This window comes from Phocoena phocoena, chromosome 5, assembly GCF_963924675.1.
Source record: "Phocoena phocoena chromosome 5, mPhoPho1.1, whole genome shotgun sequence".
In the NCBI taxonomy this organism is placed as follows: Eukaryota; Metazoa; Chordata; class Mammalia; order Artiodactyla; family Phocoenidae; genus Phocoena; species Phocoena phocoena.
Genome location: NC_089223.1, coordinates 30,681,304 through 30,802,679, shown reverse-complemented (window position 1 = coordinate 30,802,679; position 121,376 = coordinate 30,681,304). Strand labels below are relative to the sequence as shown.

At 43.2% G+C, this 121,376-nt stretch overlaps 1 protein-coding gene across 1 annotated transcript; it reads right to left on the bottom strand.

The window, feature by feature from the left end:
• Nucleotides 1–7,438: 7,438 nt before the first annotated feature.
• FHIP1A (FHF complex subunit HOOK interacting protein 1A) lies at nt 7,439–109,227 on the bottom strand. The gene is made up of 11 exons (XM_065878271.1): nt 109,123–109,227; nt 97,650–98,276; nt 86,294–86,452; nt 84,080–84,166; nt 41,745–41,912; nt 36,223–36,302; nt 25,511–25,701; nt 20,750–21,892; nt 13,902–14,080; nt 13,507–13,645; nt 7,439–7,692 (listed from the first exon to the last, which is right to left on the bottom strand). Exons 1-11 carry the CDS (start codon nt 109,225–109,227, stop codon nt 7,439–7,441), a joined length of 3,132 nt encoding a protein of 1,043 aa, XP_065734343.1.
• Between the last annotated feature and the right edge of the window lie 12,149 nt (nt 109,228–121,376).

Genomic DNA, 121,376 nt, shown 5'->3' with positions numbered 1-121,376 from the left:
TCCCTCAACAAATATTTTTAAGCACGTGTTAAGGGCCGGGCGTTGTTCCAGGTGCTGGGGATCAGCAATGATGAAGAGAGGCCGTGATCTGGATGCAGTATTTTGTTTGTGGCGCTCTCATTAGTCTTAGTACCAGGAATGTATTCTCCCATCCACTGAGTAAAAGTGATGTTGCCCATTCAATGCCCAGGGATCCCAGAAGGCAGAGGTCTGAGAATAAATGATTTATTTATTTTTTTGGTAAAAAAAGACAACAGAAGTTTTCAAATAAATTTAATGAATAAAATTTATACTGAAACATCACATAAAAAATTAACTTACACGTCGAAGATTGTGCAGTGGACAAACCCCCCCTCCCCACCCTCAGACCGAAAAGTTTTAAAAGGCGAAAAAAAAGCTGTAACATTAAACTGATTTGTTTTGCCTGGAAAGAATAAGATGGTAAGCTAGTAAATCAAAATCTTGACCTTTAATGGTAACTGTGGTACAGTTGACAGTAGTCCATGGAGGCTGCGTTGCCCTCACCCCTGTTCTCGTGGCAATAATACTATTTCTCTGTCGCACTGGGGCACCCCTTTGTTCACTGCACGCCTTTGTTACCTCTGACTCACAACACTGAAGACCAGTTTTGCAAGTGCTGTTTTTTAAAAGCACATGTCAAATAAACTGTGACATAAAAGAAAATCATTGGAGGCCCTGATTTTACACTGAACTCTCTCTTGTACTAAGAAGAGTACAAACATTTCCGTCATGAACGGTGCTCCAGTGGTAGCTGGGGACCCGGAGAAGAGTCACCAATTTAGCAGCTCATGGTTCCTGGTTGCAGATGATCGCCCAGGACTTCCCTAACTAGGAGTAAAGAGAGGACTGCCCCTCTTCCCAGCCAGAAAAGCAGGGACCAGTCATCTGGCTTATTTCAGACAAGCATGAAGAGGTAAGGTTTTTTAAAAAACTAACTTTTTAAAAAATGAGCGACTTAGAAGTGTTAAGAGAATACGGTACGTTACATCACCCAGGAAGCCGCGTCCCCTCACGCATGCTGTTGCAGTACTGAAAACTCCTGGGCCTGACAGTAAAACATTTTCATCAAACCTCTTTTCGAGAGAGAAAGGCAGAGCCAGTTCCCACCCCCCCACCCCGTGGCTCCTGAGTCTGGAATCTGGCGGGATCATGATTTTGTAAGAAATGATAAGATTCAGTTTTGTTTTACAAACTCCATTTTCACCAGAGGTCTGGCTTCTTGGTCATCAACCCTTACAGAAAGCACTGGACGATCTTTCCAGACCATTTTAAATCAAGGGCTTACTTAAGTGGGGTCTGGAAGGGGCGGGGACAGCCAGATGAAGGCCATTTACCAACAATATCACATCATATGTAAACCATCTTATGGACTGATCATTTCAGGAGAAAAATGCCATTGCTGGGGTCAGGGGTAGAGGGAGGGCTAAATGGGTAAAGGGGGTCAACTATGTGGGGTGGCAGACAGAAACTCAGCCTTTGATGGTGAATACACTGTAGTGTATGGAGAAGTCAAAATATAATGTTATAAACCAGTTACCTCAACACACAAAAAAGCACTTGATCTTTACAATGCTAACTGTCATCCAGCTCTGACAATTGCTTGTTGTCTTGAAGGCCCACTTCTGAAATCCTAAAAATGAGATTGTGTTGTTGTAACTGCTCATAGAAAGAAAAAAACATATCAAAGCACAGCTCAGATATCTTACCTGGAACCTGACTAGATATTCAAAATATATGTTTATCTAACGCCCTAAGAAATTCACGAAGTATGGCTCTACTTGTAACTGGGCTTCAGTGAAATACAATTTTAAATACATTTTTGCATGATTGTGAATTTAGTCTGGTTCTCTGTTTGCTATTCAGGGGGAAATTTCATTGAAATGTATGAGTTGGCACCACAGGTGAAGCCAGTGCCATCTGTCACTGGAGCCCGCACACCTGGAGGCTGGGAGGGCAACGTGCTGGAAGACTGGCTCCTCCGGGTGCCCTGTGGCTTGAGGAGGAGGTTGGTTGATCAGCTGGTTCTGGGGGGAGGGGAGGGGTGGCAGCCGCAGCACTCGGCATGCTACCTGGCACAGGATCCGTTTTTAGCAAAAGTTCATTAAGTTTATAAAGCATAATTAATGGACCACCTTTTGTGGGAGTCCCTCTGTATGAGGGGTGGGTGCTACCATCCACTAGGCTTTTAAACTCTGGGTCTAGGAAGGAGCTTCTTGACTCTGTCCAGGCTTATGCATCAAGGTGAACTTCTGTTCCCATCTTCTAAGATGTAGACAACCCAGGGAAAAAAACTTGTCATTATTTATACCAGGTTAAGGGTGTTTTTAGCTGAGCTCCCTCCCTCCCTTCTTTTTGGTAATTATGGCTAATCTGGAAGAAGGCTATGAATTGTTTTCAAGTAAACACTCTCCTAGAGCTTTGCGTTGGTTGGTTAGTTCGATATATAGCTTACGGCCAGGACCCACAATCCATATTGTATTTTTCATGTCTGTTGAATTTAGCCACATCATTTCAAGGATTCCACATAGGACTATTTGAAAAAAACCACTAGATCTATATGAAAGGCCATGTTATTTTACCCACCACCAAAAGCAGCATGGAAATGGCTGCCAGGCCTCTTCAGATTTTAGACAAACTGCATTTGTGGATTATTTGTGAACAGAGCGGACCCTCGATGGTGAGATGGAAAGCGCTGATTGAAATCCTCTCTTTTGTCTCCCTTCGTCAGACGTCTTAGTAAAAATCATTTAAGTAATATTGTCAACACCAAATAATCTCTTTTAAAATATCTGCAGGGCAAAATGGTACCTCGTTATAGGTGGGCCTTTTCTAGACCTGTCCCAGTAAAAAGTCAGCTGCTGCCCTAAGAAGCACAGACTTCTGCAGCCTCAGCTCCATGAAATGCATACCTTGTCAGGTTCGGAAAGCACACAGTAAATCTAAGGCTCCCCAAAGATGCCTGAAATATGTATGGAACGCATGCGGGCAGACCCTCCTGGCGACCTTGTTCCTTGTGTGGGTGACAGGAACAAAATTCACAATGATGACAGGGAGGGGCACTCCCAGCTAAAATCGGCCCCTGTCTTAGGATTCCAAGTGCAGAGGCCAAAGAACTTTGCCCCTGTCCCTCTGGTCCCTACAAAGCCTCAACGAAAATCTTTCACTGAAGCCCCCGTTTATCCAGTTAATGAGCTGCCAGGATGATCTGTCCTCCAAAACAAGTAATGGCCTAATAAACGCCTGAACATAGAGAGGATTTACTGAGGCAAAATTATCCCGAAAACAATTCTTAGTCTTTTGAGAGCTCTTTCTAAAGCGTTAGGTTTATGACGATCATTCAAAAAGGAAAAAAAAAGTCAACTCCATTTTCTTAAAATGTTTCCTCCGTGATGTGATTTAAGAAATGGAGTATAAACTGGTTTTGACAGTGTTCTGTCTTAAGCTGTTATCTGATGGAGAACGAGTGTTATGTGATTTACAGTCTGATGGCTGAAGCGAGAAGGGGCCGAGAATATCTTCTTAACGACTTAAAGCATTGTGGCCTCAGCTACAGAGGGTTGCTGTTCAGGAGGAGCTAATACCGCAAGGCTTGTTCGGACGCAAGGTGAGCCACAAATTACCCCTGCCTGGCCAGTGACTTAAAGTAGCACATGCAGTAAGCTGTCCCGCAATAAAGTGTTTCATAAAAATGGCCAAGGGTGCCAGCCATTTCAGTAAATACACGGCTGGTAGTTAGCAATTACATTGACCCATCCCTGCCTGAGAGCTGGGTGTGCACTGCAGACATTCACCGTCACACCGGTGACACGTCCCACCCCCGCCGGGGCCGCACTTCCCAAGGAGAGCAGCCCAGGCACACTGACCCACGTTCAGAACGGGCAGCCTACCCACAACCCCAAACCTCTGAACACAGCTGGAAACCCACCCACACTGACCCTGGCAACCAGGCTGATTCTGAGACATCAAAAATGACTTTCAACCCCGAGTACCATGGGCTGCCCAAAATGAACAGGTAACCTGAACAGTCACGTATCCTGTCTCTAGATTCTGCTCGTAAGAGGGTGCTCTCCTGACAACACCCTGGAGCCAGGATGTCTTAATGGACTGAAAATCAACAACCGCATCAGACCTAAGTAAAAGCCACTTGATGAGGAAAAGGTACCCCTGAGGACCCGCGGAAGAAGTGAATGCGCCCTCCCTACACGTGACAGAGGCATCGATTCCAACCCCAGCCCGTCAAAGTATTTTACTAAGTCAAATGGGGACCATTTCACAATTCCTCTAAATACCGGGGAAGGAAAGGAAGTACCTACTAATAAAACCACATCTCTGATTGGTTACTCCAGCATTCCCATTTCATGTCTGGGAATCTGTAATTCACTCCATAAAACTGTATTTTAGGCTAAACTCGACCTGGAATCGCTTTAAAATTTTAAAAACAAACGTTTTTAAACATTTGGCCACTTCCAAAAATCAGTTTTAAGTATCCCAGTGCTCTCCTATATTTTGAAGCACAAAATCCACTCCACCTAGAACTTTACGTCAGACTCTGAGTTATGAATCAAGGTGAAGGATGTGATGCTCCAGGAACCCGTGACTCACCTCCGCTGCCCGGGGCCACCAGGCTCGACACAGCGACGCCAACCTCAGGGGCTGCACCAAAGCCCGTGTCCACTGAGTCCTGGGGGGCCTGTCGCGTGCAAAGGCATCCACGCACTGGCACATTTTAAAGCATGCCAAGTATCGTTCAAAATCCTTCCCCAAACTCATCGCAAAAGAGATTTCTAAGGGTGTCACCTATTGCTTTATGACTAGAACATTCTACTTCATTACCGAGATATTTCCCATCAAGGAATTCCCATCGCCACCCCTGCTGTTCAGTATCTTCCTATCTGCCTAGATCAATGTTCATTCCTCCAAACCCCCCAGGATTTGTTCTTCTCCTATTTTAGCTTCCGGTTTCTGCTGTGTTCCCTCTCGCATGTCCACACCACCCCCAAACCATCCTTAACCTAACCCACCTGGCTGTTCCCCTCAACTGCATGGGCTCACCAGTTCCCTAGAATATATTTCCAGGCCCATTTCCTGACTTCATTTTGAGAAACGCTGGACTCAGTACTCTGGTGGAGGGCTGCAGTGGTTTCAGAAACCTGAACCAGCGTCCACCTCCAAATAGGTTGGGTTGTCATGTGGGTTTGCTACCAGCACCCCACCATGGGAGTTAGTTAATTTTCCTGCCTCTCACCCCACACCGGTCATCTCTGTCCTCCTTTAAAGCAAATCTACTTTTTTTTATAAGTACCCACTTAAAAAAATACTCTTTCCCAGATGATGCCTTCCACAAAGGGGACTGTGGTTTTCTATAATAGAGAAACATGGACTCAAGGAGAAGAATCGACACCATCACCAGATAATGGAGAGATGTGGAAATCAGACCAGAAAGCTGAAGAATACGGCTCTCAGACGTGACTTTAGCTTCCTATATACCTGGTGAGTCCAAACTGGAAGATACATACTTGTGCAAAGCAAAGTTGGAGGATAATACATTACAGCTGAAACTCATCTTCTGTTCCTCTCTCTCCATCTCTGAGCCACTGACTTTTCCAGTAGAGACACTTATGCAAGTGCAAGTGGATGTCGGGAAGCCAAGAGCAGGCCAGTCCGCTGGGCCTCGCACATTCTGGCTGCTGCACCGCAGCCGGGCAAACCATCTTTCAAGACAGACAAGTTTGAAGTCAGAAATGTACAGCGAATCACAATCTTTGGTTCCTTGCCTAGACTTGCAAGCACCGCGAAGCAGGACTCCTGAGAGCCACCCAGCCCCGGCCAGAGCTCCTGAGGCTTCATTCCAGGATTGGCTCACTCGCTTCAAAATCCCTGAAACACAAAAGGCATCCTCGGCTCTGCAGCGTCTCAGATGTGCGTCTCTCCTCCACGCCCTTCCTATACTAGGGCCTGATTGATTAAAACCAAACCAGTGCTCCTGAGGCACCACCACCAGCCCTGTGACCACCCCCGGGGCTCAGCAAGATGCCCACAGAAAGAACAGAGACCCGGGGCTTCCAATTTCTTTCCAAACCGTGTGTGTGGTGGGGGGGGGGGGGTCACCCTGCTTACGTGCTTCTCACCTGCCCACAGTACAGGAGAGTGGAATCTAATATCCATGCATATCAGTCGTTTACTGTCTCGTTCTTTTTTAGCCCACAATTATTTTGTGTTTGCCCCTCTGTCTGCGGGAGGAAGACCATGGCTCTAAGTATAATTACACCTGGCAGAGCAGGCTGCAGAGCAGAGAAGCAGTAATACAGCATGGTGGGGCCTCCTGATGAACCCCATTACTCAGAAGGCAGCGTTTCTGTGTGGAGTGAGGCCCCAGCAGGCACTTGGCTTGGCGGGGCTCCCTGCGACCTGTTTGCCTTTACATCCTGGTTCCCTAAGTGGCTGTACAGTTCCTGTTTCTCCACAAAGTGCAACATACTAGAAAAAGCAAACAGATTTTAAAATAATAATTACCAAGGTTTGTACAGATTGTATTTAGTTTACTTTTATCCGTTCCCCCACACCATACCCCTCCAAAAAAACCCACTATGAGACAGTGTCACAGATGAACCAGTTTGTTTTTCATAAAACACTTAAAAAAATAATGATGGCTGTCTTCTTACATAAGCATATACCACGCTTTGTTCACACCAATCAAAGTCCTAAAAGCCAAAGTAACATTTTGCATAGGCATAGTTCATCTTGTGCAAATCTTACTAAAATAAGGCTATTTTCAGTGTTTAGGTAGTGATATACTGAGCAAAGAAAGCTCTTGAGCAACAAGAACGTTTCCCTGCATTCCAAATTCTCTCCAACTACATCTGACTTCCCAGGCAGAGAGCTGAGACCAGTGGATTTGCCTGCGCTGTAAGGCAACACGTGTTGGGCGGAATACAAGTCTTGGAAGTAAAATACAAAGGGACGGATGCTGTGTGCTTGTGTGATGGAGGCAAGAAGGGCTCCATCTTTATTCTTCTCTTAATAAGAAGACGGAAGCCACGACGCAGAAGGCCACAGGGGCAGGTGTGCGTTCTTACGTGCTGTTGAAGGGCCTTCTGAGGTGGACACCTCCAGAAATCACTGCCTCCCGGTGTTCGCTGGGTGTGATCTAAGCTGCAAGCTGAGTGACTCCGAGGGATGGGAGAATAAGGACCAAGAACTCTGAGGAGGAAAAACTGAGCCAAGACTTAGATTCTAGGGGGTACAAGGTGGGAAGATCCGGCTGGGGAGAGGAGGCACACAGAAAACCCCCCTCCCCACGTATCAAGTATCGTCAGGAAGTCTCAAAGTAGAGGTGTCTGTAAGCAGCTTTGCATTTAACGTTCAGTCACGCACTAAAACCTTAAAAAAACAAGAACCTCTATTTGAAAAGAAAAAGCTAACAGTAGCTGTCATCCGAGTCGCCCAGGATCTTGCAGCAGAGAATGGAGTGTTCCTGGGCCAAGGCAGCCAGCTCCTTCAGGAACTCGGGGAAGAGGGCGGCCGCCAGCATGGTGTCCCGCACGGGCGGGGGCAGGCTGGGGGGCACCCCGGCCACCTTGGCTCTGTTTGTCAGGAAGGGCTGAAGCACTCGTGGGGGGCCATCCAGAAAACTCCGGCCGCTCCCTGTCCTGGAGGCGTCCTGAACGGGATCTGAAACTAGAAGGAAGACAGCCATGGTGATCCTCCAGAGCCCTTTCCGCCCACCCCTTAAATGAAGTGTGTGTGTTGGGGGGTGTGGAGTGGAGTGTCTCGTGCGGGTTCAGCTCCCGCTCTGACTGGAGTCTCAAGACACGGCCCCCAGTCCCCACCTCACACCACTCTGAGACACACGGATCTGCCCAGATCAGCTCCAGCACTGGGCATGTGACATGAGAGTTTGATCCCAAATCCTGTAGGAGGGCCTTCATGTAGAAACTGTGGCAAGAATATAGGTTTATCAAGAACCCTCCCCGCCCAGGGCCTGGCGAGGGGGGAGAAGGAAAAAGGCACGTCCTGCGGCCGCGTCAACCAAGTGAGGACACAGGTCACTGCGACGGTTATTTAGGGGTGTCCAGGGGCTCCACCTGTTCTCCCGGCCTCCCAGGGTCGGGGTGACCGTCCGCCCTTTGCCAGCTGAGCCCTGACCACCCGGCAGAGCTGCAGGAGGCCACCTGGGTTACACACACCACACCCTGCCATCCGCAGCCCAGGCTCCAGCCTCCTGGGCTCCCTGCTGACCCCCAGCCCCTTCTGGCCAGGACTTCCAGCCTTTGTGGAGAATAGAATGGAAGAAGGCTTTTAAAGGCTGGAAATAACGGAGAGGAAGCTGGGTGCTGACAGACCAGACTGGGAACTTCCCGCCACCGTGGGCAGCTCATGGCAGCAAGTGGCTTGGACCTTCCATTCAAGGAAGGTTTCCAGGAGTTTCGATTTCAGTTTCAAAAATGTAGGTCTAAGATGCTATGAACCAAACTTCAACATACCCAAGTGATTTGCATTTTCATATCAGATCAGTTTTACCAATTAAAATGGTTCAACTTTCTCTACTATTTAATTCCTGAAGCTCTCCGGCCTTCACAGTGACAGGAATTATTTATGCCTTCTTCTGCCCCCAACTCAAACAGACTCATTACTCCTTATAAATCATCATATTCAAGCTCTTCATTATTTTGGCTGCTTTTTAGAATTCAGTCCCATTTTTCAACACTCTTCTCAGAGTGTCGCTTAACTGTGGTACTAAAAATTCTTGACATTTATAGTACTTTCCACATCTCACTACTATCGTCGTTAGTGTTAAAAAAAAAAAAAACTTCCGCTTTACTGCTTCAAATATCCTTTTAGGTTAAAGCTTATCACAGTTCATGCCATAAAGAACTGGAGAAGTTGTTGAGAATCTGCTGCTACCTTTCAGCAGAAACTCACAATGTGTCTTGACAACAGAGTGAGGACGAAAGTGTTGACCTCCCTGAGCACACTGCCACCCTTGGGGGACCACGCCTGAGTATCTCCACCCCAGCCCTCCAGCACTGCGGCACCCGGCTCTCCAAAGGGCCCAGCGAGGCTCACTGAGGAAGCTGGGCTGATGCCGCGGGGGATGGGACACTCCGGGCACCAGCCCCAGAGCCACACTGCTCGTGCTGGTTCCCCCACCTGGCATTCCCTTGCCCGTGTCTGCACACCTAAACCTCACCAGGCTTAGACTCTGCCACTTACTGGCTGAGTGACACCAGGCAAGTTGCTTTACCTCTCTGTACTTAATGTCCTCATCTGTCAAAATCTCACGGCTGTAAGGATTAAGTGAGTCAATAGGTATGATGTACACAAGGACCTCTTGGTAAGTGTCAGCCATCACACCACCGTCAATTCAGCCGTCACTGACTTTACAGACCACTCCCATTTCCTGCCCTGGAAGTGATCCCCTGCTCTAGCCTCCCACTCATTTTATTTACCAACTGGGGCTTGCAGTGCCCTTCAGACTTGCGTCGCTGTTTATGCTCTTTCTCCTCTACCAGACTTCCAGGTTTCTGAGAGCTGAGCCCCTAAACGACGTGTCCCTCATGGCCCCTAACACGCTTCCTCATCCACAGAAGAAGCTAATAAACATCATTTGCTGAATGAACGAGGGAAGGGACCGACCAACGTCAGGTCCTCCCTATACCTGATCTTACTGGAGCTGGTTCATTTCCTCATCTCCCGTCTTCCTCTTTCAAATTCACTCCTCTTTTCCCCCAGAAGGGCTTTTGTGGATCATTTATCCAGCTCGATCCATGAATTTAAAAAGCGTCATCGCTTAGGCTCATTTACCTAGTTTGAATCTAAGAATCAACACTGTCTTCGCTAATGAAGGCAGGCGGGCGCCCAGGGAGGGAGACGGAGGGCCAGCAGGGAAGTCCTGGTGGTGGTTCTGTCCCGTCAGCGTGGGACTGGCCCTTCCGTGAGTCAGACTCAACTCAAAAACAAGGAGACCCGAGTTATGGTCCCTGCCTGGCAACTAGCTAATCATATAACGTCTCAGTTTCCTTTTCCACAAGATGGAGATAATACCTACCTGGTCCCCTTCGAGAATTAGAGATCAGTGAAAGGACTCTGAATACAGCTAAATACTAGAAAATACCACCTCTGTAGTTTGAGGGGAAAATGAAAAGACTGGCAAGTAGCTGAGCCTCAGAGACCAATAGTCTCAAGAGTGACAATGTGACAGGAGCACAGGAAGTCCACCCGGACTTCTCCTTCTTTTGGAAGCGTTAGGCTGGTCTCACCAGGGCCTGCGTGACGGAGCAGCTCGGGCTGCGGGCGTCCATCGTAAAAGGGCCCAGGGCACGGCTGCAGCGCCCGGTGCAGAGGCAGGGAGGAGGGAAGTATAAGTAAACGTCAGAACCGGGAGTGGTTTCCTGAAATGTTGCCCTGGGTCTGAAAAGCCACAACAAAGGGTTTTCACGATACTACTGGGAAGACTTGAGAAGTTAGGAGAGAAATCCGTTACCCCTCACCTCCCTGTCAGCGGCATCAGAGAAGGCGCACAGCGCACGGACATGGACACCCCAGTACGTGGGGCCTCTTACAGGACTCTAATCACTCATTGCTCTGTGTCCCGGTGAGAATAGGGCTCCCAGATTCATCTCATTTATAGGCAATCACATCACACGCAAGGCTTCAGCTTTGTACAACGGGACGGAGACCTTTGTCATTCTGAGTTGAGAGATTTTTGAAGTTGAGGGCAGGGTGTCACTTTGCTAACCTGAACGAAGTTAGGAGGTTAATCTGAAAAATTCCATCAAACAGAAGTCCTCGATCCTGAGAGTAGCTTTCTACAAGTCAATGTCCCCTGAGAGTCACAGACCTTGGAAATCATCCCCCACAGCTGCCTAACTGACCACCTTACGCAGTGGGAACAAGACCCCCCTGGGCACATATCTGGCAGCCGCCACCATCAGTGTGAGGCCAGGACAGAGCACAAGGCATGCTCACCTGCATCGTGCAGGTCAAGGAGGCCGGTCAGGGTGTGTAGGCACCCGAGCTTAGTGATCCTGGCTGACCACCCGGGCCTCTAACTTCAGCTTCCTTCTATGAAAATGAAGCTAACAGCACCTTTCTTGCCCATTGCACAGTGCTATTTGAAAAGTAAAACTGTCGGGGAAAGCACTTTACAAAGTGCAAGATACAAGTGAAGACCAAGCCCAGAGTGCAGTGTGGGGAGACGCAAGTCACCTTCTGTCTGGAAGACTGCAAGAACTGCCATAATCCCTTGCAGCTCTTCCCATCAAGAGGCGGGGGGTCTGCTCCACTCCTGCACCTGGGCTGACCAGTGGTTTGGCCAACAGAATACAGCAGAATCGACCCAGTGGAGTCCCGAGCTGGCGCCTCAAGAGACTGCGTGTGCTCAGGCTCTCACTCTTGCAACCCTACAGCCATGAAGCTGCCAAGCCAGGGCTAACCTGCTGGATGACGAGAAACGCGGACCCCATCACCACGGCCAGCAGCCACCCCTGTGAGCCGGGCCATCCTAGATGCTCAGCCGCCCACTGACGTCAGCCCCCGAGCGAGTCCTGCCAGCATCAGCCATGCCCGCCTGGGCCAGCAGATCCCCCAGGCAACCACACAGACTCAAGAGCACACATGATGGCTTTGTCTTGAGCCCCTGAGCTTTTGTGGTAGTCTGTTAACACACAAAAGCTAGCTGAGGCACTGTCTCTCGCAGGGTGAGTCACACGGCGTGCCCCCTGCTCAGAAGGGACAAGCCAACAGGCCGACTGTCCACGGGGCTAGGAGAGGCCACGTGGGGCCCGCAGGCCACCTTCCCACAGACGTGGGCGCTCCTCCCCTCCAGAGATGGCCTGCCTGCTCTCATCCAGGGCCAAGGCTAGAAGCTGCCCCTCATTTCACCAGTGACACAGGGCCCCCCTTTCTTTCAAAGTGTGCCTTGCGGTGTCCTAATGCCCTTCACACCCCGAGTCCTACAGCCAGAAAGGACTCGAGAGATGGAAGACAAACCCTTCACTTAAGAGTCGAGGAGAGACTTCCCTGGTGGTACAGTGGTTAAGAATCCGCCTGCCAATGCAGGGGACACGGGTTCGAGCCCTGGTCCAGGAAGATCCCACATGCCACGGAGCAACTAAGCCTGTGCACCACAACTACTGAGCTCGCGTGCCACAGTTACTGAAGCCCACGCACCTAGAGCCCGTGCTCTGCGACAAGAGAAGCCACCGAATGAGAAGCCCGCACACCGCAATGAAGGGTAGCCCCCGCTCGATGCAACTAGGGAAAGTCCGGACACAGCAGTGAAGACCCAATGCAGCCAAAAATAAATAAATAAAATTAAAAAAAAAAAAGGGCTTCCCGGGTGGCGCAGTGGTTGAGAGTCTGCCTGCCGATGCAGGGGACGCGGGTTCGTGCCCTGGTGCGGGAAGATCCCACATGCCGCGGAGCGGCTGGGCCCGTGAGCCATGGCCGCTGAACTTGCGCGTCCAGAGCCTGTGCTCCGCAACGGGAGAGGCCACAACAGTGAGAGGCCCGTGTACCGCAAAAAAAAAAAAAAAAGTCGAGGAGCACGAAGCCCAGTGAGGCCAAGTGACCGAGATCAAACAGCTACACAGAGGCAAGGTCATGCCTTCACAGGGCTGGGGTTTTTTCAGCTTCCCTCAAAGGCTTAACACTGCCCCAAGTTACACTTGTGCCTCTCACTCCAAATCGTGTTTCCCATCACATGCTTTAGCCCCGGACCAAGAGCCCTGCTGTCTCCACTGTTCGCCTGCCACAAAGCAGCCTGGCTTGTCCAGGGGAGGTGAGCAAAAGCCAGCGCAACGTGGGCCGTTCCCTGGCCTGCCCTCTCACCGAGGCTGAGGCCACAGCTCAGGAGACAGCTGGCGTCAAACTTGCGCTAGCAGAGCCCACCCGAGGCCAGGCAGCCCCGTCCCCAGGCCTGGCCGCCGGCAGGGTCCTCAGGCTCCGGTCGGCGGCCGCCCCCCGCCCCCCGCCCACTTGGCCAGGCCTCCTGAGCCGATGGAAGGCGCTCTCAGGAGGGCTAAGGGGTGCATAAACTTTACTGCTCTTTACTGCTCCAAGGGAGTGGTTTTTACCTTCCAGAGCCTAAAGCACATTCATTTGGGGCCCGAGAGTATCTGGAAACATAATAAAGAGAACGGATGCCCTCCTTAGGGTAGGACCGGCCAAAAAACGGCTCCGGGTGTGCACATAACGCTCCCTTCTGGCCCACACGAGCTAAGTTATTTATTCTAGCGGCAGTCCCCACATCACTCCTGCCCTGCACTACCCGGTTAGGAAAGCAAATGCCCCGCGAGACCCTCCAAACTGGGACCGGGCCGGGTGCGGCAGGGTAGACTTTCCTTTGGGTTTAAGGACGCTCAGGGGAGGCTCTTCCCTGCTGCTTAAAAATGGAAATCTATTTAGATGCTTTTAGGGTCCAGGAGCTGAGGCAGCACCTGTGATTCCAAGTCGGGAAGCTGCGGAAAGGGAAGAGCGGCTGACCTTTGGTGGGTGCCTCAGGGCTCGGGTCGGACAGGTCCACGCGGAAGAGCAGGTACTGCTGGGCTTGGATGAGGAGGCCCGGGAAGTCTCTCTCCCCAGAGGCGAACTGCTCAATCTTGTTCTTCACAGATGCGAGGACCTGTCAAAAGCAGCACTAATGACGCTACCGCCTCAGCACAGACTTCCACCCTGCATCAGGACATCTGTCAGGCAGAGGCCCCGCCGCAGGGTTTTAACCGCCTGGGTGTTCTGGGGAGGGCCCTCTCGAAACGTCAAGCCAAACGAAGCTTCTAAAGCTTCGCAGTTTGTCTAGACAAATCAACACAACCAGCATAACAGGTAACAGAAGGGGCAGGAGAGCAAATGAATGAGAACGGGGCGGGGCGGGGCGGTACCTGGTAGAGGGAGCGCACGCTGGGCTGGAAGACCATGTTGGTGTTGAGCAGGAAGGAGCGCAAGAGGGGCTGCGGGTAGCTGGCCAGCTGCGTGATGATGCCGATGAGCAGCAAATTCACGTGCAGCGAGTTCTCCAGCATGTTCTCCAGCTTGGACAGGACCACGCTGATGAACGGGCCTGTGGAAGGACACGAGGCTTCAGGGCCGGCTGGGGACACGGGCCATCTGTCCCGAAAACCGAGGAGCCGCCGGGGCCACCGGGTGCAAACCGAATTCAGACAAGTGCAGCCGACGCGGCCAGGTCGCCTCCTGCCTCAAAACCCAACCACAAGACACACCACCGCCACGAAAAGAAAACAGAAACACGGGCGTGGTAGCTAGTATTTTGACTCCCAGAGCAGTTTTAATACTTTGAAAATTATCACAGACCTTTAAAAAAACCAGATGACCAATAATTTAATTTTTAAAATCAAAATATACTTTTCATACTATTTCTGTATCTCCTGGGGCTGTCAGTGCTCAAAAACATGGCATTTATCATCCCGTGATGCTGCGTGCTGGAGGGCGTCCTGCAAACATTAGAGGCCATTAAAAGTTTTAGGGCTTCCCTGGTGGCGCAGTGGTTGAGAGTCCGCCTGCCAATGCAGGGGACACGGGTTCGTGCCCCGGTCCGGGAAGATCCCACATGCCGCGGAGCGGCTGGGCCCGTGAGCCATGGCCACTGAGCCTGCGCGTCCGGAGCCTGTGCTCCGCAACGGGAGAGGCCACAACAGTGAGAGGCCCGTGTACCGCAAAAAAAAAAAAAAAAAGTTTTAGTAACAAAAAAATCTTCGTGTCGTTAAAGAATAGCAAACACATATAACTATGTTTACCAAACAGCAGCACTGTGAACGGGGGACTGTCTGTCCCCCAAAAGCACCTGAGAAAGACTCTGTCTTGTCAGTGTCACAATGTGGAAGAACCAGAAGAGAAGATCAGAGGTAAAGGTGGGCATGGCTGTAATTTTAGAGCCATGCTTTAATTTTCAGGGGGAGGTGGGGATGAGAGGGAGAGAAGGGACTCAGTTTGGAGAGCTGGAGTTTGGTGTGTCCTAGGTTCCTTAAACAAGAAAATCCCTATCACTATAAAAGCAGTTTGTAAAACAACAATAGGCAAAAAGAAGCTGTGACTAATCTGGGTCACTAGAAAAATAATATGCTTTCTGTTTGTGTTCACTGAAGACAGGGAAAATCCAGGCAATAAATCTGGCATTACTAAAACTACTTGAAGATGTTTTCCATTTTCACCGTAACAGTGGTCCATTAAACAAAATCAATGAGAACTTTCTATTTCCCCCAGTGGAGCTATTGATGATGTCACTAAACCATGGCATATTTATGACAAAAGCACATAACCCTTGATAAATAAGCATGTCTTATGAAGATTTCACCAACATTAATATGAGTTTAACGAAAACATACTTCATCACAAGATGCTTCATTCAGAAGCCTTGGTTAGCGGAAGAGTTAAACCCTTTTTGTAAGAAAGCAGAAGCTGTCTGTGAGAAATGGGAACAGCAAACCACACCTGCAAGTAACAGGATAATGGCAATATTCCCGGTGCCACAAGCACAGAGGATGTCTTCTTAGGGGCCTGGGAACTCAGAAGAGACACTTTCCCTTTGTGTGCTGAGATTAGCCCCAACTTCCCCATCGTTAGGGGTCAGGGGCAGAGCTCCTGAGTCACTTTCCATGACACAGGAGGTCAATGAATTCTTTGAATAGAGAGCCCTTGCTTACAAAACTGGGAGAGTTTGCCAAACACATTCAGAAACTCTGGACTGGAACCCCATTTTGAAAGCAACTTGATGGGGTTCCATCAAGAACCTCGAAAATGTCACCGGTAGCCCTTCTTAATTCTAGTCTTCCAGGCAGACAGGGGAAGGCTGCTGCTATCCTCACTCCTCCACCCCAGACCCGGGCTTTCCCCGCAGTCCCTGGGGCTCAGCATCTATTCCCTTCCAGAGGAGTAGAGACAGGTGAATCAGGTGATACTTGGGTGGAAAGAGTCTCCTATAAAACCTGTCTCCTTAGTGGAGCCCTCAGCTTCTCTGCCATAGGCCCAGACTAGAGCTGGCCTCACCTGGCCATCCTACAAAAACGAAAGCTGCATGGTGCAGCGGCAGGGGACAAAGTCTACGGTCCATCACTACTGAGAGGGAGAAAAACACCCAGCCTGCCCCTGCGCCCTGTGAGAGTCAGGGTCATCGCTGTCTCGCTTGAACGACAGAATATTAGGTCAAGGTCAGCAGATTGTCATTATAATCCACTAAAAACATTAATTACAGCTTCTTAGGCGTGTGCAGTAAGAAACATATATTAAACACTTTCAAGTTCCTGTTTTATTCTTAGTTGCTTTCTAGCACTTAAAAAAACCTCCTTAGCAAAATGCAGTTGCTAGGGGAAACTGGCAAGCCGCTGAAAACGAGAAAAGTCAGCTACAATTCAGAAGGCTACAGGTGTGGGGGGGTGATGCTGGGTGTATTTTTTCCCCTTTTCATCCAGGAAGACAGATAAATTCCGCACCCATAAAATACTGAATTTTCAAAACAACTAATACTATGGCGTTTCCTTCTCTCCCCTCAAGCCCTCTTTTCCCTGCCTCAGTGGCCCCCCCACCCCAGCTCCCAGACTCCAAGGGGAGCTGCCATCACCCTGCACCTCAGCTCTGCGGAGTCCACACTGGAACATCTCCCAAACGTGGACCGCCACCTCCTCTCTGCCTGACGCCAGAGACACCTCATTTCTTGTCTGGACTTCAGCAACGGTTTTTCTATTTTAATAAAGACTAAAATGATTTAAAATTTCTCTGCTTCAAGCAGCATAGGAATATAAAGAACAGGCCTCCTCCCTGGAGGCAACCCATGTTAACAGATCCAAGTGTATTCTTCCAGAAATGTTTCACATACGTAATAAGTACTAATAACTGAATTATCATTCAGAACATTTATTAATCACTTATTATGTGCCAGGCAGTGTTCTAAGCACTCTTAAAGTATCAACTTAAATATTCACAACAACCCTACAAAGTGTGCTTATTATTTATCCACATTTAAAGATGACCAGAATGCCAAGTACACAGTTAGTAAATGGAGTCACAATTTTAATTCAGACCATCTGTTTCCAGTGCCAGGACTCTTAACTGACACACTATCCTGCCTCCCAGGGTGTGTGTGTGTGTGTGTGTGTGTGTGTGTGTGTGTGTGTGTGTGTGTGTGTGTGTGTGTATCTCCTGGTATTTTTTTTAAAACAAATGATAAAATGACAACACTGTCTACACACCGTTCAGCCCCTTGCTTTTCCACTGCACAACAGCTCCCAGAGACCGTCCCACATCAGCACACAGAACTGTCTCATTCAATTCACAAGGTATTTGGTTGCCATGGGTGTTGCATTAGCAACACAGTCCCCTACTGGTGGACATATAGGTTATTTCTAGTCTCTTTCTATTATAAACAACGCTGCAGTGAACATCTTTGTGTACACATCTCAGCACATCCATGTGAGCACAGCTGTGAAAATGTTCCTAGAAACATTACTGGTGCATTTCAAATCCTGATATGATGACAAGTCTCTTACTTTGATCTTCCTGGCACCAACCTCTCCTCACTCCAGTGCTCTCTCCCCACTCTCCAAGGCTGGCCTTTCCAAACACGGATCTGGTCACATCATTTGCCAACTCTGATAATTCCAGGGCATCTTCAGTGCCAGGAGCACAAGGCCCCCATTCCTCAGCGTGGTCCAAAGGCCCTCCTGGGCCGGCATCAACCAATTTTGTGGATTCCTCTCTACCCCCCAAGACCCATGCCTTGTCACCCCCATGTGCTGTCAGGCTCCTTTTCCTTGCCTGTTGTTTCCTCTGCCTGGACTGTCATTCTCAGCTCCTTTTACCCAGAAGCTTCTGTTCACTGTGCCCCTCCTCTGTGAAGCCTTTCCCACTCCCCACACAGGGCTCCCATAGGATTTGGATACAATGACTAACACATTTCTCACTAAGAGAGTATAGTTCTTTATTGACGTCTCTTCTGAAAGTCTACAAATCCCTTCATTTTTGTGTCCTTAGTACCTAGCACAGAACCTGCCAACTATTAGGGGATCAATAAAAGATTGCTGACTTCATGAATAAATAAAATTAATTAGATAAATGAAATGCAATGCTTTGATTTTGCTGAGAAGCAAATTCATTTCAGTGGAAATCAGGATTCCATGGAGAGAGGGAAGTTAAGCAAATGCTGCAGAACTCAGAAGTTTAGACACTACAAAGTTCACAAACGTGGAAAGAGAAACGACATTTCCTGAAGCTGTGTACAAGCTTCAATGGAGGAAACAGGCAACGTTTTAGTTAAAATTACCTATACGTACCCAAATCTCAGGTTATGTTTTGGCGGTGTTCAGGTGTATCATATTCAAAATATTGTTATTTTATAGGTGGTGTATTAGTTGTTTTTTTTTTTGCCCTAAGCTATACTTTATGTCCTCAATTTGCATATTGCCCAGGGATGAAGCCCCTTGTATAGGCTGGCATTCTAAAGAACAATCTTCATTAGCAGTGGGTAGTCCTGATGTCTTGGAGAACACTGCAGACAAAGCAGGATTCCTGCTGGGGGAGAGTAAATGCGGCAGCCCTAGGGCAGAGTTGGGACTGAGCTAGGCTACTCTGCCCTCTTCCTCCCACCAAGCTCTCCCCCCCCTCCCCTTATCAACTGGGAAGAGCCAGATTATCTAATCCTTTTTACTTATGATTGACTGATTGAATTTTAATTAAAACCCATTCACACTGAAATGTTATCTCGGCTAGAACCTCAAGCCTTTTAATTGTGGAATTAAAAGCTTTCTCCCTGTTTAAATAAATTTTCAGGCATCCGTAAACAGATGAATAAAAGTTGGAGGAGGGCGGAAGAGCTCCTTGAGATCACGTTAAGCCTGCCTGGCTGGACCCAAAGATGCTGTGACTTCGTGTATTTTGGGTGATCCAAGGAGGCGGGAGCATGATCTCCGCCCACCGAGCTGCCCCCTGCTGGCCAGGGAAGGACAAGCCTCAGCTGAGGCTGCTGGAGGCTGCCTGTGGTAACAGTCATGACACGGCCCACCACCCCAGCTCAGGATCACATTTGGTCCTCCCCGAGTTAGGGCACCAAGGCCACATGGCTGGAAGCGCCAGAGCCAGGAGTCCCCACAGGCGTGACTGCAAGGCCAGTCTGTCCCGCTAAGATGTTGGCTCCTTAGGACCCTCTCCTCTAACTGAACACCATTCAGGGGTCCCACCCCAGCTGTCCCTGAGCCTGAGGACCCCTCCTCTGAGCCAGGTCCCTCTGTACCACGATTTGCAGATTTCAGATTTTGTAACAGAGCAGGACCCTGTGGGGCCTTCCCAGGACAGACCCCATCCCCCCACCCCCGCCATGTCCTCCACCTGCCTCTTGCCTGCAGAAAAATTTTAGCCAAAGAATAAATTTAATCAGAGAAATGAGAAACTAAAAAAGCAAAGGAAAATAGTCAAGCAAGACAAAATACTAACAGTCTAGCCATGAAACCAAGTCAAGGCCCTTTAGTTCCTCCTCAAGGGCTGTAGAGAATATTCTGAGCCATATCCTTGGAGCTGTTTTGTAGATACTGAAACCCTCACCAGGTGGAAGAAGTGAACTACACAATGACCTGACTGTATCCCTGACATAAGCTGCTGCAGTTCTAAGAACGGGCCACAGAGAAATGGGAACAAACCGACCCTGGAACTGAAGAGTAACTGTACTTAAAACAATCGAGATGACGATGCTGGTCAGACCACTGCGTGACTCATTTCAAGATGGCTGTCCGAGCTGACTGTGCTGTTTCTGCAGGGAGCCCCCTCCCTCCGCCTATACACCCCTGAAGCTCCCCTTTAAAAGCTCCTGCCCCCGATCGGCATTGGGGAATTGGCTTTTGGTCACGAGTCCACCTTCTTCCCAGGTTGCCGGCCTCCTGAATACAGCAATCTTTCTTTTCCTACCGACAAGTACTGGCTTTGAAGCAGCGAGCAGCCAAACCTGAGTTCAGTGACGATTTTACTTGGGTAATAATTTAACGATAATAATTCTATCATAATTCCTAACCTCAATCCACTTACCTGATACCCCATCCTACCCCTTTGCCTCGTCCGTGATTTCTACCTGCTGTTAGGGGTTTATCACTGGAACACAGCCACTCTCTAGCACAGTGATGAGTTTATGTGGGTCTACTCATTTTTGGATGAAGATTTTGTGATTAACTGAAATGAGCTCCCAGGCCCAGGCAAAGGCACGACGAACCCCAATGGCTTCTGCTGTGTGTACACAGCCACATTGATTCAAGGGGTATTCTGAGTACCTACTATGTGCTCTCTCCACTGTTCAGCACCAGGGATAGAGCAGAGAACAAGCCAACACCTGTGCCCTCAGGAAGCACACATGCCAGTGGGGGAAACTGTAATTTTTTTTTTAAATACACATAAAAGCAAATGCTAAGGAGAAAAATAAATTAGGCTAGAGGAAATGAGGCTATTAAATGATGAGACTGGATTTCTTGTGTGGTTTAGTCAGTCCTACTACTTTATCAAAGGCATATCAAGGGAAGTTACTCAATGGCAAAATGTAACCTCTAATTTGCTGGGGGGAAAAAAAAACAAACGACAGAATAAGATAAAAATAAAACCACCCCTCCCTGCTGCTTACAAAAATATTCCACCCCTCTGGTAGGTAAACTGATAAGGCTCCTTACCTGCACCTTCCTCACTCTCCGGGTGCAATACGTACAAGCGCTTTCAAAAGCAGAAACCACAAAGCAATTAGCGTCACCTGTGAATGGGGTGCTCTGAGTCCTCGCGGGACGGTGACCGGCAAAGGCAGCCTCATCTCTCGCTCCAAACGGGGACGGCGGGGTCTCTGCGGCAGGAGCCTCAGCTATGAAAGAGTCAAAGTCATCCCCTTCCCCTTCTGGTTCCTTCTTCCCCTCTTCTTCTTCTCCTCTGCTCTCATTTTCCTCCTCTTTGGGCTCCTTTGTAAGAAGCAACGGATCAGGAGAGGAGAAACTCTGCTCCATCAAGCCCTCGGTGCTGGAACCCAGTTCTTTAATGATTTGGTCATACTGGGCAATGAAATCTTCACCCTCGGGGTTAGTCACTGTCAGGCGTGCACCGTGCTCTGCCTCGGGGTTGGGGGCCGCTAACTCGGGGCTTGATTCCAGGGCGACTTCGGGCTCGTTCTCTCCTTCTGGTTCCTTGGACACACCGTGAAACACGTTTGAATCGTCCCTACCATGTTCCTCCTCTGACTCTGTCTCTGGCTGAGGGCCGGGCAGGGGGCCGTTGCTCACGGGGGGATCCTGGACCTGGGTCTGGGCTTGGGTTGGGGGCCTCGCGGCATCCTGCCGTGAACCGCTGGTGTCCTCAGCATCCTTCTCAGCACACAACCTGTACACCATCACGTCATCCTGGAAGTCGGACTCTTCGATGTAGGCCCCTTTGAAGAGCAGGATGGCGTTCTTCTTCATCTCCTGGATGTGTCTGGGAGGATCCACGGGGACCGGGGGGCCCGAGTTCTCTGCATCCTCATACGGCCCAGGGCAGCCCCCACCCACCCCCGAGGAGATCCCGGTGTCGTAGCTGTCGTCCCACTCCAGCTCCGTGTGGCTCTTCTCCTTTCTGGGAGCCAGCTGGGGCCCCGTCGTCCTGGGGACCTGCTGTGGGAGGCTGAGCACAGGGTAGGTGGCGCTGGGAGCCCTCTCCTCGGGCGGGCCCAGCAGAGCCGGGCAAAGCGCCTCGGGGTCGGGGGAGTCTCCATCGTACAGGGCGGACCACACGTGGCAATCCCGTATGCAGCGGAGGATGTTGGTGTGGGCCTCCCAGAGGTACTGCAGGTAGCTGATGTCCAAGGCTTTGCCGTACTCCACGATGCAGGCCGACGGCGAGAACGTCTCGGCGGGCAGCTGCTCCGAGGGCCCTGCCCCGGGAGACACACAAGTCAGAACCGGGCAGGGGGACACAGGCAATGGATGGGAATGCAACTCATCCGGCTGCCGAGGCTTTGTCCCACCAGCTACTTTGGTTCTAATAATTTCTGATTAAATGATTTCCAGACAATAAAAAAAAGTTAGATTTTAATAGGGAAAAATAAGAATAGAAACTCTATCCTCATAGAACATACAAAACCAATCTGGCTGGTCAGATACCTGCCATCACCAACAGAAGTCTGTTACTTGGTATCAGTCTTCAGAGAAACGTGAGCTAATGAAGGCAACCTCTCAAGTTGTTGGGAGTGAGACAGGCTGGGACCTGGGACCCTTTGCTGCAGTGCTGCAGTGCTTGCACCTGGACACACCTCTCCTCAAGCAACAAAATACAAAGAAACTGTATGGGACTAAAACTAACCACGTGCACGCGCAGTTGGGGCAAATTCTGGACCCAAAAGATACAAAGAGAGCAAAAAACCCAACTGCCACTTTTGAAGAGCGTGGAGCAAAAACAGGGTGTCAGGAGCAACAGCAGGGTACTGCACATGCCCCCTGCACACACCACCACCTAAGGGGTGGGCGAAACACCTAAGCCAGCCCTCCTGCCTGACCCCTGGCCCCGCACTTACCCTCACCCCGTATAAGGAGCAAGCTGGGCCTCCACTCAGGGAGCCAGCAAGCAAGGGAATCTGTTGTTTGCTCTCCCTCCCGCCCGTGCTCCAGCAGGGGATCCAATAAAGCCTCACCTGGATTTCTTGTCTGGCCTCTAGTCAACTTCTATTGATTGGGGAAGGCCAAGATCCCTGGTCGGTAACGGGAGGATTAAGTTAGGTAATATATCCAATATAGTACCTGCCACTGAGTAGGCAATTAAGAAGATTTTGACTTTGATTCTAAAGTGGAAAGCCTATATAATCCATGAATTTGGGAAACAGATTTTCTCTAGAAAACCCTGGGTTTTTCGAAAAGGCTGTTCATTCATTCTGCCTTCCTGGGAATTACTGGGAATTATATGTACCAAACAGTGACTTAAGATAAAGTCATATTCACTCCCAAAATAGCCCTTTTAACCTAAGAATGATACCCTGACTACCTTTGATGTTAAAAGCTCTCAACCGTGTAACTGAAATAGGTATGAAGACATCTGCATTTAAGTTTACATTTTCCTTTAGGGAAAAAAAAAAAGAACTCAGACAAGGGAAAACACAAACTCTACCATTTCTTAAATGTCTACTACATGGCAGGTGCTTTCTCAGTCAGTGCTATCTAATTTAATCCTCACAACAACCCTACATGGAGATACTATTTTCTCCATTTACAGATGAAGAAATTTAGGCTCAGAGACAATGATCACCCAACAAGTCAGTGGCAGAGCCAGAAATCAAGCAAAAGTTGTCTTACGTCAACCTCTCTCCTTTTTTCGTTCCATGCCACACCTTTCAACCCTATTCATTGTCTAAATCTCTACCTGACTGGGCCACAAGTGAACCTTTAAGAATACACATTTTCACATCGTTACGGTGGACATAATCCATTTTTTACAGCTCTACTTTTAAAAGTTTACCTCTTATCCACTTTGACTACTGATAATATTTATTTAGCACTTACTACACACTAGGTACTTTTCTAACAGCTTTGTATGTCCTACATCACTTATTCTTGGAACAACCCTTTGAGGAAAGCAGATGAGGAAAAAATCTTAGAAAGATCAAGTAGTTTGCTCAAGGAAGGAGCAGAGCTGAGATTCAGAATCCTAGCTCTTAACTACCACACAAAAATCACATTATCTATCTACCCACCTACCTACCTGTGTAACCACCTATCCATCAGGGCACTTAGCCACCGTAAGGCAACCTCAGAGAGAGGAGAGCGGAAAGAAATGGAATTTGGAATCAGAGGACCTGTGTCCTCTGTGTAACCTTAAATAAATCAATCCCTCACTCTGAGTCTATTTCTTCATCTACAAAATGGGAATACTGTCTTCAAAGGATTAAATGTGATGACACAGGGAAAGAACGTGGCGAGTTGCAGGCACTCAACCATCATATGTTTAACCTGAAATTTGAATTCTGCAGAAAGGTCAGCCACAGACTCATTCTTAAAACAACTTTTTTAGTAAACAAAAAAGACATCAATTTTTAACTACGCTTTTAAAAATGACAGTTGGGTAGGAAAATATAAGATATGCATACTAGTTTACCTAACAGGAAAATATACTGAAAGTACAGCTTGTTACACTGCCACATAAAGTATTAATTTCCACGATACACTGTATCTTTATTTAAAAACTAAGAATCAGTAAGACAACCTTAATTTCTAAGAATTGCATTTATACCAAATACGCTGATATTTTCTTAGTCAAGTAGCCCAGCTCTTAGACAAAATACTTTTTATCGAAGAGGACTAGAGCTGGGTGGACAGAATGACACTGTTTGGGGGGATATCAGAATATAGATTGGAAACACGGAAGTCAGCACGAGGTCGGGACCACTTCCTAGTGGTCACAGGACAGGCAGACCCCTCCTGAGCTGAAGGAGCCTTCTGGTCACCAAAGACACACAAACGCCCCTTTGCTGCCTGCCAGAGGGAGGGCCGTGGTTGACACGGGGGCCATTTAAATTTTACTTGAACAAGATCAGCTGTGGCTGGCAAACACCACAGGGTACTGTGGCTTCTGGGACAATAAATATTTATGAAAAAACCCCTCGTGATGTCAATCAAATGAATCATATACTTTTGCCCTATCAGACATTTCACATTTTAGAATGATATGTCATTGGCAGGCAAAAGCATCCACAAACGGGTCCCTTTGGAAATTAAAATAAGGGCTAATTCTGTCTTAGCTATAGCCACCTTCCACACCCTCAGCCCCATTTTGTTTAAATAGACACACGGGTACACTATTCATACTGGACTCTGAGGATGGCGCTAGGAAGCCTAGTTAAAATAAAGGTCTGGGAACACTGAGTAGGTAAGAGCTGGGTACATCAAGGAACACTGATTACCAAACGTCCAGAACTCTTTACAAAGCAGAAAAGGACCCCCAGGTGGTCAGTCAGAAAAGAAATGGGACTCACTGCATCATTCCCTGTCTACCTAGAGACAGACACATCCAAGGAGAGATGGAATTGGGCATCCTTTTGTTTAAAGATTATCCCTCGAGAGGTCCCTCCCCTGACAGGCTGGGACCTGGGACCCTTCGCTGCAGTGCCTGGACCTGGACAAACATCCCTTCCGCTCCTCCAGCAACAGAATACAAAGAAACTATAAGGGACTAAAAATAACTGTGTGCATTCACAGTTGGGGCAAACTATGAACAACAAGATACAAAAAGGCCAAAACTCAACTGCCACTTCTGAGGTGTCAGGGGCAAAAGCAGGGCCCTGCGAAGGATCCCCGGCCTGACCCACCAATTCGCACCCCCCTCACCCCACTTAAGGGACCAGCTCGCTCCACCTTGGGGAGCAAGCAGGGGAAGCTGTTTCTTGTTCTCCCGCCCTCGGGCTGTAACACGAGTCCCAATAAGGCCTTGCCTGAATTTCTCACCTGGCCTCTCTTCAATTTCTATTGATTAAAGGATCAAGGACCCAGGTCGGTAACACTCCTACCTGGACTCTCATGCGTGCACTTTGACCAGAGAATATAATCCCTCTCTTGGTTCCCAAGCGTCAGGGTGATCCCGCTGGAGCAGCAGACGGGGGTCAGGGCGAGCAGCCTGGCCGCAGAAACAGAGTAACAGTCTCTCTCCTTCACAGCCCACCTCTGACTCAACATCATGTGATTGCAAGGGATCAGATACCTGGAAAGTCAAAAAGGGCCAGCGTTCAGTGTCTGCAGGTCCGTTCCCAGTCCGCCACCGCCTAAGCCACGATCGTCACAGCCGGGGTGGCTCATCCTCTCCCCAGTCTCACTCCAGCCATCCCACCAGCCCCCAGGGCTCACTCCCGTGCTTAAAACTTGTCAAGGGCTTCTTTCTTCTGGCGCAGATTTAAGGGCCTTCACAATTTAACCTCCACAAACTTCCCCATCTTTTAATGGATCCGCTATCCCACTGTGCCTCCGGGCCTTTGCACCCACCCTAACTGTCCCCTGCAATGTGCTTTCCCCTCCCCCTGCCTGACAAATGCCTTGTCATCCTGCAAAGTCTGGCTTCAGTGTCCTCTTCTCCGGGAAGGCTTCTGGGCTTCCTACTCCAAGATGGAACTACCCTCTCCCTCCACTCTGTTCACAGCCTTCTACTAAGGCACTATTACTAGAATCACAATCATTTCGGTGTCTGCCTTCTCAACATAATGTGCTATCAGAGCAAGCACCTCCTTCAAGAGTTTTGTCTCATGATCCCGGAAACTCTGGCTCAGAGTCGGTACTGAGTGACAGCAGTTGCACACAAAGGCAAAGGGACCCGTCATGGTGCGAACCTCCTCTCATATTCTCGCGGGTGATCACGAGAACATGTTGTGCTACAGGTGTTCCATCACCAGTTCCAAAGGGTGGGTGTAAGGCAGGGGCAGGATGTCCCCACCCCACCAAGCAATCAATGGTCCAGACATGAAGGTGTCCTTCAGTTCTGCTCAGGCCTGACACTGGCTAGCCGGAGATGGCAGCGCACCCCACGGGTTAAGGGTTCGGTCCTACAAGGCTTCCCCTGACACCCCCAACACACACACACACTTCAGACGCCACTCACAAGTCCAGCTGTCACCTGTGCTTCCGACTAACCGGCTATACATCAGAGGTGCCAACGACCCCCCTCCTCCGGTTCGATTAATTTACTAGAGTGGCTCACGGAACTCAGAGACATTTTACTTACCAGGTCGCTGGTTTATTACGAAAGGCTATAACTCAGGAACAGCCAGATGCAGAGATGCACGGGGCAAGGGTGGGGAAAGGGCGTGGAGCTTCCATGCTCTCTCCAGGCTGTCTCTCTCCCAGCGTTCACCAACCCAGAGGCTCTCCAAACCCGACCGTGGCGGGGCTTTATGGAGGTTTCATTGTATAGTCATGGTTGACTGAATCACTGGCCATTAGCGATTAATTCAACCCTCTCCCCTCTCTGGATATCAGGGGGGTGGGACTCAAAAGAAAAAGGGCAAAGACCAAATATATACTTCTCCTTATAAAACACAACATTACAGTGGCCAAGGACTCACCGGGGAACACTGGGCCCGGTTTCACACAAAACACTTTTGGGTGGTGAGCAAAGCATCTCAGGATCATTTTATGAAGCTGGAGAGAAGAAAGCCTGGGCAATCATTTCTGACACACTTGGAGCACACTAGTGGGCTGTGTGGGTACAATAAAGTGTGTTTAAATGGCTTCCTTTCCTAACAGGGAGATAGACCATACTGTTTATTTAAACAAAGATGGCACAACTGGGATGGAGGCCTCACGGCCAGAGCCGAGTGCCCCATGTCTGTGCAGGAGCCAACGCCAGAGACCCCAAGCCTGTAGGCGAACAGCCACAATCTTCAATAAACCAGAGTGTTTTTGTTTCTGTATTTAGCTTCTGAGAGAGAGGCAGTACAGAGGAAAACAAGCTGTGATGACGGATTCAGTGAAAAAGATAAAAGTACAACTTCCAGGGCATGTCTTGAGGCCAGTAAACATTAAGCCATCTCCCGCAGCTCCTGTTGGTCCAAAAGAGGAAAACCTGTGTTTGCATTAATGACTGAGCCACTGCAAGTGCCTGAGTCAAGGAGGAAAAGAGATTTAATTCTCTTCAGAGCAGTTTACACTTAAGGTCTTAATAATGTCCATGGTATAAAATGACAAACTTGCCACTTAACCTTCTGTTCTCAAAAAATAAATCAAACCATGCCTCATTCAACCCAAACCTTAGCTAGGTGGCCAGGTAAGGGGGTCCCAGTCTCCCCTCCCCGCACTCATGGGCATACAACACTCACTTACACACACACACACACACACACACACACACACACACACACACACACACACGAGCCTAAATCCCTCTCCCTAAGATCCAGACACACCCCGCATGTCTGATGTGGCGGCATCTATTTGCATAAGTTCAGTTGCATGGGAGTCAAAGGTTCTAAAAACAAAAAGGAAAGATTGGAGCGGGGTGGGGGAAAAGAGGCCAGATCTGTTCTAATCCTTAGCCCAGCTCTGGGGACTTGTACCTGAGCCCTACTGCAGAAGAAACAGATCCTGTAGGTAGAAAATGAAGGACCTCTTTTCACGAGGATCTCTGTGAGCAGAGATGCTTTGTTGACCAAGAGTGAGGCAGAGGAGAGAGCCCTTCTCCCACCTGTCTGAAGCCAGCGCAGCTCTGGCCCCTAGAACACTCAAGGGGGCAGCGCCGCTCCAGCACCTGAGCGCCATCCCCGTCCCCAGCACTCTCAGGAGGGGCGGGGACACGGCAGGGACAGAGGGAAGGCAGCACCAACCGAAGGGGCTCAGCAGAGATGATGCTGCGGCAACTGTCATGATCATGAACACACGTAAGGCCCCTCCCTTGGGACCCCCCAGAAGTGACGGCTGACGCTTTGCAGGGGGCCAAGGTCTCACATGAGGAGTGGGGGTGAGAGCCAGGAAAACCCATCCTGTGGTTGTTGATGTGAACGCTTCTGCTCTCACAGGCGAGTGAGGCTCAGGGAAACTCAGATTACACAGGATTTTTTTTTTTTTCATGGTTGAGAAAAAAATTTTATTTATACAGCATACATATAAGTTAAAAAGTGGCAGAATGTTAACAGTTACTGAATCTAGATACAGAATACATGGGTGTTCGTTATACTATTCACTCAAATTTTCTACATATTAAAATATTTCATAATAAAAAACTGGAACATAATAAAATTAAAAGGGGCCTAAATGCAATGAGGTACCCAAGAACAGGTCCCTGAGACAAAAAAAAAAAAAATACATTAGTAGAAAAACTGGCGAAATCTGAATAAAGTCTGTACTATAGTTAATATTATTGTATTAATGGTAATTTCCTAGTAAATGTGCCATGGTTATATAAGATGTTAAGGGGAAGCTGGATAAAGGGAACTCCCTATACCACCTTTGCAAATTTTCTGTAAATCTAAAATTATTCCAAAATAAAAAGTTATTTTTAAAAGGGGGCAACTAGTATATAAAAGCTAGAAGTTTTCATTGATTGTTTTTTGACAGAATACATGAAATAGGACTACTTGTTAATAACGCTAGTCAGTCAATAAGGAAAATAAGTGATCAGTAACACAAAGCGTCTGACTGTAGGTCTTCCAAGAAAGGAAAAAGGACTAACAAACAAGAATACAGTGCTTTACCATGTACAGGCCTTTCACATACGTTCCATTTGCCCCTCACAACATCGCTGTGAGGTAGGCAGCACAGATATTATTCCCATTTAACAGATGAGGAAAGTGAATCTCAGAGCAATTAACTGATGTGCCCAAGGTTCTACAGTTAGTAACTAATTTGTATTCATATCAGTCTTTGGCCTAAAAATTCAGCACCCCACCTCCCCTCATACTTGCCTACCTACTTCATAGGGATAACGAAGATAAAATGAATTCAATGCTAGAAAAATACTTTGAGGGAAATAATTTTCCATGATGTATGGCTCATTCCCCTTCTTGTCCCAGCTTGTGCGTAAACACAGAATTTTATATTGCCTCTGTTCTGTGTTCAGCTAGGCAACTAAGTAAGACAGGGGAACAGTATGATCCTCTTTCAAGTTATATAAATTACAATCAGGGTAACTGCTATTATAGCAAGTTGAAAAACAACACAGAAAGGCCAATGTGCAACTACACAGGATTTATTGTACCCTTATTTTCATCATTAATTATTCAAGAAATAGACTGCTTCAATGCTTTTATATACTGCAGGAACTCAATGACTGCTTACAGCTCAAACAAAGCATATTTCATGATTTAAGTTGATATATGTAGATTTCTACTCTTCGTTTGAAGTACTAAAACAAAATGGAACAGTGGATCAAACCTGATAAAGCTATTTATCAAATATCACCAGTGGGTAGCTTGAAATTATATTAGAATAAAGAGTTACTGGGAATTTGCAACTCTGCAAACACATGCTTTCAGTAGAAACTAAGAACTTTCTTCTGAGTAAATCAAATAAAGGGAGATTCCCCCATAGGTTGAAGGAGGGGGTTCTATAAAATTGGAAATTGGAGAGTCAGTTCAAATGAATAACACCCCTGTATTCAAAGCAGTACTTCTACTACTGTGCCTTTAAAACGAAGGATTATCCCAGAGGGAAGAGTGGGAAAACCATACACTGACCCTCTGTCTCTCCATCATTTACACAGAAAGATTAGAAACAGAATAAAGTCAGAAGCTCCCCAAACGTCAAACATCAAATACACCACCATGTATAAAACAGACAGCTAGGGCTTCCATGGTGGCGCAGTGGTTAAGAGTCCACCTGCTGATGCAGGGGACACGGGTTCGTGCCCCAGTCCGGGAAGATCCCACATGCCGCGGAGCGGCTGGGCCCGTAAGCTATGGCCGCTGAGCCTACGCGTCCGGAGCCTGTGCTCCGCAACGGGAGAAGCCACAGCAGTGAGAGGCCTGTGTACTGCAAAAAAAAAAAAAACAACCAGATAGCTAGTGGGAACCTGTGGTATAGCACAGGGAGCTCAGCTCGGTGCTCTGTGATGAGCTAGATGGGTGGGATGGGAGGCAGGGGGAGGTCGGTCCAAGAGAGAGGGGATATATGTATACATATAGCTGATTCACTTCATTGTACAGCAGAAACTAACACAACATTGTAAAGTAATTATATTCCAATAAAAAAATAATAAAGTGGCTGTCGATAGCAGAAAAATCACTTAGGAATTTAGTACAGATGTCTGTCATCCAACTATCTTTTCATTTCAACTATATTTGCCTGGGGTGGGATTTTATTTAAATTCAGGAAGCAGTAAATATAACCAGAGACTAATAAATGGCTTTAGAGGCTCAGATTACTCAAAGCCATCCCAATACAGCAGGAAAAATATATTCCCCACATTGTCCTCCCTTTTTTCATTATTTCCCCAACCCTCTGCAACCCTGGGTCCATTTTCTATTTTATTGGATATTACTCATTGAAATAAATCACCATCACTTCTGAAACAATTCAGTGATAACCAATCAATAACAAAGGACACACGTTGCCTACTGCTACACTGACAATAAAGACAAACAAAACAAAGCAGTGAAGTATGATGAAGTAAGCAAGGTGCTTCTTAAGAGATGATGACAACCTCAGTAATGTACCAACAGGCAAAAATCTTAAAAGCAACCTTGGTGCATTTCAAAAAGCTCGTTTGTTTTTCAGAGATATTCTGGCTGTGTTTCTCCTATTCATCTTACTCTAGACTGGCATTTTCTCTCCCCTCTCCTCCAGACACCCGATGCCCACAGAAGATGGGAATGTTCCTGAAGAGAACAGGCAGCTTCTCTTCGAGCAAAACAGGCTCTATCTGAACACAACAGGCGAAGCAGTGCATAAACCTGACAAATGACCAGCACTTCTGAAAGAAACACCCCAACCAGAATATTCAGAAATGGCATTCAGGGTATTAAGCAATTACATGTTGCCTAAACTGGGAAACGCCAAGAACGTGCAGTTGATCTGTCACTTCACTGCTTGTCAGCATTTCCGGCCTGCCTTAGGCCTATCATAGGTCACATCCCTGGAGGTGGGCAATTTCTCCTTGGTTTTCTGCTCCCTTAAATAGCCGCTCTTTGGGGGGACCTCATTTCAACTTACTTTTCTAATATTTTGCTAAAGGAAATAAACAGATCAGTTACAAATGGATTATCACTTTGAAATGTCAATAATGAAGAGTATTTGCGTTGCAACAAAAATTGATGCAGTTTATTTACCATGGAGCAAATAACTTCATTAAAAGGATTCACATAATCTTCACTGCTCTCAGATCTACAAGTTTATCATATATATTTGAATAACTACAGTGGCAACAACAAAAAGGACAGGTTATAAATCTATTTTTTAGGTCCCTTAAAGTTTAAATGACTAGATAAATAAGGATTTTTCATTGACCTTGCTTTTGGTACAGATTCTAAATCAGAAAAGACATTGTTTTCATTACAGTAACCCCCCGCCCTTATCTGTGGAGGATACATTCCAAGACCCCCAGTGATGCCTGAAACCACGGGTAGTACTGAACCCTATATATATACTATGTTTTTTTCCTATACATACATACCTATGATAAAGTTTAATTTATAGATTAGGCTCAGTAAGAGATTAACAACAATAGCTACTAATAAAATAGAACAACTATAATAATACACTGTAATAAAAGTTATGTGAATGTGGTCTCTCTGTCTCTCAAAATACCTTAGTGTGCTGTACTCACCCTTCTTGTGATGATGTGAGATGATAAAATGCCTATGGGATGAGATGAAGTGAGGTGAACAATGTAGGCCTTGTGACGCAGGCTGCTATCGACCTTCTAACATGTAAAGGAGGACCATCTACTTAAGGTGATCCTGGATCACTGAGCCATGAGGATGTTGACGGCTGGATATCAGGGGCAGACGATGTCAATGGCTAGGGATCCTGGGTGGGACGGCGTGAGATTCCAACACAATACTCAGAACAGCGCACAATTTAGAACCTATGAACTGTTTATTTCTGGAATTTTCCATTTAATATTTTTGGACCACAGTTGACCTTGGGTAACTGAAACCTCAGAAAGTGAAACCGCGGGTAAGGGGGTTCTACTGTAGTTTAAAATGTATTTTCTAGAAAATTCCCCTCCCTTAAATTTGTGTAGTGCTTTACAGTGTTTCAAAACATTTTCACAGCTATCACCACAGTTGATCCTCCCCAAAATCTTACGGGATAGCAAATTCCAAAACCAGAATAGGTCAAGGGATCCTAACTGGATTCGTTACACCCCATCACTCCAGCCACCATTGTTCATAGCCTTGTTCTCATATTTTTAAATCTCATTATGTCTTTCTGCTGCAAATTTAGTAGTAACTTCTTCAATCTTTCTTCTAGTTCATTAATTCTCTCTTAATCTGTATCTCAAATACTATTTATACCAAACACTCCGTTTTTCATTTTGATAATTACAGTTTTTACTTCTAAAAACCCCAGTTGGTCTTCAGATCTGCCTGTCATTTTTGCTTGATTATCAAAATATCATTTTTATTTTAACAGAAAGTAACAAGTACTGGAGAGGAAGTGGAGAAACTGGAACCCTGTGCACTGTTGGTGGGCATGTAAAATGTGCAGCTGTTATGGAAAACAAAAAAAAATTTAAACAGAATAACCATATGATCCAGCAATTCCACTTCTGGACATATACACAAAAGAAGTGAAAGCAGCATCTTGAAGAGAGATATTTGTACCCCCATGTTCATAGCAGTGTTATTCACAACAGCCAAAATGGTAAGCAATCCAAGTGTCCAGTGGCTAAGATTCCATGCTCCCAATGCAGGGTGCCTAGGTTCGATCCCTGGTCAGGGAACTAGATCACATATGCTGCAACTAAAGATCCCACATGCCACAACGAAGATTCCACATGCCACAACTAAAATCCGGCACAGCCAAATAAATAAATAAATATTTCAGAGTGTCCATCGGCAGATAAATGGGTAAACAAAATGGAGTATAAATAACGTAACATTCTTCAGCCTTAAAAAGGAAGGGGATTCTGACACCTGCTGCAATATGAATGAACCTTGCAGACACTGTGCTAAGTGAAATAAGTCAGGCACAAAAAGACAAATACTGTATGAGGCAACTTACATGAGATACCTAGAACAGTCAAATTCACAGAGACAGAAAGTAGGACGGTGGCTGCCAGGGGCTGGGGGAGGGGAGAAACAGGGAGTTAGGGTTGAAGGCGTGCAGAGGGTTTGTTTTACAAGGTGAGAGCAGTTCTGGAGATGGATGGTGGCAACGGTTGTACAATATTGTGAACGCATTTAATACCACTGAACTGTACGGTTAAGATGGTAAATTATAGGTTCTGCGTATTTTACTACAATTGAAAACACTTGTTAAATGTGCGGGGCAATCAGCAGTTCAGAGGACAGAGACCAGGAAGCAGAGGCTCCCTGCGTGTCTACCACGTGCTGACCTCTGACCTCTGCACCCCCCCACCCCCACTCACTCTTCTCAGATTCCCCCAGGCAGCGCGACAGAATTAGAAATACAGGAAGTATTAAATAAAGGACAACTACTATTATTATAGTCTCACCATCATCCTCATTAAGGAAACAGAGAAGAAACTCAGGCTCAGAGCGCTGGACCCATGGTTACGCCCAGCACTCTTTCCAAGACTCCATTCAGAACCTGCGACCACGTGCCCTTCAGGTGCTTTCTGGGAAATGATGGGTCCTTACTCGCCCTGGAAGTCACAGCCCTGACTTTGGATGCCTAAGTATTTCAATCACAAGCTGATTTCTTCACCTTCATAAGGCACAGGTCTGGGTCTTAAAAGATGCTTTGACCAGTACCACCTCTGAGGACAGTTTTTACAACAAGTACCACCCTATGAGTAGACAAAGGCCACTGAACAGAAGTGTCCACCCCCTGGGCTCAGTCTCCCCTGGTGACCCAGAGCGGGGACTCCGGGCCAGGCTTCCAGGTCCACTGAAAAAGACAGCTGCTTTCCATGCCATCACAGAGGCAGCATTCAAGAATCTAACGTTTAAATATAATCAGGATTTACCCTTGCTGGAGGCAAAGTCTGGTTCTGGGCAGTAAAAAAGGCTATAATGAGTTGCTCTGATGGATTTCTTTCAGGCCTGCTAATGCACTGTCACATCAGTAGAGACTTGATGGGAAGCAAATGTAATCCTTTTAGGACAGATAACTAATGCTCTACCGGACTCCCCAGGGTGTTTCTTTATGAGCGGATTTATTCTTTACTAATGCCCTAAGATTAGTTACTGATGACCTGATCTAAACCCCTAAAAAGTCCAAAAGCTCTCTTTAAACTAAAAAAATTAATAGGTGATACTCTCCCATAAAAGAGTGAGTCCGTAAGGCCACCATCGTTCCACCCACCAGCCCACTGTGGTATCTGCATCGCTCCCTTTTGCAGGACACCACGTCTACACTGCAGCCTTCCTCAAACCAGTGGTTCTCAAACTTAGCCTCGTGTCAGAATCCGCTGACACGGATTCTGAGAGTTTGTTTAAAGCATAGCCTGCCAGGCCCCACCCACCACCACAGTTTCTGATTCAGCCCATCTGGAAGATGGCCAAGAACGTGTGTTTCTCACGAGATCCTGGGGGATGTCTCTGCCGCTATTCCCAAGATCGCACGTCACCACCTCCTTACTTTTCCACAGCTACTTCTGTGGGAATGCTGGACATCCTCTTGGGATGTCAGCTCCTCAGTAATTCTGCTCACATCATGTCTAAACCCCAGTGGGGACCAGGGGCAGCCCAGGTCTCCTCCCTCTTGCGCTGCTCTCAGCTCCTTCTGCCCTTCTTCTGCCTGAGGAGGGGTCAAAAACAGGGTCTAAGGAATGAGGAGGTGGAGGGTGTGCCCAAGGACCTGGTTGGCTCTTTCCTTTTTGCTTCCACACCACCAGGGGGGAGTGAGGGAGCACAAGCCCTCACCAACTCTTTTCCTTCACAAAAGGAGATGCTTCTCTCAGGGACCCTGAGAAGCAGAGGCAGGGGCAAGGCAGGATTCGGTGTTCCTGAGTTTCCTGCCAAACAACCAAACTAATGTCGTCTTAACAGCAGTCCACTTTGACTCCTGACGCCTGTCTTCAGATACCAGTCCCTTCATGAAACCTTTCCCACCTGGACATCTGAAGGACATACCTTTTCCTCCTTGTATACATGTATGTCCTTTTCGGTTCATCCCCTCCGTGCCTTATTCCCTTCTGAATTGTACACAGAAAGTACTCATTAAATATTTACTGAATTTAATTGAAACATACTCACAGGTCAGACAGTGAGCCCTGTACCATTTCTAAAGCAAGAGTCATAGAAATTATACATCAACAGCATTTAATATTTAGAAAAGTTGTTTTCAAAAACGAGTCCCCTAAAAATGTACTTCAGGAGAAAGACATGCAGCTACGGACCAGAAGAGCGTTCATAACACCTCTGCAAGTTTCCAAACATTCTACGTATTCTTTCCAGGAGCACATGTATAATATAATGCATTTGGCCCCCTAAAAACTGTTAACAGTAAAACGAAAATTAACCTTGGGAAATAATGCAGAAATTAAATTGATTTGCTCGATGATTTTCTTCCTTAGAAGCATGGCCCTTACTTCACTTACACTACCAAAGAAAAAATGTAATAGCGATAGTGTAGAGCTTTCCTTTAAAGGGAACAAAAGATGGCAACTCACCTTAGAATTAGTTGTAACATCACATCTTCACAATGTAAACCGATGAGAGTTCTAAATAATGCCAGGGACACCACACAAAGCTGGGAAGCAAGACAAATATCTATTTCAGATATTGGAAGGACAGCTCTACTTCACACAGATGGTAAATAAATCAGAATTACAAAATAAAATGACCTTTTTTTTTAGCAGTTTTGATTAAGAAAAATGTAGAATTACCCTCCTAATAAAATGCCTGTGCTCATATTCCCAACTTGTAAAGATCCAGATAAATATGTCCCCTACAACTCCCCAATACACACACACACACACACACACACACCCCATCTCCTATTTATGTCATTTGTTTTCCTAGTTATTTTCAAATACGACACTGGTTATTTGAAAGACAGGGCTAACAGAAAATTGCATATACCCCAGCCATCTCTCTCTCCAGAGTCCTCAGCCCTAAGCCTCAGCTCTTCTTGCCTTATCCCTTGGCTTTGGGGCAAACATTCTCCCGGGTTCCATTTCCCATAGTGCTGAGGGATGATGATATACTTTCCTAGGATGTTCATTAAAAAACAAGATTTCCTGCAGTCTCTGATTTCCAAAAAGGAAAGATAAACTGTCCAACAGAGAAGGTTCCCAAAGGTGCATTATAAAATCACCGTGCCTTTTGGGAGTAAGCTTTTGCTGTTCCATCAGGCCACTTAAGTAATTTAGGCTCTCATTCTTTGTACAGGAGAATAAGGGCTAGCCTGTGTTCTAGGCAGGACAGGTTAACAAGCCAGTCAATGAAATCCGTAACGGTGTTGTAGAGAAAGAGCTGTACTTGGCGTGCCCCAAAACATCTCTTGTGCTCAGGACAGGTCACACCTTACAGTTAGGAAGAAGCAAATACTTCATTCCGTTCCTTCCATGCCTTTGCACATGCTGTTTCTCTGCCTGGAATGTCTTCCTCTGTCTCCTCTGCAGGATAACCCTACTTATTCTCAAAGACTGACTGTAGGCATCACCTCTCCTAGGAAATCTTTCTTCTCTTTCTCCCAGGATTACCACTCAACACCCGCTTTCCCCAGTCCGAGTCCTCTCTATATGTTGCCATAGTAACCTGGGCAAATCACTGTCAAGGGTGCTCAGCACCCTGTATCTGTCTTTTTATTACTGAGTCCAGGGAGTTCATTATTCAACATACAAGTATCTTTTCAGACACATGATTTGCAAAGATTTCTTCTTATTTTGTCAGCTGTTTTTTCAATTTCTTAATGGTGTCCTTTGAAACACAAAAGTTTTTACAGATTTTAGATTTCTTCTTGAATCAGTTTCAGAAGTTTGTGTCTTTCGCAGGAATAAAGACACAGACCTACTAGAGAATGGACTTGAGGATATGGGGAGGGGGAAGGGTAAGCTGTGACAAAGCGAGAGAGAGGCATGGACATATATACACTACCAAACGTAAGGTAGGTAGCTAGTGGGAAGCAGCCGCATAGCACAGGGAGATCAGCTCAGTGCTTTGTGACCGCCTGGAGGGGTGGGATAGGGAGGGTGGGAGGGAGGGAGACACAAGAGGGAAGAGATATGGGAACATATGTATATGTATAACTGATTCACTTTGTTATAAAGCAGAAACTAACACACCATTGTAAAGCAATTATACTCCAATAAAGATGTAAAAAAAAAAAAAGTAAAATTTTAGTAACTATGAAAAAAGAAGTTTGTGTCTTTCTAGAATCTGCCTGTTTCATCTAATTTATCCAATATTTTGGCATGCAGTTGTTCACAGTATTCCCTTATAATCCTATTTATTTATTTATTAACTACGTTTTTTATCAATGCATACAGATGTCATTAACTATGAAGAAAAGGGAAGGCATACTTATTACAAAAATCAGAATCATGGTTATTTCTGCAGGAGACGGAGAGGGTTGTAATCAGAGAGGGCTACCGAGGGGCTTATGAGGTGTTGGCAATGTTTCATTCTCCCCTGAATGATGATGACATGGTGTTTTCTTTACAATTAAACTGTATGTTTAGCCTTTATACAGTTTTGCTCTGTATGAATATTGTATCTCATTATAAACTCTGACAAGGCATCATTCCACTGGGCAGAGGCTGCAATAGTAGTTCTCAATGTCTGGTCCAAGTCTTCCCATGGGTACAATGGATATAATCCTTTTTAGTTCTATAAGGTCAACAAACAGTAATACCCCCTCTTTCGTTCTAGATTTTACTAATTTGACTCTTCTCACTTTTTTTCTTAGTAGTCTAAAAGTTTGTCAATTTTGTCAACTTTTTCAAAGAACCAACTTTTTTATGAGGTTTTTTGGTTTGTCTTTATTGAATGAAAGATTCTTTAAATTCTATAGTACTTTATAATTTTCAAAAGTTTCACACACATTGATTCCATATAATCCCATAATATCCCTTTTCCCCCCTACCCCTATATTGCCCTTCCTTCCTTCCCTCTCCCCACTGGTAACCATGTTTGTTCTCTATATCTGTGAGTCTGCTTCTTTTTTGTTTTATTCACTAGTTTGTTGTATTTTCTAGATTCCCCATGTAACTAATATTAAGACAGTATTTGTCTTTCTCTGTCTGACTTATTTCACTTAGCATAATGCCCTCTAAGTCCATCCAAATTTTGCAAATGGCAAAATTTCATCCCTTTTTATGGCTGACTAGTATTCCATTGAATATATATATACCACACCTTCTTTAAACATTCATCTGTTGGTGGATACTTTGGTTGCTTCCATACCTTGGCAAATGTAAATAATGCTGCTATGAACATTGGAGTGCATGTATCTTTCTGAATTAGTGTTTCTGTTTTTTTTGAATATACACTCAGGAGTGGAATTGCTGGGTCATATGGTAGTTCTATCTTTAGTTTTCTTGAGAAACCTCCATAGTGTTTTCCACAGTGGCTGCACCAATTTACATTCCCATCAACAATGGAAGAGGGTCAAAGAACCAACTTTTTGTTTTGGTGATTTTCTATTGATTTTGTTGTTTTTCTAGTCTTCATTTCCTTAATTTCTGCTCTAATCCTTATTATTTCCTTCCTTCTGCTTGGTTTGAGTTTGCTCTTCTTTTTCCAGTGTCTTAAAGTAGGTTAGGTTACTGATTTGAGATTTTTCTTCTTTTTTAACGTAGGTGTTTACAGCTATATATTTCCCTCTTGGCAGTGTTATACTGCATCCCATAAGTTTTGGTATGTTGTATCTTCATTCTCATTTATCTCAAAGTACATTCTCATTTCCCTTGTGATTTCTTCTTTGACCCACTGGTTACTTAGGAGTACTGTTTAATTTCCACATATTTGTGAATTTTCTTTCTGTCAATAAACTTTAATTTCAATCCATTGTGGCCAGGGAACATACTTGGTATAATTTCAATCGCTTTAAATTCATTGAAAGTGATTATCACATGGTCCATCTTGGACAGTGTTCATTCCATGTGCACTTGAAGAGAATGTACATTCTGCTGCTGTTGGGTGGAGTGTTCTACAGATGCCTGTGCTAGGTCTAGTTGGTTTATAGCATTGTTCAAGTCTCCTATTTCCTTATTCATCTCCTGCCTACTTGTTCTATTATAAAAAAGTAACGTGCTGAAATATCCCACAACTATTGTTGTATCTTCTATTTCTCCCTTAAATTTCACCAGTTTTTACTTCATAAATTTTGGGACTCTGTTTTTAGATGCACATATATTTATAATTGCTATATTTTTCCAAGGGGTTGACCCTTTATCATTATAAAATGTCCCTCTTTCTCTCTAGTAAATTTCTTGTTGTTTTTTTTTTAATTTCTTGTTTTAAAGTCTAATCTGTGGCTTATTAGTATAGCCACTCAAGCCTTGTTTTGGTTGCTGTTTGTGTAACCTATTTTTTCTATCCGTTAACTTTCAATCTACTGTTATCTTTGAATCTAAAGTGTATCTCCAGTTGGCAGCAAATAACTTGGATCTAGTTTTTTATCTAGTCTGACAATCTCTGTCTTTTGATTGAATTTTTAATCTATTTACATTTAATATTATCATTATAGTTGGATTTATATCTGCCCTTTTACTTTTTGTTTTCTATATGTCTGATGTCTTTTTGTTCCTCTATTCCTATTTTACTGTCTTCTTTTACATTAAGTGAATATTTCCCCCATAGTAACACTTTAATTCCTTTAATGATATTTTTTACTATTTTTTTGAGTTACTAGTGGTTGTTCTAGACCTTACCATATACATCTTAATTTATCAGAGTCTACTTCAGATTTACACTAAATTAATTTTAGTGAAGTACAGAAATGTTACTCTTATATAGCTCTATTCCTTCTTACCCCCCTTTGTGCTATTACTGTTATACACATTACATCTACATATGTTACAAACAATAACACTGTTAATTATTCCTTTACCTTTTTTTGCATTTTTAATGGAGCTTTTTTCTGAAGTATAGTTGATTTACAATATTATATTAGTTTCAAGTGTACAACATAGTGATTCAATATTTTTATAGATTATACTCCATTTAAAGTTATTATAAAATATTGGCTATATTCCCTGTGCTGTACAATGTATCCTTGTAGCTTATTTATTTCATAAATAGTAGTTTGTACCTCTTAATCTCCTACCCCTATCTTGCCCCTCCGCTCTTCCTCTCCCCACTGGTAACCACCAGTTTGTCCTCTATATCTGTTTCTGTTTTGTTAAATTCATTCATTTGTTTTATTTCTTAGATTCCACATGTAAGTGATAACACACAATATTTGTCCTTCTCTGTCTGACTTATTTCACTCAGCATAATGCCCTCTAGTTCCACCCATGCTGTTGCAAATAGCAGAATTTCATTTTTTCTATGGCTGAGTAATATTCCATTGTATATTTATACCACATCTTTATCCATTCATCTGTTGATGGACACTTAGGTTGCTTCCATATCCTCGCTATTGTAAATAATGCTGCTATGAACATTAGAATGCATGTATCTTTACAAATTAGTGTTTTCATTTTCTTCAAATATACCTTTGCTTTTAAAACAATAATTGCACTTAAATAGACAGCCTTTGGAGAGAGGGTTGCAAAGGATTACACTAATGGTATAAGAGGATTTTCAAAGTTAATCAGAGCACCAAACTAAAGAATGACTACCTAAACTCACAACTGCCCAGACGTGCATTTCAAAACACTTATGGACAGAAATATGATCTCTAAATACCCAGACTTGATACACTTTGGTTCCCTGGCTTTACCTGAACTTAATTAAGCCCATATGTTCCCCTGTACCTTGTCTCCTCAGAAGCACATTCTGCTGGTTCTACAGAAGAAAGTGCCAACCCAGACAAATTGAGAAAAATTGTCCTATGAAAGGCAGTAACTCCCACCTCCCTGACAGAAGGGCTCCTGATAGCAAAACAAATTATCTAGTTCATCTCTTCCCAAATAGAAAAGCAATGGCTGAAAGAAAACAGAATATTCATAATTTTATTCCAAAAACAAACTCTCCTGAAATCTGTCTTGAGCTATAAATTCCCTTCCTCTGGGGCCTTCCTTACCCGAAATGGGGTGTTGATTCGGCTCGTGAGAGTATCTAGGATGTGGACGTTCTCATGCTGGTGCAACAGGATAAAACGGAGGAAGATCTCAAGTAGTGCTGGCTCAGAGATGCTACGCAGAAAAAGGTCCAGATATGCAGTTGTGGTCATGACCTCCTCCACAGTCACCTGGGACCAATGACAGAGTGAGCACAGGTAAGCATCCCCTCAATGCTCTGATACATGCCTCCTCAATGGCCCCCAGCCTCACCGCAGTGAACCCATCAAGGCAAGAACACGCCTGCCACAAGAACACACTTCAGAGCTTCATCTGAAGCCCATAACCTATTCACATTCCACAAAACCTCATGCTGTTTCCGCCCTTTAATTCAGTAAGGGAAAAGCAAAGGCAGAAAGAAGCAATTCAAGTGTTCCAACGACTCTAATCACCAGATGCAGTTCGAACACCATCAAGATTTTAGCGTGTAATCACAAAGGAGAAAAAAAGATAACAGAAAGTATTTCCATGGTCAGTAAGGGATTAATTATAAAGCTCAGTACAACTTGTTTCATTATTAGTCATTCAATAAACCTTTATTGGGACCTGCTATGTACAGGAGCTAGGAACATAAGAACATATTTTCTGTCTAGGAAGTTGGGTTATATATATGCTCTAGCAAACAAAATAATAATATAATAAATAGCAAGTGAGAGGTCCAGACACAAAATGCTGCTGCACACAAGATGTTCAGATATGTTTCTGGAAAGTTGTACGCCAAATTTTTATAACTGAATAATATATATATAAGTATTATTTATAAAGTGCTATAAGAGTTTACTGCTTATGAAGTAACTGTGACTTTTTTTAATAATACAGATTACTATTTTCTATGTGGTGTGATTTTCCCACGTAATAAAACGTTGATCTTTCAGGAAACAGAACCCTCTGAACAGTCAAGTTTTTCAAAGAGCTGAGGATTTGATCCTTAAAGCATCAAAATTTTAATTTTACAATTTTTATTGGGAATATTTTAAGAGCTAATATACGTTTCTTCGTCCTCCTAAAAGCAGCATAGGGGTCATCAATTGCCTTGCCATCTGTAATATAGGAAGACTCAAACAGGGGTACGTGAAAATCACCAGGGAAACAGTTCAAAATTTCAGATTCCAACCTTATACCCTAGAAAGCTTAGAAATCTCCCCTGCCATGAGTCTAATGCACCTGATGCTAAATGAAACAGATGGTGATAATTTTTGAGTGATTACATCTTTTCTTTTCCAGTATTCCATCTTCTTTCCTCCTCCCTTTAAAAGTGTTAACTGTCACTTTATCATACTGTTACTGGGCCATTCCTTTAAAAACACATTCCTCTCCTTTTCTGCCTTCAAAATCCACAAATCGGTTTAGAAACCACATGTCCAGACCTGCTATATAAGTGTAGATAGGCCTTGTGCATCTGTGCAAAAAGGCTTAAATTACTTTTACGAATTTCTTGGTTCTTAGGGATGTTCTAGATAGATGAGTTCAAATAGATAAGATATTACCAAATTAGTTCTGTCTGTTTTCTTTATTCTAAGCACGGCCCCTATAGGACCTCTGAATCCACTCAGAATCTATGGACAGCTCACCCAGCAGTACCGTGAGTGGCCCGACACTGCGTCGAGCCCTTCGCTCCCCAGCTCAGAGCCAATCCTGTGAGCCCTCAAACACTCAACACACCCCTGTGTCATCTGGCCAACTGTAAAGGGCTCTCCGTGGCCCAAATATAGCAAAGGAAATAGGTAAGCATCAACTGCATGGCAGATAAATTACCTCGAGAAGAGTGCTTCACGTGGGCTGCCCTGCTTCTGAAACAAACTGCTCCTATCCTGTGTTTTCCCATGTTCGCTAGTCCCAGGCTCACGGCACTTGTAATACTGGCCTGGGACACAAGCTGTGACTTTTTCTTTATTACTCCAGTGCAATGCAAAGAGCCTAGCGCATAGAAATTACTTAATAAGCGTTTCCTGAACAAATGATAATCCCCAAGGACCTAGCAATTTACATTTGCCAGAGTTGAGCTTAAGTTTTTAATTCCTCCTTTTTCTCTGCATGAGATCTGAAGGCCCCAGTGAGTGGGGATATTTCTTTATAAAGACCTAGAGAATAACTGATGTCACCAGTATAGCTAAGGGGGAAAGCCTTTAGGCAAAAAATCTAATTCCCTAACAATCTTGATCACTAGAAAACAACTTGCACTAATCATTCCAAAGGGGCCTTGCATGTAGTTCCTGCAATACTGTTTTCTCAACTTACCTATGGAGTGCTGCTAAGCTGACACGTCACACAGAATTCCAGGAGCTGCCTCTGCATCAGTGATGCAGCATGAGTTTTTCCCCCCTTAAGTTACGCATGACCGTGATAAGCTCAAAAGCACAGCAATAAACTCTTTAGAATCTAAATCTCAGTCTTCAGGGCCTGGCGTGAAAGAAGGGAATTAAGCATCTATTGTTTACTACTCTTAAGCTGGATAAATGAAAAGATTTTTTTTTTTTTAAGAAATCCAAGCTGTCATTTATAAGCTAAGAGGATTTAAGAAAGCACTTGGAGGGGCGGCATTTACATAACATGCTATAAATATTAAAAGCCCAATTCTATTAAGCATCAAGTTGCAAAGTCTTTATAAATTGAGGTCACACTCATCTTAAACTAATACCCCAACCAAGAAAATCTGGTTCCATTCTCTATCCATCTCTTCCCTCCTCCATATTCTCAGAGCCCTTAGAAGCCTTTTATCCCAGAAAATCTTCTCCTGCCCCATTACCTTACTTCTCAGAAACTTCCTCTAATCCTCCAAATAGGTAACCTCCTTAGTGAGAAAGAGACTAGAGCCTAAGTGTGATCACTTGAAAGCTAACGATGAACCACCATGGGAAGGCGGCTCTGCTGGGAAGACTGTAAAACTCAGGTTCCCCTGACGCCCCAAAGAGCAAGTACCAGCAAAACGGGAGAGCAACCTCCTCCTCGTGGTCCCATTATGAAGGACAATCGGCTGTTGATGTAAGGAGGACCTTCTGCCTTATGGCTGACTGTCAATATTTATTGACCTGTTCTATAAAGAACTGCAGGTAGCTACGAATTTACATAGAAATTCTACTAGACACGGTAAATGAGGTTCTACCACATAATATGCAATAATAAAGCTTAAGAATGCTAAAGCTTAGATATGTTCTTTCTTCTTAAAGGTAGACCGCAATGGCGGCAATGACCTAAGGAAAACTCGGTTCCCACAAACAAATAATTATCCTTGACAAGAGAGGTACAACCATGAACCCAAACAGGATATCTGTTTAGGCACTTCCACATGCTTCCTTGTCAGCCCAAGTTCTAGAATGGAGCCCTGACTCAGGTACTTAATTTTACTGCTAGCCAGTCCAGTTTAGTCTATTCTTTGAAATCTTTTTCCTGGCCACCTTCTCCACCTCCACCAGCCCTTACCTGAGTCCTCCTTCATGCCAAGTGCCCTTTACCAATCCCTTAAACTGGTGTTTCTCAAACAACAGTTTGAGACCCAAAAGTGGGTAGTAAGATCAATGTATTGGTCCACTCATGGTTTAGACCAGATTCAAATGGAAAATATTAGAGTACACTGCACGTAGCATGAGTAACTACTGTTTTGTGAAACTCTGGTATACATATTTTCTTCAAACTATATGTAACACAATATATTATGTATGTGACTTCTTACATGTTCAATAAAAAAATACACACACACGCAAATGTATAAAATAAATTTCTGGCCATGAGTTACAGTCAAAACTATCTGAAAACCACTGAAGTAGTACTGCAGTAACCCAACAAATTCACAGTCCTTTCTGTCATCCTTTCCCCACCAGTTCCTTCTACTCCAGGCCATCACCCAGCATGGCCTGAACCTGGGTGAAGTGCACATAGAGTTGAGATCGGTTCGCTGAACAGAATTTACAGTCAGTCTACTCCTTTTTATTCGAGCCTAAGAGCTCCAACAGTGCATTTTTATTTTTTAATGAAAATTTCAAGTTTCTCAGAAATGGACAAAATAGAGGTTTTGTTTTCTTTGAAAAAAGGGGATGAGTGGGAAGGGAGGAGTTGACACTGTGCGTCACATTCCACTTCTACAAAGTCAAAACTCTCTCAAAAGTGAAGGCTAGAACCAAGCCCAGCCGTCATGCCCACTTAATGCACAGCGCAGGAGGAAACTGAGCATATAGACATCTTGGCCTTTCTGTAATCAGCTCCAGTTGGGCAATTCCATTTGCATCTAAATTAGCACCAGAATCCTCGCTGTAATGGCAGGTTTATTGTCTGTCCTGAAAAATATATTTCCCACCTGCTAATTGTGTGTGTGTGTGTGTGTGTGTGTGTGTGTATGTGTGATATCTAGTCACATTGGGACAAACAGATGGGTCCTACCTTCTGTCGCCCAGGGAGGTGTCAGCCAGTGGGATCAGGTGACTGTAGCACCCTCTCCAAGTTAGAAGCCACCCTTCCTTGGCTAGTCCTTTGGTGTAGAGGAGAAAACTAGACAAGCTAGGGTTCCTCTGGGTCCTCTGTGAGCCCTCAGCCCCAGCAGCTCCACCCAGAGAGCAGGAAACAAGGAGACCAGGGGTCCTCTGCCCACTGAAAGCAGCAGCGGGGAAGGAAAGATGAGGCTGGATTGCATGAAACAGGGGAACACAGGCTAAGATCCTTCCTACTGCTGCCAGAGAAAGACAAGCTAACAGACAGGCAGGAGGCATGTCCACCCAAGTGCTGTCAAGGGCGGCAGCTGGATGGGCTCTTCCCATGCATCTCCTTCCCTCCAAGGATACAGAGCACAAGGAACATTCAGGAACAGCGGGAAGACAGTCACCCTGGTTCTCAGGGAGCGGCCCCACTGTTTCAGCCAAATTCATGACAGAAAACATTCAATGATTCCAAGTCTGAAAAGAGTCTGCAGTTGATGACTGAGGCTCCCTCCTGCCTGGCTCCTTCTGCTTCTCGACCTGCAGGCACTCACTGCATTGACCCCACTGCCACAGGCAGGCAGGGGGCCGTGAGTGGACATAACATCCAAAATCCCTAAGTGTTGCTGTTCATTCCTAAAACACCTGAGGAAGGAGGAGATTACAGTGATGGCTACAATGACTTTAGCAACATATCTTTAGGAAAAGATGTTAAAAATAAAGCCAGTCTCTGCCTCTTTTCCCCAGCATTTCCTCAATGTATCTGTAATACATTAAACATAATCATTAATTAAATCAATTAAATATTAATTGATTGACTAATCACCTATGATAGGGACTAATCTCCACCGGGGTGGGTGGAGGCTGGGAGCTCTGAGGTATGATAAACCTCTCCCTGGAGAAGTCAACAAATTATTTCTAGAGCCTTTCTTCCTATTCTATGTGTGTATAATCTGTACCCTACTACTTCATTATAATGTAACCTATCAGAGTATAATTCAGTATATGATCTGTTATATTTGAACCACATCCAACAGAATTTTGTTATTGAAATATTCCAAATATCACTAAGAAAGGTATTTCATAGCATGGCTTTCAGGTCAGAAATAACAAAGAAACTAAATATATTTTAAAATAAAATAAAATATATTTTAGCTTAGAAGTAGAGATCTGAAGAGTATTCCAATGATTATTTGATCCATCCCTTTCCTGTTACTAATGTTCCAGAAAGATTCTTCTTAGTTGCAATACAAAGAACTACAAAGACAACAAGGGAGACCGTCAAGATGGTGGAAGAGTAAGACATGGAGATTACCCTCCTCCCAACAAATACATCAGAAATACATCTACATGTGGAACAACTCCTACAGAACACCTACTGAACGCTGGCAGAAGACCTCAGACCTCCCAAAAGGCAAGAAACTCCCCACATACCTGGGTAGGGCAAAAGAAAAAACAGAGACAAAAGAATAGGGACGGGACCGCACCAGTGGGAGGGAGCTGTGAAGGAGGAAAGGTTTCCACACACTAGGAAGCCCCTTCGCGGGCGGAGACTGCGGGTGGCGGAGTGGGGAGCTTCGAAGCCGCGGAGGAGGGCACAGCAACAGGGGTGTGGGGGGCAAAGCGGAGAGATTCCCGCGCAGAGGATCGCTGCCGACCGGCACTCATCAGCCCGAGAGGCTTGTCTGCTCACCCGCCGGGGCGGGCGGGGCTGGGAGCTGAGGCTCCGGCTTAGGAGGTCAGATACCAGGGAGAGGACTGGGGTTGGCTGCGTGAACACAGCCTGAAGGGGTTAGTGCACCACGGCTAGCTGGGAGGGAGTCTGGGAAAAAGTCTGGAGCTGCCAAAGAGGCAGGAGAGCATTGTTTTGGGGGCAATGAGAGGGGGTGCAAGGAGAGGGGATTAAGAGCACCGCCTAAACGAGCTCCAGAGACGGGCATGAGATGCTAAGGCTGCTGCTGCAGCCACCAAGAAGCCTGTGTGCAAGCACAAGTCACTATCCACACCTCCCCTCCCGGGAGCCTGTGCAGCCCGCCACTGCCAGGGTCCCGTGATCCAGGGACAACTCCCTGGAGAGAACACATGGCGTGCCTCAGGCTGTTGCAATGTCACGCAGGCCTCTGCCACCGCAGGCTCGTCCTGCATCCGTACCCCTCCCTCCCGCCGGCCTGAGTGAGCCAGAGCCCCCGAATCAGCTGCTCCTTTAACCCCGTCCTGTCTGAGCAAAGAACAGACGCCCTCTGGTGACCTACACGCAGAGGTGGGGCCAATCCAAAACTGAACCCCAGGAGCTGGGCAAACAAAGAAGAGAAAGGGAAATCTCTCCCAGCAGCCTCAGGAGCAGTGGATTAAATCTCCACAATCACCTTGATGTACCCTGCTTCTGTGGAATACCTGAATAAACAACAAATCAGCCCAAAATTGAGGTGGTGGACTTCGGGAGCTACGATATATATATTTTTTCCTTTTTCTCTTTTTGTGAGTGTGTATGTGTATGCTCCTTTGTGTGATTTTGTCTGTATAGCTTTGTTTTTACTATTTGTCCTATGGTTCTGTCTGTCCGTTTTTTTGCATTTTGGGGTTTTTTTAGTATAGTTTTTAGCGCTTGTTCTCATTGGTGGATTTGTTTTTTGGTTTGCTTGCTCTTCTTTCTTTCTTTTTTTATTACTTTTTAATTTTTTATTTTTAATAATTATTTTTATTTTAATAACTTTATTTTATTTTTCTTTCTTTTTCCTCTCCCTTTTCTTGTGAGCCATGTGGCTGACAGGGTCTTGGTGCTCCCGCCAGGTGTCAGGCCTGAACTTCTCAGGTGGGAGAGCTGAGTTCAGGACATTGGTCCACCAGACACCACCCAGCTCCACGTAATATCAAACAGCGAAAGCTCTCCCAGAGATCTCCATCTCAACACTAAGACCCAGCTCCACTCAACGACCAGCAAGCTACAGTGCTGGACACCCCATGCCAAACAACTAGCAAAACAGGAACACAACCACACCCATTAGCAGACAGGCTGCCTAAAATCATAATAAGGTCACACACACCCCAAAACACACCACCAGATGCAGTTCTGCCCACGAGAAAGACAAGATCCAGTATCATCCACCAGAACACAGGCACTAGTCCCCTCCACCAGGAAGCCTACACAACCCACTGAACCAATCTTACCCACTAGGGACGGACTTCCAAAAACAAGGGGAACTACGAACCTGCAGGCTGCGAAAAGGAGACCCCAAACACAGTAAGTTAAGCAAAATGAGAAGACAGAGAAACACACAGCAGATGAAGGAGCAAGGTACAAACCCACCAGACCAAACAAATGAAGACGAAATAGGCAGTCTGCCTGAAAAAGAATTCCAACTAATGACAGTAAAGATGATGCAAAATCTTGGAAATGGAGAAAATACAAAAAACATTTAACAAGGGCCTAGAAGAACTAAAGAGGAAACAAACAATGATGAACAACACAATAAATGAAATTAAAAATTCTCTAGAAGGAATCAATAGCAGAATAACTGAGGCAGAAAAACGGATAAGTGACCTGGAAGATAAAAGAGTGGAAATAACGACTGCAGAACAGAATAAAGAAAAAAGAATGAAAAGAATTGAGGACAGTCTCCAAGACCTCTGGGATAATAGTAAACACACCAACATTCGAATTATAGGGGTCCCAGAAGAAGAAGAGAAAAAAAAAGGGACTGAGAAAGTATTTGAAGAGATTGTAGTTGAAAACTTTCCTAATATGGGAAAGGAAATAGTTAATCAAGTCCAGGAAGCACAGAGAGTTCCATACAGGATAAATCCAAGGAGAAACACGCCAAGACACATATTAATGAAACTATCAAAAATTAAATACAAAGAAAACATATTAAAAGCAGCAAGGGAAAAACAACAAATAAAATACAAGGGAATCCCCATAAGGTTAACAGCTGATCTTTCAGCAGAAACTCTCCAAGCCAGAAGGGAGTGGCAGGACATCTTTAAAGAGATGAAAGGGAAAAACCTACAACCAAGATTGCTCTACCCAGCAAGGATCTCATTCAGATTAAACAGAGAAATTAAAACCTTTACAGACAAGCAAAAGCTAAGAGAATCCAGCACCATCAAACCAGCCTTAAATGCTAAAGGAACTTCTCTAGGCCGGAAACACAAGAGAAGGAAAAGACCTGCAATAACAAACCCAAAACAATTAAGAAAATGGTAGTAGGAACATACATATTGATAATTACCTTAAATCTAAATGGATTAAATGCTCCAACCAAAAGACAGACTGGCTGAATGGATACAAAAACAAGACCCATATATATGCTGTTTACAAGAGACCCACTTCAGACCTAGGGACACATACAGACTGAAAGTGAGGGGATGGAAAAAGATATTCCATGCAAATGGAAATCAAAAGAAAGCTGGAGTAGCAATTCTCATATCAGACAAAATACACTTTAAAACAAAGACTATTACAAGAGACAAAGAAGGACACTACATAATGGTCAAGGGATCAATCCAAGAAGAAGATATAACAATTGTAAATATTTATGCACCCAACATAGAAGCACCTCAATACATAAGGCAAATTCTAACAGCCATAAAAGAGGAAATCAAGAGTAATTTAATCATAGTAGGGGACCTTAACACCCCACTTTCACCAAGGGACAGACCATCCAAAATGAAAATAAATAAGGAAACACAAGCTTTAAATGATACACTAAAGAAGATGTACTTAATTGATATTTATAGGACATCCCTTCCAAAAACAACAGAATGCACTCTCTTTTCAAGTGCTCATGGAACATTCTCCAGGATAGATCATACCTTGGGTCACAAATTAAGCCTTGGTTAATTTAAGAAAATTGAAATCGCATCAAGTATCTTTTCCAACCACAACGCTATGAGACTAGGTATCAATTACAGGAAAAATATCTGTAAAAACTACAAAAACATGGAGGCTAAACAATACACTACTTAATAACCAAGAGATCACTGAAGAAATCAAAGAGGAAATCAAAACATACCTAGAAACAAATGACAATGAAAACATAATGACCTAAAACCTATGGGATGGAGCAAAAGCAGTTCTAAGAGGGACGTTTATAGCAATACAATCCTACCTCAAGAAACAAGAAACATCTCAAACAGACAACCTAACCTTACACCTAAAGCAATTAGAGAAAGAAGAACAAAAAAAACCCCCCAAATTTAGCATAAGGAAAGAAATCATAAAGATCAGATCAGAAATAAATGAAAAAGAAATGAAGGAAACAATAGCAAATCAGTAAAACTAAAAGCTGGTTCTTTGGGAAGATAAAGAAAATTGATAAACCATTAGCCAGACTCATCAAGAAAAAAAGGGAGAAGACTCAATATAATTAGAAATGAAAAAGGAGAAGTAAGAACTGACAGTGCAGAAATACAAAGGATCATGAGAGAGTGCTATAAGCAACTTTGTGGCAATAAAATGGAGAACCTGGAAGAAACAGACAATTCTTAGAAAAGCACAACCTTCCAAGACTGAACCAGGAAGAAATAGAAAATATAAACAGACCAAGCACAAGCACTAAAATTGAGACTGTGATTAAAAATCATCCAACAAACAAAAGCCCAGGACCAGATGGCTTCACAGGCGAATTCTATCAAACATTTAGAGAAGAGCTAACACCTATCCTTCTCAAACTCTTCCAAAATATAGTAGAGGGAGGAACACTTCCAAATTCATTCTGTGAGACCACCATCACCTGATACTCAAACCAGAAAAAGATGTCACAAAGAAAGAAAACTACAGGCCAATATCACTGATGAACATAGATGCAAAAATGCTCAACAAAATACTAGCAAACAGAATCCAACAGCACATTAAAAGGATCACACACCATGATCAAGTGGGGTTTATCCCAGGAATGCAAGGATTCTTCAATATATGCAAATCAAGCAATGTGACAGAGCATATTAACAAACTGAAGGAGAAAAACCATATGATCATCTCAATAGATGCAGAAAAAGCTTTCAACAAAATTCAACACCCAATTATGATAAAAACCCTCCAGAAAGTAGGCATAGAGGGAACTTACCTCAACATAATAAAGGCCATATATGACAAACCCACAGCCAACATCGTTCTCAATTGGGAAAAACTGAAACCATTTTCACTAAGATCAGGAACCAGACAAGGTTGCCCACTCTCACCACTATTATTCAACATCGTTTTGGAAGTTTTACACACAGCAATCAGAAGAAGAAAAAGAAATAAAAGGAATCCAAATTGGAAAAGAAGATGTAAAGCTGTCACTGTTTGCAGATGACATGATACTAAACCCAGAGAATCCTAAAGACGCCACCAGAAAACTACTAGAGCTAATCAATGAATTTGGTAAAGCAGCAGGATACAAAATTAATGCACAGAAATCTCTTGCATTCCTATATATTAATGATGAAAAATATGACAGAGAAATTAAGGAAACGCTCCCATTTACCACTGCAACAAAGAGAATAAAATGCCTAGGAATAAACCTACCTAAGGAGACAAAAGACCTGTATGCAGAAAACTATAAGACACTGATGAAAGAAATTAAAGATGATACCAACAGATGGAGATATACACTATGTTTTTGGATTGGAAGAATCAACATTGTGAAAACGACTAAAATACCCAAAGCAATCTACAGATTGCAATCCCCATCAAACTACCAATGGCATTTTTCACAGAACTAGAACAAAAAATTTCACAATTTGTATGGTAACACAAAAGACCCTGAATAGCCAAAGCAATCTTAAGAAAGAAAAACGAACTGGAGGAATCAGGCTCCCTGACTTCAGACTATACTACAAAGCTACAGTAATCAAGACAGTATGGTACTGGCACAAAAACAGAAATATACATCAATAAATAGGATAGAAAGCCCAGAGATAAACCCACACACATATGGTCACCTTACTTTTGATAAAGGAGGCAAGAATATACAACGGAGAAAAGACAGCCTCTTCAATAAGTGGTGCAGGGAAAACTGGACAGCTACATGTAAAAGAATGAAATTAGAACACTCCCTAACACCATACACGAAAATAAATTCAAAATGGCTTAAAGACGGGCTTCCCTGGTGGTGCAGTGGTTGAGAGTCCGCCTGCCGATGCAGGGGACACGGGTTCGTGTCCTGGTCTGGGAGGATCCCACATGCCGCGGAGCAGCTAGGCCCGTGAGCCATGGCCTCTGGGCCTGCGCATCTGGAGCCTGTGCTCCGCAACGGGAGAGACCGCAACAGTGAGAAGCCCGCGTACCGCAAAAAAAAAAAGGATTAAAGGCCTAAATTTAAGGCCAGACACTATCGAACTCTTAGAGGAAAACATAGGCAGAACACTCTATGACATAAATCACAGCAAGATCCTTTTTGACCCACCTCCTAGAGAAATGGAAATAAAAACAAAAATAAACAAATGGGACCTAATGAAACTTGAAAACTTTTGCACAGCAAAAGAAACCATAAACAAGATGAAAAGACAACCCTCAGAATGGGAGAAAATATTTGCAAATGAAGCAACTGACAAAGGATTAATCTCCAAAATTTATAAGCAGCTCATGCAGCTCAATATCAAAAAAACAAAAAACCCAATCCAAAAATGGGCAGACGACCTAAATAGACATTTCTCCAAAGAAGATATACAGATTGCCAACAAACACATGAAAGGATGCTCAATATCACTAATCTTTAGATAAATGCAAATCAAAACTACAATGAGGTATCACCTCACACCAGTCAGAATGGCCATCATCAAAAAGTCTACAAACAATAAATGCTGGAGAGGGTGTGGAGAAAAGGGAACCCTCTTGCACTGTTGGTGGGAATGTCAACTGATACAGCCACTATGGAGAACAGTATGGAGGTTCCTGAAAAACTAAAAATAGAACTACCATACGACCTAGCAATCCCACTACTGGGCATATACCCTGAGAAAACCATAATTCAAAAAGAGTCATGTACCACAATGTTCACTGCAGCTCTATTTACAATAGCCAGGACATGGAAGCAACCTATGTGTCCATCGACAGATGAATGGATAAAGAAGATGTGGCACATATATACAATGGAATATTACTCAGCCATAAAAGGAAATGAAACTGAGTTTTTTGTAGTGAGGTGGATGGACCTAGGGTCTGTCATACAGAGTGAAGTAAGTCAGAAAGAGAAAAACAAATATCGTATGCTAAAACATATATGTGGAATCTAAAAAAAAAAAAATTGTTCTGAAGAACCTAGGGGCAGGACAGGAATAAAGATGCAGACGTAGAGAATGGTCTTGAGGACACGGGGAGGGGGAAGGGTAAGCTGGGACGAAGTGAGAGAGTGGCATGGACTTATATATACTACCAAATGTAAAACAGATAGCTAGTGAGAAGCAGCTGCATAGCACAGGGAGATCAGCTCAGTGCTTTGTGACCACCTAGAGGGGTTCGACAGGGAGGGTGAGAGGGAGATGCAAGAGGGAGGAGATATATGTATAGCTGATTCACTTTGTTATAAAGCAGAAACCAACACACCATTGTAAAGCAATTATACTCCAATAAAGATGTTTAAAAAAAATACTATAACAATGTCACTGATCAGTTTTTGAGCACCAATGTGTAATTCAGGACTATTCTCATCATATTGTTTCAGCCCTTTGAGTCCACACCATCTCAGGAGAACTGAGTTGGCCTATACAGAAAAGAAAACTTATTGGAAGGAGCCTGGGGTAGGCTCACAGAATCTCCAGAAGCCTGGAAAGCAAGCTTAGAGAAGAAGGGAGGTCTGATGGTTGCCGACCAAAGGCAATCAGACAGGGGATTATACAGCTTCCTTTGGCAACGCAGCTCAGGAGGTCCCTGCAATCAAGAAAGCATGCCTCAGTGTACAGGAAGATTCCCGCTGCTATAATTTAAAGTGTGCCTTACTCTGCCATCACGTTAAGAAGTGGTGATGGGGAAATGCTGTCTCACAAAACTCAACTTCCCATCCTATTCTAGGATTCTTATTAAACCTCTCAGCTTCCTCTTTTCTAGACTAAGTCCATTCCCTTTCTCAATTTTCTTAATGCATTCATCCATCCTTTAAGATTGCAAACTTACTGTGTCTGACCTACAGTGTGAATTCTCAAAACACTTGGTATAGCAGCAGGGACCCAAAGGATAATCAATAAATGTGTTAAGATGGAAATCAGCTGCCCTGTTACTAATAAAAGAACCAATGTGGTCTTCACAGCCCATGTTAAGGATGTCTTCATTAGCACGGTAGTTAGATTAATTTGAAGATACGTGAACAGCAAAGGAAATCTTCCTTTTATAGTGAATAACATTTCACTGAAAATAAGGAGCCAAACTCACGCCAAGCTCTTGATTATGGCTACCGAGAAAAGTGACCCATTGGGAAAAAGGAAATGCTTCCTCGGGCTTCCTCCTAATTTCTCTCCTTGATTAACGAGACAATACTATTGAATTCTGATAAGACTGACACTAAACCCAATGGTGGAGGGGAAATGGTTCGTGGGCCAGTCTCAACAAGCAGCTTCTTTAGAATGAAGTATTTGAGAACAGTCATAAGGTGGTGGCATCTAATACCTGCCGCTCCCATCCCCCAGTCAATCTGCCTGCTGCATTCCATGTATTATTTGGGGATGGCATTTTATACACAGACAACTTTCCTAGACACCAAAACTATAACAAAAGCAAGTTCTGATGATGAAGGACGGATTTCACTCCCGGCTTATTTTCCATGAGAAATGGAAAGACCTCAACACAGGGAAGACTGAGAAAACACACAGGTGTCTGCCCCAACAAATTCAATAATTCTAGTCTTTCTAGTTGTTTTTCTCTGTTACCCAAACCTGCTCATCATCAGGCACTGGACGATCACAGGGTAAGGCACACAGAGGGGCATCCTGTCAGAATAATTCTTTCTCCATGTCACCTAAAATGCAAGTCAGACATAAAAATGATGGGAGAGCAGGCCCTTAAAAGAAGTTAGTGTAAATATGACAACTTGCTATGCTATTATGTAATCTTCTGTTTCCTGGAAAAGTCCATTGAGTCAACCTCCCCAGCCATGCAACTAAATCACTTTTAGAATAAGGAAATGAATAAATAAAATAAAATACACAATTTTTTAACCAAGTTAGTGTGGGGCAAAAGAAAATTATACCAAGAAGGTAAAATAAGTAGACTGTAAGCTTCCTTTCCGTTCTCCTTGCTTTTTGGTTTTCTTACAACTACTTGAAGAAAAACTTGCGGGGCATTTGTCGTTGATACACTTTTAATGGTCTCTTAGGAGACTGCAGGGAAAGAAGAAAAGATTTACACCAACTTCCAGACCAGATTCTCCCTCGCCTCTCCACATCTGTTTCCAAGACAAATACCGACTGGCTGCCTTAGATAAGGTGGAGTTTTGTGTGAGTTGTTTTTTGTGTTTCTCTGTGTAGAGTAGGTGGGACCCTTCCTATCTTTTCATAATCCTGGTGCTTAAGAACTGAATCCTTTGGTACTGCATTATCTACCTCATGCACTTGCTGAAAAAGAAAAGAAGAAATGTGATTTTCCATTGCAAATCAAAAGGTACGTGTAAGCTTAATTTATAGCCCTAATTTTCCTCTCCTGCAACAGAAGAAAAGTGACGTGAAGAACGACAGCGAGGTCAAAGATGCGGAGGCTTCACAGTACCTGGGACCTGCTCAAATGCTAAAATGTTTACCGCGCGCGCGCGCGCGTGTGTGTGTGTGTGTGTGTGTGTGTGTGTGTTTAAGACAAGGAATACAGGTTTGTCTCCTAACTTCTATAGTTTTTTTTTTAAGTATAGTTGATTTACAATATTGTGTTAGTTTCAGGTGTACAGTATATTGATTCAGTATTTTTGCAGATTATATATTCCATTATAGGTTGCTACAAGATAATGGGTATAAGTTCCTGTGTTCTACAGTATATCCTTGCTGCTTACTAACTTCTGTAATTTTTAAAGTAGCAAATCTAGGGGAGAAGAGCTGTCCCAGAAAAAGGGGCAGAACCAGGTATATCTAGGGTCACGTGTTTAAGGTCACCTGTAAACTACCTGGGACCCTGCCTCTGAGTCAAAACCAGCCCGTATAGTGCAAGTCTGTGAAGCAGTAAAAGCCACACACCCCCACTGGCCCCCGCCACCTGGCAGAGCCACCACCAGGGCCACAGTTTGGAAGTAGATGGCTCTGCCAGAGCAGAAGCGCCTGCTGCCCATTAGATCAAGGTGCCCGTGCTACAGGTGGACACGTCCCCACGCGAGGTCACAGTCAAGCAGGAGGTGCACTTCATTTCCCCCTCTGCCTGCTTAGCTGGGCATCCCTGTGCAGTGGACAATCTGCACAAGCCTATGCCCGGCCAGCCGGCGCTTTTTCAGTCATTACAATAACAGAAACTTCCAGCTGCCCATCAATAGAAACAAGATTTTGTTAACATGTGAGAAATGTTGAGGTTTGGGGTAGGCACTTCTAAATGTCCCCCGATACTCAGTCTCCCTTTCTTCCTTGGGAATAAACCCTAACTTTAGAGCTAAAAAACTACATTTCGCTTCTTCCTTTGCATCTAGGTGGGGCGGCATACATCTTGGCCAGAGAGGTGTAAACAGAATTGGTGGATATAACAGGAAGAGATTATTAAAGGGAGTTTTCTGTTATCTACAGTTAAACCCTATGCAAACTGATACAGTGTCTTCTCTGAAAATAAGATGATTTGCTTTGTAAGTAAACTGCTAAAGAGATCTCATCCCCTGCATTTAGAACAGTGACTCCCATATACTGGGTACTCAAAATAGAAAAGGATGTTCTATACCAAGAGAAGACCAACTAACGTCTGCAGCACGTGATAAAGCAGAAACGTAGCATCAAGACTAATTTCATAACCCATTTCCAAATAATCCTTCAAAAAATGATAACTGTCTTTTTCAAACTTTTTCAAACCATGACCCATCATAAGAATTATATTTTATGTAAAATAGATAGCTAGTGGGAAGCAGCTGCATAGCATAGGGAGATCAGCTCAGTGCTTTGTGACCACGTAGAGGGGTGGGAGAGAGGGAGATGCAAGAGGGAAGAGATATGGGAACATATGTATATGTGTAGCTGATTCACTTTGTTATACAGCAAAAACTAGTACACCATTGTAAAGCAATTATACTCCAATAAAGATGTTAACAAAAAAAGAATTATATTTTACAATAATATATGATATTTACCATTACTAAACACAATGCACTCTGGTATTTTCTATTTTATTCTGTTTTGAAGTGCTAACTGTGACCTACTCAATTGACTTTGTGACTCATTAATATGACAAGACTCAGTGTTTAAAACTCTGTTTAATATATATATATATATATATATATATATATATATATATATACTTACCTGTTAAATTTTCTGTCAATTACTAAATGAATAAGAACCAACACTGAAGTATAAGTTTTTAATTTAAAATGTAATGGAAAGAAACAGTGGTAGAAATAACCAAAACATTGTGCTTATTTTGTTTGACATTTTTATACGATACTTAAATATGATCACGGAAGTCATGGGGCCTCTACAACATAAAACAAATATTGAATCTGCACGGGGAAAACCTGCTTGGAACTTAGGAGGAGCAGAGAGCTGGCGAGGTGACCCAGCCTCCTCTGGTCTCTACTCCTGCTTTCTGCTCCTCCCTGACAATGGGCAGCATCCTCTCTCTGCACCCAGCAAAGCCAGGCTGTCCTTGCTCCAAGCTTGGTTCCTAACTTTCTACCCTGGGTGGGTAAATACTTGTGTTAGCTGTTCTTTCTTTCCCGAGCGGGAATTCAAAAGTGTACTTCCTTTCTAAGCTGGAATTCTCAGAATCTAGAGATAATAATTTAAGAAAGAAAAAGGGCATTTTCAAAAGGTAGTTGACATGGACTGCAGTGGGAATACAAAACACTTGCATCTTAACCTTTAGGAGCTGGGGACCTTGGGCAAGTCAAGTAATCTTCGGCGTATCAACTGCTGTGGCTGTACACCAAGCATGGAGCCTCTGACCTGCTGCGTCATCTCACATAGGAAGTTTACCATATGTTAACGAAGAAGGTCAACAATGAGATGTGGTGACAGCTTCTGTGAAAAGCGCTTTTCTCCCCAGATTTTGGTGAGAACATAAAGACGTGAGCCTCTACAACATAATAGAAAAGCACTTTGGAACACTTAGAGGACAGCATAATGTAAATGTAAAGCTGCCACATCAACCTTCTGTGGATAAGATAATGTTAAGGAACTGAAACATCTATTCCGTATCCTCTGTTCCTCTCACAAATAGAGGAATAAGCTCTATTCCTCACAGACTCTACACTGAACTTTTCCAGTCAGAAGCCTTAGTGTTGTCAGCTGGAAAATGATGGTTTGAATTAGATGATCTCTCCTCTCAGTTCCCAAAATCTGAGATTCTTTGATTCCATGTGAGTGGCGTGAAACAAGAGCTAATTTCAGTTCTTTGTCTTGGTAATTTTATCTTCCAGCATAACAAACACCTAACTCTATTCTAGTGCAGTGCTAAGGGTGCTAGCCACTGTTTTTTGATACATATTTTTAACCAACTACATATTTATTGAGTGCTGTTCATGTGTACAATATACTAGCAGCTGAGGGTACATAAAAGAAGTGTAAGAAACAGCCTGTCCCTCATGGTCCTTAGAGCAGCTGGCTGGTGAAATTCACGTGATGAGACAAGTGCTAGACTGCCTGGTCCGTGGTCAAAAGCACAGCAGCAGTTTAGGGATGAGAGAAAGCAGTGTGTGTTTAAGTGCAAGGTGGTAACCAATATGGGGGCTGCACTGGGATTTAACAGATGAACATATTCTGGACAAACAGACAGGTGGCAGAAAGAATAATCCAGCAGGAACACGGTAATAAGCATAGAGCACCATGAGGGCACTGCTCTGACTTGAGATTTGCACTTGAAAATCATGGGGATGGTGGTCTCGTAGAAGGAGTTTGGGGTGTTCCTCCCTCTGCTATATTTTGGAAGAGTTTGAGAAGGATAGGTGTTAGCTCTTCTCTAAATGTTTGATAGAATTCGCCTGTGAAGCCATCTGGTCCTGGGCTTTTGTTTGTTGGAAGATTTTTTTTTTTTTTTTTTCAGTACACGGGTCTCTCACTGTTGTGGCCTCTCTCGTTGCGGAGCACAGTCTCCGGACACACAGGCTCAGCGGCCATGGCTCACGGGCCCAGCTGCTCCGCGGCATGTGGGATCTTCCCGGACCGGGGCACGAACCCATGTCCCCTGCATTGGCAGGCGGACTCTCAACCACTGCGCCACCAGGGAAGCCCTATTGGAAGATTTTTAATCACAGTCTCAATTTCAGTGCCTGTGATTGGCCTGTTTATATTTTCTATTTCTTCCTGGTTCAGTCTCAGAAGGTTGTGCTTTTCTAAGAATTTGTCTACTTCTTCCAGGTTGCCCATTTTATTGGCATATAGCTGCTTGTGGTAATCTCTCATGATCGTTTGTATTTCTGCAGTGTCAGTTGTTACGTCTCCTTTCTCATTTCTAATTCTATTGATTTGAGTCTTCTCCTGTTTGTTCTTCATGAGTCTGGCTAATGGTTTATCATTCTGTTTATCTTCCCAAAGAACCAGCTTTTAATTTATTGATCTTTGCTATTGTTTTCTTCATTTCTTTCTCATTTATTTCTGATCTGGTCTTTATGCCAGACAAAGATGTCACAAAGAAAGAAAACTACAGGCCAATATCACTGATGAACATAGATGCAAAAATTCTCAACAAAATACTAGCAAACAGAATCCAACAGCGCATTAAAAGGATCACACACCATGATCAAGTGGGGTTTATCCCAGGAATGCAAGGATTCTTCAATATATGCAAATCAAGCAATGTGACAGAGCATATTAACAAACTGAAGGAGAAAAACCATATGATCATCTCAATAGATGCAGAAAAAGCTTTTGACAAAATTCAACACCAATTTATGATAAAAACCCTCAGGAAGTAGGCATAGAGGGAACTTACCTCAACATAATACAGGTCATATATGACAAACCCACAGCCAACATCGTCCTCAATGGTGAAAAACTGAAACCATTTCCTCTAAGATTAGGAACGAGAAAAGGTTGTCCACTCTCACCAGTATTATTCAACATCGTTTTGGAAGTTTTACACACAGCAATCAAAGAAGAAAAAGAAATAAAAGGAATGCAAATCGGAAAAGAAGAAGTAAAGCTGTCACTGTTTGCGGATGACATGATACTATACACAGAGAATCCGAAAGACACTACCAGAAAACTACTAGAGCTAATCAATGAATTTGGTAAAGTAGCAGGATACAAAATTAATGCACAGAAATTTCTTTCATTCCTATACAATAATGATGGAAAATCTGAAAGAGAAACTAAGGAAATGCTCCCATTTACATTGCAACAAAAAGAATAAAATACCTAGGAATAAACCTACCTAAGGAGACAAAAGACTTGTATGCAGAAAACTATAAGACACTGATGAAAGAAATTAAAGATACACAAACAGATGGAGAGATATACCAATTTCTTGGATTGGAAGAATCAACATTGTGAAAATGACTCTACTACCCAAAGCAATCTACAGATTCAATGCAATCCCTATCAAACTACCAATGGCATTTTTCACAGAACTAGAACAAAAAATTTCACAATTTGTATGGAAACACAAAACACTCCGAATGGCCAAAGCAATCTTGTCAAAGAAAAACAGAGCTGGAAGAATCAGGCTCCCTGACTTCAGACTATACTACAAAGCTACAGTAATCAAGACACTATGGTACTGGCACAAAAACAGAAATATACATCAACGAAACAGGATAGAAAGCCCAGAGATACACCCACACACCTATGGTCACTTTATTTTTGATAACGGAGGCAAGAATATACAATGGAGAGAAGACGGCCTCTTTAATAAGTGATGCTGGGAAAACTAGACAGCTACATGTAAAAGAATGAAATTAGCACACTCCCTAACACCATACACAAAAATAAACTCAAAATGGCTTAAAGACCTAAATGTAAGGCCAGACACTATTGAACTCTTAGAGGAAAACATAGGCAGAATACTCTATGACATAAACCACAGCAAGATCCTTTTTGACCCACCTCCTAGAGAAATGGAAATAAAAACAAAAGTAAACAAATGGGACCTAATGAAACTTAAAAGCTTTTGTACAGCAAAGGAAACCATAAACAAGACGAAAAGACAATCCTCAGAATGGGAGAAAATATTTTCAAATGAAGCAACTGACAAAGGATTAATCTCCAAAATTTATAAGCAGCTCAAGCAGCTTAATAACAAAAAAACAAACAGCCCAATCCAAAAATGGGCAGACGACCTAAATAGACATTTCTCCAAAGAACATATACAGATTGCCAACAAACACATGAAAGGATGCTCAATATCACTAATCATTAGAGAAATGCAAATCAAAACTACAATGAAGTATCACCTCACACCAGTCAGAATGGCCATCATCAAAACGTCTACAAACAATAAATGCTGGAGAGGGTGTGGAGAAAAGGGAATCCTCCTGCACTGTTGGTGGGAATGTCAACTGATACAGCCACTATGGAGAACAGTATGGAGGTTCCTGAAAAAACTAAAAATAGAACTACCATACAATCCAGCGATCCCACTACTGGGCATATACCCTGAGAAAACCATAATTCAAAAAGAGTCATGTACCACAATGTTCATTGCAGTTCTATTTACAATAGCCAGGACATGGAAGCAACCTATGTGTCCATCGACAGATGAATGGATAAAGAAGATGTAGCACATATATACAGTGGAATATTACTCAGCCATAAAAGGAAACAAAATTGAGTTATTTGTAGTGAGGTGGACGGACTTAGAGTCTGTAATACAGAGTGAAGTAAGTCAGAAAGAGAAAAACAAACACCATATGCTAACACATATATATGGAATCTAAAAAAAAAAAAAGATTCTGAAGAACCTAGGGGCAGGACAGGAATAAAGGTGCAGATGTAGAGAATGGACTTGAGGACACGGGGAGGGGGAAGGGTAAGCTGGGACGAAGTGAGAGTGTGGCATGGACATATATACACTACCAAACGTAAAACAGATAGCTAGTGAGAAGCAGCTGCATAGCACAGGAAGATCAGCTCGGTGCTCTGTATCCACCTAGAGGGGTGGGATAGGGAGGGAGGGAGGGAGACGCAAGAGGGAGGGGATATGGGGATATATGTCTATGTATAGCTGATTCACTTTGTTATACAGCAGAAACTAATACAACATTGTAAAGCAATTATACTCCAATAAAGATGTTAAAAAAAAAAAGAAAATCATGGGGAAAGTTAGGTCGCTAGGTAGGGGTCAGATTAGGAGGGGTTTCTAAACACAAGTGAAGGAATCTGGATTATATTCTGCAGGTAACAGGGCCCCAATGTAGGTTCTGGAGCATGGGAAGGACATTTCAACCACCCCTATTTGTTTTTTTAATATGATTTACTACTTGCAAATTTGTTAGCATTTAGAAAGGTTGGATTTTTATCGGCCCGAAAGAGAAAACTGATGTCTCCAACGCTAAAGTTTCCTCCCCGACACAGGATCTCCTAGCAGGGTGCTCCGGGACTCTCTCTGCCTCCCTCAATTACTCTTCACCTGGGGCGGTGGTGGCAGGTAACTTGTCATTTTGCTGAGCCTGTCCCTTCCTCTCTCTTTTCTTCTGGGAGCCAGGCCGCCAGCAGGAAGTACTCATTCTTTTCTGTGTCTGGGAGAGTCTGTCTAATTCTGGGGCTCAGGATCAGGAAATCTTACCCACAGATCCAAACCCTATTCTCCAGCATCAGTTTTACTGATAATAAAGGTGCTATTTTGGTCCTCTATCTGCCTCATTCCTTTTTTCTCAACTTGTCAGAACCCAGATGGGAAAGAAAGCCCTTTATACCAAATTAGACTATACTGACTTTTCTGAAACTGCATCACAGGTCGCTCAGCTACACAGATCCAGTTTATACTGATTCATAGAAATGCTTTTGACTCTAAGCCCAGTGCTTCAATGAAACAGCCCTGTCCTCCAGACACTGCCAAATTACAGCAAATCACCAAGGTGGTACCAAGACAAACTTATGGCAACACACAGGCAGTCCTAACAGGGAACTCGGTACAGCCATTCAAAATAGCCACTGTGTTTGGGCCCTCACCAGTCCCCCATCCTGGCATCTCCTCTTCTTGGCTTCCCAATGGTCAAACCCTTTCTGTCTGTCCAAGGCCCACGCCACCCCATTGTTAGGGAACCACTGACCGAAACTGCCCACCTTGGCCAAGCAGGATGGTAACCACTTGTACAAGCTGTCTCACAACAGGAGGTCCCGATAAGGAACACGGTGCTGTCGCCGAAACTAACCGGGAGAATTCAGGAGGGGCCAGAAGGAGGCAGGAGATGCCAGCCCATAATACATCCTGCCAACCTCCCAGAATCCTTCGAGCTAGAATCCATCTTGGCTGAGAGAGATGTACGTGCCACCAGAAAGGACCCTGAGTCAGACTAAGTATGGGCCAAGCAGGATGATTGGCCAGAGACAACCCAGAAACTCACCCCATCACCATAAAACCTGAGACTGCAAGCCACGTGGCAGAGCAGTTCTCCTGGGTTCCCTTACCCTACTGCTCTCCACCCCGGCGCCCCTTCCCAATAAAGTCTTTTGCTTTGTCAGTACGTGTGTCTCCTCACACAATTCATTTCCAAGTGCTAGACAAGAGCCCACTCTCAGGCCCTGGAAGGGGTCCCCCTTCCTGCAATACCATGGCACCAGGTATGGCTTATATTAAAGTAATCCCCACGAGTCACATTTTCCCTGCTAAACCCCCGTTCTACATTGTTTAGATAAAGATCTATGTTCTATTCCCTCTGAGATAAACAAGCAGAATATACACAAGACTAGTGATCAGTGAAATTGACTCTTCTAGGGAGCAACTATATTTTAAGGGATTAATACGTGATGAGGCTAAATTATAACATGTTGGTTATGTGAGGATGAAAATTCTGAATACACCTTTCCCAGCTGGGACCCCTGTGAACAACACTGCTTTACCATCCCCATTCTCAGCCCACCAGGAGGACAACTGGACACATGGACCACGAAGCTACTTATCTCAGGTACCATTTCCAAAGGAGATGAAAAACGTTGTTTATTACTATCATTATCATTAATTATTACTATTATTATTTTTTTAATTATTACTATTATTAATAGTAGTTCCAGAAACAGCTGCCATTTATGGAGTCCCAGTTCTGTGCCAAGCAATGTGTTAGGTGCTTCACATAAATACATTACCTAAGTTAATTCACCTGTAGGGTAGGTTGATGGGGTTCTCATCTTACAGATATGAAAATTGAGGCTCACGAACTTGCCCCCCAAAGTACACAGTAAATGGCAGAGATCAGATTCATGAGAGACCAGGTCTGCCCAATACCAAATTTCATGTTCTTTACACAATACTATTGTATTGGAAAAGCCAAGACAAGGATTCTAGCAATTCCTTGACATTCTCATCCTCTGCCCTCTGAAAACACAGCAGAAATACTTTGAAACTGAATTGTATAAACTATGTGGACTGATTAAGATCAAAGACACTGCTTCCCATTGTAAGAGTTCAATTTATGGCATTTTGGAGGATTTATACCCATCCCTGTCCTTTTACCACCACACCCCTCCTCCGACCAATTCAGCTCCATTTCTCAGAAGCAAGCTGCTCCCAGTGACAGAGCAGGACTTTATTCCAGAAAACAGTTTCTCCAAAGAGCTCTCTGAGCACCTTATTCCTGGACACCACAGAAAGAGGTTCATCATGAAGCCAACAAGAGAAAAAAATAGATTGAATGTGAGACACCAATTTTCCTACTGTCACTGGGACAAAATGCCAACAATAGAGTCAATGCCCTCAGCAAAGGACAAGTATAAGAATACGTTAAACTACCACTCACAAAAGCATTCCCTCCTGGCCTGTTCCTGCCTACCCTGCAAGTACTCCGGTTCCTCAGACCCAGATCGTACACCAGGACTGAGTCCATGAGCACCAGCTAGAGATGTGAGTCCCACAATGATGACTTCATTACTCCAGTCACAATACAGCACCACTTCTGGTCCCAAAGAGAATACTGGTTTTCAAATATGGATCTCCAATATTCAAACTTGATTTGGAATCCAATGATTTACAACACGCTTTCAAGGATATCATACAGCAGTGGTTCTGAACCCTGGCTCCACGTTAGAATCACCTGGGGAGCTTTTCAAACTCACCCATGCTCACATCCCACCTGGATCCAGGTAAATCAGACTCTCCAGGCGTGGGGCCAGGCTTCCTTTGTTGATTCCGATGTGCACCAAGGTGAGAACCACTATCACAAAGGATGCCTACACTGCACAGGTGATAAAGAAGTATTTAAGATATTGTATTTCAGCTGCTGGAGTAACAAAAGTAAAAAAAAGAAAGAAAGAAGCCTGGTTTTCACGGAACAGTAGTCTGTAAATATAAAGATGACCAATCATATTCTTTCCAAAGAAAACTCAGGCCTAGAAGGTAATGAGCATTTCGGATCTCAGGGCAAAGTCAGTGATGAGACCCCGCCCTGTGTTGCCCACTCAGTCATCAAGTTACCCTGCTTGACAGACACCATCTTCTGCCACCGATCACATGAGATAAGTATTTTGCAGAGCTTGAGAAAAGATTTAAATCTCTATTGAAGGAAAAAAAAGAATACTTTGGAAGCTTCCCAAAACTTCATTTATCCAACTGGGTAGCAGAATACAGTGCATTATTGAAAAAGGTAATTGCCCAAATGAGTACTAGTGGATTTCCCAGGAATAACAGCAGGATTTGACCAATTCCCAACTATTACGGGAAGACCCATTACAGAAGAGTTACTGTTCTGAATTAACGAGTAAAAGAATCCAAGCCCTGGTTGCAAAAATAAGTTGATATACTACCCACTTCCTTACCTTCCTTTCATCATTAAAAGAGCCTGGTCATGAACATGCCATGTTGTGAGCACGGTGAGGTACAAAGGGACCCTACCATCATTCTGGGCTTCCACCCTCACTCTCATGATACGAACAAAGGGTTCCATGTGAGAATCTGCAGATTAATTAAGTAAAAAATAGCTCCTTTCTTCTTTTTAAAATAGGGCCACCAAAAACTTAAACCCAAGAGCCTCTTCTTAGATCCACTAGATGGTGCAAGCTCTCCTTTTGGAACAGACTTACCAAGAGGACAAACTCAAGCAGGACATTAAAAATTTACTATGGGCGCACCCAAGCAGCCCCTGCACTGCACAGAAGCCTGCATGGGAAGGGTACTTGCTGTCTGAGAATCTTTCTATTTTGCAACTAAAAAAAGCATAAGGAGGGGCTTCCCTGGTGATGCAGTGGTTAAGAATCCGCCTGCCAATGCAGGGGACACGGGTTCGAGCCCTGGTCCGGGAAGATCCCACATGCCACGGAGCAACAAAGCCCACGTGTCACAACTACTGAGCCTGCGCTCTAGAGCCTGCGAGGCACAACTACTGAGCCCAAGTGCCACAACTACTGAGCCCAAGTGCCACAACTACTGAAGCCCGCGTGCCTAGAGCCCGTGCTCCACAACAAGAGAAGCCACTGCACTGAGAAGCCCGCGCACCACAACGAAGAGTAGACCCCGCTCGCCGCAACTAGAGAAAGCCCATGCGCGGCAATGAAGACCCAACACAGCCAAAATTATTTTTAAAAAAAGCATAAGGAGAATTTTTCTAAATTCTGCATTAGGAGCTCAGGATTTAACTTAACGCCATGGAAAGACTCACTGGAACTAAGATTTACTTCGAGGGGAGTAATGGGAAGAGATGATACCAAAGCCTCAAGACCTGGAGATCTCGGTTGGGTCCAAGCTCGGCCGTAAGCAGCTCTGTGAGCCTGAGCAAGTCACCTAACCTCTCCAGTCCTCAATGTTGTTATCTGAAAAACGAGGAGCTGGGACTAGACGAACTCTGGAATTAGGTCTAGCGCTAAAATTCAATAAGTGTGCATAGCGCGTTACATTTCTATCTCCAATTCAATCTCTGCATTTTAGATGTGGCAAGAACTTTAAACACAAAGGATATGTTTCATGAAATCCATCCAATCTGAAATTTGTGTAAATTAGATATTAATTCACTTACTGAAAAACTGAGGTGTTATTAATTCCTTTACTGAAAAATATCTATAGAGTGCCTACTGGGTGCCAAGCATTGGGCCACCACTGTCAGGGAATAAGGACATGGACACAGATGAGAAACACCCCCCCCACCCCAGTCCACACGTAGCTCCCCAACAAAACTGAAATCCAGTGGACTTTAAAGTTCTAAACTTCAAGTTCTAGGAAAAACTGCACAGCTAAATCTACTAGTTCTATTAAAGCATTTAACACAAATATAAATATCACACATCTTACCCAGATAGTTTGATGTCTTGATAACTAACCATGGCAACCATATACTGTCAGTTATTTTAAACTTGATACCTCATAGGCAACTAAAGCAAAAAACAATACGAAAAAGTTTGCCCACTTCATATAATTTCATTATACGAAGATGTGGAGAGCACGTTTCAGACATGAATCTTAGAGCCATCACTGATTCTTCAATATATTTTTTGTTCATTTTCCTTCTGCTTCTTTCTGTAAAATATCTATGTCTTCCTTTACATTTTCCCAGCAATATCTGTCTCAAATCTGGTCATTTCCCTTCTGGACCTCCACAACAAATAAGCATTGTCTCGCTTTCAGCAAAAGTCACCTCTAGCCAATCCTCAACGCCCCTTCCCTCAAGTTCCTCACTTGTCTTCCACTCCACGCCGCCCGCTGTCAGCGAAACACCAGTTCACCAACCTGACGCGACCACGACAGCTCTAAACCATCCCATCTCTCTTCAGCTTTCTCCTCACTCCCTCATATTTGCTCCACACACACCCCCGCCGCACCTGCTCACCACATCCATGTTCACACATTCACTCTTATTCAGAAAACAGTACAATACCTATTATGCACAAGGCAGTGTGCTAGGTATGCTGCCACAATACTTGCTCAATGAAGAGATGAATAAATACACATGTATGGTCTCTACGCTCATGGCATCTACCTCCTGAGAGCACAGGTAAGACATTAAACCCATAATGATCGTACGAGGGGATCTTGAAGTGCCACGTGAGTGATACCAGCCAAACTCTAAGAAGTGAGGAGTGATTGCCTACTTCTGGCTTGATCACGAAGACTTCCAGAAGGTGGCATATGGTCAGGATCCTGGAGGAGGAGAAGGAGTGGGGTAAGTATAGTCTCAGGAGAAAGGCCGCTCAAGTAGAGGGAAGCATAAGCACAGGCTTTTAACTAGAAGGCTAATTCACACTCAGTGTATAGCAAATGGCCCAGGGGAGCTGGAGAAGAGGGTCTATGGAGAGAGCACGAGGAAGACACTGGGATTGGCCTGGGGAAGATTCAGAGTCGGGCTCTACCAAGTCTACGTCAGAGTTACTTCTCCAGTACCTTGATGTCTACAGTTCTCTGCCCATTTCCTCCTGGCAATGTGCCAAATGCCATGTTACTACAGATAATAATAATAGTAGCATTACAGTATAGTATTACAGATCAATGAAAGCACTGCTGGGTCATCTAAAATTATGATTTTCCAACAAGTACATAGTAAATACAGAAATCGTTATAATAGAGTTAACACATACATAGCACTCTGTGCCAGGCATTCAATCCTCACAAATCCTATAAGGTAGGCACTATTATTATCACCCCCATTTTACAAATGGAAATGAGGAAAATGGCTCAGAGAGGTTAAAGGTTCTGCCCAAGGGCACACAGCCAGCAAGTGGCAGAGCTGAGGTATCGACCCTGGCGGCCTGACTCTCAAGTCCACATTGTATTAAACCCTTTGCAAAGACCTTATTCACTGGATACCACTACATCTAGGTTTGTGTCAATGAATGAATAAATCTGCCCTCCTCTTTGCTCTCTATTTTAAGTCTGTTTACTCAGGCCAGTATTGTTCGGTTTTTGTTTTTATTTGTTTTGGCACAGCATTAGATACAGCAGTGTAGAGACAAGGATGCCCCCAAGACACCATGAAGCTGTCAACACCAAGGTGATGACATCATGAATCCTATGGCCGGTTAGTTCACTATTTGTTCTGTGAACATGCAAAATGGGGGGAAATATTTAGATTTTCATTCATATAACAACATGCCCAGGCCTTGGCTGTACACACACCACGTGCCTTACCTGGAACCTCCGTGTCTACAAAATATCCAAAGACACAGCGCTTAAAGCGGGCTGGAAACTTAGTGCAAGACCTTAGGTATTAATTACAAGATTTTGTTTAGGAAAAAAAAAAAAAAAAAGAGGTGAATGTTCCAATAGCTTCTATTATAATCTACTGTCACATTCTCAGATGCTTTCCACAATAAATACTAGACATATCATCTTGTTCCACAGTTGGTCCACAAGTGACAGCTCTGGGATAAACAATGGACTCTCCTAGGCTTTTCTATATGTTGATAAAGAGAAAAGAATACTTGTGTATGGATCTAAATATCTGTACATGTCATCTTTCCACTTAACATACAGTATGAGAAGTGAAAAAGTAATAATGGTTACAGTCAACCCGAGAAAACCTGCCCATCTCCTCTTTATTGTGTAACCTCTAGTTACAACCTCCTTTTCCCTTCTGCCCACAGCACCAAAGCACCTGGTAAGACCAGGTCGGCAGTGGAAAGGCGATGCCCTGTAATATTCTGGGATACCCATGACATCAGTGAGTGGCCAGTATTCCCACTGCCAAGCTGACAGCATTTCCACTGGAAAGGAGTTTTTATGGTACGGACATCACTGCTTGCATATCTTAACAGCATCACACAGGAGTGCGGAGCTGATTTCAGGGTGATGAGTAGTAGCACTTGCCCAGCATCCTGAACAATGAGAGGTACTTCCCTCAACCAAACACCATGCACACATCAGGGGCAGAAACACATTCCTAGAACCCAACAATCTTCTTTCACTACTCAACCTTTAGATACTACGACTACTAAGTCTCTAAATTATGCAAACTACTTTCACATCTGCCTTGCTGGCTAAAACAGCTCCAGAGGGGGCAGAGCAGAACCTCATCCCCATTTTAACACCTTGCTCACTTGGAAGAGGCTTCACGGCTTCCCAGACTGTTGTTATCTACCTTCTTGTCTGATGTTCCCCACAGGCTTGGGAAGCTGACAGGGTGGGATTACTACACATGAAAAAACTGAATCCTTAAGTGAGTTAAGATCCTTGCGATCACACATAAAACTAGAACGTGGGCTTCCCTGGTGGCGCTGTGGTTGAGAGTCTGCCCGCCAATGCAGGGGACGTGGGTTCGTGCCCTGGTCTGGGAAGATCCCACATGCCGTGGAGCGGCTAGGCCCGTGAGCCATGGCCGCTGAGCCTGCGCGTCCGGAGCCTGTGCTCCGCAACGGGAGAGGCCCGCGTACCGCGAAAAAAAAAAAACTAGAACCCATGTCTTCCAAATCCTACTTCAATAAAAGACCATAAACAGCCAAAGGGCCAGCAGAAGGTCACAGATCAGTGTGATCACCCGAGTGTGGCCCTTGGAGCACCTGGGTGTTGGCTAAAGTGTGAACTCCTGGGCCTCAGCCTCACCCATGAAATCCAAATACCCAGCTCTCGGGAGTTTACATGTAAGAAGTTCCCAGGGAACTGTTTTTGCACATTTATGTTTGAGAACCTCTGACACTGAGAATTAGAACAAAGAGGGAAATAACTCTAATGAACAACTGAATTGACATCACATTCTGAGGGAAATAAGGGAAGAGTACATCCAAAGTCATGCTGTCTATGAAATAATGTAAAAATCTGCTAAGGAACAATTATCTAAAAATCAAAACACGATAGTACTAAAGATGGTAAAAAACAAACAAACAAACACACAACTCACTGTCCAGGAACATACAGTGCCATGGGAGGGATGTCTCATTTAGAGACTCAGCTGGTTAAGTTAATAGGTAATATGTATTTAGTACTAAGTACCAGAGACAATAAGCTCGCTCAATGCAGCATCTCGTGTATTCCTCACAAGAACCCAATAAGGTAGGCGTTATTACCCGCAGGTGACACATATACATAGATGAGGGCACTTGCCACAAGGCACTGCTAGTTAAATAGCCAAGAGCCAGAATTCCAACTAAGGTCAATCTCAAAAGCCATTTCTCGCAACGTTAAGCTAGATTGCTTCCCCGAATTGTATTAATCAAATAGAATGCATTAATAGAATGCATTAGATTGCACATACTTTCAGTTTTCAATTAATAAATCAAGTATTTCCAAGTCAAAGCCTCTTAATAACTGTCACTGAAATCTTCTAGGTCTGTTTAATAGCTGGGTCTCGTTGGATAGAGCAATTATTAATTTAGGCTGTCTCAACCTGGCCCGCTTAATATGATTTTTTTCAATCCAAGTTTAACAGTGTCACATAGCTGCAGGCCCACGATAGGACTGGGCCTTTTAATTATCTCATTCGACTGCCCTTACTGATGGACGACAGCGATAGTCACATCTGGCCCCTCTGTTTCCACAGAACTCTCCCGTGGAGTCCAGGGTAACAGGAGACAGAATGATTGCTTGGGCTCTGTCCCCGCCATCCCAGATCCTCAGTCACCCCTGGATCCCCAGCGTCGGACAGGAACCACAATGCTATAGATGAGCTTGAGGTGGCACCAGGTGTCCCAAGCCTTCCTGCTGAGCTCACACATCACTGCGCACGGCTGCTCCTGCTGCCAGCTGGCCCTGGAGGGACCCCTCCCTGTCCTGGAGCCCGCTGGAGCCGTCTCAGAGGCTGTGAGGCCACGGCAGCCGCTTCCAAGAGGAATAACCTCATTTCACCAGGACACGCCTGAGAGCCCTTCCCCTCACACAGACCAGCATCTGTGGGCCCAGGTGGGCACACAGCTATGCTTTCAGCACAGTGGAGAAGAGAATCATTCCAAGTAACTCGTTTACTCCAGGCATGGTGAGAAACAAAGTCCCATATGAACAAGGACAGTTCAACATCACTGCAGGAAGAAGATAAGGAGCTAGCAGAAAAAAGCGCAGGACAGCATTTGGGAGCCTTCAGTGACTGCAGAGGTTGGGTCAATAATGTAGAGAATGCATTTTAAAAAGCAAACTGTTGGGCTTCCCTGGTGGCGCAGTGGTTGCGAGTCTGCCTGCCGATGCAGGGGACGCGGGTTCGTGCCCCAGTCCGGGAAGATCCCACATGCCGCGGAGCGGCTGGGCCCGTGAGCCATGGCTGCTGAGCCTGCGCGTCCAGACCCTGTGCTCCACAATGGGAGAGGCCACAGCAGTGAGAGGCCCACGTACTGCAAAAAAAAAAAAAAAAAAGCAAATTGTTGAAATGCGTAAATAGAGATATGAAAGGGAGAGACCAAAATATGATCCCGCTACAGTTTTCAGTACGGTTCACCCCAGAGCTGGAGTCTAATGTAGAGCTCCATGACTCAACGGAAAACTATAAAAAATTTAGCAAAGAACCACCACATTTGAAAAATAAAATCTCAAATTTCCAGGGCCAAGATGGCATCCTAATTTCCTCCTTCTTCCAATTTCCCACTGAAAGGGGAATGACCTGATCAAAGAAACTTTACAGCATTATTGGAAACCAGACATAAAATGTCACGGTATTTGTCTTCTGGAGGTGACATAGATGATAGCAGAGTGATGAAGGGCATCAACCTGCTAGGCATCCAAAAATGCAACAGGAAGTCTGCCAGAAGAGCAAGTAGGGGACTTGTCTCTACGCTCTTGCCACCCCGAGCCCCCCACACCATCTCCCAGACAAGAGATGCATGGAGAAGGACGGATATAAGTGACAATTAAGTGACAGGCTGCTCCGTCCACTCCTCGCTGGAGACTGAAACACTGGCAGACGGGACCAGTGTAAACCTCCTCTACACTCAGCACCTAATTATAGCTCATTAACACTCATTAACGGTGATAATTTGAAGACGGTACGCAATTGCTCTTAAAATCTTCAGTCACTAGTTTCACTGGGCATGAAAGTCAAAAACATCCCTGGCTAGTGGGAGCCCCACTGGGCTCTAAAGGGGTCCCCGCCCACTGTACCCACAGACACACAAAGAGCAAGTGGGAGACTCACAGGTGTGGCTGCTCCCAGCCTCTCAAAATTTCCACCTTTTCTTCTCTAGTCCCCAAAAAACTTCCATCCATCAGCCTAAGTCAATAAGCCATGAATTATTGAGCTCACAGGATATAGATCATGAATATGTATGTGTGTGTTTGGAAGATGAGATTCTAAAACAAATGGGCCACATATATACAATGGAATATTGCTCAGCCATAAAAAGAAACAAAATTGAGTTATTTGTAATGAGGTGGATGGACCTAGAGTCTGTCATACAGAATGAAGTAAGTCAGAAAGAGAAAAACAAATACCATATGCTAACACATATATATGGAATCTAAGAAAAAAAAAAAAGTCATGAAGAACCTAGGGGTAAGACGGGAATAAAGACACAGACCTACTAGAGAACGGACTTGAGGATATGGGGAGGGGGAAGGGAAAAGAAAAAAATAAAAATAAATAAAACAATTGGGCTCCACAGTGGCTTATAAGAAGCCAGCACACATGCATGCCTTTAAGGAAATGGCTGAAACTAGTCTACCCGTGTATATTGTTCAAACATGGTTTTAGCACACAAGAAAAATCAGTGTTTCTGGTGGTTTTTTTGCTTCTGTTTTTCCAAGTGCATGTGTATGGAATAATTTGCTGAATGAAACACTGCTGGCTGCTCTCCGCAAAATCCAAAGGTATGGGCTTTCTTTGAGGTCATGGTTATTGCAGCTAGCGCCTGTGAGCTGCCATCAGAAAAGAACGGTGTGTCATTATTTTTCCTTCCATCCATCCGTTACTTAAGCACACTCCCCTCAAGGTCTCCACCTCCAACCACCACAGAGAGCCCCAAACTTCTGCCCTAATTCCCTCACAGTCTCCAAATAAAGGAGCCAAAATAACCCACAAAACAGAACATCCTAGTTTACAAGATACTTGACAGAAATAATATGACAGAGCCCAGCATGCTCTGTATGCAACTCCGCCCCCTCTTGTAACCTTGCTGGGGCCAGGGCAGCACTGAAGCCATCTTTGGCTGCTACTGCCAACCATCCACCGGTCTCCCGCCAGCCCAGGGCCCCTAATCGACAGCCTGGACAAAGATTCCTCTAAGCTGGTGACAAAGCCAATCAGCCTGCTCCACTTCTGGGCTTGTCTGTGGCTCCTCAGCCTGATCGCTACGTTCCAAAAAAAGAAAGGGGGGTGGGGGGTGGCATCTCTCTCTACCTGGGGACTTTCTTCTACTATTATCATCATCCTCAAACATTTATTGATCACCTAAAATGTCCAGGACACCATGCTACCCCCTATTGCCAGGATCAGCAAACTTTTTCTGTAAAGGGCCAGAAAGGAAATATTTTAGATTTCACAATTTACATACAGTCTCTGTCATATACACCTTTAAAATAAATCTTGGAAAAGCGTAAAAAAATTCTTTTTAAAAATTGTGGTAAAGTACACATAATATAAAATTTGCCATTCTAACCTTTTTAAAGTGTACAGTTCAGTGGTATTAAGCACATTCATATTGTTGTGAAACCAACAACACCATCCACCTCCAGAACTCTTTCTGTCTAACGAAGCTGAAACTCTCTACCCATTAAACAGCTCCCCATTCTCCCCTCCCCCAGCCCCTGGCAACCACCATTCTAATCGGTGTCTATGAATTTAAGTGTTCTAGATACCTCATGGAAGTGGAATCATACAGTATTTGTCTTTTATGACTGGCTTATTTCACTTAGCATAATGTCCTCAAGGTTCATCCATGATGTAGCATGTACCAGAATTTCCTTCCTTTTTAAAGCTGAATACTCCTCCATTGTATGTATATACTACATTTTTGTCTAATCATTCATCCGTAGACAGATGTAAAAACCATTCTTAACATTCAGGATATAGAAAAACAGGCCACAGGCCAGACCTGGCCCACAGGTCGTAGTTGCCAAACCCTGCTATAGAGGCACCAAAAAACATACAACACAAACCAGAGGTTCTGAAATTTTCTCAGTCTCTGGCACCTTCAGTATATCAGTAATTTTTCACAGCACCCCTAAGCCAAAAGAAATACCCAATCATCCCATCTATTATGGATTTAAGTCCAAACAACTTACTATGTAGTTAGGTCCTAACAACTTAACTCCTGTTGGGCACTCGAACTTCAAAATCAGACTGGACACTGCCAACCTCCCACCCTGTTCCACGTGGATCTTCATGGGATACTTGCTTTTAAGCACAGCACCCAACAAAAACTCTGTTTTGCAGAAAGTATGCCCATATTGAAAGGAATGTATATTTAATGCAGAAACTGGCTTATTTCAAGTTAGTTAATTCACGTGGTGTCCAACAGGTGTCACTGTATTTCCCTCATAAATGTAGGCACTTTTCGCTGAGTTCTCCCACCAAGAAGCCCAGGGTTCCTTGGCACACTGTTTGGGAAATGCAGATAGAGACTATTCCAGGGGTTTCAGATAGAGGTGGGAAAACAGAGTCAAATGCCAAGAATATGCTGAACAAGAGACAGTAGCATATGCTCAGTGTCCAACGACCACTGACAGACGCTGAGCTACAGATTCTAGACAAGAGACAGCCTAGAGCCCCAAAGTCAGGGACAGCTGCAGGCAGGAGTGGGATTTAGGCTGCCCCTTGAAGAGAGAGTAAGACCCGACAGGAGAAGAACAAGCGAAGGGAACAGACTAAGTACAGGAGAGGCCCCCACGTAAGAACGAGGCGGGTAGGAGGGGGGCCCTGGAGCAGCGTGCACACTGAGGAGACCTAGGAAATGAGCCACTCAAGGTTTCAGAGGAAGGTGGTGCATTTAAAGATGTGTTTAGAAAACTTAATCCAGCAGCTATGGGTGCAACACCCTGAAGAAAGAAGTCGTAGCAATGAGACCCATGTCAAGGTGTGGTTGAGGTATGTACAGAGGGTGACCTACATGGACACTGTTGGGAGAAGAAACAAAAAGGATCAGATTAAAGAACCTTATGGGAAAAGGCTGGCCTTGTAGAGGGGCGGGGAGCATGAGAAGAGATTCAAGAATAATCGAGGTTTCTAGACCAGTTAACTAGGGGAAATGATGTCATTCACACAAAGGAATTGTGCAGAGGCTGAGCTCAGGCGGCCCGGAAAGAGAATATGAGTGTTGCTTTTGATATTCCACGTCTGAGGGCATGCCAGGTTACTCAGGCAAAGGGATCCAGCTGGAGGTTGATCAGCAGAGCCCAAGCCCTGGGCACACCCACACGTAGGGCAGGAAAGGAGAGAGGTCAGACAGACTCCGAAGGAGAACAGGAGAGTCTGGAGGGTGGAGGTCAGAGGGAAAGCAGGCAACTCTGGTCCAGGAGTCAGAAGCCTCAGGTTTGTAAATAAAGCGATTCTTTAAAATCCCAATATTTTAAACAAATGTTTAAAGTGCATTTAATGATGTGGTGAGATGAACGCTGGCGGCTGTACCCGGGGAGCGGCAGTCTGCTCTCTCAGGTACTTTGGAGGATCTGATGCTTGGAGATCGGGACCATCTCTTTACCTTGGAACCTTTACTCCCTGCATCCCTACCTTCTCCAGCCCCTTCCCCTCAACCCTTCACTTCTCTTGAAAGTCCTTCCTTTCTGATTTTTCAGTTCCCCACCATGCTTCCCAAAATGCCAGTGCACCCACCGACCTAACTTTGTCCCCACCGGACTGTCCCTGAGCCCCTCATCATCGGAAGCCCCCTGCGCTGAAACTCCTTGCTACGGACGTAAGAGCTCACCTGCCCTGGGCGTCAGGGCAGGGCCTTTGCCCAGCCCCCATCCTCCTGGGCCTCCCCTGCACAGCCACACTCTCCGGGTGTAGTGCATCCAAACACAGCCTCCGAGCCTTGGGTCCTGCCAGCGCTCTGTCCCCAGATGTCCTTCCCCAGCTGCTCACCTTCATGGGTCAGCACCCAGTCACTCTCCCTCATCACCCACTCTGTGTCACAGCGCACCCCTCACCCACCCGCCCCTGCTGCTTTCTCTGTCACGGCACTTATCTTAGTCCATCTTGTTTGGAGTTTGTGGTTGGCCTGTCCGTCTCCTGGGTCCCAGATCACAAGCTCCACGGAGATGAGAGGGGTTTTCAGTCACCTCCATCTCCCCACAGGGTCTGATCACATGTTTTGCACCCAGCGCACACTCACCAAGTGGTCTTTGAACACACGATATTACCCTCTGCCTGCATATGAGATGGCAAACTCTGTCCTGGAGTGAGTACCATAATACCTTTGCGTGTGACAGTATACTGCTTTCAGAATGCTCTCACGGAATGGACTTGAGGACATGGGGAGGGGGAAGGGTAAACTGGGACGAAGTGAGAGAGTAGCATGGACATATATACACTACCAAATGTAAAACAGATAGCTAGTGGGAAGCAGCCACATAGCACAGGGAGATCAGCTCAGTGCTTTGTGACCACCTAGAGGGGTGGGATAGGGAGGGTGGGAGGGAGACGCAAGAGGGAAGAGATATGGGGATATATGTATACATATGGCTGATTCACTTTGTTATACAGCAGAAACTACACACTAACACAACATTGTAAAGCAATTATACTCCAATAAAGATGTTAAAAAAAAAAGAATGCTCTCATGTTTGAGGCAAGAGGAGTGTTACTATCTCCACTGTGCAGAAGAGGAAAATGAGACTCAGAGAGGTTAAAAGCTTTGCACAAGGTCACACAGCAGTAAATACAAGAGCCGGGATTAAAACCCAGATCTTCTGACTCATGGTCTAGAACTCTTCCACCACACAGCCTGCCTTTGTGTGAACCCGTGTAATGATAAGCTTGACTTGGTGCTGGTTACCTGTGCTTGAGATATTGCTCTGCTGTTTATTCATGTCTCGTATGTTGTTGGCATATCCACCTGTCACACTAAAGTCTAACTATGTTTTAGGTTCCAGAGGATAAGGATCAATATACAGACTTAGGCGGTAACTCTAAACTGTACTTTCTTATGTGTTTCTAGAAAATTTTAAGCCGCAATTTACTTAAGCACTAAACCCAAACATGTTCTTACAGTTGCCATCTCTCACTGCTGACGAACACTCTACAATGCTGAAGCGAGTACAGACATGTGCTGATGGCTTCCATGTGTCCGTGCATATCCACTCTTCATCTTTTCCACCCTGCTCTGAGCCCCAATTCACCTGTATGCACCAATTTTCTCCACGATTCCCTTGCCACCTGGATTCCATCTGGTTCACCCAGTGGAGTCCAGCAGGAGATCGGAGGCAGGGAGGAGAGTGAAGTTTGGCCATTTATTCCCCTGACTCCCTCCCAGATTGGCTGTGACCCACGTCTGAGGTTCCTGGTTCTCATCAGGGGGGTCTCTGCATATAGCTCTCGGACCCTTTACGCACAAATTCGGTCTCAGGGTGGTGACCGTGGTAAACCTGCCCAGAATATGGCCACAAATTCTTTGACATTCCTATCATCAAGATGTGGGGTCTATGTCCTCTCCCCTTGAAAGTGGGTGGGCTCTGCGACTACCAGGAACAATAAAACATGACAGAAGTGACACTGTTTCAGTGCACAGACTGGCAGCTTCTACCTGGGGATGCTAAGGCAGAACTGTTCTGGGAGACGCAGGCCTCCTCTGAAGGCCTTTCTCACACTGCACAGAAGTCTCAGACACTCTAGCCAACCTCTCCCCGCTCCCTTCACCCGGGGTCAGGTTTGCATTGCAGTCTGACAGCTTCCCCAGCCTTCCCCACCTTGCTTCCTATTTTCTCTCTCACAAGCACTTCCCCTAATAAAATCCTTACACATTTAATCCTACCTTGGCATCCTCTCCTCTGAGGACCCAGGCTAATACAACCATCCCAATAAATATTCAACCTTGAAAACTGAGCTTTGATATTAAACATATAAAGACAGTAGAACTAGCTTTTGCTGAATAAGGGCGGTCCCATGAATCTAAGGTCATAAATAACCAGTCTTATATTGGGTTGGCCAAAAAGTTCATTTGGGGTTTTCCATAACATCTTACAGGAAAACCCGAAATGAACTTTTTGTCCAACCCAATGCAATGGGATGTCTCTATGTATGGCTGGATCTAGTTCCTAAATGATCTATATTAACACGGTATCATTTTCTTTAATAAGAATTTTACAAAGTATGATTTTCACCTATCTCCAGAAATGTATCCTTCCCCAGATATCCAAAATAGGTTCTCAATCCCTTGTCCAAAACCTGGAGACCATGTGCATTTTGGAATTCAAAACTTTTCAGGAAGTAATATGTACATCTGCCATAGTTGATATAACAAACCCAGCAGGTCTGGCGCAAAACTCTACAATCAAATACATTAATACAGCAAGTCCCCTACATATGAACAAGTTCTGTTCCGAGAGCACATTCATAAGTCCAATTTGTCCGTAAGTCCAACAAAGTTAGCCTAGGTACCCAACTAACACAATCAGCTAATTAGTACTGTACTATAATAGGTTTATAATACTTCTCACACGAATAATATATAAAAAACAAACACAAAAAATAAAACATTTTTAATTTTACAGTACAGTACCTTGAAAAGTATGCCAGACACGTGAACCAACTTATGTGACTGGACACGCGAACGCACATTTGCATCTTTGAAAATTCGCAACTTGCAGGGTCGTATGTAGGGGACTTACTGTACTATGTCCTCCACGAAACATACAAACATTAAAACAAGTGGTATAAAAATAAATAGCCTGGAGACAGTGCAGGTATGGGTTTGCCACCAAAGGAGTTCAGCAAAGGTCAGACTGCACTGCCATATGAATTATTAAAAACATTCAGTTTTCAGAGCTTTTTGAATGTCTGAGTGTGAATAAGGGATTGTGGGCCTATATATCCACGCTAAACTATGCAGCCCTTTAAAAAAAACAAACAAACCAGATACTCCTTTGCACCAACACAGAAGAATAAACGGCCATCCCCCAGCGCGGGATGAAGACGGCACCGAGCAGGACCCGTGCAGAGGCAGGGTGACGTTACACGTCTCCAGAGAGGGGAGAAGAAAGGTGGAGACGATCTTCACTTGTCAAAGCCCCACACCCACCTTTTACTGCCCTCAACCCTTTGTTACGACTTCATCTCTGGTTAAGAAATTCTGTGGAAATATTGTTTATGAGTATTGACTGTGATGTGGGAAAATTTTTAAACCTGTATTTATCTATACTATTTATGAGACACCCCTGCAAACTGCCTCCATTGATTGCAAGCAACTAAAATGTTAGACGTAAATTGGGAGCTAAGATAGTCCACAAAGGAAATTTATGTAGGGTATTAAATAAGCCTCAAGGCAAGGGACACTGAATATGAGAAATGTGGACCGGAGCCGCTCCAGTAGCCCTGAGACTTCCGGGTGTCCCTTCCCGGGTCAAAGGCGAGGACACACGGTATGTCTGCTCCCCCTGGGAGCTCCTCAGAAACACCCAGCCCTGCACTTCCCTCCTCCGCCCTGAGCCCCTGTCGTGCTGCTCACAAGAGGCTCTTCTCTTCATCAGCCGCGTAGGGAGCTGAGAGTCAGCGGAGAGGCCGTTCACCTTCCTCCTCTGCCCTGCTTCGTCCTAAACCTCCTCATTCTAAGTGATAAAAACACAAACAATGGAAGATGAAAAGCAGGGAGCGAAATAAATTAGGAAGGAAATATTCTCCCTAGTCGCTAAATAGCCCTGGGAGAAATGGTCTGCAATGGGTAAAAGTTAAGGAATATTATTAGGGATGGGAAATTCAAATCTAGCTTAGTATTATATATATTAGTATTTTATATATTCAGTATTCACTGTTTTTCCCCCCAATAAGCATGTATTAACAACTTCATGATTTTTCAATCTCATATTTTAATTATGGGCATAACTGAGAACAATGTTAGTTAACACATGTAGGTGCTGTTATTTTTCTCTAGGAACCACTGTCTGGGAATGTACTGAGTGCCAACACTCTGCCCAGCACTTTAACAAACATCATTCCATACTTGTGCTGTTTATTCAACCCCCAGGTCTAAGGGACTGTGCTCAGCACTGGAGATTCCCCAGGTGACAAAACGGGTGTGAGGCTTACCCTCAAGAAGCAGGCAGAGCACTGTGGAGACATTACACAAGGTCCTGTACGTTGAATGATTTAATTCCACTCGTGGTGAGTGCTATGAAGGAGAAGTACTCAGAGACCAGTCAGAGCCTCCTAACAGCTCTCTGAGGTGGATCTCATCCTCGATTGTAGATAAAGAGTTATCATGAATATTTGTAACATTAAGGTATGCTAATTATAATAACATAAAATGTCCTGGACAAATAATAATTACAATTATCACTATTATAATACTGACTTGGGAAATAATTTTATATCAGCTGGTCAATGAGAAAAAGGATGGGAATAAATGAGGAAGGAAGTCTGAATGCGCGAGAGAGTATGTGGATAATTACTGTCAAAGAATTTCCAGGGCACCATTCTATTCCCCCATAAAGGAAAATTCCTCCATGCAGGGGCTTAGAGACCTTCAGACACCCTCCCCTCCTCCAGAACAGCAAGGTATTAACAGAAGGACAAGGTAGAAACAAATACAAGGTTTGTATTTTCCAGAGATGTGTCCCATATTTCCCAAGACAAATTTAATTTCAAAGACTTGGTTCCTTGGTTCCCATAAACCAGTGAAATAACCTGGAACCCTCAATATGTTGAAACCACAACCAAGATTACCTCCTGAACCCAGAAGTAACACAAAAATCCTAGTCAGACCAAGTACCCTGTTTGTTTGGCAAAATATTGCTACTGTGCTCAAAAGGCACTGAATGATAAGAGGTGAACATCCTCCACCAAGACCTGCTGCTCTAAACGAGAACTCCCATCATCACCACAGCCAGGCTTCCAAGTTGCCATGATCAGGTGTTCTTAGTTTCTATAAAACGTGAGCCCATGGAAGTGGAACGTCCAGATATACAAAGGTGGGCATTCCATCAGAAGGCACGTGATACGTTGTTCCTTGCTTCTCTCCCTGCCAGGGCTGTCAATGCCAATAACTTGACAAGGATCCTCTGAACTAAGTACTGTATATGTGTCTTTACTTAGTGAAAAAAGAAAACTCCTTAAAATTAGAATGCTAGGTCCACGATGTCTCCTGATAGCTCACAATAGAAAAGATATCAGTTGATTTATTCCATGAAATGAGAGCGTCATAAGGAATTCAGAGTGATGCTAATGAGATAGCCAACCTTTGATGGGACCTTCACTTGGCTTCGCTTTAATTTTTGCTGTCACAAAGCTGTTATAATAAAAAATTATGTTCTGTTATGTAGATGGCAGCTCCAGGGCACTTGTGCCACCAGTGCCCCTCTCCACGTCCACAGGAAGCCTCACACTCTCTATGACAGACCTCTTAAGCTCAGAGGACAGCTTCACAGAGAGTTCCAAGTAGCCACTACCTATGAACTCAAGTAGACACAAGAGCCAGTCCAGTTGCTAATGCTTGTTTAGACTCCCTTACTGGACATTCACAATGTCCTGTTCTATGACATCAAATGGATCCCGTCAGACTTAAGCTGTTGCCGTCATTAAGACCTGTAATTGATACTGGTAAGGAATATGGATGGAATGAGAAGGAAAATAAGGCTAAAGTCACCATCAAGTCAATTACACTGTGTTCACCTTCCTCAGTTTCCATCAGTTGCACTAGAAACAGGTAGAAGATTACATCAGCCAATCACTGACCTTATGGAGAGCTGGAGCCAAGACTGGTACCAAGAATCCATTGTAAATATAATTGACGAGCTGATTACGAATCAAGGGGTGAGCCACCTAAGAAAGAAACGGCAGTCATGAAAAAGATAAGGAGTGCAATCTTTAGGTCTTCTTAAAATCAACCATTTCTGTGTACATCCTGAATTCAAGTAGGAAATCCAAATTTTGGCCATTTATTCCACGGTTAAAGAAAAACCCAGACTTCAAACCAACACGTAATTTTTCCAGATGGTTTATTCTATTATAAACAGCCTGGACTTTCAAATTTTAAAACGGGTAATTTTAAGTTTCTATCTGAAAAAACAATAATAAATAGACTGATTATGTATAGGGGCTCATAAATTAAAGTCGACAAACTGGAAAGTATAATTTTTGCTCCATAACTTCCTCTATGTCCTATCTCAACCTGTGACTAATTAAAAAAATAATAAGAACTGTCAAAATAGACAATTAAAAACATTCATTTTGGTAGCAGAAAAAAAATTCTCATTTTGAAAATGCATTTTCTGATAATCATTTATATTGGGGAAGAAAGCATTTAGAAAATTTTTTCATAAAAAAGATACTGTTAAAAAGCAGAAAACATTATCAGAGGTACAACACTTCCTATATTTAATTTTCAAAATATATTTAGCATGGATAAGCCTTACTAATATCTTTTATAATTACAACCATCCCTGGGTGTCTGTAGGGAACTGGTTCCTGGATGCCCACCCCCACCAGGATACCAAAGTCGGCAGATGTTTAAGTCCCTTATATAAAGTGGCACAGTATTTGCATATAATCTACACACGCTTCCCATATACTGTAAATCATCTCTAAATTACTGTATAATACCTAATACAATATACATAGTTGTAAATACAACGTAAACGCTGTGTAAATAGTTGCTGGTACACAGCAAATTCAAGTTTTGCGCCCTTTGGAACTTTCTGGATTTTTTTCGAAATATTTTCAGATCCTCTGTTGGTTGACTCTATAGCTGTGGAACCTGCAGATACAGGGGTCAACTGTAATCTCTTCACTTATACCCCCAAACAAAAAATCTTAAAAGTATATGGCTTCAATCTCAAAATATGATACAAAATGTATCATTTTTCTGCTCTTAACCATGCCCGTTAGCTTTCTCCTTCTCTAAAAAAATAAAAATAGCATCAAACAATAAAGTAAAAAGCAATTTCTAGGGAAGTGAGGCTAGATCTTTAAATTACTGACAATCGCTCTCTGTGTGTACATTTGGGGTAGTTCCATCTTTTTTATTTCCACATTCTTCTGCAAGAAAATATTGAAAGACTGTAATGTTAAAGGAAAAAATAACTTAAGATGCAATCCATTTATCTCATACATAAATAAAATTTCCTTTGCCTTAGCAATAAAAATGAGATGGGAACTAAAGTAATTTACTTGCATTTTCTTCCAGAAGCCATTTCTTTCTTTGGTAAATAAACAGATTATAACTAACATTTTTCACCTTACAATCACCATAAAGAAAATTTGATTTCTTAATAAATCCAAGATTAAGGTAATATTTGTGCTATATAGAAATAAAACATTTTTTGATGAAAACCTACTACACCCTTGTGTATTTATAAAATCTGGTTTTTTTAACTGAAAACAGTAACAAGAAATCTGAAGGTAAAAATCTAATCAAAAAGCCAATATACTAGAGTTCAGTGGTTATTTGTTCCCCGAAGCAGGCCAATTTCAAACCAAATTTAATTTGTGTTGCTAAGAAGATGTTTAACTTCTAAATTCAATTGGAATACCAATATTCTTTATGCAGTAAGCACCATTAAGCAAAATAAAGTGTTTTCCTTTGTAGACTCCCAAGAAGACCTTGAAGTGAAAGTGGTATAATTTGGAGTACTTAGAAGCCTAAAAATATCTATTTACTGAGTCAGGCATTGAACTTATTTTTGATAGTTAAATGGATAATCAAAACAGAATTAACACTTTTTATAACGAAGGTAAAGAAAATCTACTCTTTTTTTTCTCAATCGAAACTTCCCAGAAACCTCTAAACTAACACTTCTACTCATTCGAGAACATTCAGCAGGCTTAAAGTAAAGCGTCAGTATTCCATAAACGTTTATTGAAATAAGAAAAGGAATGTTTATCAACTGATCCTTCACAATGCTTGTATCCTGAGTGGACCACGACAGAGGGTTCCTTGCCTGCTCCCACCTGAATGACGGCGTTGCAGAACTCAAGGGAGTTCATGAACTGGACCAGAGGAGGGAGCAGGACCCAGTCGTCCTTCAGAAGGCAGTGCCATTCCTCGTCTTTCTCTTCCAGCTTGGCAGGCAGGGAAGAGTACAGACCACTGAGCCCGGTCGCAAGCACCTGTGTTCAGAAATAAAAACGTAATAAACACTTTCCCCAGGTTCTTAACCTGCAACAAACAGCTCCCAGGTGATGCCACTGCCACTGGTCCAGACTGTACTTTAGGTAGCGAGGTATTCCAGCATCAGAGGCTGTCAGCTAGGAAGGATTCCACAGCTGGAGGCGGGAGGGAAGGACAACTCCAGCAGAGGGAACAGAAGCACCAGAGGTCTTCGGCTAATACCTACGCGATGCTACAGGTTGTTTATCTCCTATGTGCCAGGCCTACGCTGGGCACTGGTAGGGGGAGTGAGGAAGACACATGCAAGATGAAGAAAACATGGTTCCGGCACCCAAGGTATGCAGGAGAGGAGCGAACTCATAAACAGTGCGTTCTATTACACGACGCTGAGTGCACACACAGAGATGACCCACACCTCCCGTTCCACAGGGACACACCCTGGACTGAGGCGGCCCAGGACAGAAGATCTCACACGGGCAGCATGAGTAGCTTTATGAGAAAGATTCCTGCAGGCATGTTAAAGCTCACGACGGACACGTGCGTGCTCCCAGTTTAGAGAGTGCTTTCATCTCATCTCCACAAATTACAGCAAGAAGAAAGAACTGGGGGTCACGGGTCAGTTAGATGGGACGACGAAACTTCAAACAGAGCTAAAGTGGGTCTACACTGAAGCATCGGCAGTGGGAAAAAGAGGAGTAAAGAAAGGGTAGGATCACATGTAAGGTGGACATGAGGGTGATCTAACTATCATACCTACCTATCCAGTATTAATCCAAAGCTCACAAGGTTTACTTTCTTCCCCTGCTTGGTTTCTAAATGACATTGACAGTGTTTGGGCTCAGTTAGTGACGGTGAGTGAGAACTCCAAACTGTCACTTTATCCAGCTTGGTCATTAAGAAAATGCTGATGCATTAAATTGAGACAGAAATATAGAAAAGGAACACACATGTTGACTGGCTAGTAGTTTTATCTTGTGGAGAACAGGATCAAGGAAAACAATGAATTTCACAGTATGGAGAAGTGATGTGAGCCAAACAGCACCTTAGGGCTCCTGATCTGGTAGATGTGCAAAGGATGGACAGGAAGTGCCCAGAAAGAAACACAGAAGTGATTTATAAAAGGTGTTGCTCTAGGGTAAACCCTGAGGTTATAAGGAACTCAAATGGGATAGAAACATTCAAGAAAACACTCCATTCTGAGTTAGGCCCAGAAAAGAAACAGCAAAGTATTCACTGATCTCACAGTCTAATAAGAGATGAACAGGCAATTATAACAGTGTAATAAATGCTCAAACTACATAATAGAAAATATGCCACCATGGATATACAAACCCAGACTTGGAGTGTTGGGAGCAGGAAATGTTCTCAGAAGAAGCGATGTCGGGCTCCCCTGGTGGCGCAGTGGTTAAGAATCCACCTGCCAATGCGGGGAACACGGGTTCGAGCCCTGGTCCAGGAAGATCCCACATGCTGCGGAGCAACTAAGCCCGCGCACCACAACTACTGAAGCCCATGCACCTAGAGCCCATGCTCTGCAACAAGAGAAGCCACCGCAATGAGAAGCCCATGCACCGCCACGAAGAGCAGTCCCCGCTCACCGCAACTAGAGAAAGCCCAGGCCCAGCAACGAAGACCCAATGCAGCCAAAAATAAATTAATTAAATAAATAAATTTTTTAAAAAAAGAAGTGATGTCTAAGCTGCTGAAGAATGAATAAGAGTTAGCCAGAAAAAGAATGTTGGAAAGAAGAATATTCCAAGCAGAGGATGTACAAAAGCTCAAAGGAGCAAGAAAACATGGCACCTTCTGGAACTAAGAGAAGTGCAGTATTACTGGAGCATATAGTCAGAGATGGGAGGAGCCTGGCGGGTACGCTGGAGCCAGATCCTGCAGGGTTCTGTAGGACAGAATACAGAGCTGGAGCCCAGTGGAGAGTCCAGCAGACAGTGTGTGGGTCTGATGCCTACGAGAGGGATCTGGACTAGAGATGGAGTCCTGGAGCTGTCCACATGGCGATGAGACCCCAAGCTATACAGACCAGAGAGAGAAGGGAAGGGAGGTTTAGACCATGAGCTATAACAAAATAATCCATAGTGCCTGGTGTCAGACACAGAAAGTCAGAAGGAGGTATAAGGACCTCCCTGGCAGTCCAATGGTTAAGACTTCTTCCAGTGCAGGGGGTGCGGGTTCGATCCCTGGTCGGGGAGCTAGGATCCCACACGCCTCGGGGCCAAGAAAACCAAAACATAAAACAGAAGCAATATTGTAACAAACTCAATAAAGATTTTAAAAATGGTCCACATCAAAAATACTCCTTAGGGACTTCCCTGGTGGCACAGTGGTTAAGAATCCGCCAGCCAGTGCGGGGGACACGGGTTCGAGTCCTGGTCCGGGAAGGTCCCACATGCTGCGGAGCAACTAAACCCGTGCGCCACAACTACTGAGCCTGCGCTCTAGAGCCCATGAGCCACAGCTACTGAGCCCGAGTGCCACAGCTACTGAGGCCCGCGTGCCTAGAGCCCGAGCTCCACACAAGAGAAGCCACCGCAACGAGAAGCCTGCGCACCACAATGAAGAGTAGCCCCTGCTCTCTGCAACTAGAGAAAGCCCGCACCCAGCAACGAAGACCCAACACAGCCAAAAATAAAATATAAATAAATTTATTTTGAAAAAAGGAGGTGTGGATCCCGGCATGCTGAACTTGGAAAAATTACCTACAAACTGTTGCCGCTCCTCCCCCGTCTTGATCCTAGAGCACCCTCTGGAGCTCCCTGTGTAGCAACTGTCCTCCGTGCGTTTATTAATTTATCAGCCCTCTTCTCCATCTCACCTGGCCTGACGTGTTCACTCTCACCCACACGGCAGATGTGGGTGACTTGCCCAGTCAGACGCTAGCAGTACTTCCCCTGAGTAACACATCCGTCAACAGAGGATGGGCCTGAGGATTGGTCACCTGGAGGTCTCAGTGCAGAGAAACCAGATGCCGCCAGGGGGCAAATGGGGGAGGGGCGGGAGGGGGGAGGGGTGGGGATGGGGGCTATGAGCCCACAGTGGAGTGTGAGGGCAGCAAGAGAAAGACACGAACCGTCTCAACAGTGGAGAAACAGAAAGGTTACATACATTTCTCTGTTCTATTTCCTAGTGACCTAGATTTACTCGTTCATTCACTCACTCATCTAAAAAAAAAAAAAATCAGTGAGCACCGTCAGGCCAGGTACTATGTTAAGTACGGGACATACGATAGTAGACAAGATAATGCACGTATCTCTTTCAAAATCAGGGCATCTGTGGTCCCAGAGGAGAATGTCCCTGATTTAAAAGCATTTAACTCCTTGTCAGCAAACCCAAACAAATCACTTTAATTCCAGTTTTGAATGTGACCCCAAGTGAGCTGTTTGTTATAAATTAGAAACCGCTGGCAAGAGAGAACAGAGACCAAAAGTTCTCCTTGAAGGGAAATCTAATCTTGATGCCACATTTTTAAAATCAATTACATTTGCTAACTCATGCTAAATTAACCACAGAACAAAGGCTTTAATTCTGCATACTCCCGATTCCTTAACCACTTTGAGGCTTTGAAATAGAATTCATAAAGACAGCTTAATTTGTCTGACTAAGAAGCTGGGAATAACTATTCAGTCTATCAGTATAATTACAGCAACATTAATTTTCAAATTACATACATCAGTGGCAGTAATTAAAAATAACACATACCTAATATTCACTTTTTTTTAAAAGAGTATTCTGAAAAGGGCATGGCTGAGATGCGAACACGGCCCGCCTGTGCGGGAGGACAGTGTGGTGTGCCCGCTGGACACGCACTCCTGCCATGTGCTCGCCCCTGGAAGCAGAGCCAGAGAATGTTTCTGCAATGGTCTCCAGCGTAACGAAGAAACACAGAAGAAAACAGTCTGCACAATAAAGAGGACTACACGGGCTTAAGAGCAAGATTCCAAATCTTTACTGCTAAATATTTATCCTTTCCAAGACTTTGCTCAGAGTTCAGATTCCTTCATCCAATCCACATATAATTCTAGAAGACCAACGACAGGCCAGGCACCGTGTCAGGCCGGTGCTGGGGAAAGAGCATTGAGCGAGTCAGACTGGGTGAGATGGAGAAGACCACCAATCAACCAATAAATGCAAGAAGGACAATTACTTCAGGAAGAGATGCAGGTGGTGCTGTGGGAACAGGAAGAGGGGAAAGGTGGGGCAACAACAGGTTTGCAGGTAATTCTTCCGAGAGTTTGATGGCACAATCTATTTACTTTCAAGTTTAATTTTTAACTTAAAAATGTAAGAATATATAGACATTCAAGAGCGAATTTTATTTTAAATGCTCATCCACTCTTTTAGCCTTTTACTGATCCTGGCCACAAAAAAGTAACTGTAAAACATTATATTTATTCCCAACAGATTAAGTATTAACTTTTTTTTTTTTTTAGCCACGCCGTGAGGCATGTGGGTCTTAGTTCTCCAACCAGGGATCAAACCCATGCCCCCCTGCGTTGGGAGTGTGGAATGTTAACCACTGGACCGCCAGGGAAGTCCCATAACCCAATATTTTTAATTTATCTTTTCTCAAGAGTCTTAAAAAAACAAATCACCATATAAAACCACAAGGATGACAATTTTAAAAAGCAAACCACTTCCCTGACGGCAGTATAGCATGGTAATTGTTGAGACCATGGATTTCAGTATCAGACTAACGTGGTTTTGAACCTGTCTCTGCCATTCACAGGCAGAAAGTCCCTGGAAGTTCAGTTTCTTCACTGAGCTGCTGCAAGGATTGAAGGAAATCGTGCACATGAAGAGGTAGGCATGATGGTTTACACACAGCAGTGCTTCCGACGGAGGGAAGAGAGATGATGTGCACAGAGCAGTGAGCAATCTGGAAAGGTCCGTCCCCCTTTCACTTTAAACATCTAATAGTACCCAGTTAATTTCAGCAAAAACAAAAAGATCGTAAGCAGATGGCTTTAGTCTGAAGCTAGCAGCAAAACACCTGGTGGGGACCATATGTGACAACTTGCCGAAATAAAGAGCCTCATAAATTTTAGATATGGGATAAATAACTTTCTACCTGCGGCTGTGTACCAAAAGGTTGCTTATTTCAATTTGCATTTCCTAATGTATGTATAGGCTGTTTTCGACTTTTGCCGATATGTAACAAGTGACAGGGCTTAATCAATACTCCGTTTAAAAAAATCAAAAGAAGTACGGTCATATACTCCTCAACCATTCATCGGCACTAAATAGTTCCCTCGAGTATCCTCATTCTCTTTCCTTTCTTGGGAAAATACAGCTTGAGACAAGAGGCAGCAGAACCAGCAAGCTCTTCCTATCAACCACAGAACAAAAGTTTCCAAAAGTGGTCCAGTTTCCTGAAAGAGTCATTACTCTTCCCAAAGCCTGATGCTAACACACTTTGACAATCATACTAATTAGAGAAAGCTTTTTGTCAATTGTGGTCCTTAGCTGGATGGTTAATAGAGTATGCTTTTATCTTCAACATAAAGAGGTCTTTTTTTTTTAATTATGTTGTCAGTTGTAATTATAGAAACCTGGGTACAAATGACATTATGGGATCTATCCTGAGGGGCAACTTAGCACAAGGAAGCTCTGTGTTCCATTCTGGCAAATAAGGTCAGCTGGAGACGTTTTTCCTCTAATTTTAATGAACTGTACAGTGTTTTAAAACACTTTTTTATGAAAGCAACAACTACTCAGTGAAATCTGCCTATAACTTAGTAAGTGGAAATCTAAATGTTAAAAGAATGCTCCATTCTAGTCCTAATATGTTTAAATGTGTAAAATATGAAATATTACAAAAATGTAAAAAAGAATAGAAAACCATCCACAAGATTTTAATATTTTGCCATAATTTTTTCAGAGTGCTCTTTATTATTTTAAAAATAAAACATTACAAACAGAGCTAAACCCTACTCCAATCCCATTACATCCCTCCTCCTTCCTTTGCCCCCAAAAGTAACCACAGTCCTGAACTTAGTATCTATTATTCCTGTGCTTGTTTTTGTACTTCTACTGTATTCATAGGTATCCAAAAACCAGTATACACTAAGATTTCGTCTTAAAACTTCATGTAAATTTTATGTAAATATTAACATACTATATGTAACCTTTTGCTACTTACTTTTTTATGTTTCTAGATTTTATGCTTTTTGTTTTTAGGTTTATTGGTGTTCACACATATAGATGCAGTTACATGCTAATAAATGTGAAATGTGATTCATTCATTTTTTTATTGAAGTACAGCTGACTTACAATATTATTAGTTTCAACATAGTAATTTGATATTTTTATAGATTACACTCCATTCAAAATTATTATAAAATATTGACTATATTCCCTGTGCTGTACATTACATCCTTGTAACTTATTTACGTTATACCTAGTAGTTTGTACCCTTCACCTATTTTGCCCTGACCCCAACCCCTCTCCCCACCGATAACCACGAGTTTGTTCTCGTACCTGTGAGTCTTTTCCTGTTTTGTCATATTTCTTCATTTGTTTTATTTTTTAGATTCCACATATAAGTGAAGACATATTTGTCTTTCTCTTATTTATTTCCTAAGCATAATACCCTCCAGGTCCATCCACGCTGTTTCAAATGGCAAAATTTCATTCCATTTTTATACAAAGAAAACAAAACACTATTTCGAAAAGATACGTGCACCCCAATGCTATACGATATCTTTGTGCATGCACCCTTGTAAACGTGCCAGATTTCCTTAGGGCAGATATCTAGAAGTGAAGATGCAGGATCACATGGTATGCAAATATTCAATTTCATTAAGTATTGCCATATGGCTTTCCTGCGTTACTGTACCAATTTATATTCTCAAGAGTTCCTGTTTTTCCACCCCCTTGACAGCACTTGGTGTTATCAGATGTCTAATGGTTAGCGACTCTGATGCCATGACCTGGTGTTTCATTGTGGGTTCACTTGTATTTCCCTGACGCTAGAGAAGATGAGCACATCTTCATATATTTATCAGGTTTGGGGTCTTTTGGGAAACGTCTGCTCGTATCCTTCACCCATGTTTCCTCATTTTCTTATTAATTTGTAGTATTACAAATATTTTTGTATATTTTGGGTACCAACCACTTGTAGTTATGTGTGTTGCAAATATCTTCTCCCAATCTGTGTTTTTGCTTTTTTTTAATTAATTAATTTATTTGGCCATTCCGGGTCTTAGTTGAGGCACACGGGATCTTTGTTGCCGCGTGTAGGATCTTTAATTGCAGCATGCGGGATCTGGTTCCCAGACCAGGGATCGAACCCGGGTGTGGTTAAGAATCCACGCTTCCAATGCGGGGAGGGACCAGTTCCCCTGGTCAGGGAACTAAGATCCCACATGCCGTGCCATGCAGCCAAAATGAAGAAACGAGTCACTTGGGGCCTAATTGGGAAACTGGATATTAGATCATATTATGGAATTATGGTGTAATTTTCTTAGTGTAATAATGGTATTGTGATTACGCAGGAGCATGTCCTTATTTGTAGGAGATCCATGTTAAAATACTTGATGTCCATAATTTAATTTCAAATGGCACAGCAAAACAAATAAAGGGCATAGGTGATAAATATACAGAAGTATGACAAATATTAATTTTCAATTTAAACGGTGTGTACATGGTGTTCATTTTAGTATTCTTCCAAGTTTTCTGTATTTTGCTTTTTTCCATAATAAAAAGTTGTAAAACATAAATTGCATTAACTTTATGGACTGACTTGCAGAAAAATGTCCTCTACACAATACCTACAAACTGCAGGGCTTTCCATTTACTTCTGTCTTATTTTATGCCCTTCGATAAAGTTGTATAACTTTCCTTGTGAAGGCCTTTTACATATTTGTTAGATTTGTTCAAGATAAATCATGATGCTTTTGTGAATGGTACCTTTTTATTTTTTTTTAATAAATTTATTTATTGATTGATTTTAATTTTTGGCTGCATTGGGTCTTTGTTGCTGCGCTCGGGCTTTCTCTAGTTGTGGCGAGCGGGGGCTATTCTTTGTTGTGGTGCGCGGGCTTCTCATTGCAGTGGCTTCTCTTGTTGAGGAGCACAGGCTCTAGGTGCACGGGCTTCAGCTGTTGTGGCACTCAGGCTCAGTAGTTGTGGCTCGCGGGCTCTAGAGCGCAGGCTCAGTAGTTGTGGCACAAGGCTTAGCTGCTCCACGGCACGTGGGATCTTCCCAGATCAGGGCTCAACCCGTGTCCCCTGCATCGGCAGGCCGATTCTTAACCACTGTGCTACCAGGGAAGTTCAGTGGTACCTTTTTAAAATTGACATGTAGATACTGAACAGGTGAACCACGCAAGTGTTTTGATGATTTGTTTTAATACCTGCACTCCTTCTTTAATAGCAGAACTACCCAAAACAATTCAAGTAAGCCCAAACTCAAACCTTTGCAGAGCCCCTGTACAAAAAAAGCCTCATTGTTTAATGAGCTGCTGCCTCCACATCACTGCTCAGATCCAGCTCCTCTCTTACGTTCTCATTCCTGCCACTCTTGTTTCTCAACCCTAATGTGTGCCCCTGCTTCCTCCACAACTCCCAAACTTACATAGTCAGATTAAACTCCTACAAGAATTTTGATCATGCTGTGTTCTTGATCAAATCTCTTCAAGAGCCCTCCAAACTGAATGAATATGGCAAGTGTGGTAGGCAGAATAATGGTCCCCCCAGACCTGTCTATATGCTGGTTCCTGAGCCTGTGAACAAATGAGGTTCCATGGCAAAGGAAAATTAATGTGGCAGATGGAATTAAGGGTGCTAATCAGCTGATCTTTAAATAGAGATGATCTTTAAAATCTTTAAATCCTGGATGATCCAGGTAAACACAATGTCCTTGTGAAAGTGGGAGAGGCAGGCAGAAGAGCAGAGTCAGAGGGAGACGTGACTACAGAAGGATGGTCAGAGAGACGCAGTACTGCTGACTGTGAAAATGGGGGAGGGGGCCATGAGCTAAGGGGTGTGGGAGGCCTCTAGAAGCTGGAGAAGGCAAGGAAACGGACTCACACAAGAGCCTCCAGAAAGGAGCACAGACCTGCCAACATCCTGATTTTAGCCCAGTGAGACCTTCTGGACTTCTAACCTACGGCAAGACACTACTACTGTAAGATAATAATTTGTGTTGTTTAAAGCCGCTAGAGTTTTTGGTAATTTGTTACAGGCGCAGTAGAAAACTAATACAGCAATGTATTCCAAAGAGGCTTAGATTCAGGGTGAGACGTTACATTTTTGCCTTAAGATATATTCTTTAAAAAGAGTTTATAGGGGGCTTCCCTGGTGGTGCAGTGGTTGAGAGTCCGCCTGCCAATGCAGGGGACACGGGTTCGTGCCCCGGTCCGGGAAGATCCCACATGCCGCAGAGCGGCTGGGCCCGTGAGCCATGGCCGCTGAGCCTGCGCGTTCGGAGCCTGTGCTCCACAACGGGAGAGGCCACAACAGTGAGAGGCCCGCGTACCGCAAAAAAAATAAAAATAAAAAATAAAAGAGTTTATAATCTAGTTTATAATTCTGTTGAAGGAGATAAGGAAGGGAGATTTAATATGTTGGCACAGATGAATGGAATCAGTTCTTCACTTCCCATTTGATTCTCAATCTTTGTGCAATTTCTTATTCCATTGATCAGAAGCCAGAAGAGAAGAGATACCTGGTACCCTGAACTTAATTGAAATTCTATTTTTCAAAATTTTTACTCATTTGTTTCCCCTGAAATAAATATTCACCACACACTAGGGGACTCTGATCTATTAGTGAAAACAGGACTCAGTAGTATAAAGAAGATTACTGCTTTTGAACCTCAAAGCAAAATACAGTATGTTACTCACTAGGATTGCTATTAGCATCTGGGGCAGGTCAGCTCTTTCCTGTGCGTGACCGTTCCACAAGCTACTGGACATTAAGCATCCCTGGCCCCTGCACACTAAATGCCAGCTGACCTCCCTCCCAGGCGACCCCGTGTCCCTTGACAACCAAACACACCCCACGTACACTTCTAAATGCCCTCACCCTGGTCAAGAACTACCCACGGAGTGTTAATTAACAATGAATCTGATCTACTTATGGCAAGTTGCCTGGCCTGTTCTAATAAAACTCACTAATGGTCTTAACACACGATTCCAGCAGAATCAGGAATATTTAAGGCAATACAGTTTATAAAGTAACATAATGAGATGACTGGTACAAAGAACAGATAATGGAAATAAACCGGAAATGTTCACTGATTTAGGAAAATAAAAATAGCTGTCGCCCAACATTTGACAAACCAAGAGAAGATACAAATCTATAAATCTGTCATTTAAATAACACCAAAAAATAATCAGAGTCCTAAGGCTTCTTAAGAATCTCAGACAGCTCCCAGTATTTTCTAGGACTATGACTGGGCCTGGCTACTCGGGCATCTCCAAAAGACCTTACCCTTTATTTCTCACCAACCAACTATTAAGAAACCATACAGGGACTTCCCTGGTGGTCCAGTGGTAAGACTCCTTGTTCCCAATGCAGGGGGCCCGGGTTCCATCCCTGGCCAGGGAACTAGATCCCACAGGCATGCAGCAACTAAGAAGTCCGCATGCCACAACTAAAGATCCCGCGTGCCGCAGTGAAGACCTGGTACAGCCTAAATAAATAAACATTAAAAGGAAAAGAAAAAGAAACTATACAGAGCACTTCTTGCTACTTCAAAGTGTAAATATGTATTCCTTTTTTAAAAAATAAAATCAGTGCTTTGGATCTACAATTTTGGTCATTATCTTGCTGTGAAACAAGTTAATTTGTGAAACCAGCTGTGAGGGGTCTGACCATATGCCATGACTCATTGGCACAGAATCAACCTGAAAAGCTAAGAATATAAGAAGAGCAGGTTTTACCAACTGCTCAGGATATGCTCTTAGAAATAACTAAAACAGCTCGTAACCCAACAGAAATGAACCAAGAAACAGTAACACATAGTTTCCTCTGTTGGCTTATTTCCAGCTGACACTGCTCAGCCGAATGGCATCTCAACTTAAATTCCTCTGCTCCCTCCAAAAGATTTCCTCTAAATATCTTTCTACAGAAGGTGCCAAGGACAGTCTGCTGAAAAGAAAGGAATAAAAAAGTATTTGTCATTAGCCCAGGAGAGGAGAAGAGAAGCGGGTGGAAAATGGGCCAACAAGGACTTACTGGACAAAAGTAGGTGTTCTCCACGATGTGATGGGCCACCATGCCGTTCTCAGCAGAGAGAGACATGATGAAGAGCAAAGCATCCCGGGCCTGCTGGCCTACAGTCCCCTCCCGGTGAATGAAGGGAATCAGAAGAGAGAAGATGAGGAAGTTGGCAGCCCCTTGGTCCTCGCTAGTGTGGAAGAAGAGTTCCAGGATGGATGGATCTTTGGCAAGAATGGAACAGAGCTGATTGAGCAGGACAACCAGCTTCCCCTCCACGGTGGGGGTGGTTGTTCCTGAACAAGAGCTCAGCAACATCATCAGGGGCTTCAGGATGGGCTTGTGATGCAGCAGAGGCTGGTGGGACTGGGTGATCAACATCTCATACATCTTTAGCTGCTCCATTTTAGTCTCATCAGTAAATTCCCGTCTCAGACTCCAAAGGAAGAGTTTTTCCATGATGTTCTCAGAGACCACAAATTCCAGGATTGGCCCCATGGCAGCATCCCTGGCTTGCTCTTCAATCAGCAAAAAGAGCATGTGTTCTACATAGTTCTGTACAGCACTGGCCTCATCTGGAGGGATGAACCCATATTTTGCCTGGGTGTTCTTCAAGGGGTCATGCTTCTCTAAGATTTTCACAACCTGAAACCAAATTAAACATGTGTCATCCATCTGATGTTTATCATAACTACAAAAACACACCACTGCTAATCGTACCAAATCTTCATGGAAAATGTAAGAGCCATGACCCCCAACAAGATGCATGTGAGCATTCTGTGTCTCCCTCTCATGAGAACAAAATGAAGGGGTTAAACTACAGAAAGAAGATGTCTGAAGTTGTTCATTTTTCATAGTGACAGATGTTGGCAACCTAAATGTCAAAGAAAGTAATATGGTCATGTAAATTAAGCTACATGCATTCCTGGGCCTATTATTATGAAGACTATTAAGCAAAATGAAAAATAAAAAACCTGTAAGTGATACGCCAGATGAAAAAATAAGTCACTTGTATATAGTTAGATCCATCATTATCAACTATGTCAAAAACACGCAAGTGAAAAAAGACTGAAAAGAAACATGGAAAAACAGTAATCGCTTTTGTGTCCGAAGTAATGACAAGTTCTTAAATTTTTTTCTAAACTGTCAAGAATATAATTCACTTTGTTATAAAGCAGAAACTAAGACACCATTGTAAAGCAATTATACTACAATAAAGATGTTAAAAAAAAAAGAATATAATAGTGCTTTTAAGGACTTCCCTGGTGGTGCAGTGGTTAAGAATCCTCCTGCCAATGTAGGGGACACGGGTTCGAGGCCTGGTCCGGGAAGATCTCACATGCCGTAGAGCAACAAAGCCCGTGCGCCACAACTACTCAGCCTGTGCTCTACAGCCCGCATGCCACAACTACTGAGCCCGTGTGCCACAACTACTGAAGCCCACGCACCTAAAGCCCGTGCTCCGCAACAAGAGAAGCCACCGCAATGAGAAGCCGGTGCAACACAACGAAGAGTAGCCCCCACTCGCCACAACTAGAGAAAGCCCACACGCAGCAACAAAGACCCAATGCAGCCAAAAATAAATAGATTAAATAAATTAATTAAAAAAATAATAATAATAGTGCTTTTAAATTTTAAAATACACTAAATAAGTAAGACTACCTGTGTTCTCCTACAAATAGAGTTGATTTGGAGATTTCAGCAGCGGGACACAGCTCCTCAATGCCCTTGACAGAATAATAGCCCTCTCTCCTCTACCTGGATTGGCACCCTCTTCAACCAAGCATGCATCATTAGGAAGGATGAAAGGAAGCGGATGAACTGATGAACAAGTGACACGTACCTAGCAGAATCCCCGAACATACGGCGTATGTTGAAATGTTAAGCACAAAGAGTTTGAATTGTGCATTTTTTTTAAGCCAGAAAAAAAAATTGAGATAACCAATTACAAAATAAAGCCCTAAAGCACAGGGTTTCTATTTGGGGTAATGAAAAAGTTTTGGAAATAGTGGTGATGGTTGCACGACACTGTGAATGTAGTTAATGCCATTGAATTATACACCTAAAAATGATGAAGATGGCAAACTTTGTTTTATATATATACATATATATATATATTTTTTTTACCACCAAAAAAGAAAAACTCTATTAACTGTAAAAAGTAAATAAATCTCATGTGACAGCCCAGGTGTTTCTCTCCCTTACCACTGCTGGCATTTGAACACTTCCTAACTCTCTCTGCCCATCAATACTTAATTTCTACTTTCGGACCTGAAAATTAAAACAATTTTATATCTCAACCTCCATTTAACTTTATGACTTGGAATTTCTACGATAATATCCATTCAATTTACTTCCTTTAAAGTGTATATACATGTTAATTTTTAAAAAATCAAACATTTTATCAACATTTTTAACTTGTTCCTTTTTGCCTTTCTGAACTGCATGTTCTGTGGAATGTTTAACTTCTGCCATACCCTCCCAGCCCAGTTCTAGGACATGTTGTTACGTGTTCTGGTATTTAGGTTATAGAATTTTTGCAAGTCACTGTGGAAGCTGGCAAAGGTACAAGGCTATGTCAGCATTCATGAGCAATGAGGGAAATTTACTTCTCAGGGAAAAGTCTAAGTTTTTCCCCTGGCAGAAGGAGAAAAAAGGAACCTTTATAGACTAGGCTAGTATATCTTTATGAATGAGTAGATTTCCACAGAATCTGTAATCTCCATCAACTTCCATTATAAAATTAAAAATACTGTCAGGAAAAACATCACCCCAACACCCCTGAGTTGACAATGTCAACGAGGAAGCCCTCAGTTAGCCACTACCCAGGAGGTACACGGCTCAGTGACTGGTGGTCTGGGTCTCCCCACTGGCCATCCCCTCTCCTTGGCTGCGCGCGGACTGCAGAGTGCCCCCACCATCCCCCAACCTCCAAGAAGCCCTCCACGACTCCTCGCAGGCCTGAGTACCTCTCTGGCAGAAATGCTGGGACCTACTGTGCTCCTTTCCCTTGGCTCTGGCCTTGACATCTCACAGCGTGGGGCTGCAGTACCACATTTGTCCAAAAGGGGACTCCACCTCAACACAGCATGCTCTCCAGCCCCGAAGCCCCAACTTCAAGGCTCCACATTCTGAAGAACAGATTAGCTCTACATTTTACCAGTTCTATAATTTCAAAGTCCACATATTGAGTTTACTTATGAGAGCTATCTACACAGCTGGGCCTCGGGGTAGAAATGTAATTATACTTGTCATGTGTGCTCAGACTGTCTAAACTATCTAAAATTGGGACTGTGCATTATACATTGATAGTGGCACAGCAAATTAGCTCAATCTTTCTGGAAAACAATCTGGCAACATGTAACAGAAGCTATAAAGTCGTTCCTGCCCTTTGACTTGTTAATCTCACTTTGGGGAAAATGCCAAAGGAAACAACACAAAATAATTTGTTTTAAAATGTTCATGCCAATGACATTTTCAGTAATGAAAAATAAAAATATTATTGACCCAAACGGTCAAGAATAAGAGAATTATAATCACGATGTTACATCACTATACACTAAAGCTATTAAAAATAAACACTAAGTGAATCATATCATTACACGCCAATATATACAAGAAATAATTTAAGTTAAAAACTAAATATATTGATAAATAGATGTATGACTAGAAGTGAGTCTGAAAAGATACAAATGAGATTTTAAGGTTAATTAGTTCTTCTTTCCTGTAAATTGATCTAATAAATAAAAACAAAGTAATTTTGTACTAATGTCTAAGAAAAGGATCAAAACACGGAGTTAACAATAATTCTCAGAAATTCCTAAGCAATATGAATTTTTACATATGCATAGGTATTTATACTATATGCATGCCTGTAAATATTTATAAAATATCTAAATATATATATGTAATGTAGACCAAAACTATTTACATGATCACAAGCTACATTTTTCTCATGAATTAATCTTCACTTACTTATTCAAACGCAGTCCTCTGCAAAAAGACCTACTTTTGGTGGGGGTGGGGAGGGCGGTGGCTATGAAAAACCTAAAAAAGATTTCATTCTGAGATTTTTATACAGAATGTAAACTATTCAGCAGCTTTTAAAATGAAGCATCTCTCTCTACCCCCCTTTATAGAAGCTCTTCTACTCCGCCTTCCAGGTTCATGGGCAGAGAAACATGAAAACAGAGCTGTAATAACCCACCAAGATAGAAGGTTTGTCGATCATTTGGAACACAGCCCTTTACTCATTCCCGTCCCAGGCCTGGAGGTTTTCCTGCCTAGAAGATGGGTGTGTTACCACCAGGGCCTGTGAGTCATGGAAAACACAACGTTCAGCAAAGTGCTGATTATGCCTGTGTTGCCACTTGTCCTTAACCTCCCTCCTTAGGTGTCAGGACCCTCCCAGGCCACCTCCCTCTCCCTTCCAGGCAGGCACACCCATGACCTGCTTTTACAAGTGGGCTCTCCGGGCCCACACCCTGGGCCTGGTTCCCATCTTGACAGGGAATGCCTAGGAAACTTCTTGGCTAGAGCACAACTGGCATTGAAGTGCCAAAGATCTTCTGTTATGATGTCCCAAGTTAGCTGCCCAGGTGGTGTCATAGTTCTTTCAGTTTCTGTAAGCTGATTCCTGATGTGACCTCGATTTTTCCTTATTTTTTCCCTTGGGTCCTCTTCTCACATCACTCCCACCGAAGTCCAATATTCCTGGGCCCCTGATTTCTGCTTGCTGGGATCTACTATGGATCCATGATCTCATGCTGCTTCCCCAGGCCTGGCCCACTCCTCTGATTACCCTCTATCTTATACTCTCAACCTTCCCTCCGATTCCCCAGCTCTGGCTGCTTCTCAGCTATATACTCTCAGGCTCAGGGATTCAGTTAAGGGGAAAAAACACAATTATGGTGGCTGGAGAGATACAAGTAGGAAAATACAGTTTGCAAATATTTCCTTTACTAAACAATTTCCTTCGTTAGGCTAAACAGCATTTAACAAACTGATCAACCCCTGATAAACCCCACGCTCATTAAGTCGCTCATTAAGTATGTAAGCCAGCTGAGATCAGATATAGCACTGTAAATGGTTGAGCAATCACAGCTAGGCATTTGTTGATCTACAAACTTTAACAGATATAAGCTGGTGTGTGTGTGTGTGTATATATATATATATATATATATATATATATATATATGGATCATGAGCCTAGATCACATGTTGTGACTCTAAAAAGAAAAAGATACACAAAAAATAAAGAAAAAGAAAAAAATACACAAAAAATCAATAGTGTGAACAATGGTATACAAATTATCACCTGACCAATACAGCTAAATTTTAACCTAACTTCAAAGTCATTTGACCTATAAATATGAGGATCATTGGAGATCAATAAGATGAACAAATAGTGTATTTCTTTCATTAAGGAATATCAGCTACTGCTATCCTTAGCTCCAATGATGGCCCCCCACCACTCAGTGATAATGGGCCTGAATTTCAAATATTCACAAATTCTAAATAGGAAGTTCAAATGCTTTCAGAATGAAAGATATACATAAATCACATAATCACACCTCAAGCTAACAAATTATTATTCTCCATGATAAACACAAGTGTTTCTCTGATGGAGCTTTGACTCCATCTGACTATCATTCTATTTCTTATACACATGCATATATTAGTAGATGACTATTTATACTACTTTGGTTCCAGCCTAGTTACTTCAAGGAAGTCACGTGAGTACAACCCATACTTCCAAATCCTTTGGAATGCTAATTTAAAGTGGCATTGTGGAAAAAAACCAAGTTCCTAAGCAACATTTTCCATCACACAGAAGAAGGACAGGATTTAGTGATCAAGCCAAATTCCACTTAATGTACCAAATTAACTACAACAAAAGTACGTTTCCATCCAGTTCCTGTTTATTACTTAGCAGCTGTGTCTTTCGATTTAGGGTTATTTCTTACACACCTATTCCCATGAAGACCTTTACAGAGTCATTTCTTCTCGTATTAAGATAACAGTCTAATAATATATGTGTACTTGCAGAACTTGGTTAATGTCAGCTCCAATCCTGAACTACAGAGATGTGTCTACATCTGGAATTAAACCTGATAAAGCAGAAACTATACATGCCATACTTCCTTGGGACCAAAGTAGTCTAGTAATTACTCTAACAAAGAAACATGGTAGGAGCATCAATCAATAAAGTAACATAGTAACCTAACCTTTAAGTTAGGTATATATAAATTTTTTTTTAATTTCAGTATCAGGGGAGGGACTAAAGAGTAATGATATATGTAATAATATTTCAGAGAACCCTGTAATTCCAACCACAGTGAAAACAGACTTATCACCGAGCATACAGTGGGAGAGCTTCTGACTTCTCAACATATTCAACCACTTTAGAGTCTAATAGAGGCACAACTCCATGCCCTGGCCCTCTAAAGAAGCATAGCTTTTGTTCTGCTTTACTTTCTACTGTGAAGTTTAGAGCTACTTGAAAAGCTGAGAAGAGAGACACACATTTTTTAAATGTTAACAAACACCACTTTACTAAGATACTGAGAAGGTTAATCAGAGTTCTGTAATATTTTCTAACTTTTCATCTCTCAAAGACTTCATGTAATTTCTCTCTGTCATTTAGTCTATGACAAGGCACAGACCAAAAGAGTGAAGAGGAAGACAGTGAGGGAATGAGTGTCACAGGGAACAGACTGGAATGCAGATCTCAAAGCCATGTATAAGTGCCCTTTGCTTTTTTAATGGAGTCAGGCTACTTGGAGCTCTATACAGGTTACCATACATAGGACATACTGTCTATTTTTTATTATTGTAGGAGGACACTTGACTTACTTAATCCAGATGATTCAGTTTTTTCTCATCCCCGTCCCCTTCCAAGAAGAAAAAGGCTACTAAATCCACTAGCTTTTCTTTATCCATCACCATTACTCTATCTGAACTCTGAAATGTTCTTAGCTCAAAAAATTGTATAATAGCATGTATTTGGAGGCTGAGGGTGGTAAGGAGAAGCTTTGCGCCATTAACAAGCACACAGAAATGTGCATTTCCAATTGATTTTTTTTCACCTCTGTTCTCCTGGCTTTAAGAGTAGACACCATTTAGTACATAACTAATACTGATTCGGTATGTGAAAGGAGAGGATAGAGAATGAATAGAACAAGGGCCATGAAATTTCACGAAGTAAAAATGTGCCATTAAGGATACCTAGTGTGGGACTTCCCTGGTGGCGCAGTGGTTAAGAATCCACCTGACAATTCAGGGGACACGGGTTTGGTCCCTGGTCCAGGAGGATCCCACATGCCACGGAGTAACTAAGCCTATGCGCCACAACTGAGCCTGCGCTCTAGAGCCCGTGTGTCACAACTACCGAGCCTGTGTGCTGCAGCTACTGAAGCCCGTGCGCGTAGAGCCTGTGCTCCACAACAAGAGAAGCCACCGCAATGAGAAGCCTGCACACCGCAATGAAGAGTAGCCCCTGCTCACCACAACGCAGCAGTGGAAGCCCATGCGCAGCAATGAAGACCCAACACAGCTAAAACAAACAAACAAACAAAAAGCAACAACAACAAAAGAATACCTAGTGTGTGTGTGGTGGCGGGTTAGTTCACATGGCAATATACTTGGGCAGTTTGTTATCTGATGGACCAATGCTTCTTACTTCTTGCTCTCTCTTCCATTCAGAAGAAGCAAAGGCAAGAGATAAAAACAACAGTCTACTAGACTATAAACCGTTCTTATAGACTACTATAAAAATTAAACATTCTCGGGGCTTCCCTGGTGGCGCAGTGGTTGAGAGTCCGCCTGCCGATGCAGGGGACATGGGTTCGTGCCCCGGTCCGGGAAGATCCCACATGCCGCAGAGCGGCTGGGCCCGTGAGCCATGGCCGCTGAGCCTGCGCGTCCGGAGCCTGTGCTCCGCAACGGGAGAGGCCACAACAGTGAGAGGCCCGCGTACCGCAAAAAAAAAAAAAAAAAAAAAATTAAACATTCTCTTTCTCTCCCCGACCCCCTCCTCTGAAGATCACTGATCATTAAATGCAAGTCTAAGGTTCTTACTGGTAGCAATTTATAGCAAATGTTTTAATATTAGTATATGTTTTCCAAGTCTCCTAGTTCTTCTAAAGTTGCATTAACCAGGTGGAGGGATGTTCTAGGCAGAAAGAAGAGGAAGTCCCTAAGGCAGAGAGGCATGAAACAGCACGAGGTGCGCTGCCAGGAGAGGGGGTGGCTAGGAACTCCAAGTAATTTTGCATTTCTGGAGACTAAATGAGAGACAAGGAGTGAAAGAGGCCACGACATAAAGAGCCCTATCTGCCATCCTGGCCTGTAGGTGGCCAGATGCCACTGAAATGTCCAACTACAGGAATGCCCCAGACAGAATCTGGGTTTTAGGTTCGTTGCTCTGTCTACTACAGCACAAGATGGCACCTCAGAAGACAAGAGGACGTACAGGCCAGAGGCTACTTCCTAGAGCCTGGATTCTCCAATGTTAACTATTCCTGGATGTCCACTACAGAACTATTCTGAGGATAACATGAGAGCACTGGACCCAGGGACCGGTTTGGAAACTCAAGTGCACCACTGGGTCACTCAAGGTCTCTCCCCTGGCGACCCCCCCTGAATCTCGGACTGCCTCAGATGGTGCCTCGGATGATGGATGGCTGTATAACCAGCTGTCCCTGACAGACTGCAAAGTGTAGGTGGGTAAGCGGGTATCCTTGACCACCACTCAAGGTCTGAAGTAGAAGCTCCTAGTGAACAGTAGAACAGAACCTGCCGAATATATGTTAATTATGCTGAATTTGTACTGAAGTGTCCTAACAAACAGAAGCACTCTGGACACCACTGACTTTTGTTGCGTTCATTTTCCCTAACTTCACATCTGAAAAAGCACGGTACTTGCCAGCTAATGGAACACTTTGGTAAATAGAATGTTGTCGCCCAGTTCTGTCTACACATTTCCTACCAGCCTTACAGTTCTCTTGGGTTGCCTCAGGGGAACCCGGGGGCTACGTCACACTAGTCACAGAAGTTTGTGTCAGATTGTAGCTCATTTCCCAGTCCTCTGCAACTGCTCTTCATCCGCCCCCAGCCTGAACAACTCACAGCAAAGCGCTAATGCATGAAACTCCAAAAACAATAAGTAGCCCTTATTTCTATCAGCTGAAAGTCTCACTCCTTACCTCACACTTAGCCCCACAGCTCTGCCTTGCCCTGACTTCCTCACCTTTTTTATTTCTAACCATCCAAAAAAGGCACAGCTGAGCATTTGTTCCTAATACCCCTTCTCTAAAATGTTCTTCTCCTTTCTGTCATCAAATCCTTCTCTTCCCACAGTCAAGCTAACAAAATCTCACTTCCTGGATGTCACAGGCCATTTCCATCTGTAACAGTCCCTTCCCTTGACTTAATTCCTGTGATCAATATTATTCATTTTATAGTAATGTATCTCACGTTGTCATCCAAACTAGCTTATACATTCCTTAAAAGCCCCAAAGGAAGGCTTATACATTTCTACGTCCCACCTGTGACGCCCACAGTGAGGTAGTTGAAGTTTGGGCTCAGTAAATCTCCATTTAACAATACAGTCGGTCCTGCGTATCCGCGGGTTTGCACCTGCAGATTCAACCAATCATGGATCGAAAATATTTGGAAAAAACTTTCAAAAAGTTCCAAAGGGCACAACTTGAGTTTGTTGCACACTGGCAATTATCTACATAGCACTTACATCGCATTTACACTGTTCGCATAGTATTTACCCTGTATTACATATTATAAGTAATCTAGAGATGATTTGGAGGATGTGCAGATGTGCGTAGGTTATATGGAAATATCATTTTATATAAGGGACTTGAGCATCCACAGATTCTGGTATCTGCTGGTGTCCTGGAACCCATCCCTCACAGATACCAAGGGACGACTGCAATCACATTGACATCGACATGAATTTCTTCAACCAGTATTTTTTATTCATAAAGGTAACAGTAAGGCCCTCAAGAGCCTTTGGAACTAGAGAGAGACTGAGGGCATTTTCCAGATTTATTTAAAAGGGGTAAGAAACTTGGCCAAAGTTAAAGAAATGGCTGAAACGATAATGAGACCAAGAGTGTACCCCCTTTATGAAAGGAAGTGTTTAATAAACTAAACCCCAATCCCTCTGACAAAGTAATCCTTACCCTCAACTCAATATTTTTCTGCATTAAACAGAGGGTGGTATGCGTCAGCACTAAAGTACGATGCCAAAGGTAATTACTCTAATTATCTGGAAAATTCCTGAATTACTTTCTTCCCATTGCTAAAGCAGATGTCCCCTTAATATCCAGAGCAAACCCATGAAGACTATAACAGTAAAAAGTCAGAGAAGGGGAAATGCATAAGAAAATCTTGGAAGCTTTACACTGGATACCGACAAGAAGCCACAAAATGTAAATGACCCAGAAGCAGAACTGATTTTGTTTTTGATCTAAACTGTGTCCCCTTATAATTGCTGTGATTTACAGGCTCAGAGCTTTAACCCATGGGCTGTTTCCGGCCACAGGAAGGAACTGGGTAGTCATTAAAAAACTGTCACATAAATAGCCACTTACCAGCTCACCTGGGGAGTGTAATGCTGTACAAGTAGTAAAGAATGCCAATTTTATTTATTTTACTACTTGTAAACTCCCTGAGGAAAGGGGCGAGCTGGTAAGTTTCCTGACCATTCAACCCTTAATTATCCATACAGGCAGATCAGAGAAGAGTCACAGAGAAGTCAAAATGAATAATCAAAAAAACTTTTATAATCAGCTTTGTAATGAATTCAGATACTTCCAGGCACCTTCTTTCTTTAAATGAATAGGGACCACCAGCCTGAAAAATGCTAGAGCACAGAGGTCAAATACGCTGGTCTTGGAGTCATGGGACCAAGGTCTCAGTACTTGATTGGAAACTCACTAGTCGTATAATCTCAAGCAAGCTATTTAACCTCTATAATTTTCCATTCCCTCATCTGTAAAATGAGGAACCTAAAACCAACTGCCTTACTGGTTTGCGGAGAAGATTAAATGTAAGGTATTTGATGTATTTGGTACAACACTTGGCAAATATTTAATAAATATGTATTTTAGTATTGGTAGCGTTTAAGGACTGAATGGAAATCAGCAAGGAGGAGGGAAAGAAAGAGGATGTACTCATGGTCAAGTGTACTGCAAAGTGAAGGACAAGTCACTTGAAGGCCAACTGCTACTCTTATAAAAATATCTGAGGAACATGCATGTCCCCTAATTGCTTTCATGAAAACCAAGGTTTTTAACCAACTACCTATTCTAGGAATGCAAGCAGAGAAATTTGCTTTTCTTCCTACCTGAAAGGGTTTCCTCCCTATGTTTTCTGGAAGCCCACCTGTCACACAGGTTGGGAACCCTGGTTCAGTGCAATAGAGGCCTCTAGGGCTACCTAACCAGCAGAGAAGGTGGAACTCATACATTACCTGCGCCCAGTGGTTTTTAAATACAATCATGCATGTTTCTGGGTCAACTCCCTGCAAGCTCACAGCCTGCCGGAGTTTGCCTTCTGTCGCAACCGATGACATCATAAGCCTTCAAAAACCAAATGCTTCTAAGTCATATTTAATTTTCATGAAAATTTGGTAAGCAGTCACTAACTTTCAAGTATCACAGTAGAAATGTAACTTCTTCACATTTCATTGTCACCTTCGAAACCTGTAATGAGAATAACAAAAAATGCATCCCATTACATTCATATATTAAATAGGACACTGACTTAAGTTAAAGTCAAAACACAGACATTCTCAAAGTCCAACACGGAGCAAAATATCAACAAAATAGACATTTATACTCAACCTAAAGCCTTTCTTCTGTTTTCTCTCACTTTGCTACTAAATATATAAAATAATGAAGCTACCAAAGCTACATGAATAAATTAAACGATTATTGGATTTATTCTGTCCACTATCACCAACCACAACTTCCTAGATTATTATTCTATATCACTCAAATCTAGTTTCCAGAAGCAATAAACTATGATAGCAATGTTAGTGGTGTGTAGAAACACCCAGAAACAGGAAAATCGTTAGTTAATAGTGACTGAAATAAATGGCTTGATGTAACTTAGGGGAGTTATAACACAGCACCCAGACTCCTGGGTCCAATAATACCAATTATTTTAATCAATGACTGTCATAATGGTATTGAAAGCATTCTCAGTCATTTCGTGGCTACAACCTAAGTTAAGGTTTCCAGCTTTCCTGAAAAATAAGAGAATTCCAAGTAACCTTGACAAATCATATAGAAATGATCCATCAGAAACAAGAGAGTGCTTACTTCGTGTGAGGACAAGGCAGCAGCGCACTTATCGATGAAAAATGAGTTATGTGGACAAAATATGAAGAAAGCCTGACCCAACAGGGCCATTGGGGAGAAAAAAAGATACTGGGGTCACAGAGTATACAGGCAATGTGATCCAGTTGTGTGGTGCTAACTCTCTGACAAAAGCACTAAGATACTGGTATTATTATCTTAGATTCATCAGCCCAAAAAAGGACTGGGGACCGTTCAAAACGTTATTTGTTTGTGTACAGGCTAGAGGGAGTTCAGAGAAAAGTAATTACATTATAATTACCAGAGCACTGGAAAACAAAGTCCATGATAAAATTTCCAGACTTGTAGTACCAAAAGATTAAAAAAAAAAAAAAGAGGCTATATTTTCAACTGAGTAACTAACATGAAGGGTATTACAAGGAGAAGAGTGATCAACTATTCCTTCTATAAACAATAAAATGTGAGAGAGGGGACTTCAGGTGATGATTCAGGTTAGACTTATTGATCAAGTTCTTTGTGGGAAGAGGAATTAAACATTGGAAAATAGTTAAAGGAATATTCAAAACAAGTACTTCTGTTGGGGGCGTAGAAGACTTACCAATCAACATTAAAAGATCTTTATAATACATTTTAGTACATAAGAAAAGAAAACATGTAAGAATTAATAATTTTGGGGAAAGAAACATTTCTTAAGGAGAATGATGGGGGATTAAGGTGTGTGGAAAGAGGGAAGCCTGTTAGAATGAGGACTGCATAGATATTGTAAGTGAAACAGTTTACATGTATCTTTCATGACTATGTTTTATTATGTAAATTGGTGAATTCCCCAACATATAATTCTTAATAATACAAATGTGCTGTTTTCTTTTTTAAAAAAAATAAATTTATTTATTTATTTATGGCTGTGTTGGGTCTTCGTTGCTGCACACAGGCTTTCTCTAGTTGCGGCGAGCAGGGGCTACTCTTCTTTGCGGTGCACGGGCTTCTCATTGCGGTGGTTCCTCTCGTTGCGGAGCACGGGCTCTAGAGCACAGGCTCAGTAGTTGTGGCGCATGGGCTTCGTTGCTCTGCGGCATGTGGGATCTTTCTGGACCAGGGCTCGAACCCATGTCCCCTGCATTGGCAGGCGGATTCTTAACCACTGTGCCACCAGGGAAGCCCAAATGTGTTGTTTTCAATAAGACATTGTCCATTACCAACATGGCCCTTTGCCACTGAGACGCATGTTACACTGCGCCAAACTGGTGTTTTAAAAATCAGGAGTGTCTGCCCATGCACGCAGAGTATGTGTTCCCAGTCACACACACACACACACACACACACACACACACACACACTGCCTGTGATCCTCCCGCCACTCTCTTGACCTCACTTTGGTTCGCAGGCTAGCCCTTCTAGATGGTATCTCATTGTGCAACCCTGTTTTAAGTGATAAGAGATAAAACAAGTTCTGATTCAACTTCCTTGTTGTCCTAAACACTACATTTCTTTGAAAATGTCAAGGTCTCTTATTCAGATGGTGTAATGATAATAATGAAGAAAATCAGAGTGTTTGGGTTTATCCCAGAGGTTGAAAAAGTAGAAGACTCTCTGAGATGCCTTCCAGCTCTGGGATTCTCGGATTCTTCTTCGAAGGTATGAAGGGAACATAAATCATGCCAATTGCCTCTAAATCAAAAATAGACAGATGCTCTCTAAGATCCTTCACATTAGTTCTCAAAGGGACTTCACATGCAGTCTTTTCAGACAGTGAGACCGCAGTACAGACAGGATAAATTTCTTAGCTGAGGCCAAAAACTTACAAGTCAGTTTTCATGGAGACAGAAATGTCTCTGGACTCCTAGTCCAGTGTTCTTTCTAGAAACTGTATTCTCCTTGCTCCTGGTTATAATCCCTAGCCCTAGTCCCTTAAGGAACCTGTATCTTCTCTGAGAAAAGTACATCTCGGTTGATACTTATCCAATCAGACTCTTGAGGCAGATGCCTGAAAAATCTAAATATGCCATGAATGTAGAAACCACAACATCGAGAGAACCTGGGAGAGAAAGCAGAGGGGGAGGCAAGTCCAGCAAGCCACGTTTGGGAAGCGAAAAGCTATTGCAGGAGACCCTGTCAAAGAAAACACCACCTCAGCACCCAGAAGCCACTCTCTCTCGTTCCCAGGTTAAAGTGGTAAAGCACTGGCATGTCCCCAGGGCAGTGTGAAAACGAAAGAGATGGCTCCATATTCATGAGCTATGTTTAAGGACCCATTTCCTCAAGCACAAAGGTTTTCAACATATTTCTGCATTTTCCTGTTATCATCAGCCTTTCCTTTTTCCAATTCCAAGCATTTTACTTAACTCTCAGACAACAGCTAAAAATCCCAAGTGAAGAAAACAGAAGGACAATACTAAGCAAAAGGCTGTGAGCAGGTAGGAGAGGCTGCAGGTGCTAGATCGTGCGCTTATGGCATGTGGCATCACTGGATGTCACCGCTTCTTGCCCTCTGCTCTCTTCAGCCTAAGGCAGCTGAAGTCGGGAATGGTTAGGGTAAAGCTTGCTGCTCTTGGCACACATGCAGCCTGTTCTTGCCATAAATACACACAGGCACATCAACTCGAATTTCATGCTTGAGAGAAAGCTCTAGAAATTGTTTAGCCCCTAACAAGTGATTTTTTTCCTTTCTTCAAACAAACCATCACCAACAAAAAATACCCAAAGGACTCTTCCCACAGTGGTTGCATGTGGTATTGTGGTACGGTTGTTGAGGTTTTTGGTGTTGCGGGGGAGAGATGAGCTATCAAAGTACATGTATGTATTATGTATGTACGTATGAACGTACGCTGAGATATTAGCACAGTTTCTATACTTCAAAGACAGAACCGACTATATTAATTCCAAAGACATTACTGAGTGGTCACATTTATATATCTCATTAATATTATATATAAAAATATTTTCCATCAATAAGGAGAGGAAAATTCTATTAAATATTGTTGAAGACAGAGATAACTGACATAAGAATTACCTGTATTTTTATTTGCCCTTTTTTGAAGGTGTATGATATCTTTTACTTGACTATGAAAAAAGCACAAGCGTATGCTTCCATATCACAGAATTATAAAATGTACCATATAATCATAGAAGCCTAGACTCTAGTCATCTAGATCATACCTCTTTCCAATGTAAAAATCCCTTCTACCTCCCTCCCAGACAGACATCTTATCTAATTTCAGACCCTCTCAAAAACTACAATACCTAGGAGAGCTGTAAATGGGTCAAAATCACATTTTTTCCTGAACTACCAATGACTATATTTTAATATAGCTCTCTTTCACTATCAGGCTGGACTTATAATGTATACGTTTTGGCATTTAATTATATATTATTTCATACCATCCTTCAATTCTTTTACATACTTAAATATAATATCCTCTAATAATGGACTATAAAAAAATCCTGAAGGGAAAGAAGTGGATGGCCACCTTAAGGGAGACACAGCCAAGGGAACATTTTTATGTAGGGAAAGGTGATCATATTTGTAGGTCTAATGAGAAGGAATCAACGAACATGGAGAATTTGAAGATACCGAAGAAAAAAAAAAGGGGGGCGGATTTTGATGGGGCAAGAGGAGGAGAAAGGCGAGGTCAAGAGCACAGTTAGGAGAGGCCTAGAGAAAAAAGAGAAGCACGGCCAAGTCTTTTCATAGTGAGTCACCAAATCTTGAACTGGATGGAAAGGCTCCCTTCCTACCTCTCCTTCTCCTTCCCTCCTGATACTCCTCTGGTTGGTTTCTAGAGACAGTCAGAGAGGATAGGTGGATTTAAAGTGGGGAACAAAGCACCAGGGCTAAAAGTTTTGAGCTCAGTTCTCCAAGCATGGAAGTCAGAAAACTTAGGTCCCTACTCAGGGACGTAAGCTTTGACTGGGAGACAGGGCCCAGGACTCTAGCTCCAGCTCTAACCAGCAGGAGACTCTTGGTTTGGAACCTCGCTTCGGGGAGTACTTAGGACTAAATGATTATTTCTTAGGTCTCTCCCAGCTCAAAAGTCATCATTTTACATACTCTTTTGCAACTGTTATACTAATTGGGGAGGGGTAATCAGATAATCATTAAAGGAGGATAATGGCCATGGTACAAAAATCTTTGAAAGAATTCTAGTTGTAGACAGGATTCTACCTGTATTCTTTCACGATTAATGCATATTTCACTTAAGGAACCTAAAGCACAGAAATCAACCATCTCAAATATAATTTGTGTTTGGTTTGTTTTTTTCCTGAGCAACTGCCAGTAGAAAAACTCATTGTTTCAGAATGCACTTCGGAAGGCTCTGAATTGGCTGCTATTAAATACATAAAGAGTCTATTACTGTAAATAAATGTGGTTATCAAGTAAAATTCCATCTAAGGGTGAAGAGTCTTCAAATATTGGGAAAACCTGAAGAGATGGGAACCGTGTGCCCTCAACTATAACTAACAGCAGTGGGGGGAATTCATTTTGGGTCAGACTACCTCAGACAACCTCTACTTAGAGCCTAATAAAATCCTATTAAGACTATATCCTCCCTGTTCTCTAATCCTCTGGCCCAGTTTCCTTTTCTCTCTTGCTGTCGTATCACATGGCAATGCTGGGCTGTTGGAAATAAAGCCAGCATCTAATAGCCCCGACTCTCCTGGACCTTGTCCTAAGACTCCCTCAACTTGTTGGCTCGTTCATTGTTCACTATCCATCATCTCAGTAAAGTACACCTTGTTTTGTTCCCTCAAGTTGTAGGTCACCAGTTAACACAGAGGGTGTACACAAAGAAAATTCTTGCAACCTGTGCATTCCAAATGGTTTCAGGCTTTGATAAATGCATGCCTCAAAATAGTAACCAGACTGCAGAAAACTGTTTTTAATGCCATAAAATAATTCCACCATGTTTTACATCTTAATTTCACTAAAATAAGCTGCCAGCCAACTAGGTCATACCCGAGTACCATGCAAGTGACTGGTAAACAGAATAAATGGAGAAGAAAAATTAAAATTCAAAACATACCTAAAATGTGTTATGGGACTTAATTTTTAAGGCTGCTTAAGAAACTAAACCCCTAGTGGCAAGGATTTGGAATGTAAAAATTATAGCTTTTGAAAATTGTAGCAAGTGAATGGTACCTGAACAGGAAAGTCTCTTATACACATGGAGTAATTTGTCAAAACGTGAAAACTGGACCACTCTTGGGCAAAGTCTCCCCAACAACCCAATCAATCACTATCACCTTGGTAGTATGCACCGTCCTGTCACATCACTATCTTGATGAAAGCTATTAAGGGACAACTCAGTTACAATATATGCCATAAAACCCTAAAACTTAGCTAAGGTAAATTCAGAGATAGATTTATCTGACAAATTCTGTGGGGTAGTATTTTAAAGCAGAGATTTGAGGTAGATGCTTGGAATCTCTCTCTAAGAAGAACTCTCTCATACTAATGAAGCTCTTCTCAAGAAATGTTCCTGGATAAAAAATATGTAAGTTTTTGACCAACATGTCTTGGTGCCTTTGGAAAGTTATGCTGTTTAGTCTAATACTTGTCTTTACAGCTCTATTCATCAGAATTAGTTCCCTACCAGCAGCCTTTCAAATGCCTTTATGTGAAAATTTTCAAATATGCAACATGCACTGTAAATAAGATGATGTGATGATTCTCTTTTGGAACAGCAACATGAAAAGATCTCCTTTTCGAAAATGTCCTTCATCCATGCATGGTTTAAGACATACTAAGTGCAATGAGTGTAGTAACAATAAAATTCCATATATGCCCACGAATCTCACAAATTGTGGGCATATTTTTCTGGAGAGAGGTGGCTATAGTTTTCAGCCAATTCTAAAAAGGGTAAAGGAATTTCTTCCCTTCAAAAATGTTTAAAAGCCTCTTTAAAGATGCATTCATTGTAAAACCATGAAGAGTCCCAAAACAGAGACGAACAGCCAGTTCAAATTCTAAAGGTGTTACTGAAGAGACAGCCATGGAGCTTTTGTGACTTCGGTGATACAGAAAGTTCCACTTCAGCAGCTTGGGGGTTGTTCTAGCCTGTGAGTAACCATGATCTTGAGTAACAATCAGGGCAGGCTTCAGTGCCTTACAAATTTCATGGCTGGTTAGATACTTCCACTCCAACTCAAAACACTGCAAGGTGTGGCATCAGAGGTGCAAAGTGATAAGCATTTATTATAATGTCAGCAACAGGCTCAAAGAACATGGTCCTACGCCAATCAGGACAAAGCACCTTTCTTCACCAGTCTATGAAATGGGCCACAAGGAGTTTGGGGGCCTTTTGTGCACTACAGACATGACAGAAGTGGAGTAAATCACTGGTACTTGAAATAGCCAATACAGGTATCTTGAAATTATAGGTGGAATAATATTAGCACTTATGTGGTAACCTAAGACCGCAAAGTTCTAATTTCACATTTCTTTACTTTTTATGAACATAAAAATAATGAGACTTCCTCACATGTAAATATAATAATCTAACAAATGGTATCACTGCTGTACCAGAATTTAAAAGACTATATTTTCTCATCGAAGAGTAGGCAAAAGATTCTAGAAGTTCATAGTAAAAACGTACTGGTTTAAAGTAGTTAACCACTCACATATATATTATTGCTATGATCAGTTTATCATCAAGATGTCCTATTGTTAAAAATAAAAAGCCAAATCTAGAATCACTGAAAACTTTCAGGGGGAAGAAGATTTTATCTTGAAATCTCTCCCTCCTCAGTAACAGCTACATGGGCCTCGGTTATATACTATCAGTGTCCAGATTTACACATTTCAAGAGGTGACTTAGGAGAAGTAAAAATGGGTCCATCTCATAAACCTCAGGTGAGAACATAAACTGGTGTTCTATCTGCAAAGGGCAATTTGGCAACAGTCTTCAAAACTGAATTTGATCAGCAAAACACTTGTGGGCATTTATCCTATAAACATACTTTTATCTTACAAAATGACATATTGAATAGTAGCAAAGAGTTGACACTTACTGGGCACTTCTCTGTGCCAGATACTATTCTGAAGACATTACACCATTAACTCATGAAATTTTCTCAGCAATCCTGTGAACTACATTTCCCTCTTCTACAGATTAGGAAACTGAGGCACAAAGAGGCAAAGGAGCTGGTCTAATCAAGGTCACACAGATATTCTGGGGTCTAACCCAGGCACATTCTCTTATACACTAGCACCTCTCTAACTACAGAGATGTCCTTTGTAGCATTGTTTAGATAGTAAACAATTGGAAAGATCCCAAATATCCATTAGCAACGGTCTGGTTAAATAAATACGGCACTTCTATATAATGAACTAACTATGTCACAATAAAAGGATGCAGCAGATCAGCCAAGATGGCAGAGTAGAAAGGCCCTGAGCTCACCTCCTTCCACAATCACATTAAAATCACAACTGTTTGCAGAAAAAGACCGAAACCTATCAGGAAATTAAAAACATAAAGAAGGAACCACAAGGAGATGGGTAGGAGGGGCAGAGTTGCAATCTAATCAATACCCACAAACTGGAGAATAATTATATTACAGAAATTCTCCCACAGGAGTGAGAGTTACAAGCCCCACATTGAGCTTTCCTGCCCAGGGGTCCTGCACCAGGAATATGAGCCCCACAGCGTTCAGCTTTGAAGGCCAGCAGGGCTTAATTTAGGGAGTCCCAAAGGACAGGGAAAGAGACATTTCACTCGTAAAGGGAGTACACAAAATCTCACAAGCAATGGGACCCAGGGTAAAAGCAGTAATTTGATAATAGGCTGAGCCAGACCTACCTACTGGTCTTGGACAGTCTCCCAAGAGTGGCAAGGGGCAACTGCAGCTCACCCTGGGGACACAAGACACTGGTGGCAGCCATTCTTGGGAGCCCCTTCTACCACGTGGACACTGGTTTTGGTGGGCACCATTGTAATGTCCTCTCTATAGCACATTAGCACCAAGACCTGGCCCCAATCAACAGCCTACAGGCACCAGCGCTGGGAGGCCTCAGGCCAAGCAACTAAGTGGGTGGAGACACAGCCCCACCCACTGGCAGACAGGCTGCCTAAAGACTCCCTGAGCCCACAGCCACCTCTAGACACTCCTCTAGAAACAGCCCTGCACACTAGAGGGCCAAGACCCAATTCCACCCACCAGGTGGCAGACACCAGACACAAGAAAACCACAATCCTGCAGCCTGCAGACCCAGCCAGCCCACAGCAGGCCACACCCACCCGGGACCATCTGGGCCCCGGCCCTGCCCACCTGCAGACCAACACAAGCTTCCCGACACCGCAGACCCTATACCCAACTTTGTCAGGAACCACACCCTCACCACCAGCAACCTGACACCAGCTCTGGGATTCCTGGGCCCTGTAACCAAACTCCAGGACCTGGCTCGGCCTGCCAGTAGTCCGGCACTAACCCCAGGACCTGGCTTCACCCACCAGTGGGTAGGAAACAGCCCTGAAGTCGTCTGGACCCTGACTCTGCTCACCAGTGAGCCAGCACTAGCCCTGGGGCCCCCTGGGGTTCTGTAGTCAGCCACCTCTTAACCAGAGCTCACCAAGTAGAAGGCAGCAGCCTCCACAAAACGCAGGGCCTGGCAATCAACTGGGACAGGGGCCAAGCAAGCCCACCAGACCACCCACAAAGTCAACCTGCCACAAGAGAAGGACTCATGCAGCCCTCATGGGGGGAACCCTTAGAGCATATAGCTTGGGTGATGAGAGGGGCATGCACTGCTGGGATGCATAGGGCGTCTCCTACAGAGGGCTACTTCTCCAAGGTCGAGAAATGTAACTAACCTACCACATACATAAAAATACAAAAAGTAACTTAGACAAAATGAGGAGACAGAGAAATATGTTCCAGATGAAGAAACAAGATAAAACCCCAGAAGAAGAACTAAGTGAAGTCAAAACAGGCAATCTTCCCAAGAAAGAGTTCAGAGTAATGATCATAAAGATGGTCAAACAACTCGGGAGAAGAATGGATGCACAGAGTGAGAAGTCAGAAGTTTTTAATAAAGAGTTAGAAAATATAAAGAATGACCAAACAGAGACAAAAAATACAATAACTGAAATGAAAAATACACTAGAAGGATTCAACAGTAGACCAAATGATGCAGAGGAACAAGTCAGTGAGCTGGAAGACAGAGCATTGGAAATCACTGCTGCTGAACAGAAAAATGAATAAAGAATGAAAAGAAGTGAGGACAATTTAAGAGAACTCTGGGACAACATCAAGTGTAATAATATTCAATTATAGGGGTCCCAGAAGGAGAAAACAGAGAGAAAAGGGTTGAGAACACATTTGAAGACATAACAGCTGAAAATTTCTGTAACAATGGAAAGGAAGTAATCACCCAAGTCCAGGAAGCACAGAGTCCCATACGGGATTAACCCAAAGAGGAACACATCAAGACACATAGTAATTAAAACAAGAAAATGATAAGGGAGAATAGTAAAAGCAGCAAAGCAAAAAGCAACAAATAACATACAAAGGTTATAGCTGATTTTTCAACAGAAACTCTGCAGGCCAGAAGGGATGGCACAATCTATTTATAGGGATGAAAGCGGAAAATCTACAACCAAGAATACTCTACCCAGCAAGGCTCTCATTCAGATCTGAGGGAGAAATCAAAAGCTTTACAGACAAGCAAAAGTTAAAAGAGTTCAGCACCACCAAACTAGCTTTACAACAAATGTTAAAGAAACTTCTCTAGGTGAAAAAGAAAAGGCTACAACTAGAAACAAGACAATTACAAATGAAAAAGCTCATCAGTAAAGGCAAACATGGCTAGTAGGAAGGTTAAGGGACAAAAGTAGTAAAATAATCTATATCCACAATAAGCAGTTAAGAGATACTCAAAACAATTAGATGTAAAACATGATATCAGAAATAGTAATCACTATGGGAGGAGAATACAAATGCAGGCTTTTTAAAATGCATTTGAAATTAAGATTTCAATTTAAAATTTAAAACAGTCACATATATAGAGAGATTTCTACATAAAAACCACATGGTAACAACAAACCAAAAATCTCTAATAGATATACACACAGAATACAAAAAGGAATCCAACATGACACTAAAGACAGTCATCAAATCACAAGAGAACAAAAGAAGAAAGGGGGGGTGGAGGAAGATGTACAAAACAACACCAAAACAATTAACAAAATGGCAACAAGAACAGACATATTGAAAATTACCATAAATGTAAATGAACTAAATGCTCCAATCAAAAGAGAGCGGCTGAATGGATAATAAAACAAGACCCCTATATATGCTGCCTACAGGAGACTCACTTCAGATCTAAAGACACACACAGGCTGAAAGTGAGAGGATAGAAAAAATATATTCCATACAAATGGAAATCAAAAGAAAGCCAAGTAGCAATACTTATATCAGACAAAATAGACTTTAACATAAAGACTGTAATAAGAGACAAAGAAAGACACTACATAATGCTCAAGGGATCAATCCAAGAAGAAGATATAAAAATGTAAATATACACGCAACCAACCTCAATATATAAGGCAAATATTAACAGACATAAAAGGAGAAATTGTCAGTAACACAATAATAGTAGGGGACTTTAACACGCCACTTACATCAATGGAAAGATCATCCAGACAGGAAATCAGTAAGGAAACACTGGTCTTAAATGACACATTAATTGACATATATATATATATATATAAACTATTCTATCTGAAAGCAGCAGAATACACATTCTTTTCAAGTGCACACAAAAAACTCTCCAGGATACATCACAAAACAAGTCTCAATAAATTTAAAACTGAAATCATATCAAGCATCTTTTCTGACCAGAACACTAAATGACTAGAAATTAACTACAAGAAAAATACTGCAAAAAACAAAAACACATGAAGGCTAAACAATATGCTACTAAACAATGAATACATCACTGAAGAAATCAAAGAGGAAATCAAAAAATACCTAGAGGCAAATTAAAATGAAAACACAACAATCTAAAACCTTTGGGACATAGCAAAAGCAGTTCTAAGAGGCAAGTTTACAGTGACACAAGCTTACCTCAGGAAACAAGAAAAATCTCAAACAACCTAACCTTACACCTAACAGGACTTGACAAAAAAGAACAAACAAATTCCAAAGTTAGTAGAATGAAAGAAATCATAAAGATCAGAGCAAAAATAAATGAAATAGAAACAAAGGAAACATAGCAAAGATCAATAAAACTAAAAGTTGGTTCTTTGAGAAGGTAAACAAAATTGATAAACCTTTAGCCAGAATCATCAAGAAAAAAAGGGAGAGAACTCAAATCAATAAAATTAGAAATGAAAAAGGAGAAATTACAACTGACACCACAGAAATACAAAGGTTCATAAGAGACTACTACAAGGAACTATAGGCCAAT

Coding starts and splice junctions, on each gene's coding strand:
- FHIP1A (XM_065878271.1), bottom strand. CDS start 109,227: ATGATGTCATCGGTTGCGACAGAAGGCAAACTCCGGCAGGCTGTGAGC. Junction 14,081..20,749: donor TCAGAGCACCCCATTCACAG/GTGACGCTAATT, acceptor GTCCTTCCACAG/GCCCGTTCATCAGCGTGGTC. Junction 13,646..13,901: donor GCGTGCGCTCCCTCTACCAG/GTACCGCCCCGC, acceptor TGCTTTTGACAG/GTCCTCGCATCTGTGAAGAA.